Source organism: Xenopus laevis, chromosome 1S (genome assembly GCF_017654675.1).
Source record: "Xenopus laevis strain J_2021 chromosome 1S, Xenopus_laevis_v10.1, whole genome shotgun sequence".
Classification (NCBI taxonomy): Eukaryota; Metazoa; Chordata; class Amphibia; order Anura; family Pipidae; genus Xenopus; species Xenopus laevis.
The window spans coordinates 164,701,532-164,845,710 of NC_054372.1; the positions used below are offsets into that span (position 1 = coordinate 164,701,532).

Consider the following 144,179-nt stretch of genomic DNA (forward strand, 5'->3'; position numbering starts at 1 on the left):
GCATAAAACAGCTCATGTGTAAAACCCTGCTTCATGTAAATAAATCATTTTCATAATAATATACTTTTCTAGTAGTATGTGCCATTGGGTAATCATAAATAGAAAATTGCCATATTAAAAAATAAGGTTTATAAGATGCACGGTGCACACAAACAGACCAAACAAACCATATGTTAGGTCACATGAGCCAATGAAAAGACAGAGTTCTGTCTTTTGCTTCCACACTTCATCCTGTTACAGTTAGGGGCAGATTTATCAAGGGTCGAATTTCAAAATACTTCAAAATTCGACCATCGAATTAAAATACTTCGAATGATTTCAGCGATCGATCGAATGATTTTACTTCGACTTCCAAAAACTTAGAAAAATGCTCTAGAAGGTCCCCATAGGCGAACATAGCACTTCGGCAGGTTTAATTTGGCAAAGTATTGAAATCGAAGTTTTTTTAAAGAGACATTACTTCGATTATCGAAAGGTCGAATATTTGAACTATTTTATTTCTAATCAAATTCGAAGTGATAGTATCCTATTCGATGGTCGAAGTATCCAAAAAATTACTTCGAATTTCGAATTTTTTTACTTCGAAAATTCCCTCTAATTCACTTCGACCCTTGATAAATCTGCATTTTAGAGTTGTAATATTTCTGGTCAGGGGACATCTGAGGCAGCACACAGACCATCAAGAAATAGTGGTTCAAGGCAAGAGATGTAAAAGGGCAATATATATATATTTATTTATATATATATATATAATACACAAAAGCCATGAATATCTTGTAAATTATATCCTTATAAACGGTGAGTTCTGATGTCATCAGTTATAAACGGTGAGTTCTGATGTCATTTCTGTCACATGACTCACTGAAATTTGTGTATTATAATAAATAAAGTACCCCCAGTTGCAAAATATGAGGATATAAGAAGTTACCTCGGAGCTTCATGACCTGTATAAAAACACTCGGCCTTCGGCCTCGTGTTTTTATATGGTCATGAAACTCCTCAGTAACTTATAATATCCTTATATTTTACAAGAGGGGGTACTTTATTCACTATATATATATATATATATATATATATATATATATATATATATATATATATATATATATATATATATATATATATATATATAAACTGATATAAATCTGTTGCTTAAATATTCATTTTGGGGGTAAAGTTTTCCTTTAAAGAAGTTGTTCACCTTCAAACACTTTTTCAATTTAGTTGGTTTCAGATAGTTCACCAGAAATAAAGACTTTTTCCAAATACTTTTTATTTTCTATGTGTGACCGTTTTTCTAATACTGTAAGTGTAAATTGTGATTTTTCACCTTCTAAAGCAGCTTTGGGAGGGGGGTCGCCAACCCTGTAAACTGTTCTAAAATGATACATTTAGTTGATACATTTCTTATTTGTCCCTACTGAGCAGAATCCCTGAGTTTCATTAAAGGCAGCTGTAAGAATTTATATAATAGGTACTAATACTCCAGAGATGCTTCTAAAGAATTGTATCATCTAAATATTGCAAAAATTGTAACAGTTTAGAGTCTGCACCTGAATTGCTGAGCTGCCAGACTTAAAGGAAAAGGAAAGCTACCGAAGCAGTTTATTGCCAATAGATTAGCCACAATAGTGCAAGCTATAAGACTATACTTATTCTGCAGAATGTTTTACCATACCTGAGTAAACAGCTCTAGAATCTCTATCTGCTTGCTTAGGATAGCAGCTGCCATATCAGCTTGATGTGAAATCACTTCGTGCCTGAATCTCTCCCTACTCACTCATAGCTCTCAGCTCAGATTACAGCAGGGAGGGGAGGGGGAGAGAGGAGCAAACTGAGCATGCTCAAGGCCATGCCCTGGAGGTTTATGCTGAAAACACACAGAAGCCCATGTGTACACAATAGAAGGAAAGAAATGCTGTGTTTCTTTTGACAGAGGACTCAGAGCAGCATTACTTTGAGGGTTTACTGGTGTATTTATATAGACCTTTCTGATAAAGCTTACTTAATGTAAGCCTTTCCTTCTCCTTTAAAGGGGTTGTTCTCATTTGAGTTAACTTTTAGAATGATGTAGAGAGTAGTCATGTGCGGGTCAGGGTTTTCCTGACCCGCACTCGACCCTAACCCGGGTCCCACGGTTATCGGGTCGGCCCGCACATCACTAGTACAGAGTGGTATTCTGAGACAATTTGCAATTAGTTTTCATTTTTTATTAATTGCGTTTTTGACTAATGTTCAGCTTTTTATTCAGAAGCTGTCCAGTTTGCAGTAAGCTATTTAGTTGCTCGGGTACAGATTACCCTAGCAACCATGCATTTATTTAAATAAAAGACTGGAAAATGAATAGGAGAGGGTGTGAACAGAAACATGAGTAATAAAAAGTAGCAATAAATGTGTATCATTACACAGAACTTGTTATTAGATGGGGGTCAGTGAAAACTGGAAAGAGTCAGGAGAAAATGGAAAATAATTAAACTATAAAACATAAACAATGAAACCCTATTTAAAAGTTGCTTAGAAGTAGCCATTGTATAACATATTAAAGTTAATTTAAAGGTGAACCACCCCTTTAAATATATGACGGGCAGTTTCTTATTCTATTTCCCACTGTTATAAACCATAAACGTATTTAGGGAGATATTGCCGTTTTATGGGGCAGATTAATCAAGGGTCGAATTTTGAAGTTAAAAAACTTCGAAATTCGGCCATCGAATTGGGCAAATTTGATAGTCGAACTTTTTTTTTTTGAAATTTTTGGATGTTTTCGGTCGAAGTAAAAACATTTGTTCGTTCATTCGATTAGAACGATTTAATCGATCGAACCATTTTCAAAAAAAAAAAATGTAAACTTTATAAAACTTAGCCAAATTTTGGCTCTAGGTCCTAGGAGACCCCCATAGGCTAACATAGCAATTCGGCAGGTTTAAAGTGGCGAAGTGTTGAAGTTTTTTAAAGAGACAGTACTTCAAAAAAATTCGACCTTCGAATTTCGAAGTTTTTTCAAATTCAAATCGAAGTATGACTATTCCCTAGTCGAAGTACACAAAAAATAGCTCGAAATTCGAAGTTTTTCACTTTCGTAACTTCACCTCGACCATTGATAAATCTGCCCATTTAAAAAAACTTCGACCTTCGAATTCAAAAATACCAATCGAATGGTGGTCGACGTTTTTTGGGGTCGAAGTAGCGCTACTTCGATCTACTCCTATTCAAAGTTTTTTAACTTCTACCATCGATCTCCCAAATTCCCCCAATTGCCTCCATGTAGGTTCTAGGAGGTCCCACATAGGCTAAAACAGCACTTTGGCAGCTTTTAGGTGGCGAATGGTCGAAGTTGAAGTTTTAAAGAGACAGTACTTCTATATAATTCGACCTTCGAATTTCAAAGTTTTTTTAAAATTCGAATGGAAGTATGACTATCCCCTAGTCGAAGTACCCAAAAATTACTTCGAAATTCGACCATTGATAAATCTGCGTGTTTTATAAAGTATTGGCATGTTCCTGACGCTCACCTCTCTCCTCTTCATTACTCCTTCCCGCCCCCTTCAAACTTTCCTTCGCTCACCTAGGCAGCAAGGACCCGAATGGGAGATAAAACAAACAATTCAAACTCGGCTCCTTAAAATCCTATCCTCACGCTACTACAGTTTTAAAAGGAACATTTATACCTTATATTTGTGTATTCAAACCCTATTTGAATGTCAAAGCCTCCTGTAAAATAATGTAAACTGCACTTTACTGCAAACTAATGTAAACTACGCACTGTCAGGACCTGACGGAATCAGAACGATGACGTCTGTACGTCTCGGTGAGCCGCACGCACGTGGATAGTATGCGTTCCACAGCCTGGGTCTCAGCATGGGGAAGCTCAATGTACTTTTGTTGCGCTATTTGTCGAGAGAAGATTTCCGTGTTTTAACCGCGGTAAGTATGGAACGTGTAGGAAGATACAGTTACTGTCCGACTGATAAATGGTGTTTTTTTAATCATGATAACAGTCTGAGGTGCGCACGTGAGCTACATTATTCATATGGCCGCTAGCTCACAGGATCTACTTGACTCGTGTTTTTGGGACAGGGCTCATTGTCCTATTTCTGATAGTGTATAAGGCTCGGGTTTCAGTTGGATAGTGAGCGGTGTAGTTCAGCCCCCCGCAGGGTTCTCAGGTCCTGTTTTCAAAACCAGCCCAAGTCTGCTATAATACCAGCCCAAAACTAGCCACGAGGCACGTCAAAAGTAGCCCAAAAACAGCACAATATGTGCATTGAAAATAAAGTCTAAAAAAGAAATCAATATATATGAAAATATGCCTTTTTTTAAATTTTTCCATGGAGCAAAATGGGAAAGATTTGCCCGTCACCAGAGGAGTAACCACAGAGGGGGGCCCAGGACTTATAGGGGTCACATGAGGCCCTAATACATATACAATTTCAATAAATATTGGGAAAGCAGGTCAACCTCTAGACATTTTGGTGGCAGGCAGATTTTTTTTGCTCTGAAATTGAGGAAAGTCACCAGAAATCAGAAAATGTGAGAATGCTTAAAGGGATACTGTCATGGGGAAAAAAAAAAAAAAGAATTCAAAATGAATCAGTTAATAGTGCTGCTCCAGCAGAGTTATGCACTGAAATCCATTTCTCAAAAGAGCAAACAGATTTTTTTTATATTCAATTTTGAAATCTGACATGGGGCTAGACATATTGTCAATTTCCCAGCTGCCCAAGTCATGTGACTTGTGCTCTGATAAACTTCAATCACTCTTTACTGCTCTACTGCAAGTCGGAGTGATATCACCCCCCTCCCTTTTCCCCCCCAGCAGCCAAACAAAAGAACAATGGAAAGGTAACCAGATAACAGCTCCCTAACACAAGATAACAGCTGCCTGGTAGATCTAAGAACAGCACCCAATAGTAAAAACCCATGTCCCACTGAGACACATTCAGTAACATTGAAAAGGAAAAACAGCAGCCTGCCAGAAAGCATTTCTCTCCTAAAGTGCAGGCACAAGTCACATGACCAGGTGCAGCTGGGAAATTGACAAAATGTCTAGCCACATGTCAGATTTCAAAATTGAATATAATTTTTGCAGAATTCTGCTGGAGCAGCACTATTAACTGATTCATTTTGAAAAAAAAAAAAAATTTCCCATGACAGTATCCCTTTAAGAGTGAAGGGAAACTCAGGTACAGAGCCCAATATCTGGTAACTCCAGACTTGTACACAAGTCAGTCCCATTGCATACTGGGTATTGCATTCTTACTTTAAACATGACAGTTGGCAAAATGTTAAACAAAAACTACATTACCCAACATGGATTGGGAGACGGAGGCTTGGCCACATTAGGGTAGTAAAAAACTAAGGCTGGTTTTCAAATTACAAACCAGCCGAAGGTCTGAAAAGTAACCCAAATCCGTACCTTGGCTAGTTTGTACTTTCAGAACCCGCCTGGGATTTAAATTAGTAGCCCAATTTGGCTGAAAAAACGCCACCCTGGCCACCTACGCTTTGGGTTTAGGAGGAGGATTTGGGCTGATCAGAAAGGTCAGTAGCCTAGTCTTTTTTTGTGGTGGTGGGGTTGATAATATTATAAAGAACATATTACACTATTAGGTGATGCTTTCACTGTATACGTTTACATAAGGCATATCTTAACGTCAGACCTCCAGTTATTGTTTGACTGCAACTCCCCAGCATCCCACTGACAGTCAAAGGCTAAAAGTTATCAGCAACAGCTGTCAGTGCTGCAAGTTGGACATCCCTGAAATTTGTGACACCTCCATCCAAATGGAGGTCGCTTCTCCTCTAATACTTGACTGACAACCTTTACCAATACTTGAAGGCTTCACTTAAAGGAGAAATATTGTGTAAAACAACAATCTGCCAGTGCATTACACTCCTCCTAACTAGAAAGAATAATCTTAGAAATGATGTGTTTGGGGCTGATTTATTGGAAGACTCACTGTAAACCCAACTAGCCCTGCCCATCTGTTCCACTTCCTGCCTGCTGAGTTCTCTATGCAGGGGAGCCAGTGGCACTGCACTGTAGGATAGCAACCAATCAGCAACTGAAGGCTGTCTTTGCTTGTGTGACTGCAGGGCTGTGATTGGCTGTCCCCCTCCTACTGTGCTTCTGGCAGTGACCACCCCTCATTTGAAAAACAGACAGGGACTGTTACAGTTCTATGGGGGCCTCCAATAAAATAGCCATTTGAAGATAAAATACATTTTTATCCCTGAGTAAAACCAGCACTATATATTATTCGTTATTGCCTACAAAATTAGTCTTGTTTTATATATCCTATATATCTCCTTTATGTACAGTATTTGTAATAGAAGAGTTACAGCAAGAAGGAGGATGAGGGACCATTTAGTCATATTCTCTCCCAGTTTTACGCTATTCATCGTAAATTAAAACATTGTTTACTATGCCAAAGACAAGGAAGCCCTAAAAGAAGTACTAAGTTTCTCTCATTAAGACTTTGCACAAATTGACAGATCATGCAATTTAGTTCGGGCAACTTTGACCAAACAGACTTACCTTGTTTGTGTCAGGCGTGACCCAATTGTTCAGAATCCAGAAAATATGAGTAATAAAACAATATCCATTTTCTATGTTTAATGAAATACTATTATTTTTTCTTCTTCTAATGAATATAATAAGCTGAGCCCATTTTAATTGAAATTCTTTTAAATTGTCTTATGTTGAATGTGTAGTTATTATTAAAGGGGTTGTTCACCTTCCAAAAACTTTTTTTCAATTCAGTTGTTTTCAGATTGTTCCCTAGAAATAACTACTTTTTTCAATTACTTTTCATCATTTATTTTTTACTGTTTTTCCGAAATGTAAGTTTAAAGTTGAATGTTCCTGTCTCTGGTGTTTGAGTCTGGCAGCTCAGTAATTCAGGCGCAGACTCTAAACTGTTACAATTTTGCTACATTTATTTGATCCATTTCTCAGCAGCATCTCTGGAGTATTAGCAACTATTGTATCAATTCTAACAGCTGCCTGTAATGAAACCCAGAGATTCTGCTCAGCTGCGACAAAGAAATGTATCAACTAAATGTATCCATTTAGAACATTTTACAGGGTCAGCGACCCCCCTTCCCAGAGCTTCTTCAGAGGATGAAAAATAATACTTTACACTTCAATATCAGAAAAACGCTAACACATAGAAAGTCATTGGAAAAAGTCTTTATTTCTGGTGATCTATCTGAAAAGAACTAGTTGTTTGAAGGTGAACAACCCCTTTAACACGTATTTATATAAAGCCAACATATTTCCCTGTTAAATCTTTTAAATTACATGTCATCCGTACTAAATTTGGTGTTCGTTTTTTTTTTGTCCTAAATGTTTTCTACACCTTTAGGTTGAAATGGGTATGAAGAACCATGAGATAGTTCCAGCAAGTTTAATAGCCTCCATAGCAAGCTTGAAACATGGAGGATGCAATAAAATTTTACGTGAGCTGGTGAAGCACAAGCTCATTGCATATGAGCGGACAAAAAGTGAGTTATCAAAATTATGTTACAGTTTTTTATCTCTCTTTCCTTTAACGCATGCAAATATCAGTTTTACTGTTTTTATTTTTTAATTTATACCCTTCCACTCACAAACTCTGGTCCTGCTGCTTGTTTTGCTGCTAGTGTTTGTGTCTGTGAGTGAAGGCATGACCAGATAGACTGGTACTTACATCTACACTCTTGCCTAAACACTGATAATATTTCCCAGCAATCTTTAAACACACAGCTTGCTTATATTTCACTGTTACTGCAGATCATTTTAATGATCACCCAGCATGCCAGACTGTTTAGAAATACAAAATTTGCAGTTATGCTGGAGGTGCATGACCTCTCTCCTGACTGTATAATGTGGTGAGGATGTTGGGGGGGGGGGGATAAAATGTATAACACTGTTATCAACATATGATGTCAAGTGTAATGTTCTGCCTGTATAATACACTTGGGACCAACACAACTGAATTGTGGCTGTGTTGGGCAATTATAGCCTTTTTCTGATTGTATAATTATGTTTTGACATTTTTTTTTATTTTTTTTTTAAAGCTGTACAGGGTTATCGATTAATTTACGGTGGCTACGATTATTTAGCATTAAAGACTTTGTCTTCTCGTGAAGTTGTGACTTCAGTTGGAAACCAGATGGGTGTTGGCAAAGAGTCAGGTAAAATGTTCACTATACCCAGCAATTCTACCTCTTGCAGAACATGTTTGATTTATTTATTTATTTTTTGTAACACATTCATTCTATTTTTAACGTTCCATTATATTTCCTAAATAAAAAATAGAATAGAATGAACAGAAATTAATACATATGGCAATTTTCCTAAGTTAGGTATGATTTATATTTTCATTGGTGGGAAATGTGGAACTCTTGAAATCATATTTAGTTTTACATTTTTGTATATGTGTCAAAGATGTGCTTTATTCTGCCCCAACTACACTCTACGCCGTTTCACTTTTCCGACTGTAGATATTTATATTGTGGCAAACGAAGATGAGAACCAACTGGCACTAAAACTGCATAGACTGGGAAGAACATCTTTTCGGAACCTTAAAAACAAGCGTGATTATCACAAACACAGACACAAGATGTCTTGGCTTTATTTGTCCCGCTTGGCTGCAATGAAAGAATTTGCATATATGAAGGTAACCGCATATATTCAGTGTATAAAATGCTATAATTTGCTCTTTACTGCATTGAGTCTTGCAACTAACTACCTGCTTCCTGTGTGCTAGCCTATACCTTAGTACAACACTATTTCTTGATACTATCTACTGTATTTGCATGTTTATGACTATGGAGCACTAGACTCTTTGATTGTTTCATAGTCTGGGGTCTCGAGCTAGGAAGTTCTCTGCAGCAGTCAAAACATTTATTAACATTCGACTTTCTGTTTTTCTCAAAAATCTCTAAAAATGTGTTTGTTTTTTAATTTTGTCTAAAAATTTGGTGTTTATCAAGTGTAAAAACCACGAAAAACAGTAAAAGCAGTCACAGTCCTATAGAAGTCAGGAGACTAAAGGAGAACTAAAATGCAACTATAGAAGTAGGGCAGAAATGTTATACATTATGTTTTGGGCTTCTGTACCAACCTAAGGCAACCACAGCCCTTTAACAGTAAAGATCTGTGTCTCCAAATATGACCTTGCATCTCCCCATATTCTTTTCTGCTTATTCACTGCACATGCTCAGTGCCGATGTCACTTACTGAGCTTAGAGACCAACACACAATATGCTGAATATATATATATACACACACACACACACACACACACACACACACACACACACACACACACACACACACACACACACACACACACACACACGAGTCCTCTGCACTCAATCCAATATCAATATATTTAAGACAGAGACATTTTGTGCATACTGCTACTGAAAAATGCCTTACCCTTTAAACAAAACAGCGATTGTTTGTCCATATATTGCAATATATTTAAGCTGGCCAACTACGTCAAAGTCATCCCATATGTGGCCAGTTTAGGAGTTTTACTTTGAAAGCAGCTAGTAAGTTGCAGGTAAAACTTAGTCCCTTTGTAAAATGTATAATGAAGCAATAGAATTCTTAATGAATCAGATGAAAATTGAGCATAGGACTGGCCAGATATGGGATGACTTTGACGTAGTTGGCCAGCTTAAATATATTGCAATATATGGACAAACAATCCCTGTTTTGTTTAAAGGGTAAGGCATTTTCCAGTAGCAGTATGCACAAAATATCTCTGTCTTAAATATATCGATAATGGGTTAAGTGCAGAGGACTCTTGTATTTGTCTATATATATTGTGGTCACAGCCTCATTGCACCCCTGCCTAATGTTTTTAAAAATTAGTGGTGAGCACAACTTTCCCTTGTTTGTTTTATATATATAAATAAAACAAAATATTAGAAAGCAGATGCATTCTGAAAATACTTTGGGGCTAAATACTTTTGAATTCTAACTGTACTGGTTTCTGGGTGGCAATTGACCTCGATTTTAATCAAATAATTCACATTTACTCCAATTTACCTTTAGGCTTCAAACTGCTGGGTTTCTACAAGGGCTAATAAATATGATTCTGCTCTCTAATTTGTTAAAATGCTTTATAAAATATATTGATTTTCTCAAAAATATCTGAACTTACCGTATGTTTTTTCAACACTTTTTTCCTTTACCTCAGGCACTGTATGATAGAGGATTCCCAGTTCCCAAGCCGTATGACTACAACAGGCATGCAGTGGTTATGGAGCTAATTAATGGCTATCCATTGTAAGTATATTATACAGTGTAAGCATCTAGATTTGACAAAATATTTGTGTTGGTAAAAAGCAATATATTAACCTGCAAAAAATCCTAAGAGGCTGTTATCATGAGTAATAGACTTATTGTTTTTCCATTTATTGTTAATACACCTCTTTCTTTAGGTCATTCATTTTTTTCCTTCTTTCAGGTGCCAAGTGCGTCACATTGAAGACCCAGCTTCCTTATACAGTGAATTAATGGATCTCATTGTCAAACTTGCCAATCATGGTTTGATCCATGGGGACTTTAATGAGTTTAATTTGATGCTGGATGAAGAGGATCGTATAACAATGATAGATTTCCCACAAATGGTGTCCACTTCACACGCAAATGCTGAGTGGTCAGTTTTCTATTATTTGGGATGTCCTTAAAATATTGTATAAAAAAACAAGAATGTGCCAGTGCATTATACTCCTCTTATGATGGAAGGAATGTTCTGGACTGATTTATTGAATTTTAACCTACTAGTCCTACCCATCCGTTACACTTCCTGCAGCCTCCTTACCCAGGCTGTGCAGGGGAGCCGGATGCACTCAGCACACTGCACTGTAGGATACAAAGCAAATAGCAGCCAGGTGGACCTGATAGAGAACTGATTTCTATCTATCATTCTGTGAGTGTCGGGCCATGCTTGGGTGTCTGTCTCCTACAGTGCTTCTGGCAGCGACCTTTAGGACATGCCCACCACTCACTAAAACGGACAGAAGCAGATCTATGAGGATTCCCAATAATGAGACATTTTTTTAAAAAATAAAAATGACCTTTCACTTATGCTATATGTTTCTGTTTAAAGCCTAAAATGGGTTTTGGACATTCCTACAATATCATCCATCTATTAATTTGCATATACAACAACTGTACTCATTGAGTGTAACCTCATGCTGTCATTCCCTCACTTTTCAATTAAAATTTCTAAATATGTACCGGTAATTAAATATTACAAAATAATTTGATATTGGAGCAGCCTGACTTTGTGATGATATTATACTGACCAATATATTTCTCGTGTAAAGGGGATCTATCGCAAAATTAAAATTTAATATAAGCTTCAGCATACTGAAAAAAGAAACTTTGAAAATACAATCAATTAAATATTCTGCATAATTTCTGAAATAATCAAGTTTATCTTCACTATCCCTCTCTCAGCATCTTTTTCTCTTCATTCTCTCTTTATGCAGGTGTTGGGTGTCAGATATTCATTGACAGTTAGATCCAATATTTCTTATAGGGGGCTTCCTTCAGTAGCAGAAGAAATAGAGCTCACTCAAATAACTGATTCCAGCACAAACAAAATCTAACGAAATAACTGCCTTTTGCACAAATCCTGCATGTAGAGACACATGATGTCTGGTGATTTTAATAGAGTGAGCTCTAATACATCTTCTAGGCAAACGGAGTTCCCCTATAAGATATATTTTGATCTGTCAATGAAAATTTGAACCCAACTCCTGCATGAAGACAGAATGAAGAGAAACAGATGTTAAAAAAGGGATAGTAAAGACAAACTGCAATATTTCAGGAACAGTACAGAATTTTTAATTGATTGTATTCAGAAAGTTTCTTATATCAGTATGCTGAAGCTTATATTACATTTTCATTTTTGCGATAGTTCCCCTTTAATAAAACATGGGCACTTTTCTGAGAGATTCCCTATTTCAGAGGTATTCTTTTCCAAATCCAAGCAATTAACGAACCATTTTTCATTCATTGGTCAGTAGAGGTCACCATTTAATTTTGAAATGATCACAGATAGCATCACATCTAGACTGATGTAAACCATATAAATGTGCAGTTAACTAAGGGTCCCATGCAAAATAACCAATGTCATTACATTTAATGAATCTTTTATTTAAAAAAAAATTACCTTTAAATAAACTAACTACTAATGTATTTGATTTAATAATCAATAAAATGTAAATTTCATGAATTACATAAATGACCCCTGTGAGGGTTCTCTGTGTTTTTTTTTTTTTTTTAGGTATTTCGACAGGGACGTAAAATGCATCAGAGATTTCTTTCTGAAGCGGTTTAACTATGAGAGTGAACTATATCCCACTTTTAAGGATATCCAGTGAGTATATATTGGCTTATGTCGCTGTATCTGTGTATGGAATAAAACATGGCTTCCATGTTGAAGGATAGGAGTGAAGCGATTTTGACTTATTGCTGTGAATGCTACTCAATTGCACTTTATAAGAATCATTTTTAACACATTAATTGATAGGTGGTAACAATGATTACTACTCAGTAAAAAAAATACCAGTCATTTCATCGCAGTTTCTATACCACACTAGATTGATTTCTTCTAGCAATGAGAAGAGAATTGCTAAACCCTACTTCAGGTTGCAACAGGGGCTGAAGGGGTGTTAGAGCGCAGCGCTGGTACTGAGTGCTAACATGCCATAAATAAGAATAATGTTCGAATTCTTTTCTGTCTTTTTAGGCAAATGTGTCAGTTTGTTAAACACTTTGCAGCCGAAGGGACAGATAAACACATGTATGAACACTCTCCTATGTCTGCTTGAATTCAGCAGATGTCACCCTGCCATTGGCAGTTAGGTTCAGTGCAAGACCCATCAGTTTACTGTAAAATAAAACTCTCCATTTGCAATGTTGATTGCACACAGAGAGTACATTATTATGTCTTGGGTTTTATTCTTTTCCTAAATGGTGATTTATCTAGTTCTGTCACAGAAGGGTGAGCTTTTAAAAACTAAGAAAGGGGTATGTTCCAGAAACATACTGTGCTGATTGCTAAGTCACAATTAAACACAGGGGTTATCCCCAGCTTTTTAAACTAATTTGTGTGCTATTTCTATTTTTTTATTGTAATTGTCCAGCACAGTAGGAGTTTTTTTAGATAGTAGCTTGTAGAAGCAGCAAAACAGGCTAATTCAGTTACATTTTTGTAACTGATTTAAACAGTATTATTGTGAAACAAGTTTCAATTGATGTTCATTTTTCTTTTTAATGTTCTACATAGTTTGGAATTTCATTGGCTATCTGGTTGCTAGAGTCCTGCTTTCCTTAGCAACCTGCCAGTGGTTTGGAAATCAGAATGGAAGGTGAATAATAGAGGGCTACTATAGAAACCAAAAACCAAACAGCAATTAAAAATATATATACTTGACAGACTCTGTGATTCCAGCAACAACATATAATTGTTTTATTGCAAAATGATATAGAATAGAAAGTTACATAACTTAAAAATAATAAAAAGCAGAAACCGTAAAACTGTGCCAATTGAAAAATTGCTAACACTTCCTGAAAGTTAATTTAAAAGTCAACAGAAAGAGTTGTATAAATACAGTATATATGGAAAGAGTGAGTAGATAAGTAACTCTCCAGGTTAGTATTCAATGTGAAGTGGTTTGGCTTTTGGTGTTAGTCTGGGGATTTTTCTGAAATATTCTCATTTTATTTATAAGCGTTCCGATGTCCCAGACAAAATCCTACTGGAATTCTCCATTCTGTAAGCACTGACTAGAAAAATGTTCTATTAGGGTTATTTTTTTTATTTTTTATTGTGATATACAGTTGTTGGGTTTAGAGTAGAAACAAAGTATTTGTGTGGCTATTTTTCATATAACCATCTTAACTTTATGACATGCATATGTTCTAAACTATTCCACCACTCATAAACTCTATTCATTGGCCTGCACACCTGCCTGTCTCATTTACATTTAGAATTAGGGCTGCCTATCTTTAATGTCTATTTAGTATTATGGCTTTTGTTTAGCTTCATGGGAGCGTTCTCATACACTTATAGTAAGAATCACCCGTTTCACTGAATAGGGGATATGCTATTTGTATCAAGGTAAAGTAATTTTTGCCTATGAAAAAAAATAGTTATCAGGGGGGGTCTAGAAGTTCACAGGCCCTGGTCAGGCCCTAATTAATTAGCCATTTAAATATATTGTAGTAGAAAAATTCAACTTAATGTTTGGGGCCATAAACAATAAGTATTAAAGGAGATGTAAAAGCAAAAAAATGAAATCCAATTTTTACTTTCTTTTATGAAAAATAAATCTCCAATACACTGCAATTAAAAAATATGTACCATTTTTATAAGAAACCTGATTGTATGCAGTGAAATTCCCGCTACGTTTTACTTGCTCTGACTGCTGCAGATAAGAAACTTCAGATGGTTCATAACTGCTCTGCAGGTAAACAATCATACTTTCAAACTGCAGGGGAGAGCCCCCACCTTACTTCCCAGAACTCGAGCAGCTTTGTTTGTTTCACTGTAGAGCAGCCAGTGACTGTGTAGAGGTTTGTATCCGCAGAAACAGTGCTTGCTGTATAGGCTTCTATGGTAGATATTGTTTTGATAATTCATGACGATCCCTAAGCTTAACCTCACAACTGAAGCCCAGACCAAACTGAGCATGTGCGTAGTCTTGGTCTTGCATAGATGTTTAACAAAGTTAATCAAAGTTTGTTTAATCAAAGATGATGACCCCTTGCAGCCAACTTTGAAAGCATAAATTATTTGTTTTACTAGGCTTTCAGTAAGTTCATGTTTATGATTAGTAGACAAAATACAGCATTTCTAGCGTTATTCTATTTGACTTTTTTAGTTCCCCTTTAAGGCACAAAAAAGTATTTTATTTAGATGCTAGGGTAACTTTATCAGCCTTTTCTCAGACTCATTTCAGTGGAAATGTTATAGCATTTTGTTCTTATACTTACTACTGGTCTGTTTTTTCTTATAAAGGAGAGAATGTTCTCTTGATGTGGAAATTGCAGCTAGTGGTTTCACTAAAGAAATGCAAGAAGATGATGAGCTTCTACAGCCATCAGGGCCCAGTGATGATGAAGTTGAAGATGATGATGACAACGATGATGATGACAATGATGATGGTAAAACATCCTGCAAGGATCCAACTGACGGGGATGGAGAGAAAGCAAATATTGGCAATAGTGCAACAGGCACTTCAGAGACTCCAACCAACCTGTCTTGGAAAAACTGTGTGCAAGAAATAGCTGATGAGAATGAGAGGCTTCAGAGTTTAGACTTGGCAGAATTTAATAAAGCATTGGCAGAGCTGGAAGGTCATCCTGGTGAAAATCAAACTACCTGTATCCCATGCAGCTCTTCACTTGAGGATGAAAGACTGATAGAAGACAATTGTCAGAGAGATGGGGATGATCAAGTTGGAGACCAAGATTCAGATGAATGCCACGATGGGTGCCCTGAGCTTGTTAATCTGTCTGAATTTAATAAAGAATATAAACCATTCAGGTAGGAAAAGGCAACAGATTTTTACTTTACATTTGTTAGTATGGGAAATGTTTATTTAAAGTAATTTGTGCCCATTTACATTGTTGGTCCCTGGCAGTAGCTACTTTAATGGTGACCAACTGGCACAGCTTCTTCAGGCTATTCATGGCACGAAAATGCATTTCTAAGATAATAGCTGCCTCAGCCTGCAGTATCACATGATTTCCATTAAAATCTATAGGAAGCAATACCCACTGTTTTGTGTGCCATCCTAATGTCCTACTGATCTAGTACAGTTAAAATAATCAAATGTCTGGTTGCATTAGTGCACAAGTGGACAAATTGGAGTTTTATTGACTACACTTAAATATTGAAACTTTTTGTTGTTAGAGATGAAGAAAGCCTGGCTCATGTTAATGAACACAGAACAAGAACTACAAGTGTGACTTCTGTAGGCACTGTTGGTAGCTGTTCTACAATTCCACCGGTAAGTGCTCTGCTCTCCTTCAGACTGCTAAATGGTATGATCTAGACTGCTAAATTAAAGAGCTACTATGTTTCCAGTTTTATTTTCCCCTTGCATCTGGCTTATGGTAATATTAAGTAGGGATGCACCGAATCCAGGATTCGGCCTTTTTCAGCAGGATTCGGCCAAATCCTTCTGCCTGGCCGAACCGAATCCTAATTTCCGAATCCGAATCGCATAACTTTTTGTCACAAAACAAGGAAGTAAAAAATGTTTTCCCCTTCCCACCCCTAATTTGCATATTCAAGTTAGGATTTGTTTCGTCATTCGGCCAAATCTTTCAAGAAAGATTCGGGGGTTCGGCCGAATCCAAAATGGTGGATTCGGTGCATCCCTAATATTAAGAGCATATTATGTTACTCCTCATTTTTTTTTTACCTACATTATCTCTGAGTCCCTCACTCTCAAGGTTAATTCACTTACAAGAAGCCAGCAAGGGAGCATGATCTGATGCTCCTGAATGGTGATAGTGCTCAGAGCTGCTGCAGAGCACCAATAAACACTACCACTCCATTGATCCGAATGGGATCGGACTGCTAAGGCAGCTGATCCCATTTTAGCTAGTTGACATATTTCTTTGTCATTTGTGGTTCCTCATTCAGATTTTACGTTCATTTTTTGGGGTTCCACTATATGCTTTTTCTTGTACCTTAAAGCCTATAGCATACTTGGCAGTTTAGCCATAGCAGAATTCAGGGAGCACGCTCTCCAGTTTACCAGGCTTTGCTAACATTATCATTTTCTATCTTTCTGAGTATTTGGAGTATAAAAACCTCTCTATAACAACACAAAGATGGAGTGCTCTACCTCATTCGATATATCCTTTCAGATCAGGTGCTTCTAGCAGTATTAGATCCAACCTGTCATTGGTCAGAAAATCAATTGCAGAAATCCAATATACTGCAGCACACTGCAATTTGTATAATAATCAAAAGTGTACTTTATGCTCTGCTCAAATGTGAGCAGACATGTGGCAACGTTTCCGGCCTCGCAGGACCCTTTCTCAAGCCTGTATAATCACATACTGTTCTGTGTTAAATAGAGTAAATTGTGGGTGAGGAAACAGTGAGGGTATTGGGCGGGAACAACAGTATTTATTAGTGATCCTTAATTGCATTACAAATGTCCCAATGTGTTTCAATCCATTTAATTTGGAATAGCTGAGCCAAAGTGTCAAAATCCCATCTTGATTCCTGATAATGTCCATATTTATAATTGTGTCCAAAAAGGTATAAAGTTACTTTTCAATAAGTGTTCTTGTGAATCTGTAACAAACCTCAAGTGATCAAAAAGCAAAACTAAGTACATCATTAAAATCAGAGGATCTGAGGCGCTTCAACATTACCTTATATGCACATTGTGTTCTGTGTTTCACTCTGTGACCGCTTAATCTGTGCAGAAGGTAATTTCAGCACTTGCTTTTTGATCACTTGAGGTTTGTTACAGATTCACAAGGACACTTATTGAAAAGAAACGTTATACCTTTTTGGACCTGGGTTCTGCAGCTCGTCGCCATCTTGTTCGTCAAGCGGCTCTCTGGCATATCTCTCAAGGAGCGCCGCAGCCTCGGAGGCTCTCGTTTGCGCTATGTTTTGGCCCATCAGTGTTCTTGGGGGAAGCGGTTACCACTATATGTTATTCTTCTCCATTTTTAGGTCAATTATTCAGGATAATGCAGGATAATTTTAGACCAGGACCCGGAGCTCCCCTCACGTGCGACCTCTTACATTCAGCTCCAGGCCACGCCCCCCATATTTATTTTTTAACGAGAACCCTTTTGCATTCTGAAATCTAAGTTTAGCTGAGTGAATCCAGGGATTGTCCAGGAGCCATAATTCATGTTAATCGCAAAAGCTAGATAAAATCGACTTCTTTTGCTGCTGGAAAACTGGATCGGATATTCATAGAGTTCAGTCTTGCATATAGCTATAGCATCCAGGCCCGGATTTGCGGCAAGGTCGCATAGGCCCTAGCCTAGGGTGGCATAAAATAGGGGCAGCATGCCGCCCAGCTGCATTATGGGGACGTGTGCGTCCCCATTCAAATACACCAGCTGCGCCGGCGTTTTTTTGCCGGCGCGCTGGGAAGGAGAAGTGTAGGCGCGTGCTAGGACCGCACGGCCGCCTGGTCAGACCGCGCAGCCTAGGGGCGGTCGGCAAAGAAATCCGGCGCTGATAGCATCTGTATAAATAATATAATAACATGTAATTACAAGAGATTAGGTTACCAAAATAGAATGAATGTATAGTGTGGATTTATTTGTCCTTAACATGACAGAATTATGGCTTGCACATTCCTACACATGCTGTTCTTTCCTTTAAAATTATTTTTTTATGATTATAATGAACTTGGGCAGGTTGCTGCTTATTATGAGCACCAACCTCTAGTTAAGGTGATTCTGTGCCTGCATTATATTTGCTTCATGTTGCTTGATCAGAATGCAAAACTGATTTGATCTAATCTCACCAAGACCAGATCATTTTTCCAGTACATTATCCATTACCAAGAGCAATATTCTAGTGATTACTTCTGACCTCCACAGCAAATCCTTTTCTAGAGTGGAATTAAAACTTGATGAATCCCAGGCTTAGTATGTATAAGCCTTCAATTCTCTACTTCATGTGAGAGGCAATTACTTTTTTTTTAACCTATTCTATAGAAGGGCCTGAGAGATTCAGTTTTGTACATGTTTCTCCTGTTTTTATTTCCTCTTTTTTATTTTTTATTGTTGTTGCAACTGAAAACTTTTATACAAAGCCACCAGATGGAGCTGTGAAACCTTATTAATCAGCTAGTCCAGTTGTGATCATTTCATGCAGACCTAAAGGTGGCTATACAAAGGCCGATAAAAGCTGCCGACAGACAGAATCAGCAGCTTATTTGCCCATGGATGGGGCCCTTCGACAGGCTTCTCCGATCTATATCTAGCCTAAAGTCGGGCAGATGTCAATTGGGCAGGGCTAAAAATCCAGTAGGGCGCACGATCGGATCAGCCCAAAATCGCCCAGGATCACTGTGTATGGCCACCTTTTGTCTTCTTTCTTTTTTAGTTCATAAGTTAAAACTACAGTAGTACGGTAGGTGGGCAAAATCGATTTTGGAACCCAAGTCAGTTGTAATGATATCTGCCTACTATATAAAATCAAAGCATTTTTTTTTGTTGGAGTATTTGTGTCTGACTTTCTCTTTTTCCTTTTTGGAAACGTTGCAGTTTTACCCACTGAGGTTTGACACCCATTGGATTCTACCTTTCCATTCCTTTCCATAAAAAGAGCTAAGAAACAGAATTCTGAGATTGTTAGTCCATTGATTACTTCTGACATTGCGCAGATATTCATAATCATTGTCTATAACTGATGTGTTACCTTGGGACACTTGGTTCTTCACGTTTTGGTTTAGATATAAAAACATTTTGTAGAGCTTTGGGCCAGCACTCACCATTGTATTATATCATGCTCTTTTACTTAAGCATTTATCCTGTGCTTTACTGGAACTGTTACGTATGCTAGGGCAGATAATGGAACTTACACCAGTAAGAAGCAGGCTTCAAAGGCAGAGTAAGCACATTATTTAATGTTTATTTTCTGTAGATACTTCTAGACCCCAGGTCATTTGATGCAGAACCATGTTGCCAAGCGCTGTTGTTTGAAAACCATAAACCCTCATCTCATTTGGCTTCAAGTTGTAGATGTAAACCCTTATATGTGTTATACTGACAATTTCAAAGCAGTGTAATTGAATTGTTTTCTTTTTTTTAAAGGAAATGGTAAAACAGAAGGTGAAGCGGCAGTTGACAAAGCAGCAAAAGGCCTCTGTCCGAAGACGGCTTCAAAAGGGAGAAGCAAATGTGAACACCAAACAGCGCAGGGACAATATGTTCAACATTAAATGTAGTGTAGATGCAGCAAGCTTTTGGGGTTAACTGCAAGAAATGTCAGCACTTTGTGTGTATGCAGTGATGCTGTGCAATTAAATATTTTGCTATATGATCTTTTCAAGTTTTACAACAATATTTAAATATGCAGATATAGCCACATTCCCTTAGTAACAGTTTAGTACACTAATGGGGGAATGTAATATTGGTCGCTAATGAAAAAATAGTTCCCAATGAGAAGAAATGTTCGCAAAGTGAAATTTTTTTTTTACTAACACTTTGCCCATCACTCAACATTTGGATAATGTGCAGTGTATGTAGTAAAACTTCTTAATGAAAAAGTTGTTACGTTTGCTCCAAAAGTTTACGCCACCTTCAAGCTAGTCTTAGTCAGGGCACACAGGCAGATTCGGGGAGGTTAGTTGCCCGGCGACAAATCTCCCCTTCTTCGGGGGCAACTAATCTTCCTGAACTGCCTTCCTGCCGGCTAAAATGTAAATCGCCAGCGGGATGGCACTCGAGGAAACTTTGGGCGACTTTGAAAAACGAATCGCTCTGAGTGCCATCCCGTCAGCAATTTACATTTTAGCTGGCGGGAAGGTAGGGAGGCAGTTCGAGGAGATTAGTCGCCCCGAAGAAGAGATTTGTTGCCAGGGCGATGAATCTGCCTGTGTGCCCTGACCCTTAAAGGTTCACAATGCACAATTAAGATTTGCAATGCAAAAAAATACTCTAATGAAGAATATGACATTGTGATATGCAAATTATTATTCGCAAATTTGTTTACATTTCTCCCTAAATGCACAAATGGGCTTTTTTCATTTTGTTCATTAAAGGTTTAAGGAAAGGTTTAAAGGAAATACGAGAGTAGAGGTTACCTGACACAATGAGCCCCTGTTTCTCTGTTTGTTGCATCAGTGAGAGGTCACGGTGACTGTAAAGTGCCCTTTACACAAAGCTGAATGGACTGAATGATTTTTTTGTCTTTTTAATATCAAGCATTTGGCGTTTCAAACAAAACAAAATTCCCATGGATTTTTCACCAAGCAGGGACATATTTTGGCTCAGAAAAATGTGCATTTTCTATGAAATGATTTCACTTTTCATATAAACTTGTATAATTTAGTTGGCTTCGCTCAAGTTTAAACTGACATTGTGGGGTCTTTTTTTTTTTTTTTTTTTTGAGAACAAAAGTTTTCTTTCTCGGGAGCCAAATGCAACGAAGGTCTATTAAATTTCATAATAATCTGGTTTCGATTGTTGTCATTGACACCAGGGAATAAACTTTGCATTTCATCTAGACTTGATCGCAAGTATTTATCCGTTTAATGACTCTGAGGTACAGAGTAATAATGCTGAAGATTATTTTCAAAGGATATACATTCTTCTTTACTAAAAAACACAAACCAGCATGAACTGAAGACAACATCATCTTTGTGTCATTTCTCTCTGCTGGTGGGAAAGGATAGAATTACACTCAAATATTTTGTTAATTAAATAGAATTCATAATAACTTCTATAGCTTACTACATTAAATGAAATGGAGAGAACAGCCCATATAGTCTGCATAGAATCCGCGAGACCGAGACACTTCATGGAAATGATTTCTCTGATTTCTCTAGATGTTTTGGCTTTCCCATAAAGTTACTTATTGTAACTCAGCTATTCCCAATAATAATTCTACTGAGATAAGGCTGGTAGGCATTTACTGGTACCATCGCTAAGCGGCACATTTAACAAAGGCCGAGGTATTCGTGTTTATTAAGGCTAATTATGTTTCCACTTGATTTATGAATGATTTGCTGATCAAAGTCATACGATTTGAGTTTTTACAATCCCAACTTCTGATGTCGAATTTGTCAAAAAAAAATTTTTGGTCAAAACTCAGCAATTCGAATTTAAAAGCACCAACTCGAATGTAAATTTGAATGTGAGATTTATCACACCTCGATCATGGAAACCATTCGGATTCGAATATTCACCACCTAAAACCTGCCGAGTTCATTTACAAGTCAATGGCCGAGGTCTGTTGAACCATTGGCATATGTTAATTGCCTTCCTAACAGTCAATTAAATTTATTCTAATTGAATGCAAATCGAATTTTCGGGTCGTTCCCATTTGAACGAATTTTAGACAATCACATTTTTTCATAAATAACCTCCCAGTCGAATTGAGTACATTCGAATTTCGAGTAAAAAACAAATTCACATACATTCGAAATTCGAGCTTTGATAAATCTGCCCATAAATATTTAACAAACTCAAATCAATTGGAACTTTTATCTCTCTTCAGCTCAGATTTACAGAGATCCCACTGAAATCAATTGAAAATTGATATTCTGATTTTGGAAAACTGATAATTGTTTTTTGGGGGGTTTACTTTTGGATTCTCAAAAGCTGAAAAGTTTTTTCAAGATAACATCGGAATTCTAATATGGCTGGAAACTGCATGTAATGCTAGGATTCTGAAAACATTATCTTGAACGTTTGATTATAATTTATTCGATCTAACTCTGTTGAGATGATCCCATTCAAAATATTTGTTGAATACAATCAAGTTCAGGGGAATTGAAATAAAGTATTTGATTGACTCAAAGGAGCCAATATATAATAACACTTTTTTTTATTTTTTATATATCCCTATGTGTTAAAGCTGAACATATATGCAGGTTTGTCTTACGTTAAGGAACAACACTATAAGCTGTACTGGTGTAAAAACATTGAGTAAAACATATGACAGTTGCACCTTGCCTTTGGCATTGGCAGCTACCAAGGACTATGTCGCACATGATGTCTTTAAGTGCATGTTATTACAAAATTGGAATGCTTTATGAAAAAAGTACATGTAAAAAAAAGTACAATGTATTTCAGCCATTATTATTAAATTACCTATAATTTAGTCCGCTTTCCCACAAACTTTAGCAATAATTCACATTTCCCACAAACCACCACAACGTTACCTCAATCTGAGTTTTGTCATGCATATTTCCACATGTAATAACAGAATACACAATAATGATAAACTGTAGCAATGATTACTGTATGTTTCTGCACAAAGCACGTTAAATTAATTTGCGGGATTTCCGTAAAACTGGTATGGGACCTGTTATACAGTATTCTCGGGACCTGGGGTTTTTGGGATAAAGGATATTTTCATACTTTGTATCTCCATACTTTAAGGGGCAGATTTATCAAGGGTCGAAGTGAATTCGAGGGAATTTTCAAAGTAAAAAAATTCAAAATTCAAAGTAATTTTTTGGATACTTCGACCATCGAATAGGATACTACGAGTTAGATTCGATTCGAAGTAAAATCGTTCAAATATTCGACCATTCGATAATCGAAGTGCTGTCTCTTTAAAAAAACTTAGACTTCAATACTTCGCCAAATTAAACCTTCCTATGGGGACCTTCTAGAGCATTTTTCTAAGTTTTTGGAAGTCAAAGTAAAATCGTTCGATGAAATTCTTTGAATCGTTGGATTCGAAGGATTTACTCGTTCGATAAAACTATTTTACTTCGACCGCTGGATACCCAAATTCAATGAAGTATTTCAATTCAATGGTTGAATTTCAAAGTATTTTTAACTTAAAAATTCGACCCTTGATAAATCTGCCCCCAAGTGTACAAAAAGTAATTTAAACATTAAATAAACCCAATAGTCTGGCTTTGCTTCCAGTAAGGATTAATTAAATATTAGTTAGGATCAAACACAAGGTACTGTTTTTATTATTACAGAGAAAGAGGAAATCATTTAAAAGAATTTAATTATTGAAAATGGAGTCTATGGGAGATGGCCATTCCATTATGCGGAGCTTTCCAGATAAAGGCTTTCCATGTAACAGGTCCCATATTTTAAGATTGTTGCTGAACGTACTCAAGATTTTCAATATTCCGCAGCATTAATGTATGCATATAGATTCCATGTGCCCACAATCCAGAAGTAATCATTTGCTTACATAGATTTGTTCTGGCATATAAACTCCTACACGTTTTTTTGGCGGATGTGAGCCATATTACAGTGTTTTCCACAGTAATGCTTAGTTTGTGTTTTTATGCCAGATATATTATGTAATATAAAATCATATGACATAGACCTTATTATACATTTCCTCAAGTACAGAAAGTGATTTGCTCAAGGGGTCCACCACATGTTTTAAGTCTATAGAAAGAAAGTGTTCATTCTAAGCAACTTTCCAATATCCCAATATAACTGAGGTTGAAAGCAGTATCGGACTGTTTCTGTTCTTTGCACTTACTGCTGGTTCTGACTCTTGAAACTGCACCCCATAAAAGAATTCTGCTCCCTCACACCTGCTTGCCAGAACCTTCACGCCATATTCAGAAGAATGACTCAGAAAGAATACAAAATTGGGCCAGTTGAAATCACATTTTTTAAAGTTTAAATGAACTACTGGAAATGATCATGGATTACTTAAAGGAAAAATATACCCCCAAAATGAATATTTAAGCAACAGATAGTTTATATCAAATTAAGTGACCGATTAAAGAATCTTACCAAACTAGACTATATATTTAAGTAAATATTGCCCTTTTACATCTCTTGCCTTGAACCACCATTTTGTGATGGTCTGTGTGCTGCCTCAGAGATCACCTGACTAGAAATTCTACAACTTTACTTACTTTGTTTATTTTTTATTATGATTTTTATTAACACATATTTTTGTAATGCACCAACAAATGTTGCATCACTGTACAATAAAAGAATGTATATATTGAACACACAGATTCTATACAATCTATAATCTGTATAACATTGAAAGAGGGCCCTTCCTTGCCATTTGAAATGAGAAGGGTTATAAGAAAGGGTGGAGGGTCAGCAAGGTGAGCATTGTGTTTAGCAGCATGTAGTGTATACTGAAGCTATTTTACTTTAATTATAACCAATTATATTTATTAGCATTTGAAAAAGCACAGTGACAATAAAAACGCATAATAATTGCACAACAAAAGTAAGTTAACGTACTTAAGATGGATAAAAAGAAATAGATTGCAATGCAAAGTAAAATAGAATATACCTACAACTCTTAAGATGGCCACAGACGCAAAGATCCGATCATACGAATCAACGTACGATCGGACTTCCCCATCTCCCGACCTGCCACTAACCATTCCGATCAAATAAAGTAGAAAAGAACAGATCAGCGATGTTCTGCCCCTGACAGTAATCGTATGAAAGTTATGTCCGACCAAAGCTATTGGCAGTCTCCCTCTGAAAATCATACGATCGGCAATACATGCAGAGATATTACCCGCAGCCGACAGAAATCTTTTAACCTGTCCGATCGACCAAACGACCGATCTCCGCCGGACAAAAAGTGTCGAGACTCGAAGAATCGAGGACGATCAGATCTTTGCGTCTATGGCCAGCTTAACTTGTAACAGGAAGAAGTGTTGAAGCAAAAGACACAACTCTGTCTGTTGATTGGCTCATGTGACCTAACAAGTATGGTTTGTCTGCACAGTGAATCGTACGATCCCAGGGGGCGGCCTTTGTTTTTTAAAATGTCAATAATCTATTTCGGATTACCCAATGGCACATACTACTAGAAAAGTATATTATTATGTAAATGGTTTGTTTACATGAAGCAGGATTTTACATATGAGCTGTTTTATGCAATATCTTTTTATAGAGACCTACATTGTTTGGGGGGTATAGTTTTCCTTTAATATCACAATGTTGTTAAATCCTGTATCACTTTCTGTTTGTTTTCTCAGGACAACAGCGTCTGTTAAGCACACACGTGTGTTTTAGGGCTTGTTCCCATAAGCATTTGCTTTTTCTGTTACCACAAGGTGCATTCCACCGCACGGCATTGTGTCTATTCATCAGTTCCATTCATTCCTGTGGGTTTTCTCTTGTGCAAATAGAGAAAAATCTAAATGTAGAAACAACTGATCTTAACAGAACGGGCCATCAGAGATATATGTTATCAGCTAAAACAATTAATCAAACGCTCATGGGTACCATCATTTTTTATGACAAAGGATTCGGAAATCCGTCTCAAACCATAAAATATATTTGGTGCATTCATCCCTATTATAATTGCTACTATGCCAGCAGCCACATCAACAACCTCCTCATCAAGCAGATTCAGACCTTAAAATAAATAAAATCAACTTGTGACCAACTTTCGGCAAGATATCAGTTGGGTGGACCTGTCTGAGGGCCCTTACTTAGGCAGTTTGAAGGGCCTGAATCATCATCTTAAATCTGCCCATGTATGACTGTCTTAAAGGATCTTTCTTAAACACAACAAATCTCTACCTGCTGTTTAGTGTTTCCTATAGAAGTCAATTACACATACCCCCCCAGTTATCTCACCTTAGACATTAATAAGGGGCCCCCTACATTAACTCTTGGGATACAGTTATAGTAACTGAAAAATACACAGCAACTGATATTTATAATCTTAGTTATTTCAATTGATCCAGTGACTTTTCTAATGTTTCGAAAAAATAATTTTATTCCCTGTCTGAGACTCTGGACAGATTCTGATTGAGTTTATTGCCTTCCTCTGGATCAACTAAGTCAAGTTGAGTGGCAGTACTGCTCCTGCCATAAAGTTAGATGAGAATCTTGGTTTAGGCGGCAGAGTAGCCACTGTACCAGAGGTCAAATCTTAGAAATAAATAGGGCAATGACACAAATGAAGATTTGTCGACCGCACTAAAGCTTTCACTACTGCAGACGACAAGTCTCCCTGAATATGCCTTACCCTTTGCTAACATTGGGGCTAAATTGTGGGAAATGGCAAAAGCAGGCATTTTCCTGTTATTAACCTGAATCACTGCAAATAATGTATGTTGTTCAAAGCATGAACAAATAAGCATGGAGGCAGCAAGGGCCTTAGAAATTACTCATGTAGAACTTAAACAAAAAGTTTAACTTGTTTGAGATGTCACATTACTTATTATACAAGTATGTAACAGTGACACTTTGTTTCCTTAAGGGCAGGACCACACGGCCGATTCCGACGCGCTGCGCAAAATCACAGGCGTCACGTCGGATGCGACGGAAACAAGGTAAGTAATGGCAGTGTCGGATCGAGTAAGATATGATGTTGCTTTTACATGGTGCTAAAAATTTATATTAAAAATATCCCCTTAATTGGAGCTCCCTATAGATGTTCTCTGGTCCCTGTCTGTGTTTCAAATGAGGGGTGGGCGTGTTCTAATGGTCCATGCCAGAAGTACATTAGGAGGGGGACAGCCAATCACAGCCCTGCAGTCACACAAGCGAAGACAGGCTTCAGTTCCCTATCAGGTCCTGCTAGCTGCCGATTGGTTCCTGCCCTACAGTGTAGTGAGCTGAGAGCCGCTGGCTTTCCTGCACAGCCTGGGAATTCAGGGAGCAGGAAGTGGAAGGTAAGGGACAGATTATAAGTGTTTTTGAAGAAATTCTCAATAAATCAGCCTGAAACACTACTTTTTAAAGCACAATTCTTCTATATCTAAATGAGTATAATGCACTGGTACGTTCTTATTTTTTACACAAAATCCCTCCTTTCAGCAGCTTTCATTCTGCACCAAACTGCACTTGTGAATTGAACAGCTTCACTGCAACATTTTCAGTGTTTCCTCTCTAAAGAAAACATCTCCATGATCCCTTTTACTTATTGAAAAAGCAAAGTGAAAGGCTTGTGGAGAGTGCACATGAATAGAGGAATGCTTTTCACATGACAAGCTACTCTAACTGGCCTGTAGGTGGGTGTGTTGAACAGAAGGAAGGGCTGGGAATGAATCCGTCAGCCAGTCTTACAGCTAATTAGCTCAGCCTACAACAAAGATAAGCAAGCCAGGGAGGAGGACCCCCTAAGGGTCTTTACATTCTGTCCTATGTCTGATTGGCAGATTTTAAAAGAGATTGCTTAGCAATCCACTGCATCAATGAGCTGTACCAATTCGGGAGAGAAGTGGAGTAAGTCAGGCATGAGGACAGTGTGTGCAGCAGGCAGCTTGAAGGACTCACAACAAAAATGGACAGGACATTGGACTCTTTGCAGCTTCTAGTGACTCAGGTGCTGCCCCAGAGTGACCCAAACATAATATTCAAGGATTGTAAGTATTACAGAACTGACTTGTTAGAATGCATGAGGAATCTGGTACAGCAGCTGTGTGCAGTGCTTTTAGGCTTTTCTCATATTCATTTCGGCATGTTATGAGTAATCAGGCTGGAGGGATGAGTTTGCTCAGGAGTTACTTTTGGAAGCAGCTGTAAATGGGAACGGTGCTGAAAGTCACAGAAATGAGATGTCGTTTTCTCTGAGGCGTGTTTGTGTTTCTGCAGAAAAATCAGTATGTGTCAGAAGGAGAACAGAGGGCACATTGACATAAGAACATTCCTAAAGTTGATAGTACAGCGTGTCTCACCCCTATCGAGCACCACCTCACTGCTGGAAGATGTGTTCAGTTGTGGCACATTAATATTACAGGACTAAATGATATGATGTGATCTATAAAGAATGGTGACTATTTGCACTAAATGCCCTGCCGCCACTTTGCTCGCTGCTGCTGCTTTATTTTTATTGCCATCCTACAAGCTGTAGGTTAAGTTTCTGGCTTTGTTTATAGATTTGCAGGGTGGCTTGTTAAACAACACAATTATTAGTCATATATAATAAAAATTTGCTTTCATACAATACTTGTGTTGTGTCCTGAATATCACTTTCCTTTGAATGGCTATAAAGAATGTGTTTAAATGTGTTTCTGTTTCATCCTTTATTACTTTGCAGTATGTAAACTAGCAGATGTGCTCTCTATATACTATATTGATCATGTTGCACTGGCAATAGCTGGACGTACCTCTAAATTGCAAGCGTCCCATTTGCCCACTGATGCTGTTGGGTTACAGGGATGAATGATACGCTCACTGAGTTACAGTATTTATAGTGTTAATGGAATTTTCTTCTTATAGTTTTTCCTGTTACATAATTCTGTCTAATTTAATTCTGTCTAGCAGCCAGAGACCATTCTAAGTAGGGATGCACCGAATCCACTATTTTGGATTCTGCCGAACCCCCGAATCCTTCATGAAGGATTCGGCCGAATACCGAACCGAATCCGAATCCTAATTTGCATATGCAAATTAGGGGTTCGAAGTGGAAAACATTTTTTATTTCCTTGTTTTGTGACAAAAAGTCATTCAATTTCCATCTCCGTCCCTAATTTGCATATGAAAATTAGTATTCGGATTTGGTTTGGCCGGACAGAAGGATTCGGCCCGAATCCGAATCCTGTTGAAATAGGCCGAATCCTGGCCGAATCCCGAACCGAATCCTGGATTCGGTGCATCCCTAATTCTAAGTACTCAGACTGACAGTTGTTATGCAAATACAATCAAGCCTGAACTTTATGAACATCTCAACTACAGGCATAGGATCCATTATCTGGAAACCCATATAGACTCCATTGTAATCAAATAATTATAATTGCTTTTCCTTGAACAGGTATGGGATCTGTTATCCGGAAACCCCTTATCCAGAAAGCTCTGAATTATGGAATGGCCATCTCCCATAGATTCCATTTTATCCACATAATCCAATTCCCTTTTTCTCTGTAATAATAAAACAATAGCTTGTACTTGATCCCAACTAAGATATAATGAATCCTTATTGGAGGAAAAATCAGCCTATTTGGTTTATTTAATGTTTACCTGATTTTCTAATAGACTTAAGGTATAAGGATCCAAATTACGAAATTACGTTATCCGAAAACCCCAGATCCCGAGCATTCTGGATAACAGGTCCCATACCTGTAGTAATAAAACAGTACCTTGTACTTGATCCCAGCTACGATATAATAAATTCTTATTAAATGCAAAACAATCCTATTGTGTTTAATTCATGTTTTAATTGTTTTTTTAGTAGACTTAAGATATGGAGAGCCAAATTATAGATAGATCCCTTTTCCGGAAAACCCCAGGTCCCGAGCAGTCTGGATAACAGGTCCCATACCTGGATTAAGTAACTGTGTAATCAGTTTCCTTTTTCACCAAACATTGTCACCTGTATCCACTTCCTTTGACATTATCTGCACAAGACGTAGAAGGCAGGCATGCAGATTTTATTTTTGTTTTAAGCATCATTTAGGAAAGAGAGGCCACTGTGGAATGTCAATAATGATTAGGGATGCACTGAATCCACTATTATAGATTCGGCTGAACCCCAGAATCCTTCGCAAAAGATTCGGGCCGAATACCGAATCTGAATCCTAATTTGCATTCATTTTTCCTAATTTTTCCCAGGGATGGGAAGGGGAAAACATTTTTTACTTCCTTGTTTTGTGACAAAAAGTAACGTGATTTCCCTCCCTCCCCTAATTTGCATATGCAAATTCAGATTCAGGTCAGCCAGGCAGAAGGATTCGGCCGAATCCGGCTGAATCCGGCTGAAAAAGGCAGAATCCTGGATTTGGTGCATCCCTTATAATGATACTTTAATGTCAACACATTTTCAAACCTTTTAGCCTCATACATACCAAGTGTGCCTGATATATGGGAATGCATAAGCTATAGTTTTATTCTTTCTCTGTAATTTGGGCTGTATATTTTGTCTTTCCTATTCCATCTATCTGCCACTATGAGCCTCTTTGTCACATGGCCCAAAGTCATTCTGTTGTTCATGGAAGTTTACACAAGGCAAAGGGACAATGCCCCACAGAAACTAGTCAGGTGTATACTTCATAATTATAAATACTCTAGATCTGTAAAAGTTAACGTCTGTTCTGTCACCTGATCTGTCTGACATCAATAGAATAATACCACCAGTGCTGATTTCTACAGCTAATAAAATACTAGTGTTTGCATTTTAAATGGAATATCCTTTAAATGAAACAACTCACAGAAATGTCTCCAGTTTACTTGGTTATAATGGCATCCACCCACCATGCCTGATACTGTTGATTACAAGTGTACTGTGTAGAATTTTAGGAATTCTGATTAAGCAACATCAGGACAGCCACAGGATATTGAACGCACAGAAGTGATGTTTACAGATAGGGATATGGTCATGATTTTTTTGTTTTTAATATGATATACCATGTGCCTTGCAAACAAATCCCATTCTACCTTTTAAATTGTTACTATCAAAGTAATTGAGGTTAATAACTGTATTTTACAGCCAACTCAGATCATTGGGTGCAATCGAGTGTTTGCAGTAACAGTCAGCAGAGTATCATGCAAGTCCTTTCAGACAGCTGTTGTCTCAGCTGTTCAGGTCATATGTGGCACAGCTCAGCTCTCCAGGTTCTCCTAGTGAGTGCTATTCCTATACCTATCACTAGGTGGTGCAAAGGAGCATTTTCAGTAATGCAGATGATTTCTATGTTAATTGTAACCTGCTGACAACTTTTTTACGTGTGAGCCACATTCAAATGTAAAAAGAGTTGGGGAGCAACAGAAGCATGAAAAAAAATCCTGGGGTGACAAATAAGGGTTGTAATTGGCTATATGGTAGCTCCTACTGTATATGGACTGGCCGACTACAGGTTGATCTGTATGGCAATACACCTGGGGGCACATATACTAAAGGGCGAAGTGACAAACGATGGCGATGATTTGCCAGCGTTATGTAATTTCGTTACTTCATTTACTAACGGGCGCAGACGTCACTTCGCTAGCGAAAGAGATAGACGCTAGCGTTGCTTCGCACTCTAACGCCAGGCGAATTTTCGCTCTGGCGAATGGACGTAACTCCGCAAATTCACTAAGATGCGGATTTTACTGAACGTTACCTGTTTCGCCAGACTTGCCTTCTCCAGTATCAGACCAGGCGACGTACATTGGAGTGCATAGGACTTCCTCAATTTTTAGTGGAAAATTTTTCAAAGTCCCAGAAATCGCTGGCGTCTTTTCCTTTTTACAGTGTGTTAGCCTGCAAAAGTCCTTAAAAATGTTTTTTGGGTAACTGGGTTCCCCTTAACATATGGACTTCCTAACAGTGGGCTCATGTGTAGGGCACTCTACTCTATTTTCTTTATTAGGGTTCCCTGAACTTGTATAATGTAATGTATTTGCTGCAACATATACGTCCATTCAACTTTATAATTAGGGATGTCGCGGACTGTTCGCCGGCGAACTTGTTCGCGCGAACATCGACCGTTCGCGTACGCCGAATGTTCGCGAACGTAACGCAACGTTCACCAATTTGGGTTCGCCTTAGCTGGCGCTTTTTTTTGTCATTTCTCCCCCAGACCAGCAGATACATGGCAGCCAATCAGGAAGCTCTCCCTCCTGGACCACCCCCACACCCCCTGGACCACTCCCCTTCCATATATAAACTGAAGCCCTGCAGCGTTTTTTCATTCTGCCTGTGTGTGCTTGGAAGAGCTAGTGTAGGGAGAGAGCTGTTAGTGATTTGAGGGACAGTTGATAGTAACTTTGCTGGCTAGTAATCTACTTGATACTGCTCTGTATTGTAGGGACAGAACTCTGCAGGGATTTGAGGGACATTTTAGGTTAGGTAGCTTTGCTGGCTAGTAATCTACCTTCTACTGCAGTGCTCTGTATGTAGCTGCTGTGGGCAGCTGTCTGTCCTGCTGCTGATCTCTCATCTGCATCTGTTCTTCAAACCACTGCCACCTAGCTGTGTGAGCTTTTTCACATTCTGTCTAAATATCAATAATAATACCGTCTCCAGAAACACCACCTGAGTGACGTTTTCCAAGCAGCAATAATATATTCCGTATCCACTGCTGTAGTGTATACGTTGACCTTGCAGGCATTATTTGCCCAGTGTGTTCTTCAAACCACTGCCACCTAGCTGTGTGAGCTTTTTCACATTCTGTCTAAATATCAATAATAATACCGTCTCCAGAAACACCACCTGAGTGACGTAGTGTGATTTCTGCCCTTTACAGCACAAAACGCAGCGCTGTGTCAACAATGGATTTTTTAGAAACATATTTGCCCTTGATCCCCCTCTGGCATGCCACTGTCCAGGTCGTTGCACCCTTTAAACAACTTTAAAATCATTTTTCTGGCCAGAAATGTCTTTTCTAGCTTTTAAAATTCGCCTTCCCATTGAAGTCTATGGGGTTCGCAACGTTCGCGAACCGTTCGCATTTTTGTCCGGACGTTCGCGAACATGTTTGCGAACATTTTTTCCGACGTTCGCTACATCCCTATTTATAATATCCTGCCATATGTGAATTAGCCTGATCGAAGACCTCTAATGAAGTTGCGCTAGACATAATTGAACGGCGCCCTGGACGCAAATTCGCATTTTAGTAAATTATCGTTGTCTGAGCGAATATGCGCCTGGTGAAGTGTAGTGATGTTTGCAAAGACGTCGCTGGCAAATTTTCGCAGGTTAGGGAAATTGCCCCCTGGTGTTTAACCAACACTTGCCTCAAAGCCAGGAATTAAAATAAGGACCTGCTTTGAGGCCACAGGGAGCAACATCCAAGGGATTAGTGAGCAACATGTTACTCGTGAGCCACTGGTTGAGGATCACTTCTATACAGTCTGCCAGTAGATTGGTTGTCTTTGTAAGTATTTTACGCACAGTATAATAAAAGCTCTCTTTCACCCAAAAATGGGACTTCAATTGTTAACCAGATCCCTTGAAGGAACATACAAAGTTATAACTATAGTATGTGATGAGTCTACTCACAAGTCTGTGCAGAGATTGCTGTTTGAAAAGACATACAAATAATACAGACGCAGAAAGATTGCCCTATTAAATCTAAGGGCAAGAGTTTAGAGGCCAAAATAACATCATTAAAAACATTCACCTCGCTAAATAAATTCAAAGGCTGGACAACAAGGGAAACTTGAGCAATAAACTAAATTGAAAGCATCTTATACATATGCTGAATAGACTCTTCAAAGGCTTGTTCTCTATTTTGTTGTTCTAAACTAAAAGGTGATGTCCATCTGCGTTTGATTTTCAGTGGAAAGTAGTATAAATGTGGAACAGGCTTTGCAGTGCTGCGTGAATGTATTCTACTATGCCTTGTCTGGATTAATTTACCTGTTGAGCAACAGGTTTGATGCTTGTGTTTCTCTCATTTTTAACTCTTTGTGACAGTAGGCCCAGCTATGGGATTGGGAGTCAAATTGTTCCTGGGTTCCATTTGTAAACAATGGGAGGCGTTCATGAGTTATTTATATATAGTGAATAGTGAATGTACCCCTATTGTAAAAAATTGGGATAACTCTGGGGTAACTTCTAATATCCTTAATTTTTGCAACATTCTTTATTATAATACACAAGTTTCATTGAGTCATTTGACATCACTCAGCAAACTGATGACATCACTAAATACCATTTATAAAGGTTTTAAAGCTATTTGTAAATGTAACTGCAATTGAAAACAGTATCTGTCTATCCCTCACTCTGCCCTGTGAGATAGCCAGCTAAATCTGAAAGGGAAAAGAGTAGGACATTGAGCCTATTATTTATTAACATGTATTTTTAGACATTTGACCACTGCGCATTATTTTATTTAAATATGTTAAAAAAAGTTGCTTTGGATTAAATTCAAAATTGTATTTTGGGGTTTCCCTTGAAATTTAAGTTATTTTGTGGCCACATTTCTGGAAGCTGTGAAAGTTGTGTTCCAAATAACGTGCAATCTCTTCGCTAATGTATGAAGCCATTTAAGTTGTGTAGGAAAGAAGCAGGTGGCGATTTATAGATAATATGCCTTTGCCACTTGGGTTTCTTTCATGCTGTCTCAAAGGGATGCCAATGAGAGACTGATCCTGAGTGTGTCCGTTAAATGCTTAAACTTTAGCTTTCTGCAAATCTGCTAGTTCTGAAATAACTGTAGTTTGGGTAACTATTTAATCTTAAATGGAACTAACCCCCACTGATATGTACTGTTACTGTTATCATCCATGCACAGACTCGTCTGCACTGTCCCCAACTCAATACATTTGCACATACTCTGCCAGGCAGAGTCAGTATTTGGTACCTTAATTTTCTTGAAACTGGCTTTGCCCCAAATGCAGTTGAATACCAAGATATTAAACCTTAGTTGATGAGCATAGATAAAAACCAAAGTAAATTGTTATTTTGCAATACAACCTAAAAGGATTATTTTTATAGGCTACAAATACATTTTATGCATGTCTGAACTTGAATGCAGGGTCCTATTTTTTAGGAAAACATTGCTCTACCCCTTCATTTACATTGGCAGCATTGTTCATTTGGAAGGGTTGAACATGATGGACTTCTGGCTTTTCTAATCTTTTATCATGTGGAAAAGCCACATATTGGTCAATATGGACATTTGCTTTCATAGACATATCAGTAAATAGATAGAGAGTGGAAAAGGAGTGGGTAAAATGTGGAGGAAACAGTAAAGATAGAGAAGAGTAAAAAAGAAACTTAACTAGAACTAAACTGCCTATAACGACTTGACAACCATGCCTTTTTAACATTTTTGTTGACAATTTCAGAAATACTAAATTGGATATGAAGTACGAAATGTAAACTATTATTCCCAATGATCCATTTTAAAAGGAAGGAAAAAAGAAATGTAGACGATAGTGAAGTGAAGTAAGTGAAAACGTGAAAGGAGAGATAATTCAAACAAAAATCGATGTACGCAACCAACAATTGTTAAACCGAAAGTTTGATCAATGCACAATAAAAGAACATTATAAACTCAAGTGAGTGCATTTGGTACATATAAATAGTAAAGGATTACATCCAGACCGTCCTATTGTTATCAGTCACTGCAAAAATGAATAACTAGCCTGCAGTCCCATGAAATGTTGACTATAGCAGTAAAGTAAAATCTCATAGAGTAGTAAAGAACAAGCAAATCAAACAGAAGTACAGTGACAGAGAAGATGAATCTCTAGTTTTTAGAAAGTAGATCCTGGGTCTTTAGGAAATTATAACTTTTATCCAAGAGTACACTGAATCATTTTTTATTGACCATTATGGAATTTATTTTATGTTAAATGTGAGAAATAGGAATCATTGCAATTTCACAAAATATCACAATTTGTTATTTTTGCTGCAAAAAAATTCATGATAACATTTTGTATGAACATTAATATTTGGCATATTTTTATTTAGTAAAGCAGTCTGAGGTTTGTCTCTTAGATTTATCTGGGTAACTAAGTGGACAGTAGTATAGATTATTGACCATCCCATGTTAAATTAGAAAAGTGGAAAAACATTTCAAAAAGTACAAAAATGTAGGTTTCTCTGCCATGGTTCTAGGCCTTGCGTTACATGTAGCTGTAAAAGATTAGAAAGAACCTTTCAAAATGTACACAGGTTAAGTCACTATCCTCCTGTCCAAATCCTGATATGATAGAGAACAATGAGAAACAAAGAGAGTCAATTGGTGGACTTCGAAAAATCAATGTTTTTTTGGGGGAAAAACTGACCTATTCGATCGAAAATGGACCTATTCGACCAAAAAAAACTTCAACTTAATTTTGGTTGGTCTTTTTGAATTCGACCCTTGATAAATATGCCCCTTAGTGTGTGATTTCTGGGTTAATCAGGGTGGTTCTGGTCTGGAGAAGATATGATGGCCAAGACATTTTGCAAAATCTTCTGCATCATCTGGATCTTGAATGGAAAGCCACATTTGTATTTAATTTTTTTAAGTGTGTGCATGGGTTTAATAGTGCATACATAATTTATTTTTTTTGCATATGGCCCCAAAAAAATTAGAGGGAGCGTTAATCTATTGTTCTCAAGTTCTCGAAAAATACTCTGCCTGTAGAAATTGTCTTCTTCAATGCAAAATTGTAATGTTTGACTACATTGTAAATTTGACTACAAAGATTTTCTATGAATACATCTGGAATCACTGACAATGTGTGAAAGTATAGCTGAAATGTCCTAGGGGCAAATTCACTAGGGTAATTTTTTGCCTGTTAAAGCTTCAGGTGCTAATTCGCTACCACTATGCTAGTTCACTAACTTGGTCTTGGCAGCCGAACACTGGCGAAGTTTCACTAGCATTTATTTTTTCAGCCCGACCATTTCAAAGCGAACGCTCGCTACCGCTTATTTCTGCCGAAAATTCATTAGTACACTGACGCTTAGGTCAATTTGAATAGGGCGGGTACATATAGCTTGTATACATATAAACATGTCTTTATTAGAGATGTTGGGGAAATTGCTTGAAGTGACCACTTTTTATTTAAAATGTTCAAGGAAGCAAAATAAAGACAAAAGAAATCCTTGTCCTAGATATGAGCTCACACTAAAACAAATGTAGCATGCCCCTCAAATGATTACAAAAAAATATTATAACAACATTTTTTAACAATTACAACTTTTAAATAAAATCCCACTTTAAAATATGAGAAAATGCCAGTGTTTTTTTTTTTAATTTTTTCAACTTTTCGGCATTAAGGATATGATGTCACTGACATAAGATTGAGGAGGATGTAGCTTCATATTATCAGTTTGACTGGTCTAAGCTGGTGAAGGAAACTCTGGCAAGAAGGGGCAACATTATGGAAAATTCACACTTTAGTGAATTTGTAAAGTAACTCTTATGCTGTAATGAAAATTCGCCTGGCGATAGGGCGCAATTTTTTTTTTTTAGTGTACTCTAACGCTAGCGAATTGTCCTCTATACCTCTTAGTAAATTGCCAATCTCCCTCTCTCAAATCTCAAATTTTCATATTGACGGCCACTTCGCCCTTTAGTAAATCTACAATTAGCTTTAGAGAACTTACATGCGGTTTTGTAGCTTTGCCCGTGCGGTGGCCTCCCGCCGACTGGACTCCGATCCAGCCCTAGTCAGTCAGGTTCAATAAAGTAGGAGATGAATGGGAGCCTTAGAAAACCACTGGAGAAAATCAAAAAAAACTTTATTGCCAAGTTTGCATTAAAAACATGAACAGGTATCCACCATGAGACCTTTAGCTAAACTATCACGTGTTAAGTCACCTGCGACGTTTCATGCTTCATTCTGGCAATTCAGATGAAGTGCCAGAATGAGGCATGCAACACGTCAGGTGACTAAACACGTGATAGTTTAGCTAAAGGTCTCATGATGGATACCTGGAGATGAAGTGACAGAATGAGGCATGAAACGCGTCAGGTGACTAAACACGTGATAGTTTAGATAAAGGTCTCATGAGGGATACCTGTTCATGTTTTTTATGCAAATTTGGCAATAAAGTTTTTTTTTGATGATTTTCACCCGTGGCTTTGTAAGGCTCCCATTCATCTCCTACTCTTTAGTCTTCATCCACATGGCCACTATGAATGCAAGAGGTTCTTATGGTTATCTAGAGACTGCATAATGAAACTGCTTCCATATTACTAGAATAAAGAGGATCTGCATAAAAGGAATAAGGCCCAACAAACAGTGGTGGGTAAAATTAAACCTGACAATCCGCAGCACAGGTTGCCTAACTGGATGCCTGGTTCAGCATTGTACATTTGCTCACATATGGCCTAGACCTTGTGACACTGCCATAGTTCTATATGATTGGGATTTATTTCTGTGGTTTCTTTGTGCTCCATCAGATTTAACAAAAGTATTGGGACATCATTTTTCTTTTTTTTTTTACTTTTTCTGTTAAGTCTTTGTTCGTGCAGACTCATGAAACATTAGACGCGTATATGACATGTTTATTGCATCTGGCTCACATTTATCTTGAAATTTAGGTGCCATGTGTCTAATTACATTTTACCATTATCAGAGTACATATTTGCCAGGTCATAAAGAGTTTTCTGTAGTCTGGGTATTATGTTTATTAACACCAAACCTGCAGGTCAGCATTCCTTTCAGGGGATTATTTGGTAATGCTATGCCCAAGTGAGAACTGGTACATTTCAGCCGTGTTGTGATATTATAGCATATTATAATAATAATATATATATTATTTTAATTATTGCTACCTGTTATCCAAAATGCTCGGCACCTAGGGTATTCCAGATAAGGGATCTTTCCGTAATTTGGATCTCCATACCTTAAGTCTACTTAAAAATAATCTAAACATTATATAAACCTAATAGATAAAAACCTTTTGCTTCTAAATGGATGAATTGGATCTTAGGATAAAACCTTTTGCCTCTAATATGGATGAATGGTATCTTAGTTGGGATCAAGTACATGATACTGTTTTATTATAAAAATTTAAGACATTTGATTATAATGAAATCTATGGGTGATGGCCTTTCCGTAATCCAGAGCTTTTAATGAGTTCCGAATAATGGATCCCATACATGTACTGACTAGGAGAATGCCTTGAGAGGCAACTTGGGCCAACTATGCAATGAATATTTAATTCATATATTATTTACTTTAATCCCACTAGGAACTAAACTTCAACTGTTTTGTTGCCCCCGCACTGGAGGAGATTAATGTACCGCTTGCCATTACCCTGAACCTCATAGGTACAAAATATTATTTTTAGACTTTAGAGTTCAGCCCCTCCATTTGAATTCTAACAATGTCAGAGACAAAATATTTGTCTGTACTGCAGAAAAAGGAAATAGTATTAGCAAGTAACCACCCCAAAATGATGCTTAATGCCATGCCATGATTACTGATAAATGAAAACATGCTTTTAGCATTCACCCCTTTATAATACCAGGGATATCCAAAATGAAATAAGCATTTATTCTCATATTTTACCCAATAGGCTTTTTGACTGGCTCTAACCCAACCACTGGTTTGAGTCCCGGGGGAGGCCATCCCCACAGTTTAGGAACTCATTTACACCCAGAGGATGCAGTATTTATCAGTCAACAAATCTGTTTTTTTTTTCTCATTCCCTTAAATTCTATGATGTGATCATTTCGAGGTGACATAATATTATGGCTACCAGTCACATTGTTATATCACTTTTATCAACAAAACGTCTACAATACATTTTCTAGTCTGAGGCAATTTAACAGCTTCACGGGGCCTTGCTTTAAGTTACAGCTCATAATGGGACCCAGCTGTAGCAGGGTGCACTTATGATTTTTATGTTTAAATGATATGGTTTTACTGATTATGTGCCATAGATTGATTTAAGAAATGTAATCTGGCCTTAGAAGCCCTTTCACAAAAGAATTTCTTTATGTAATAGATTTCATATTGGATTTTCAACTCCAAAAGCTTCTCTTGTGGTCTCCATTGTCTCTGGTTTAATTTTTTTGGTTGTGGCTCTTTATGAAGCACTGCTGTTTCATATAAAGGACAGGAGAGGCTAGGTGGTATAATCCTAGCACTTGCATGCATCAATCACATGTGTCTCTGTTACGAATCTATGAGACATCTCAGGCTCTAGAGAATAATTAATGGCAGGGGCCCATTCAGCAAGTACTAGAGCAAATGTAGATGTTTTAGCCACAATAGAGAATTTTATTGCAACATGTCAGCAAGCAATGCCTTTGTCTTTTCTCTGGATCATCGCTTCATTTTTCATGCTGATCCACTTACAGCACTTTCTCCAACAGTGACAAACGCTCATAATTTTTTCAAGATTATGCAATTTATTTTTAAAAACCTTCTCTTCGTTACCTTCCCATTGTTCTGTTGTTAGGCTGCTGGGGGGGGGGAGGGGGGGGTGATGTTATCACTCCAAGTTGCAGTACAGCAGTAAAGAGTGATTGAAGTTTATTAGAGCACAAGTCACATGACTGAGGGCACCTGGGAAACTGACAATATGTCTAGCCCCATGTCAGATTTCAAAATTAAATATAAAAAAATCTATTTGCTCTTTTGAGAAAAGGATTTCAGTGCAGAATTTTGCTGGAGCAGCACTATTAACTGAAACATTATGAAAAATGACAGTATCCCTTTAAAAAAGCAGTTGCCCTGTATATATTATGCATAACCATATGTTACAAATTATGTAGTTCCAAGAGATGTCTCTTTCTCCAGCTTCCACTACGCTGGGGCTCTGGAAAACCAAATGACCCATCTAAGGGCACGGGATTTGATATATGATGCTCACAGCAAGCTCTAGTATCAATTTGTTTCACAGTGAGAGCTCCTGTGTTTGAGCATGGTGTTCTTCATGCCGTCATTAGGGCATGTCTCTGTGGTCCTTTAAATGTCGAAACATTAAGTGGTTTTAAATAAACTGCGCTTGGAGTGAGCAGGAGATAGGAAAATAACAAAGCATCTATTTATACAGCGCCCACCGATTTATGCAGTACTTTACTTTCTTCATTTAGTCACTGCCGCTTTGTAGCTTACAACCTCAGGTACCTGTGACACACAAATAAGGATCAATTGTATCAGGAGCCAATCAACCAGCCTGTATATTTTTGTTTTTAAAAAAAATTATATTTCAAATTATAACTGGGCACATACAACAGAAGCACCCCTTCTACAATACAAGCAAGCGGTTAGGTAATTTGGCTGTACAAAATTGTTATTTGATTTAAATATATGTGTGTGTCAATGCAATCATCAGCCAAATGTATTTACCAGTGCACACTATTCCAGATTCCCATGGGAATAGATTGTAAGCTCTTTGGGACAGGGATCTCATTTCACCTGTGTTTTGAAACTCAAAGTACATACTTTTATCTTCACTCATACATATTAACTGTACCCCTGTTTGTGTTTACACCTTTAAAAGCATTGTAAAAATATGTGATGCTATGTCATTAAAGGGGTTAGTCACCTTTAAATGAACTTTTAGTATGATGTAGAGAATGGTATTTTAAGATAATTCTCAGTTTTTCATTTTTTATTATTTGTGGTTTCTGAGTTATTTAGCTTTTTCTTCAGCAGCTCTCCAGTTTGCAATTTCAGCAAATCAGATGCTAGGTTCCAAAACCCTAGCAATCATGCAATGATTTGCATAAGAGGCTGAAATATGAATAGGAGAGGCCTGAATAGAAAGATAAGTAATATAATGTAGCATTAACTATAAATGTATAGTTTTAAAGAGCATTTGATTTTAGATGGGATCAGTGACCCCCATTTGAAACCTGGAAAGAATCAAAATGAGAAAGTGAATAATTCAAAAAATAAATAACAAAGACCAATTCAAAAGTTGCTTAGAATTTGCCATTCTATAACATACTTAAAATTAACTTAAAGGTGAACTACTCCTTTAAGGCTTATTTTGCCCATTATAGACAGATGTTGTACAGATTGGTTGGGAAACGGCCAAACTGGTGATATTATCTTCCTGTTTGTAAGTATCCCAAACACACAGATAGATAAAGGAATCAAAACAATAAGGCTCACAAGACAAACAATGATGCAGTTGTTGTACCGTGTCCAAAGTCAACAGATTACTATTAGTGATGGCCGAATCTGTGCAGTTTCGCTTGGCCAAATAATTTGTGAATTTACCAGAAAAGTTTGCGAAACGGCGAAAAATTTGCAAAACGCATTGAAGTCAATGGGTGTCAAAATAATTTTGACGCAAGTGTCGATTTTTAAATGTGTGACTATTTGGTCCAACTGCATTAAAGTCAATGGGCGTCCAAATAATTTTTATGCGTGACAAATTTGAGGTGCGTCATATTTTTTTGACTCAGCGGATTTTTCACCGCCGAATTGACACCGCAGTTTTGAGAATTAATTTGCTTGCGGCGAAACGCTGAAATTCATGTCTATCGAATTTATTCGCCCATCACATTGCTATGTCATCAGTCAACATCTGATCTATAGAATTCTCTCTGAATTCCTTGGCTCAACGGAAATTCACAGTCATAGGTTCCACTTGCCGTCATAATGGTGATGTTTGGAAACCTACTTCTATAGTCATATGTTACCATCAAGGGCATCAAAGGGAGCTGGCAGAGATACACGCATGATTAGGGGGTTGGAGAAGATGGGAACAATGCTGATTCTTATATATGGTTTTAACAAGATTTCTTTAAATTATATGGTGCTACTTATAGGTAGAACCATCTGTTCTATTTAGAAATATAAGGATCCTAGCTGGCACCATGGTCACACTAAATCTTAGGATATTGCTAAATTTGGCTGCAGGACAAGTACAATTAGGAAATTTATATTGTTTTACCTCGTTTAAGAGATACAGGGTAAACAGAAAAGATAGAGGATTGTGTCCTGGTTTGAACAGAGTATTAAGGTTTTCAAAAGAAAACAGGCAAGTTCATTTTATGGATGTAGTATATACTATTAATCGACAGGAGGAGGTTTAACTTTAGGCGTGGATACCAAAAGTTCATATTTGTGCCAAGTTAAATCACTGGGGATTTTTTTCTACTGACAATATGACTGGTGTAACTTAAGCACTAGTACGTCAGAGGGAATTGTCTTTAATTAGCAGGATAAGAATTTCACGTCCCTGTTAAATTCCAAGCATTAAATGGGTTCCTTAGGAATTTGTTAATAAAATTTGGTTCTTGGATGGGATATGGGTTCATACAAGTGATCTTCATGTTACATAGTGCCAGCACTTGCCTTACAATAATATTATAACAAACAGAGATCTTACAGTATATTAATGAACATGGGCTTGAATGAAACAGTAGAAATAAAGTGACTTTATTCATAATAAATGGAACTGAAATGTTACATGCCTCAAAAGAGCTTTCTGTGAAAATTCTCCAGCAATAGCAATGGTTATTGTTTATGAGTAGATGATAGCGAGCTGCTCTTTAAAAGGTGAAATGCACAACACAACTCCTACAACTCTTGCATCAACAAAAATATGAGTGTTTGGCATTTAATGTACAAGAGTAGATGCAAATATAGAAGAGCCTTTACTTTGACTCAAATAGTCAGAATAGGTTCTGCTTTATTTATTCCCACATAAGACAGATTTACCGTAAGCTGCAATACCTAGAGCTATAGTTGTCTTTCAGACTTTTTCTACTTAAATGCCCCTTAGAAGTTAATCCTTTGGTCAGGGCCCCTTGTTGCTCATAACAAGATTACAGATGTAGGTAAATAGCCATTTAGCCAAAGCTGGAAGGAAAGTAGAACAGGAAATACCTTTTTACACCAAATAACCGAACAAACTGACCAACAAACTGGACTTTCAGGTCTATGTAGGAGAATAAATGGGCATCCACCTAAAATCTTCCCCTAACTGCCATTCTGGCTGAGCTTTACTGTCACTTGTCCATGCTCCACAGGGAGCAACTGCTATTTGGAACTACTGACCTAAAATATAGAGCTGCCAATGTGCTTTTAAAGCTGGCCATACATGAAGAGATCCGCTCATCTGGCGACATTGCCAAATGAGCAGATCTTTCACCGATATGCCCACCAATGGCAGGGCTATTTTGGGGTAATCCAAACATTCGGCCCTAGGGATTACATCGGATTACAACGAGGAGCAATGGGCTCCGACAGGTCGGTCAGCGGAAAAATGAAACCTTCCTGATCGATATCGTGGCCAGATATCGATCGAGAAGACCAGTCGGAAGCTCCCACACACGGGCAGATAAATTGCCGAATTGGTCTAAAGGACCGTTATCAGCAGCTTTATCTGTCCATGTAGGGCCACCTTAAGTATTTCAAAGTAAGTACCAATTCCCACAGTGTTTTGTTACTTTGAAACAAGGTCCGTAGATTTCAGCTTGGCAGTCTGATTAATCAAGAAACCAGAATTCTTAAAATGGCCATGGAAGTGCAGATTTTACCATTGTACCCAACGAACAATCGGATGTCCCAATCTTCCAATCTGCCACTAACCATTCAGATTAAGTGGTAAAAGAATAAATCAGACAATGTTCTGGCCATGACAGCAATCGTACAAAAGTTATGTCCGACAGATGCTAGTGACAGTCACCCATTGATATTGTCAGATAGGCAATAAATGCAAAGAAATTATCATTAGCTGACAGAAAACTTTTAACTTGTCTCATCGACTAAAGGACCAATCACCATGGTACCAAAAACGCTAGTACGATCCATGCACAGGTTGAAAATCATACAAGACTTTGATTCATACAACTATATCTTAGTGTCAATGTCTACTTTTAGACTCAAACCATGACTGAGTATAGTAAAACACTTAAAAGACACTATCTGGAGGTTGTTGGGTCTGTTGATAATCTGTATGCCAAATATATGCAATCTATATTTTTCAAGATGTTGCTGATCTATAACTCCTAGGGGGTTATTTATCAAGGTCCGAATAAACGAACCTCGAATAATGTGTGGTTTTCGGAAGAAAAAAAATATGAATTTTTCCTGATTTATTAAAGTCTAATGTCTAAAAACTCAGAATCTGAAACCCGGCATCTAAAAGCTCTCGAGGTCCTGTATGAGTCAATGGGGAAGGTCCCAGTGTCTGCGCTGATGTCCGTACTGATATCTGATGAGTTTGTGGTTTCTGCCCAAAAAACTACGATTTTTTCGTAGATTTCGGAGAAACATGTTTTCGTGGGAAAGCTTCTAAGTTTGCTCGACCCTATTTTTTCGGGCTTCTTTCTTCATAAATAAGGTCCATTCAGGCAATTGGAGTTGCTAAAATTCACAAATTAGTCTCCTGAATAAGGGTCTAAACTTTTCACCAGATTATAATTTTTCACTTTTTGACACTATATTAGATTTGAACAGATTCACACGAAAACTCACTTTAAAACGTTTTTTTCACAAACAAACACATAATGTAGATCAAACTTTATTTATTATTATTATTAACATGTATTTATATAGCGCCAACATATTGCGTAGCACTGTAAAGTAAATGTGATTATACAACTACATCACATGAATTACATACATAGAATATATGGAGTAACAAACATCACAATCAATACAGGTACAAAAAGGTGAGGAAGGCCCTATGCATAGGCATACAGTCTAGAGGGAAGGGAGTAATACACAAGGTGTGGGAGTGGGCAAGATCGAATTAAGTGGGTGAGAAATGTGGTATTGCGTTTGGTAGTTAAGCAGAGTGAGGGTAGGCTTCTCGAAAGAAGTGCGTTTTCAGAGATTTCTTGAAAGTAGAAAGGTTGGGAGAAAGTCGGACAGACCGTGGGAGAGCGTTCCAGAGGAGGGGTGCAGCCCTTGCAAAGTCTTGAATGCGAGCATGTGAGGAGGTAATGAGAGAAGAGTTGAGTAGCAGGTCAGTAGAGGAGCGTAGTAAGCGAGTGGGTGAGTATATAGAGATGAGTTTAGAGATGTAGGGTGGGGCAGAGTTATGAAGTGCTTTGAAAGTCAGTGTCATTAATTTGAATTTGATTCTGAAAGGTAACGGAAGCCAGTGCAGGGATTGACAGAATGGCGAGGCAGAGGAGGAGCGGTTGCTGAGGTGTATGAGCCTCGCAGCAGTGTTCATTATGGACTGGAGAGGTGACAGTCTCTGGAGGGGGAGGCCAATTAAAAGAGAGTTACAGTAGTCTAGACGCGATATGATGAGAGAGTGAATAAGAATTTTGGCAGCGTCTTGGGTGATAAATGATCGTATTTTGGATATGTTCCTTAGGTGGAAGTGACAAGATTTAATAAGTGACTGGATATGAGGAGTGAATGACAGGGCAGAATCTAGGATAACCCCAAGGCACCGGGCCTGGGGAGAGGGGGTGATAGTGGAATTGTTAACTATGATGGATACTTCGGGGATGCTACTGGTGTTAGTTGGAGGAAAGAGAACCATTTCAGTTTTAGAGAGGTTTAATTTAAGGTAGCGTTGTGACATCCAGGTAGAGATAGCGGACAGGCAGGAGGAGACGCGAGTTAGGAGTTCTGGGTTGAGATCAGGAGATGAGAGATAGATCTGAGTATCATCAGCATAGAGGTGGTAGTGGAAACCATAAGAATTTATTAATTTGCCAAGGGAGGAAGTATAGAGGGAGAATAGTAATGGTCCCAGGACAGAGCCTTGGGGAACTCCAACAGAAAGAGGTAGGGGAGAAGATGCTACTCCATTGTAGGAGACACTGAAGGAACGATTGGTGATGTAAGAAGAGAACCAAGACAGGGCTGTGTCACGAAGGCCAAGTGACTGGAGGGACTGGAGGAGGAGAGGGTGATCTACAGTGTCAAATGCGGCTGAGAGATCAAGCAGTATTAGTAGTGAGAAGTGATTGTTGGCTTTAGCCGTTAAAAGGTCATTAGTCAGTCGAGTCAGGGCAGTTTCCGTGGAGTGTTGTGGCTTAAAACCAGATTGTAGGGGGTCCAGCAGGTTATTGTCAGAGAGGAATGAGGTAAGTCGGTTGTAGACTAGGCGCTCAAGTAGTTTAGAGATGAAAGGTAGCAGAGAGATAGGTCGGAGGTTGTCAAGATTGGAGGGATCAAGAGAGGGTTTTTTCAGGATGGGGGTGACAAGAGCATGTTTTAGTTGAGAAGGAAACAGTCCAGTTGAGAGGGAAAGATTAAATAGGTGAGTTAAGGCTTTGATTAGACACGGATTGGTATTGCGGAGAAGTTTTGAGGGAATTGGATCAAGCGGGCAGGTGGTAAGGTGAGAAGAGGCCAGAAGCTTTGAGACTTCCTCATCAGTGACAGGGGTGAAGGAGCACAGGAGGGACTGGGGAGTGTGGAGGGAGGGTGGTGGAAGTCTAGGGGGGTTGAGTAGTGTAATGTCCCTTCTGATAGTGTCAATTTTGTTTTTGAAGTGCTCAGCAATATCTTGAGCAGAGACAGATGTGCATGGAGGGGGTGGAGAAGGGGAAAGGAGAGTGTTAAAGGTGGAGAAAAGTTGTGCTGGTTTTTTAGAAAGGGAGTTAATGAGTGAAGTAAAGTATGTTTGTTTGGCTTGGAAGAGGCTGGTGTTAAAGGAGCGCAGGGCAGATTTGTAGCTCCAAAAGTCTGATTCTGAACGGGATTTGCGCCAGCGACGCTCAAGTGCACGTGAGTGTCTTTGGAGCGCTTTTGTATGAGCAGTATGCCAAGGTTGAAGTGGTTTGGGTCTAGAACGTTTAGTTTTTATAGGAGCAAGCTCATTTAGGGCAGTGGTGAGAGTACTATAGTAGACAGAGGTAGCCACATTAGGACATGAGATGGCTGAGATATTAGAGTGAAGAGAGTCAAAGGAAGAAGAGAGATGTGACACGTCTATAGCTTGCAAGTCACGGTAAGTACGTGTTTGGGGAATAGCAGGGGGTGAGGAGGGAGTTAGTGAGAGTTGAAATGTGAGCATATTGTGATCAGAGAGGGGAAATGGTGAGTTAGTAAAATTGGTGGTTGAACAGAGTCTGGTAAATATGAGATCCAGAGCATTACCATTGGAGTGAGAGGGGGAGTCTGAGCACAAAGATAAGCCTAGGGAGGAGGTTAGTGAAAGAAGTTTAGAGACAGAAGAGTTGTTAATGTTGTTAACGGGTATATTAAAATCACCTAATATGATGGATGGTATGTTAGATGAAAGAAAGTAAGGAAGCCAGGCAGCAAAGTTGTCCAGAAATTGTGCAGTTGGTCCTGGTGGTCGATATATAACAGCAATGCAGAGTTAATGACACTTTACAATCTACTTCAGATGGAAATCCTAATTCACATGATAAAAGTGACAATATGACATTTGATGGCTTGAACTTTACTGATATATGCAACATTGTGGATGTGAACTTAGACAGAAATGTATTTACAGAAGTCACTCCAACTAAAATTGATAAAAGTCGGTCCTCATCCTTCTACCCAATCCAACATAGGGGGCAGTATATTGAACTGTTCCAAAAATTAGTCGAACAGGATTTGGAAAAATTATCATATAAAACCAATTTTGTAAAGAACAAATACAAAAATAATTTCAATATTAGTTGGGGAGAAAAGAAAGCATTAAAAGAGCTGTCCCAAAATAATGAAATTATAATAAAAAATTCGGATAAAGGCGGATCAGTGGTGGTGCTGGATAGACTACAATATTTTACCGAATGCTCCAGGCAACTAGATGACTGTGAGACATATGAACCGCTACCCAGTGATCCAACTAATGATTACAGAGCTATTCTGGAAATGATATTTGATTTTGGAGTGGTATAAAGGTGTTTAAAAAAGATCAACATGATGAAATAATACCCAATAATTCTAAAATACCCATTTTCCATGCATTACCAAAAGTTCATAAGGGGGTTGAACAGGTTAGAGGGAGACCTATAATCTCTGGAATTGATGGTTTGAATGAGAATCTCTCTCGTATTGTTGACAACATGTTACAACCCATAGTTAAATTGTTGCCATCCTATGTGAGAGATACTGGCCATTATTTAAAAATAGTGGAAAAGATTGAGTGGTCAAATGAGTACAGTTGGTTGACATTAGATGTCACTTCCTTATATACCAGTATACAGCATGAAACAGGGATGAAGGCAATAGAATTTTGGTTACTTTATTCGAATATCTATGATACAGACACACAACAGTTTATCCTGCTCAGTATTGAATATCTCCTAACACATAACTACTTTATGTTTGACGGGGTTTTTTACCTCCAGAGACGGGGCACCGCAATGGGGGCTAAGTTTGCCCCCACATATGCCAACCTAGTAATGGGTTGGTGGGAACGGTGCAGCGTCTATGGACGAGTTAACCCCTTCAGACACTGTATAAAAAGTTACCAACGTTATATAGACGATTTGATCATAATATGGGTGGGTACTGAGCAGGATGCCACTAATTTTGTGGAGTACTGTAATGCCAATAACCACAATTTACAATTTACACATAATTGGCAAAAAGACAAAATTGAGTTTCTGGATATCTCCTTGAAGGGTGTTACTAAGGACAAGATTCAATGCGATGTATACATGAAACCTATCATGAGGAATACAATCTTAAGAGCCGACAGTTGTCATCCCAAATCGGTCCTGAAGGGCATCCCCGTGGGGCAATTTTGCGTCTTCGACGCATTTGTACCACTTGGGATGCCTTTCAGGACCAGGCCATGGCACTTTGGGATAGACTACTGGAGAGGAAATATGATACGAGAGACATTAAAGAGGCTTATGAGAGAGCGGTGGCTACTTCCAGACAGGACCTCTTAAGTGGGCCCCAAAAAAACTAATTGGGCAATAGACAGACAAATAAAAGAAAGAAAAGGACACTTTAATGAAAAGTCAACTTTGTTTATTACTCCCTATAGCTGCCAGGCTAATCAGATTAAAAAAATAATCAAAAGAAGATTAGATGTCCTTAAGATGGATCCATTGTTGGACAAATCGATCCTAAATAATATCAGATATGTATTTAAACGTAATAGAACTATTGCAAGTGATGTTTCCCCCAGTCTATATTTACATAAAAAAACTAGAAAAGATAGTGATATATGGCTAAATAAAAATGGGTGTTATAGATGTGGAAAAAAGAAATGCAAAGTTTGCAAACATATAATGATTAAGGAAAATTTTAAGAGCAGTATAACTGGAAAAAATTAACCTATACGTAGTTACATTAATTGTGACTCCAAATGTGTCATTTATCTGGCCACATGTGAGTGCGGCGTACAATATGTGGGTCGCACCTGTCGGCCTTTAAAAGAACGGGTACGAGAACATCTTACACCGGTCAATTTGAACAACTTGGACCACACCAGTTATAGTCATAGAAGAATATCAGCTATAAGCAAACATATTATGCTAAATCACGGTGGTAATTACAATTTAATAAAATTTCAAGGCATAGAACTAGTTAAATTAGGAGTGAGAGGAGGAAATCTGCAGAAAAAGATAGATCAAAGGGAGGTATATTGGATTTTTACATTAAAAACACGCCTTCCACAAGGGTTAAACAGTGATTGGGAGGTTTCATGCTTCCTCTAAATCAAATGAAGTGATTTAAAAATATCAGGACAATATCTGTTTATTTGGATTCTGAATTTTGTACTAATTTTGACCAAACTTTCCCATAAATACATAGTGGAAATATATGTAGCCTGAAAACAAACCATAAGTGTTATATGCTAATTTTAATGGGTGTATTGTTTTAATTGAACCTACTATATAAGGCAGAGAGCCAGGGATAGACTCCACCTCTGATGAAGTGCCAATGAGAGGCACGAAAAGCGTCAGGTGACTAGACACGCTATGGTTTAGTTGAACAGTCTCAGGAGAATGCCTGTATGTGTTTTTAAAGATGCTTGGAAATAAAGACATTTTTTTATTCTAATATCCCGTGGTCATGGCTCCAGTCTATCCAGTGCTGTCTTGAAGTTTCTAATTTGCCAGGAGCGGAGTCCGGCTGACTGAGGGCCACCACGTGGGTGGATGCGGACCGGTCGCATGTGAGTAATGTATATATGCATAGTTGCTAAAATTCTGACCTTGATAAATAACCCCCCTACAGGCCTGGACTGGGAGTCAAAATAGGCCCTGCCATTCCAAGTACACAGAGGCCCAAAGAGCCCCCTACCAGCTGAAACAGCCCCCTACCGGCCCACTATATGGTAACTTTCTATGGAACCATACAGCAGCCCCTCTGGCATTTGCCAGAACCCACAGATTGCCAGTCTGGGCCTGCCCCCCTAGTATCTTGAGACTTTGTAGCCATCATTCGGCTTAAGATGCTGGAGGATTTGTTCAGTAACACCTGTAAAACTATAGGATGAAGGTGCCTTCTGAATTTGGCAAAAGTTAATTACATTTGTCTTAAGGCTTATGGCACATCTGGGGGTTTGACCACAACAAGGCTGTCATGTAGACTCCTAATGTGTCATCACTTCTCATTCAAAGGAATGGAAAATAATTTAAATAAAAAAATATTGATGATTTAAGGGGGCACAGATGCTGAGACTATGTTAGGGCACAGTAAAGACAGGCAGGTGTGTGCTGGTCTACCATGATTATGCAGTCATTGCGTTTCAGGGGACTTTTAAAAAGTTTTAAACATGGAGGGGGCAATGTTACACCCCTGGGTCACTGTACAGAAAACAAAAGTTAATTGTTTTGTTCGTATTGATTTTTATTCCTGTATATCCATTCTCAAAGCTACTTTGCATATTCAGAGCTTCTCTGGTAGACTTGTGTCCCCATCTATAAACCCACCAATAGATTGTCTGAAAGCCAGAACTGCTGGGGTGGTGGGGTGCTAAGGCACGTTTTTCTTTAATATCATATAAGAGGGAATACTGCAATATTCACATTTGATCTAGTAGCAGATACCCTTTGTTCGATGTATAAAGCTTCTCAAAATCCTGAGGCTACAGTTGACATTACCATCAAAGCAGCACATTTTTAACATATGTATTCACCCTGGTGTTTTGAGAGTGTGGATGCCATGCATTGCATATATTAATTACAAAACGGTTTTGGTGCCAAGATCTTCCTAAGAGGATTTCTTATGAATCCCTTTGATATCAAAAACTTGTCTAGTGCTCTTTCAAAGAGGAAACGCACAGCATGATATCTTGGATCAAAACAGTGGTTTAACTAATTGGCAGTTGGTATGGGTTTCACACTGCCAAATTCCAAAGGATGCTGCCACACTGTGAATCAGTTAAACAGCTGCCTTTTAACTATGCTTAAAAATACACTATTCAATATAAGGTTTCATTACAAAATAAGATAAATATAAATTAATATATGGGCATGGTAAAGGGGCTGTCATGTATTTAAATTATTATTTTATCTTACAATGACCTTTTACTATTAGTATTAGTGATAATCTCAGTTATGCTCAATATCTTTTTTCCACTCTCCAATGTGGAGTTTAAAATGCTATCTGGTAAGCAGAGGAAGAAGATGAAGGCAAGATTAACCTTATTTTTGTTACTTATCCTTCTGTTCAGACAATTTTTTTTGACAACATTCTAACCATTTTCTTGTTTCTAGGACACATGGTAACAATTCAAATTCCAAACTGGAGAGCAGAAGTGCAAAACATTTTAAAATGTTCAAAAACCACAAAGAAAACAAAATAAAGACATAACACTATCAAGCTGTATAAAAGCTGGATAAAAATCAAATACCAAATTTCCCAAGTCTAGGATCCTTTAATAACTAATCGGCATGTTTATTTATTGGTTCCCATTTTGAAAGCATATCATTGGCTGCATTGTGTTACAGGTATGACACCTAATTGGGCAGCTATGTACAACGGGTCTCAATTTATGTAAGGGTACACTCATCAGGTTGATATCCGTTATTGCGCAGATGATATGCAAAAATAAAGGGACCATACGAATAACTAATACAGTAGATGTATACTATAAATAGACTGGCCCCGCTTGGACTGTGGGAGGAACCAGATGATGTGTAATCTTCTATGTAGTTAGGCTACAGGTATTTAGGAGGAACATAGTGGTCCTATGAACGCTCCGACGGGACTCCGGCTAAGCGCATCCCGTTACAGCCGCCATTTCGCCTTGAGAAAGCTAATAAGCGAAACGCGCATTGACAAATCCTTTGCTTTAACTGATTTTATACTATACTCAATAATTTTTTGGTCATAACCCTACCCGATTGACATCTGGATAACTTTTGGGCAGATATAGTTTGGGAAAGCCCGCCGGAGGGCCCACACATGGGGCAATAAGCTGCCGATTCGGTCTGTCGGCAGCTTTAATCGGCCCGGGTATGACCACCTTAAGTCTACTAAAAAATTATTTCAACATTAATTAAACCCAACAATATTGTTTTGTCTCCAATAAGGATTAAATATATCTTAGTTGGGATCAAGTACAAAGTACTCTTTTATTATTAAAGATAAAAGTAGGGTCTCCAGATATAAAGTGATTACTCACCACAAAAGGGAAGAGGCCCAGGTGCACCGCCCTGAGCCCTCAGCACGGGGAGCAGACAAACCGTAAACCTTTTGGAGCAGGCACTCAATGGAAGCAAACGTCCACCAGGCAAATATTGTGAAGAGAGTTTTATTGTGTCCACAGCCTTACGCGTTTCGTGTCACAAACACTTAATCATAGGCTATCATAGCCTATGATTAAGTTTGCCTTCATTGAGTGCCTGCTCCAAAATGTTTTCGGTTACTCTTTTATTATTATAGAGAAAAAAAAATAAATCAAAAATTATTTGATTAAAATCGATTGTGGACAATGTAGATGGCCTTCCCATTATTTGAAGCTTTCTGGATAAAATATTAGGGATGCACCGAATCCAGGATTCGGTTCGGGATTCGGCCTTTTTCATCAGGATTCGGATTTGGCCGAATCCTTCTTCCAGGCCGAACCAAATCTGAATCCTAATTTGCATATGCAAATTAGGGGTGGGGAGGGAAATCGCGTGACTTTTTAACACAAAACCAGGAAGTAAAAAATGTTTTCCCCTTCCCAGACCTAATTTGCATATGCAAGTTAGGATTCGGTTCGGTATTTGGCCGAATCTTTCGTGAAGGATTCGGGGGTTCGGCCGAATCCAAAATAGTGGATTCGGTGCATCCCTATAAAAGATTTCTAGATAATAAATAATAATGAATCCGATGCCTGTACAAAACCTAGTGCAAACTTTCTAACTTGTGATACATTAGCCATTATATTCTCTTAACAGAGGGATTTACTAATCTCTAGCTATCAAGCAGAAGAACCTGTTTTCAGATGTCTAGGAAATTCCCCATGAATTCAGGAGATAAAAGCAGTGGTAACTTTGTAGTACAGGTCTTCACACAAAATCTTTGTTGCCTTTCCCCCTGTACAACATAGCAGGTGACCCACAACCCTCTACTGGCGCAGCCCACACACAACCCCAAGGTTATTCCACTGGACAGAAGTAATGTAAGATAATAATATGATTATTTTATTTAAATTTTGAGTTGACTTTTCCTTTAAATACACCCTCTCTTTTTAGGAAAACGATTGAGGTAATGTAATAAAATTCGGTAACAGAAAAAATATTCTATCTGCCTTTGCGCAAACAATTTTTCCTTTGCGCGAATTTAATATTGCTTTTGCGAATCCGAAAACTGTTTAGCGACCTCTTCCGACAGTGGAATAAGGTTTGAAAATTTTATAGTTTGCGCCAGTGCGCAGTGAATGTAATAAAACTTCTTACTGAAAAAGTTGTTATGTTTGCTCCAAAAGATTATGACAGCATCAAGCACTTCTTAAAAGTGGGCAATGCACAATTAGAATTTGCAATGCAATAACAGTTTAAGGAAAAATACTACATTGCGAAATACAAATTTTTATTCTTATTTGTGCAAATAGTTTTTTCTTTGCAACTTTTATTACACTTCTTCATGTCTGGTTTCTAGCGTTAGTTTATAGGCTTTGGATTAGTGAAAGATAGAATCTGTCCTGTTTCGTTTTGCTGAAAAATTTGCAAAGCAACAAAAAGTCATGAAACGTATTTAAGGCAATTTTTTTTACCACAGGAGAGATTAAGTCACATATGGGGGAATGTAATAAAAATCGCTAACGGAAAAACTATTCGCAATGCGAAAAGTTATGCCTTTGCGCGAACAAATTTTGCTTTGTGCGAATTTAATATAACTTTTGCGAGCCCGGAAACTGTTTAGCGACCACTTCCGACAGTGAAAGACCGTTTGCGAATTTTTATAGTTTGCGCCAATGCGCAGTCAATGTAATAAAACTTCTTACTGAAAAAGTTGTTATGTTTGCTCCAAAAGATTACGACACCTTCAAGCACTTCTTATGAGTGCGCAATTAAAATTCGCAATGCGCAATTAAAATTCGCAATGCAATAACAGTTTAAGGAACAATATTACATTGCGAGATGTTGATTTTTAGTCTTATTGGTGCGAATTGTTTTGCTCTTTGCGACTTTTATTACATTCCCCTGTCCAAGGGGTGCTGTTTGCAAACCATGCATCAGAGATACCAAACTATTAGCGATGTTGCATTTTGGACATCAGTAACACAACCAGTAACCCCTCTCTCTGGTTGGATTCCATTATTCATTCTAGTCTGTGGCTTTATAAACTCCACATTAAAGTACTTTGGTGGCTTCTTATGAATGTTTAAATATAAATTCAAATTTTAACCAACAGGAATAAAATAAAGTTTAGGTTAATTTCAGTGTAATAAATCATGGCAGAGTGTTAGTGAATGGGAAGACCAATAAAGTTGAAAAGGTAAAATAATTTAGACGACCACCCAATGTGAATTCCGAAAGCTCTCAAGCTTAGGTGCTTTGGTGATTAAAACAAGTAATATGAGACTTGCCTGACATTAAAAACGCTTGATTATTCCGCTGCACCATAAAAGCATTGCAGTAAAATTGTTAAGGATATGACTCAAGATATTTGGTATAAATTTGAATGGGATAGTTAATACTGACGACCAATGTGTAGACATGTGTCTTTGGTTTCTGGTATCGCTGTTCAGTGAGTGACTCATTGTAAATTCCACCATGTATCCCTTAACTGTTAGTGTGTGGGATATTGGATGTGTGTCAGCCTAGTTAATCGGGATTTGGCAGAATCAGATACAATCAGTCAATGTACTGGCAGGTTTGCCTTAATAGGATTGTGTAGGCAGGGGTTTCCATTAAAGCATATTGTTAGTTAAATCTCTTTATTCTCAACACCTTACTATTTTCAATACAGGTCAGCCTGAGGTGTGAATTGCCTTTATTGGCTGCTCAGCACAAGTCATAAGAATTAAGAAAGTGAAAGATTAGAGAGCCCAAAGGAAAGCTAGAGTCTAGGCACGTGATCTTTTAGATTAAATCAGGTAAATTCCACTCACCTCCTTCCATTCCTATCCAGTGTATGTACAGGGGGATTCTGTAAAGTTTTTTCCTTTGGACCCCATTTTGCTGTATGAATTAGAGCTGAATCTGATATGTTTAAAGGCGAAGGAAAGTTTAAAAGTAAGCTTTAGCAGAAAGGAAGAAACACTGCATTTCTTTTCTTCTATTGTGTACACATGGGCTTCTGTATCAGACTTCCTGTTTTCTGCATAAACCTCCAGGGCTTGGGCTTGAGCATGCTCAGTTTGCTCCTCTCTCCCTCTCCCCCTCACTTCTCCTTCCTCTCCTCCCTGCTGTAATCTGAGCCTAGAGCTATGGGAGAGTCAGGCAGGAAGTGATGTCACACCAAGCTAATATGGCAGCTTCTATCCTAAACTAACAGCGATAGCTTCTAGAGCTGTTTTCTCAGGTATGGTAAAGCACTCTACAGAATAAATATAGCATTCTAGCTTACACTATTGTGGTTAATTTATTGGCCATAAACTGCCTCAGTAGCTTTACTTCTCCTTTAATGGGCCTTTTCTCTAGAAGGTTTTAAATGGCAAAATGACAATGCAACATAAAGTGCCATGTCAAAGTACTGAGAGAAATGACAAACTGTAGTATGCTGTTTGTATAACTATTCTACTCCCACATGAAAAAATATTTTGCATCGTGGGCAGCTTTTTGGGGGGATTATGTACAAACCTCTGCTTTTAACTCATTATTCCAAGAGGATTTGCTCCAGGGTGTTCATATTAGTCTGTGCATCTTAATTTTCAGTTAGTGCTATAGATAGAGCATTGGGATTGTTAATTGGAATGAAATCAGGACTTTGACTATGAGTTGTCTCATTGTTAATTTGTCCTTGTGTTCAGGCTCATTATCAATTATCATCAATCAACCATCACCCAAGATTCACTGTTTAGAAGAAGATTCTTTTGCAGTATTCTCCTGTATTTTTGCACCATCCATTCTTCCTTCTATTTCAACAAAATGTCCAGTCCCCAATGACGATGCTTCTGAGACCATACATTAATGTTTTACTTTTCTGTTCATAGTCCTGGCCTCATTTTGCAGTCCTGTTTGTAGGAATCAGTGTCCATTGATCTATGCTAATCCTAGCAGGGAAAATGCTGTCTCTCTTGGATTCCTTATGTGTTATCATTGATGCCTTTATGAAAGCAGAAAAGGGTTTTCACAAGGAACTACAGGGATGAGTAAAATTTGATGAATAGAATATTATATATTAATCAGACGTCCGTAAACCAATAACTAACTGGTTTCAAAAAAAGCAAAAATCCCAAGACCTAATATACAAGCTGGTTATGTTATTATACTGTGTGAATGTGCAGACTTGTTTTCCCAGTGCTGCTAGGAAAGATAACAACTCCTACAACAAACACCTGTGGGATTGCTGAGTATCAAGATTTCTTTGCACAGTGTGGGCAGAAAATGTTTCAGTCTCACAGACGTTCATGCTGAGCAGGCAATTTACAGCAGCCGAGACTAATTTACATGTATTAAGGAGTGTTTGCTGTGCTATATCTGAGGCTAACTGACCTTTGTTGGGTTTCAGTTTTGATGCTTCCATTGAGTAAGGATAAGGTGAAGTTTGGCATTTTCTCTGCCAGCACAAAAACACCAGCAGAGAAATCATCAATACTAATAGTGCCAGTATGAAATAGTGTCGCAAGAGTGTTAAGCGTGTGCAAAATGTTTTCTATTATATAAGGCTCTGATTCATTTGGTCCAGATTCCTGGATTTGGATGAATCCAAATCCTGTTAAAAATGGTTTGGATTCAGCTGAATCCCAAACCAAATCCAGGGTTAGTTCATCTCTAGTATCAAATCTGTCACAGTGCACACGGGTGGTGGATATTGGCCAAAAAAGAGTCTTTAGATTTAGAAAGGCTATTGTGATGATACTGTTTAGCCTTGCCAGAGTTTATTTTCTTTAATGTACAGTTTCAGTTAAATTCTTTTGGTTCTGGTGCGGCCACCTATACATTCTCATAAGCCCTTTCTAATGCTTTTAACTTTAAATTCTGTTCCAACCATTCATTCTTGAATGTTCTGATTTATGTTTGATATCATCAGAATGTGCTCTTAAATGCATATTATACTGTTTTTCTGACAACCACTTCCACCCTAACAACATAAACATCTGACTGCATCTGAGTTAATAAGAGCAGACAAGAAGAATTTGCGCATTTAGCAGCATGTCTGTAATAGGAACTTACATCAAAGCAAAGCAATGCATTGTTAAAAATGAATGTTGCTTTTTCGTGACTTTGATTTGTATTTGAGGAAAATACAAATATCCCTTAAAGGAGAAGGAAAGGTTAAAACTAAGTAAGCCTTATCAAAAAGGTCCCCCTTAATATACCAGTAAACCCTCAAAGTAGTGCTGCTCTGAGTCCTCTGTCAAAAGAAACACTGCATTTCTTTCCTTCTATTGTGTACACATGGGCTTCTGTATCAGACTTCCTGTTTTCAGCTTAAACCTCCAGGGCTAGGGTGTGAGCATGCTCAGTTTGCTCCTTCCCCCCCCCTTCTCTGCTGTAATCTGAGCCCAGAGCTATGAGTGAGCAGGGAGAGACTCAGACAGGAAGTGATGTCACACCAAGGAGTATGTACCGATGCCTTGAGAGGAAAACTGAAAAAAGGGCTGCCTCCTTACTTATTCAGCAAGGCTGAACTTTACTATTGTACAATCTAATCTTTTCAAGTAGTGGCTGATTATTTGACATACTTCAGGGGTTATTTATTAAATCAGAATGCAAAAAAACTCAAAGGTTTTGAGGGTTTTTTCCTGTAAAATCCAAATTTTTAGTGGGAAAAAACCCTAAAATTTTTGGAGATTTATTATATCCTGAGGATGGAAAATGTCAGAATCTCTGGTCCCTATCCTTTTTGGAATTTTCTGTGGTCTGCGCTGGATTTAACCTGAAAATCTGACTATTTTGGCCTTTTTGGGCAAAAATCTGAAAAATTCTTTTTTTTGAAAAAAGCCCCAAAAAAATTTAACCCCCCCCCCCCCCAAAAAATTAAAAATAAAGGCATTTTTACCTTGAATTTTTTTCTGAATTGAGTGCAAAAACAACTGTGTATAGGACTTTTACACATTTCTTCTTTTTCTTATATAACATTCTTGTTATTGTTTGTCTGTTTCTGTACAGTAAATGTGGTGGCATTGCTTCAAGAATTCTGGGAAAACAAAGAAAAAAGAAGAGCGTTTTTTCCCAGTGAAAGTCTGGTGGCTTATGAATCTGTTCCCTCCCCAGACCCTCCATTTGTGTGCTATGTGACTCTGCCTGGTGGCAGCTGTTTTGGTAACTTCCAGGTAAGGCCACATGTTATATTGTTATTCATTATGAAGCATCTCAAACTGAGTGCATGATGCATGAGCGATGCACCAAATCCACAATTTTAGGATTCGGCAGAACCCTTAATACTACATGAACGATTCAGCTGAATACCGAACTGAATCCAAATCCTAATTTGAATATTCAAATCAGGGGTAGAAGGCAGGAAGAGAACCATGTGTAGTTACAAGTTTCTTTGTTCCTTGTTTGTGTGAAGAAACGTCACATGATTTGAACGCACAAGGATTTAGCCAAATCCTGCTGAAAAAAAGCCAAATCCTGTCCGAATACCGAACCAAATCCTGGATTTGGTGCATCCCTAAAATTAATTGAACAGACTTAAAGGAGAATTCAACCTCCCATATAAGAAAACTCACTACCCCCTACCCTACATAGTCCCCCTCCCTGCTCCTGCCCGCACAGGTGATAACTCCAGTAATTACCCCTCATTGCAGAGTAAGCCAGCAGAGCTCATGGGCGCCATCTTCTTCTCTTGGGTAATCTTTGGGTCTTCTACCTTCCCTTCTGCTATTTCCATCACTTTCGCCGCTTGCGCAGTTTTCCAGAACCGGAAGATTGCTTCAGCTGTGCGTGCGACGATGGTGATTACTTTGCGAAGATTACTGAAGAGAAGACAATGAGCTACGCTGCACTTACTCTGCAACAAGGGGTAATTACAGGATATGGGGCAATTACTGGCGTTATCACCTGTGCGGGCGGGAGCAGGGAAGCAGGACTATGTAGGGTAGGGGGTAGTGGGTTTTATTATATGGGGGTTGAATTCTCCTTTAAGAGGACACATCCAAAGAGTCAATTCTATGGGAAAGCCAACATGAACTGGTAGAGATCTAATTTTTGGGAGAGAAGAATCTGAACAAATAGAAACAGAAAAGACAGTGACCGGGTGAAAAAGAAGGTGTTGGAATTTTATGATAGAAGGGCTTGAAAACAGAACCATCAGGATGTATTTATTTATATAGCTTTGCACAGGTTACGGAATTCTTTGAGGAGTCAAGAGACAGAAATAATAAAGAAATACTATAGGGAAGAATAATGAAGAAAAACGATGCATTGCAATGTACTACAATAAGAAGGGCTATTTATGTATAGTAACATTCATTGATACCCTGGGAGTGCTGAAGTCATAACCGTGAACCAGGAGCCAGAATTTTAGGCATAAAAATCAGCTTTTTATCATTTGTGATCCTGTATTTATTCCTGTTTTAGGGATGTCATACTATAATAACAAATCCCATCCAGATTTATTGGGCCATAATTGTTCTTATCCTCCTGCAATATTTGTTATCCTAATTTCTTGTCATTTCCCTGCACTGTAATTGTTTTACTTCACTGCTGTCATGGTCCGTAGACTTGGACAGCTGCCGTTTGTGTGGTCCTGTTGATGGAAAAGCTGCGTTCCTTTCAGATCTCCCAGGTGGTAGATCTCTTTCTCCTCTTAGGGGAGCTGAAGCGATCAAATTACATGTGTCTGGGTGCAGTTAAACAACTCTATAGTGTCTGTAGGACTTTTGTAGCAGGCTATAACTCTGACTTACCCCCTACCATAAAAAGGAAAGATAACGAATGTGAGAAAGGATGGAAATGTGTGTTGAATGAGTGCAAAGGGAAAACAGAATGACTAATAATGACTCCTAAAATAGGGCACTGTAGTCTCAGCTATTTGTATTATTCTGTGCATTCTACGCAGAGGCAATGGCATAAAAGTAATTATCACTGTTACTTAATGTATATACATAAATCTGTACAAACAGAAATAAAATAAAAATTGCTGAGAAAGAAAAATAAATATACAGTATATATTATGTATGATTTGCCAAATACTATACAGGTATGGGACCTGTTATCCAGAATGCTCGAGACTGGGGGTTTTCCGGATAGCAGATCTTTCCGTAATTTGGGTCTTTGTGTCTTAATATTACTAGAAATTCATTTAATCATTAAATAAACCCAATAGGCCGGTTTTTCTTCCAATAAGGATTAATTATATCTTAGTTGGGATCAAGTACAAGCTTCTGTTTTATTATTACAGAGAAAAAGGAAATACTTTTTAAAAATTTGGATAAAATGGAGTCTATGGGAGGCAGCCATTCCGTAATTCGGAGCTTTCTGGATATCGGGTTTCCAGATAAGGGATCCTATACCTGTACTCACATGTCTGATGCTTTTTATTGCTTGGGCAAGAAGAATGCCTTGGGCACACACTAGCCCCCCCCCCACCCCTATCATTTATCATCTTGATAATGAAATTAAATAAAATCTTTATATATTTACAGAATATCAAGGGTATAATTAGTTTAAACAGGCATCTCAAGGCATAAGTGTTCTTGTTTTTAGTTAAAGACTGAAGGTATCAGAGTACAGGCATAGGATCAGAGTATAGGCATAGGAGAGCTGCTGAATAAAAAACAAAATAACTCAAAAACTACAAATAAAAAAAAAATTAAAACCAGTTGCAAATTATCTCAGAAAATTCATTTTCAAGTTCATTTAAAGGTGAACAACCCCTTTAATATGATATGTTATATTCATTTTGGGGTATAGTTTTCCTTTTTAAACCAAAAGACTTCTGATGGCAGCAGTAGGGATCTAGACATGCTAAAGTGTATTCTAAAACTATGAAAGGAATTAAAGACCATGCGAATGGGAGTTCTGAGAATCTATATTGATGTAGCCCTGTCTGATACATTTTTCTTGTATTGCAGCTGCTCATTACTGTAAATCCCAATAAAAATATTGCTCACAAGGCAATTTTATGTGAAACTCATTTGCAGCAGATTATGTATTTCAGAACAACATTTTTGTCATTTGTGTCATAAGCATGAATCAACTCAATATTCCCGGAAAATAGGGAAATCATAAAAATTCACTCTCTTGCACTTCCAGATAAACACGTTAAGCCTGAAATAAATTATATTTAAGGAATTCCCACGTGACTCTTTCCTTTAACATAGATTTGGTTTTCCTGATAACGGTTTTAAAGTGAATGGTTCTCTGGAGGATTATTAACATCATTAAGCTGTGTTTAGAAAGTTTGCCTGAATCAGACATTGGGAAAGAAGGAACAGTTCTGTGCTTGGACTGTCCATTAGAGAATGTGGGAGCAATAAAACAGATTTAATACTATGTAATGCTGTAATGGAGTCTTAGAAGAGAAATACCATTATCACAAGATACAGTTTCATAGCACACAACTGTATTAGTTAGAACAGTGTATGGACACAGCACAGTATTACTAAATGCAACCTGTTTTTCTATTAAAAAAGGGTATTTTGTAGTGCTATATCCATATAAATAATGGTGTTCATTAATAGAAAGTGACATATATGAGAGAACTCACAGTGTTACAGACTTATGTGATAAGAAACTAGTTCTGTCTCTTCCTAGTCTCTATAAGGAAAAAGCACTGGGTTAAGGTATATGCCAGTTTCAATACTCTGGCTGTTCTACTGTAAAGTGTTGATGTAGTATATTGTATTTACAGTATATGAGGACACAGTAAACTGATAGCTCCTTTGCAGGAATATAAGGGCCCCACCCAGAGAGTGTTACTTGTCTACTAATACTGATAATGATTGTCTATTATTAAAAGAGGTGTTCCCAAAATGCATTAGGCATCCATTACACAGCAGCCACTTGTTTTTAATGGTTTGATAAACAGTGTTTTTTTTACTTGAGACAGTGGCACTAAGTTTAGCCAGTAGCAGTATCCCTAGTAACCAATAAGATGTTTGCTTTTAAACAGGTGACCAATAAATTCTACCTGCTGATTGGTTGCTATAGGTTTATGCACCTGAGCAAAGTTAGTGGGGGTCATTTATCAACACTGGCCACATTTGCCCATGGGCAGTAACCCATGGCAACCAATTGGATTGCTGCATTCATATAATACATGTCCTTTTTAAATTAAACATGGAACCCAAATTTTTTTTTTTACTTAAGCATTCATGGCTGTTGTAAGCTGTCAGCTGTCAATCAAATATTGTCTCCCCCTCCTCTATGCTTTAGGTATAGAGTCAGGGCAGACAATTACTTTCACTTTCCATTCAACACTTCCTAGATGTCACTGCTCTCCCCACATTCCCCCGTTCTCTTTACCATTTAATTGTGTAGCCAGTGTATGGGGATGGACATTGGGTCCCCCATTCTGGTGCACAAACAAGATTCTGAGATGATGCAAGGCTTGTCTTAATAACAGTGCCCACAAAATGGCTCCTGCCTGCTTGCTATAATTATGAATTCCCAGACAGAAGGAAACAAGATTCAAATAATTTATACAGTGTAATTAAAGTTAACTTTTGCTTGATTAACATGGTAAAATAGGATTTGGGATTATTTTTTAGGTCCCCTTTAAAATGCAGAAAACATGAAAATAACCTTTCCAATATTGGAAATGTAACAGCTGCATTATCATGAATTGAATCCCGTAAAGAAATCTAATAAGCATTGACGGAAAGGTTGTGCACTTGCACCTCTTGATAAATGTTACTTGCTTTGAGGGTAGAGGAAGACCAAGGCTTTTGATCTCTTTAATTGGAATTACCTCTTCTAAGAATGGCAGCTTGTGCCTTCTAATGTGCAAGGTTGTATTTAAATGGGCTGGGACTAGGAGAGAAAATTAAATGGAGAGAAAATGTGTGACTTATATAATAAAATAAAGCAAGGTAGAGTATCAAAGCCTTCAAGCCACAAGAGAAGCAACATCATTCTCTCTCTTTTTCTCTCTCTCTCTCTCCCTCTCACACACCTATACCTAAGTGTTACCAAAGATATTTCATCTCAAAATCCTGCAAAACAGAATATTGAAGAGCAGAAGATGAGATTGCTGCTTGTCTTGCAGCCTGTATGAGCTGATTGCATGTTCAATAAAGTTCTGACTGCAAGCAAAAAAAAAAGTCCTTGGTGCTTCCTTAGATGAAATACATGAGAACATGGTGCTCTTTCAGTCTGGCTTCTACCGTGACAAGTTTCAAAAAGTTTGTTGCTGAAAAAAGTTGCTCCAAAAGTAGAGAATGGGGAAAAAAACAAGAAAAATATACAGAGTAGCATTCTCATAAATATATGCACCCTTACGTCGCTCAGTGTGAAAAGGATCCAAGTGATATTGGGCCAGGAACCCGAGCCATGTGAGTAACCTGTGAAAATTACTTAATTGTGCCACTCATTCATCAACCACAACGTGAATTAGTGGTCAATCATATAAAAAGGTAAAGATATGGTAGACACCCACTTTATGCTCCGTGTAACTTTGGTAGTAGATTATACTCACAGACATGCAAATTAGAACGCGCTTATGAAATCCCTTCATATGGACTGGAATACCAGTCCCTTTCTCTTTAATGGGTAATAAAAAGTGGTATGTGCAGAAACATTTAAAACTTTATAATAAATAACCAAAATAACACCAACAAACAATCCATTAAAATCTGCAGTCAGAACCAGAATTCTTTTGGCATTTCTTAGTGATCACAGCACAAATGCCTCCAGGTCTTTGCATCCTAACTAGTGATGGGCAAATAAATTCGCCAGGCGTGAATTTGCGGCAAAGTTCCACATTTCGCCACCAGCAAATAAATTAGTGAAACTGCTGTGAATATTCACAGGGAAAAAATCAGCCATGTTGAAAAAAATTGGACATGCGTCAGAACAGTCTCGCGCATAAACATTGTCTCACGTCAAAATTATATGGACACCCATTGACTTTAATGCATTTGGCCAAAATAGCCGTGCATATAAAAATTGTCACGGGCTTCGAAATTGATGCACGTCAAAATAATTTTGATGCCCAGTGACTTCAATGCGTTTTCGCGAAAGGGGAGAAATTTGCCCATCACTAATCCTAATGCCATAGTTTTGCCCATGGGGCTTCCTCATAGAGCAATGACGCTACTTCAAAATGACTGTTTTACAATAACATCATTCTCTTAAATATAAAATGTGGAAACGCCATGGTGCTATGGTGCTATACCCATTTATTGGAAGCCACTGAGTCTGACCATAGAGACAATGTTTCTGATAAGTTTTACGTTATTTTTTATATGTTTTACTCAAAATATTACATGCATTAAAACAACTTGACAAATGAAATACACATGACTCTACCAACCTTCCACAGTAACCCTGTATACAGTTCTTCTCTTTTATTTTTTTACTAAGGTCTGCTTTGAAACAAAAAGCTTTTAGGACTGTGTGCTCGACTTTATATTTTTCTTAAAAGAAAAGCTTAATGTTTTGAGAATATAGAATACTATATTTGTGGTAAGGTTGTTTTGGGTGGGTGACTGATTTAGTAATCCTTCCATCTTCTACTGACAACATTTATTACATGTCTATGCTTTTAAAAATATTTCTATGCCATTTTTTGGCTGTCTGTGAAATCCTCAAAACCACATGGTATGGTCATGAAACTGTACAGTAATTTCTATTTCCCACAGTAAGACCTACACTAGTCCCAACTGATCTGACTTTTGGCTCCCCTCTTCCTGAACTCAGCCATTCAGCCCTTATAGTTTCAGCAGATGTTTTTGCTTTTAATAACATAAAGCATTCTTTTTTATTTCTATTTCATTGAAGATTGTTTATCATTTCAGATAATTACCTTGCCCTACATGTTATCAAGTGCAATGCGGCTATCATTTATATCATTTATGTTGCCCAATACACTTGACTTGTTTATGTTTATTTTTCTTGTATAGAAGTGGCCATTTATATTCAGGTAAGTAACAGGTATTACACATTTTTGGAGCTGTGTATGATAAGCGTATGTTTTCTAATATTTCTATTTCACATAGTTCAAGTATCAACATTGCTGTCTGCAAATATATTTATGTTCTTATCAAGGTGAAATACAGACACCAAGCTTATTCTCTCAATCATGTATCTAAGAGAAACTGAATGCCCAGTATCATAGATTTACCTGCTAAATTGATAATGGACTTGTGATTATCAGGTGAATAATATACATTTTAAACAAATATTGGCCTTAAACTGTGTTAAAAATGTGATTAATGGGGCTGATGGATTGAAGGCCTGGATCTTGAAATGGCAGAGTGCTATTGTCTTTATGGAGATTGGCTTTTTAGGCAGTATAGTAGAAAAACAGGTAGAAGGTAAAGAGTTTTAAATAAGAAAACCTTTTTTTGTTATCTGACTTTAACAAATTGACTTCAGTAGGGAAAGTTCCTTGGAGCATATTGCATAGGATAATATAATCTTTCTTGACTCCAAAATGGACCACTATTTTGATCAATTTTGCATTATAAAACTCATTTATAAATGCAATTGCAGTGCTTAAACACTATTCAGAAACACATTTGCACCTATTCCACTGGCTTTGATGAGGTGCAAAGTTCAGGGCGCACAGACACAAGTGAGTTCTGCAATTAACACCTTCCTTGAGGAGGTGTTACTTCTAGGTAAAAGAACTGATCGGGCAGGCTCAGTCTGAAGGCCAGTTAGAGTGAGAATTGGGTAGAATGCCTGTTTGCTTTCCTAAATATAATCAAAAGAGTAGCGTGTAAATTTGGGAAGAATATGTATTTTTTATACCACTATGGATGAATGTCTGATAAACCAACATCCCATTTTATTAACTTAGGGCACCCTCACCAAAAGTTGGGCCTTCAGATGGGAATCAAATTTGAGAAACGCTGCCAAGAAGGCTTATTTGTTAAAAGGTTGGCTTTAGTGGTTTTAGAGGTCTTTGAAACCACAACTAAATTCACAAACTCTAAAACCACAGTTGTCATTGACATTATTAAAAGATCTGATGAAAGTGCGAATGAAAAAAAGCGCTGAAATATGCAGTAAAAAATCCGAAAACCTTGAAAACCATTAAAGTTTTTCAGGGAATTTCTAGGGAAGAAAAAATCCGAAAAACTCTATAAGTCTGAATTGATTTAAAGCAGTCCAATAGGATCAGCGCAGCTCCCACTGACTATAGCAACCTCGGCAACTGTTACTTGGCAACGTTTTGCCTTAGAGGTTTTCATGGTTTTTACACTTAATAAACCTCAACTTGACTTCAGTAGGGAAAGTTCCTTGGAGCATATTGCATAGGATAATATAATCTTTCTTGACTCCAAAATGGACCACTATTTTGATCAATTTTGCATTATAAAACTCATTTATAAATGCAATTGCAGTGCTTAAACACTATTCAGAAACACATTTGCACCTATTCCACTGGCTTTGATGAGGTGCAAAGTTCAGGGCGCACAGACACAAGTGAGTTCTGCAATTAACACCTTCCTTGAGGAGGTGTTACTTCTAGGTAAAAGAACTGATCGGGCAGGCTCAGTCTGAAGGCCAGTTAGAGTGAGAATTGGGTAGAATGCCTGTTTGCTCTCCTAAATATAATCAAAAGAGTAGCGTGTAAATTTGGGAAGAATATGTATTTTTTATACCACTATGGATGAATGTCTGATAAACCAACATCCCATTTTATTAACTTAGGGCACCCTCACCAAAAGTTGGGCCTTCAGATGGGAATCAAATTTGAGAAACGCTGCCAAGAAGGCTTATTTGTTAAAAGGTTGGCTTTAGTGGTTTTAGAGGTCTTTGAAACCACAACTAAATTCACAAACTCTAAAACCACAGTTGTCATTGACATTATTAAAAGATCTGATGAAAGTGCGAATGAAAAAAAGCGCTGAAATATGCAGTAAAAAATCCGAAAACCTTGAAAACCATTAAAGTTTTTCAGGGAATTTCTAGGGAAGAAAAAATCCGAAAAACTCTATAAGTCTGAATTGATTTAAAGCAACCTCGGCAACTGTTACTTGGCAACGTTTTGCCTTAGAGGTTTTCATGGTTTTTACACTTAATAAACCTCAACTTTTTACAACTTTTTAGTAAAATATATAATTTTTCAGGTTTTGTGGAAAAACCCCAAAATTTGTTTGTTGGTAAATGGGCACCTTAGCGTCTTACGCCTACACTTTCAACTGATTTCCACACAGCATTCTGCATTCTATTTACTTGCTGATGCACGGATCATCTTGTTCTTAAATTTTAAATAATGTACCCCTCTGTAAATAAAAGAGGCTTCATGAAATAAACCTTTAAGGAAAAAGAGCAGCAGTCCACAATTTTTAGAAGGATAGAAGGCTGTCCTTATTTTAAATTTTTTTTTTAATTTTAGTAAATTGTTCACCTTTTCACCCTTGCACAGGTTTGGTTTCATGTAAATTGTAAAGTTTATTGTTGCCAGAGGTCAGATTAACACAAAGGAAATACTGTATATTACAGAAAGGATCTCATTACATTATGACCTCCAAGGACGGCTAGCCTTCGATAAAACTCAGGGGATCATTTTTATTAATACAACCTGTGTTATCTCATAAGAAAAATCAATGTGTATAAAATAAATCCATCAGAAGCATATTTACTACCGAACAAAAGTTGGAACAGGAATGTTACCATTGGATGTAAAGAAAACATGACACAGTCAGAAAAATCTCGTTGGCTAGAGGTTGTAGGTCAAGTTAATATACATGGTGATTAATACTAATATTGAAGGAATATTCTGTAAGAATAATTGGAATGGTATGCTCAGATGAAAGGATAATGAGAAACTTCAGTAGAAAACTATTCCCCAGTTCAAAATATACAAAAGGAAAACAAAATATTTTAACATTAAGGACTCAGCAGTGTATGATGATTCCCATTATATGTCTTGCAATTCCTAAAGATAAATTCATTAATTATAAAACTAGGGATGCACTGAATCCAGGATTCGGTTTTGGATTCAGCCAGGATTCAGCCTTTTTCAGCAGGATACGGATTCGCCAGAATCCTAATTTGCAAATGCAAATTAGGAGCAAGAGGGAAATTATGTGACTTTTTGTCACAAAACAAGGAAGTAAGAAATGTTTCATCCAGGTCATGATATACAATACTGTATATAGTAGATTTAAGTCTAAAGCAATTTAGACTTGAAAAGTTTCACCACTTATACTGTGACTTCTTTAATTCCCCAGCATTTATGCCCATAAGAGTAGTAAGGCCGCAGACATCCAATCACATTCAATTCAATGAGGTTCATGGTACCATTGGGACAGGATCACACTTTCAGACCTCTGTGATTTTCAGCTAACACCTACCTGAACATGTTCAATGGAACCATTGTGATTTGTTTGTGATTTAAGGGTTTAAATGCTGGGAAATGCTTGGATAAACAGTGAAGTCTATTTGCTTTAGGGCTATAATACACAGTGCTACTTGCAACCAACTGCTTGTCGTGGCTACAAAAAGCCAGAAAATGCCCTGCCATAGACAATACTGAGATTTGCCTCTACTAAAACACACGTAATGATTTAGGAGAGACAAAATCAGTATTGTCTATTGTCTACTGTAGCCTTTACAAGTAGCTCCATGTTTCATTGCCCTGAGAATTCTAGTACAGGTATAGGATCCGCTATCCAGAAACCCGTTATCCAGAAAGCTCCAAATTATGGAATGTCCATCTCCCATAGACTCCATGTTACCCAAATAATCCAAATATCTAAAAATAATTTTCTTTTTCTCTGTAATCATTGAACAGTAGCTTGTACTTGATCCAAACTAAGATATAATTAATCCTCATTGGAAGAAAAAACAGTCTATTCGGTTTATTAAATATTTAAATTATTTTCTAGGTATGAAGATCTGTTATCAGGAAAACCGTATGAACTTGTATAACAGAGTAGGATTTAGATCTCATTCAGTAATTTTAATTACATGAATTAATGTAATTGTTTTCATTGGTATCACAACAGTTATCTTGATGACATTCTATAGAACCACAGTCATTTGCAATTACAGTCATAAGTTTAAACAGTTCACTGGAAATAGGATTTATCACATTCAAAGCAGTTGCTGTTATGGAAAAAAAACATTATTATTGGATAGAGGCTAAGTTTTTTACATTTTGTTTTTCACCATTACCTAGCATGATATTGTTTATGGAGGCATGCCATAATTTGCTCTGAATACAGTTTTTTTTTTGGTTTTGCAGTGTTGTTTAAGCAGAGCAGAAGCCAGAAGAGATGCAGCTAAGGTGGCTCTTCTCAATTCTCTCTTCAATGAGTTGCCCTCTCGAAGGATTACAAAAGATTTCATTTTGAAAAGCGTACAAGAGGCTGTCTCCTCCACTAGTGTAAGTTTGATGTCTACTGTATATAAAGTTGCTGTATATATCATTTATTTTGGATGGAATAAAGTGAATCTGCGTGAATCTCCAGCCCCATTACCTCCCTATAGCATGACTTCAGCTGCAAGGACATGTCTGATGTCTATAACAGGGTGAGCCATGCCCAACATAGGCAGTAGCTACAGTTCAGTGTTCACTAAAACTCTTAACTCTTCAGTAGAGATGTCGCGAACTGTTCGCCGGCGAACTTGTTCGCGCGAACATCGGGTGTTCGCGCTCGCCGGAAGTTCGCGAACGTCGCGCGACGTTCGCCATTTTGGGTTCGCCATTGTTGGCGCTTTTTTTTGCCCTCTCACCCCAGACCAGCAGGTACATGGCAGCCAATCAGGAAGCTCTCCCCTGGACCACTCCCCTTCCCTATAAAAACCGAAGCCCTGCAGCGTTTTTTCACTCTGCCTGTGTGTGCTGAAGAGATAGTGTAGGGAGAGAGCTGCTGCCTGTTAGTGATTTCAGGGACAGTTGAAAGTTTGCTGGCTAGTAATCGTTTTGATACTGCTCTGTTATTGGAGGGACAGAAGTCTGCAGGGGTTTGAGGGACATTTAAGCTTAGGTAGCTTTGCTGGCTAGTAATCTACCTTCTACTGCAGTGCTCTGTATGTAGCTGCAGTGGGCAGCTGTCCTGCTTCTGATCTCATCTGCTGACTGCTGCAATAACAGTAGTTCTTGTAAGGACTGCTTTTATTTATTTTTTTGTTGTTTTACTACTACTACTACTACTACTATAAGAGCCCAGTGCTATTAGTCTAGCAGTGTTGGGGAGTGGGACTGGTGTGCTAATCTGCTGCTCCTAGTAGTTCAGCAGCACCAACTTTAATTTTTTTTTTTTAATATTCATTTTTTTTTTATTTTACTTTTTTTTATTTTACTACCGCTGTAGTAGTGTATAAGTTGACCTTTTAGGCATTATTTGCCCTGTAGGCATTATTTGCACACTGTTTTCTTCAACCCGCCATCTAGCTGTGTGACCTTGTTCACATTCTGTCTAAATATCCATAATATTACCGTCTCCAGAAAAAACACCGGAGTGACTTTTTTCAAGCAGCCATAATATATTTTACGTAATCCGTATCCACCGCTGTAGTAGTGTATACGTTGACCTTGTAGGCATTATTTGCACAGTGTTTTCTTCAACCCGCCATCTAGCTGTGTGAGCTTGTTCACATTTTGTCTAAATATTGATAATATTATCGTCTCTAGAAAAACCACTTGAGTTACTTTTTTTCAAGCAGCATTCATATATTTTACGTAATCCGTATCCACCGCTGTAGTAGTGTATACGTTGACCTTGTAGGCATTGTTTGCCCAGTTTTTTTGGCCGCAGCCACTGAAGCACAGAGGCCAGAAAAAATATGCCATATAAATGCTGAAAATAGTAATTTTTTGCCATACGTTGACTCAACGTATATGGCAAAAAATGACTATTTTCAGCATTTATATGGCATATTTTTTCTGGCAACTGTGCTTCAGTGGCTGCGACCAAAAAAACTGGGCAAACAATGCCTACAAGGTCAACGTATGGCAAAAAATGACTATTTTCAGCATTTATATGGCATATTTTTTCTGGCAACTGTGCTTCAGTGGCTGCAACCAAAAAAACTGGGCAAACAATGTCTACAAGGTCAACGTATGGCGAAAAATGACTATTTTCAGCATTTATATGGCATATTTTTTATGGCAACTGTACTTCAGTGGCTGCGTCCAAAAAAACTGGGCAAACAATGCCTACAAGGTCAACGTATGGCAGTTGTTTAAAGAGAACAGTAGATTACTAGCCAGCAAAGCTACCTAAGCTAAAATGTCCCTCAAATCCCTGCAGACTTCTGTCCCTCCAATACAGAGCAGTATCAAGCAGATTACTAGCCAGCAAACTTACTATCATCTGTCCCTGAAATCACTAACAGCTCTCCCCCTACACTATCTCTTCCAAGCACACACAGGCAGATTTTTCAGATACATTTTTGCCCTTGATCCCCCTCTGGCATGCCACTGTCCAGGTCGTTGCACCCTTTAAACAACTTTAAAATCATTTTTCTGGCCAGAAATGTCTTTTCTAGATGTTAAAGTTCGCCTTCCCATTGAAGTCTATGGGGTTCGCGAACCGTTCGCGAACCGCTCGCGAACCGCTCGCGTTTTTGCGCAAGTTCGCGAATATGTTCGCGAACTTTTTTTCCGACGTTCGCTACATCCCTACTCTTCAGCTCTCTCTTCATTAGTTTTATTTTAATAATGTTGTCCTTACTGGTGTCCAACATACACAGCAAATTAAAACTGCAAACTTAATAAAGCTGAATTAAAAGCCATATTTGAGATTCACTTTCATTATTCTAAGTGGACTATTCCATATAACTGATTTCTCTAGGTTACTCTGGGTTGCTGAACTTCTTCAGCCATGAACCCATGTTTGTTAAGGCCGCCTCGTGTGATAGTAAAGAATGTTGGAAATCATAATTCATTTTGGAATCATCTTAGTACAAATATTATATAACCGTTTATACTCAAGTATAAGCAGAGTTTTTCAGCACCCAAAATGTGCTGAAGTACTCTACCTCGGCTTATACTCGAGTCACACAACACAAACAGGCCAAAAGTGTTGTCCTTGGGCCTATTGCGGCCCGCAGTATCTCTAAGAAAATTACTGTAACAATAATAGTAGGGTACAGGCCTTGTATTCCCCCCCCCCCAGTGCTGAATATGCAGTATGGTAGATAGACTGTGCTACTGGCTGACAGTGATGCGCCACTCTCGCGTCTGAAGCTGAATAGACTAACTTACGTGCCAGTAGTACGTACATTAAGAAAGTACGGTATGCGAGAGAGTGGCGCTTCACGTGCCATTTGTACAGTCTTGGCTTGACAAAGCTCTATATTGGGAAGCACATTGGTAATTACCATCCTTTTAATGGTAATTTATTACATAACTTTATCAAGATCCGATACTTTGAAAACTAGTGGGGTGGTGAAATACTTTAGCCTGCTGCTCGATTTACCTTCCTTTTGTACTTCTTCCCTTACTACTTTCCAAGAGGCCATGGTTTTGTAGACTCCACCATCTACAATGCTAAATGCAAGCAATCCATGTGATCGACCTTCTATTCTTCTTGGAAGATGCTCCCACTATTCCCATTTGGTGTGCAATCCTTTGCACATTTATTCAATTTTCTTTAAAATCCATAAACTAACTTGAAAAATGTAACAAAAATAAAGTCTTCACATTTCAGACTAATATCCTAATCAATACATTCCAGCTCCAGGGCTGACAACAGATTCAATTCACATTGTTGGCTAATGAACCAGAATTAATTTCTCTGTTGGATTCTGGAAGCTAATGTGCTTTAAAAGGTACAGGTGGGCGATCCACTACATTCCACTGATCAAACTTTATATACTGTAGGTAGGTTTTCCCATAGAAAGGTAATATAAAGAATAGGATGATCCCTTTGTGCATCAAGGCTACATAACTGTAGAAGGAACTCAGAGGTGTAAGAGCAGCGAAGCCAGGAGAATTAGCAGTCCGTCAAAAAATGTAGTGAGTACAGGCAGCAAGGAAGGCCATAAAGGTATGGGCCTAGGGTGACACAAATTAAGGGGCGTCATGCCACCCATCTGCTTCTAAATTGATTTAAACAGCGCAGGAATCCCACAGAATATAATGAGTGCATGGCAAGGGAGCAGAAGTTTGATTAGCTCTCCGCTAGAAAATCTGGGCCTAAGTACAGAGTTTACTTTGCTGGTGGTCCACAAGTGGTCCTAGTGTGATGAGGGAATTCATAAAGCATGGAGGTATTACCCAGAGGGCAGATGTTATAAGTGTCTGTTTTCAATCCTGCAATAAATACAATATCTGTTCAAAAGAATTTCTTAAATGCATAAAGTACCACAGCCAGCTAAATCAGCATGCAGTTACCTCTAGCAGCTTTTGTGCTACCAGTATGCATTCTGTGTTACGTCCTGTGATGTAAAATATACAAAATGTCTGAACAAGGGTGGAGTACCTTCGCATTAACATTCCGCAAGACTGCCTTTGGTCTGCCTTATATAGTTCTAAAGCATCATATATATCACGTATATTTGTAGTAATTTAGCCATCAGAGAGCAGTGAAAATGCTGTATGTTCCCAGCAGCACAGCAATGCCAGAAATAACAGCCCCAAGAAGCAATGTTTGATGTGCTCAATCATGGAACATTTTCAGCGGTGTAGGACATTTTGTGGTTTAATCCTTCATGCAGGTCTCCCAGTTCAGTTGTGTATCAGATGTTAATCATTAGAAGGCACTATTACTCAATGTCTTATAAACACTGATGAAGTTATACAAACTGAAGACAGAATAATTCCATTAAAGTGTCCATATTCTGCTCCCAAATCTCTAAATCTAACTTATTTCTGCTTTTCTGGAAAGCTCTTGTTTTGGTACTCAGGCTTTTGTGACCTCAGAAGTCTTTGTCTCTTTCCCTGTACATCTGGAAAGATATATCTATAGTAAAAATAGTAAAAACATTCCATGCAGGTGCAGCGTTTCTGCTCTCAGCGTACAGATGTGGGAAAAGTTATGGTGCCTGCTGGTGAGTGCCAGTGAGAAAAACAACATGTGCTAGGTTCTGGCATGGATCATGTGCTAGGTTCTGGCATGGATCATGTGCTAGGTTCTGACATGAGATCCATGCAGATGTCTAGTTGCTGTCACATGGCACCCCCACATACAACCCCAGGTGCAGCGTTACATCTGTACTTTGTCATCAACCCCAGCCAGGGCTGCCATCAGGGGGGCACAGGGGGTACAAGTGTCCCGGGCCTGAAGGGGGGCTCAGCAGTGCTGAACTTTTCGAAAGAGCCGGGCCCACCTTGACAGCGCCAAATTCCTTCCGATTCCCGAACAGCCGAAATGCGGAAGTGCCAAAAAGTCAAACAGACAAAGTCCCGAAGCAGCAAAAAGACCCGAAGCCCTGAAAATAGCTGAAGTCCTGAACCGGCGAAAAGACCCAAAGTCACAATAGGTGGTGAAGTTGAAGTCTTGAAGCCACGAGTTCAATTCAACTGAACACCAATGTGAGTTTTTTTATTTTTTTATTCCTCTGGCCACCAATATATTATTTTAATACTCTATAGGCCCCTGCCACAAATGTTTTTTTAAAAAATATTTTCTGAGGTCCCAATTTTTTTTAACTTGTAAGGGGGGCCCTGGCACCAATGTTTTTTTAAAAAAATATTCTTCGGGGGCCCAATTTTTTTTGTAAGGGGGGCCCTAGCACTATTTTTTTAAAGAAAAAAGAAATTTATGGGTGGTCCTGGTGCAAACGTTTTTTTTTTTTAACTTATAGGGAGGCCCTGGTCACCAATTGTTTTTTTTAAATTGTAGGGGGGCCCTGACCACCAATTTTTTAAAAAAACTTTTATTGGGGGCCCTGGCACCACAGTATTTTTTTTAACTTATAAGGGGGGCCCTGACCATCAATAGCTTTTTATAACTTTTGTGTGTGGGAGAGTAACCCTTTTTAGCTCTGATGTCTGTGTGGTCTTTTAACTATGGTGTGGGCAGGATCTGGGGTGGGGCTTGGGGGCCATTGTCGGCGGGGCCCAGGGGGCCCCAAAAATTGTTGTACGGGGCCCCATGATTTCTAATGGAGGCCCTGACCCCAGCCAATCTATCAGTGTATTTCATTATGATAAGAAACATGGATCTGGGGAAATATAACATGCCATTTCCTAATACAAAGATATAAAATAGTATTATAGGTTTCAGATTTTACAGTTTGCCCAGTCTTTCTCTCTCTCACAGATACTCAGATTTAAACTTGAAACATACTTCAGACTTTTGGAGGGCCCAGGGGAACAGGGGGGGGCTGGCAGGGGTTTGCTTCCTTGAAAGTTTGTGCGTTTGGCATTCTGGTAGAGGAGCGCAGGTGAACCACGAGTATCTGCTGCGGGGGATCAGCATGGTATCAATCAGCACGTACCAGTTACTGTCACCTGTTTAAAAGCAAACATTGTATTAGTTGCTGTGGGTTACTGCACAGTGGAGAATTATGGGGCAGATTCAATTCAGTGACAAAAAGGTTTATCACGTGATAAGTCATAGACGAGATTCATTTTGGGATGCAAATCAATTCAGAAAAACTTATCTCTTGGTTTATCACATGAAAACTCTATTAAGGTCTATGGGAGACTTGAATCTCATCCATGAGTTTTCATGTGATATATGATAACTTTTTTTTTAACCTGTGCTTTTTTGAAGACCCAATTAAAACAGCAGGAAAATGTCAAATGGATGAAACGATCACTGTTTAAATGCACCGTACTGCAAAGAAATTCCAAGGAAAAAGTAATTTCCATGGGTGTGAAAGCAGGGTTCCACTGTATTTATTTCTTCTGCACTTCTGGAAAATCAGAGCAAAAAAAAAATTCTTCTGAAAAGTCCCAGCAGAGAAAAAAAACAATCAAGTTAGCAGTGATTGTTTCCATATTTGTCAAATTGCCATCGTGAAAAATGTCAAGTAAAAATATCACCACCTAAATCCTGGTGACTTGCAATAGAAGTCAATGGGAAGTTTACTTTTCAGCATTCCAAAAATGTTTGAACCAAGTTTTCTGTTAATAGCAATCATTCAACATGAATCCATTTGAGAATTTTAACAAATATGAAAAAACGAGAGTGCAGGAAAAAAGTTGTGATTGCATTTGGACCCATTGGGGTATATTTATCAAAGTTCACAATAAAGCAGCACGCACTCCTGCGACCATAGCCATGAGGATAAAATTGTAACTTTATTCCATGTAGTTAACTACATGGAATAAAGTTACAATTTTATCCTCATGGCTATGGTCGCAGGAGTGCGTGCTGCTTTATTGTGAAGATAGAATTTGCCTAAGCTACGGGTTCGGGGCACGGCACCCGGACCATTCGGCTAATTCGGTGAGTCAAAGCCCTTCGGCTGTTTTCCGTTCATTGACTAATTTAAGTGAAGGGCCTGGGGTCTGGACACCCAGGTCAAACCTTTCTGCTTGGTAAGAATTGCCAAGCGATTCATTTAATAATATACTATTTTCACCTACAAGGGACCTAACCCGTGAAATTTAAAAGTAATCTAAAATTAATATAGCTTTAATGTATGTGTCTATAATTGTCCTGAGAAGATTAGAGCCGGTTTTTCTCCTTTTTCATATATTTATCAAAGAGTGAAGTTGATAGTGAAGTTCCGCCACTAGAGTGAAATTCCGCCACTCTCCATTCATTTCTATGGGATTTTTAAAGGTGTATTTATCAATGGGTGAAAGTGAACGCTCACCCTTTGATAAATACGCCTATAAAAATCCCATAGAAATGAATGGAGAGTGGCGGAATTTCACTCTAGTGGCGGAACTTCACTATTAACTTCACTCTTTGATAAATATACCCCTTTGTGTTTAAAACCTTTAGCGACATTAGACGACATATATTTATGTATTTACTGAATCCTGCGTTTTTAGAACTGGAGTCACTATTCACTGCTTCTAAACAAGCAGCTTTATACTATTACTGTGAGTATTTTTTCATGAGGCTATAACCTGTTGGTTGGCTTTACTTGTTACATCTCAGTCTGTCAACTACGTGTTCTGTTCTTTGGTCAATTCCCAAGTCATAAATAAACAGATGAAAGTGGCCACAATACAGAGTTCTACGTCTCACAGCGTGTGCTCTGTCCCAAACTGTTTATACAGAAGTTGTTTATGCGGCAATGCATCAGAAACCTTTGCAAGATTAAAGTAGGCTGCATTTATTTGTAACACCACTCCCCGCCTCTGATATTTACTTTGTACTCTTTGTAGTCTTCTTTTGGTACTATAAATATCCATATAACTTTTACTATCCAACTTGCCCTTATATAACATCAGCTTCCCTCTCAGTCCCCTGTAGCCCTTTTAATGCTCCAGGCAAGTTGTGTATATTATAACATTGGGATGTTGTGGCAACGTTTGTAGTTTATTAAAGCAGCTTTCCGAAAAATGCAGTGTCATGATTTGGATTAAAGGGGGCATTTACTTTTGTTTCCATTGTCCTTGTGTGGCCTCAAGGGGACAATGCGTCTGGTGCTGTTGTGGGCAATGCATTAAAACTAGTCCAGTTACACTTGGGATTTGATGTGAATTGGCTGCAATTTCACTGAAAATGTTTTAAGTTAGATAGGTGTAAGTTCTGGCATTCAGGATGCCTTTTTAAATGGCAAGGTTCACCATGTGAATGATTTTGGAAACAAATGGTGTCAGGCAAGGCTACTGAGGGAGATTAGTCACCCCCTCGGATTGCTTCAGGCTTTCCCAAGTTGCTCGAAGTTTCCTCATTAGGCAACTTTGGGGTGACTTTGGAAAATCAAATGTTCTGAGTGCTATCCCACTGGCAATTTTCATTCTAGACGGCGGGAAGACATTTAAAGGAGATTAGTCGCCCGAAGAAAAGGCGATTTGTCACTGGCAACTAATTTCCCTCAGTAGCTTCATCTGCCACCACCCTAAAGCTTTACAGAGTTACATAGTTGGATCGGGTTGAAAAAAAGACCAAAGTCCAGCAAGTTCCACCCCTCCGAATGAAACCCAGCATCCATACACACACTCACACTGACCCCTCCATACACTCTACTATATAAACTATCTATACTCATACACTAACTATGGAGTTTACTATCACAATAGCCTTGGATATTATGCTGCCTGTATATGATGATATAGATGGACCTTTTGTAATCATGATTTCCATTGGTCCTCAATTTTGATTCGTTATGGCTTTTAAATGAATTATTAACCTTACTATTCACCACAAACACAAAGAACAAAAAATGAAGACCAACTATAATTTGTCTTAATACAGTGAGGGTGAGGAATTGCACCTAAACCTATTGTATAAGGTGGAGCTAGCTTTAGACTCAAACCCGGCTACTGAATGTGACTCAAATACTACACCTTCAACTAAATCTGTAGTAATATGTTTTTGGTTTAAGGGGTTGACATAAACGTGCCAGAATTTACTAATCTCCATGCCCCCTTTTTTTATTATACATCATATTATGTCTATGGGAAGTATTTCCTAGTGTGTATATCTTCCACTAGTTTTCTCCAGTGCAGCACAGATCCATTTCATCCCACCTTATGGTTTAATAAGGAATATGACAGTTTCTCCGAAGCACCCACAGAAATAGAACTAGAGCCACTCATTGTTGGATATATGTTTTTGATATGGTTAATGTAGGGTAATGGATTGAAGCCATGCCGCTGTCCCTGATAGGAAACTCTAGGAGAGGTCAAACATCTCAAACAAAATATACATTATAAATTAGAAAAACATGCTCATAATTAAAGTTTTGCTTGCTGATGGACAGGACAATGATTCTTTGGAGCTTGGGTAAAAATAACATGCCTTTATGACCACAAAAAAAAATCTGTTTAGCTTCCTCTGTGCATTGTATAGGACTGGGCTAATTCAGTTAAACGCATGAAATTTGACTTGTGTTCTGAAATTATGTACCGTTATCCCAAATGGACCAATCAACATAATTATAGCAAACTGTTGCTGCTGGCAAGGAAATCCATGAATTTTACAGTGCACTGTCTCTCCTCCTAGCAGTGGTTTTCAAATACAATTTCTTGCCATTTTCAGCCAAAAAAGCAAATAATCATGACTTATTTCACATGGACACGACCTTTCTGTATATTACAAAAAAAAAAACCCAGCAATACCAACATTCAAAGCTCTGCATTACATTGAACAGATGCTAGCGGCCAACAGGGTCACTTTAAATAGACTGTCTGATGATTGGTAATTTTAAAGGAACGTGCTGCCGTAGGTAAGACTCTTGATGTATTGCAAAGAAAACAGTGTGACTGTACATGTAAAATGATGAGAAATTCACTTGCGTGTTACAACCAATGAAGGGTTCACATACAGAACTACGCAGCATTCAACGCCCCAGTGTTCTCTGAGCTTCATTGCTTGAAACCTTGACTACATATTTATTTCACTTTCACTGGCATTGCCTAGATCATCACATATCTCACAGGATTTCCAAAGTTGCCCTTAGCCTTTTCCCACTGTTCTATCCTTGATTCAATTAAGTTGGGAAATAGTCGGGAACTTTTCTAACTTCTGCCAAACCTTTCTACCCTCAAAGGAACTAATGAAATTTTTATTGCTAAAGCTTTTCAACTGTAAACTGCCCTTAAAGCTTTGGCTGATGTTGCAGCCTCTCAAATTCTCCAAATACGTTGTAGGGACACCATAAACGGATGTTCTTAAGTGTAATGATCACTTTTTGTGCTTGAATGGCAGTTGGGTGTTAAGTTGTTCCACTTTTCTTGTCTCCTCCAAAATAAATAAACAGAGCTGGAGAGAGTGCAGAGATGTGCAAGTAAACTGGTTAGAGGGATGGAAGATTTATGGGTAGACGTCATGGTTGGGGTTGTTTTTCTGAAAAAAAAAAAAACGCTTGAGAGGGGACATTGTTACACTTTTTTACAGGACAATGTAGACAGATAGCGGGCAATCTTTTTACGCATAAAAAGAATCACCTTACCAGAGGCCACTGAATCAGACTTGAGGAAAAGAACTTTTATTTGAAGTAACGTAGATGCTTCTTCACAGTGAGGACAGTAATGTTGTGGAATGCACTGCTGGGTGATGTTGTGATGGCTGATTCTGTTATTGCTTTTAAAGGAACAGTTTAGTGTATAAATAAAAACTGGCTAAATAGACAGGCTGTGCAAAATAAAACAAATGTTTCTAATATAGTTAGTTAGCCAAAAATGTAATGTACAAAGGCAGGAGTGAGCGAATGTCTAACATAACAGAACAGAACACAACTTAGTTAGAACAAGATAGTCAGCGACTTTAATGGGGGGCCACATGGGACATAACTGTTCAGTGAGTTTGCAATTGATCCTCAGCATTCAGCTCAGATTCAAAAGCAACAGTTATGATCCATGGGGCCCTCCCCCAAGTCATTGATTGGTTACTGCATGGTAACCAATCAGTGGAAACCAAGAGAGCTGCAAAGCAGGAAGTAGTGTAATGTTTACACTTTCTACACTGAGAATTCCTTTAAAGGGGAAGGAAACCTAGTCGGTGCAAACCCCCCACCCCCCCTCCCGTTTGTTGCCCTCCTCCCCCCTGGCCTAAAGTCACGCGCATGCGCAGTAGATCGTACCGGCAACATGATCCTACTGCGCATGCGCCGGTCAAAGCAGGAAGAAGATCGCGTGGAAGAAGATGTCGTCGGTGAACTCCCTGGACTGGACCTGCGCAGAAGGGTAAGTAACAAGTTAGGGGCATTTGCCCAGCGGGACGGGTAGGCCAGGGGGGAGGAGGGTGGGTGGGCAACAAACGGGAGGGGGGGTGGGGGGTTTGTGCCGACTAGGTTTCCTTCCCCTTTAAGAGTGACTTTGATGGACTTTTGGACAAGCATAAAATCCAAGGCTATTGTGATACTAAACTCTACATTTAGTGTAGATATTGGTATAAATAGAGTTTATGTGAGTCTATGGAAGGGTCAGTATGAGTGTGTGTATGTTTGTGTGCTGAGTTTCATTGGAGGGGTTGAACTTGATGGACTTTGGTCTTTTTTCAACCCAACTTAACTATTTAACTCTCAAATGGTACCAACCTGCTCAAGCCACAAAGAGAAATCCTATCGATGTAATTATAAATAATATTTATTACTTAAGAGTTCCAGAGGCTGGTGAGCCTAAATCCCCTGCATGTTTTCCATTGAAGTTGCTGAACTGTACCCTGAATGTACCTGAATGTTTGGCATTAAAGTTGCTGAACTGTTTTCTGTTGTCTTTTGTTGGGAATACCCTGTGCTTAATAAACCTGTGTTTTGTCCAAAGCCTTGGTGTCTCTGTCTCTAAGCTCAAAATCCTACGCTTACCTGCCTACCAAACGCTAATTCCCCCATAAAGTGCATGTGCAGGCGAGTGGCATGTCACAATGTGTATATATATATATAAATACATTTTGCAATAATCAGCATGTGCACTGGAGTGGAACAATTAGAGATATTTAAATGGGTCCTCCACCCAAACACAGTTTTTTTGGCATTATGAAAGAAAATGTTATTCTACATAACTTTCTAATATACATGATTTAAAATGTTCCAATGGTTTTAAAGTTAGTTGGAGATGCTTCATTCCAGATGGCTGCATTTCCGTCAATAAAAGAAGGATGCTTTTAAAGTGCTTCTGGTACCAGTGTCTTGAATATAAACACAATATATGTGGGTCCGTATGCTGTATCTTTTATGCTTTGTACCTAGAAATATTACTCTTTGTTCAGATTAACAGACCACAATAATGAGTTCTTGAATATTAAGTATCATTTGATCAGCACATTATGATTAAAGATACATGAAAGATCCGAGCCAATCAGATTTTTTTTGTTGCAATACAAACCACAAAATCTGAAGCTATTTATATATTCAATGTCAACATACTTAGCAAAATATTTGGGTAAAAGTTACATTTAAAACCAACAAAGTCATATTTTACTAATATACTTCAAATGGGTAAGTTGAACTGGAATATCACAAACCATAATCAGCAAGGAAACTTATTAGAAATGCAACTGGTGTTCGCATTTGGCAAATGTTCTGTTTCTTTCACGGCACGTCTAAGCGGTACCATCTTTGCTCTCAAGAGCTTTTGATAAATAGCCTCCCTCACTATTTTAGTTGGCTCAGAATTACATAACAGTTTGTGAATGTTGAACCTATTCCATTGGAGTATTCTCCAAAATAAATACACCAATATGTTTTAAGTGGTTTTCAGAATCTGGCATCAGTTCAGCATCTTCAACCGTACGTGCCAAGAGGCTGAAAGTTTTAGTGTGAGAACTTAGTTATATTAATTGTAAAGATATAACATAAGCGTTTACTGAACCATAAGGAATGATTTGTGTGTTGGCAGCAAAATGTGGTCACGAATGTACTCACCACTATCACATAGGCTCCAATCTTGGACAATGTCCATGGGTGGTAGAAATAAATTATAGCTGAGAACATAATCAAGCTGTACCGTTTAATTGCTGTTATGCGTGAAATGTAACTATGTCTCCTTATTAAGAGTGCAGATTTTTGAAACACAGGTGTTCAGCTCACATGCCTTCTCAAGAACTGAGAATTTTAAATCACTGTTTTACAAGGAAATCAATCCTAGGAGATTAAGCGTAAAGGGTCATGACTTTGGCTTTGGGCTAGTATTACCTCATGCTATTTATTTTTACTATACAGTATTAATATGTATAGATGTAGTGAGGAGGCTGAAAGGAAGTTTGTTAGGTATATCTATAGTTGCTCTACTGAAGTAGGTCTCTCCATCCAAATGGTCCAAAGGCCAAATAGAGAGAGATTGTGCCAGGGTCCTTACATGGCATTGCCATCATCACAATGTACAAAGAGTTTTCACTTCTTCATCTTTTGATGTACTGGCTGACATGTAGTACATGGATACTGGTTAGAAGTAGGGATGTAGCGAACCGCCGTTTTGGTGTTCGCGAACGCCGTTCGCGAACACCGGCAAAAAATGCGAACGGTTCGCGAACCGTTCGCGAGCTTCGAACACCCGCAAAATCGTTCGATTCGAACGTTCGAAGGATTTTTCGTTCGATTCGAACGTTTGAAGGATTTTCATCGTTCGATCGAAGGATTTTCATTCGAATCGAACGGTCGAGGGATTTTAATCGTTCGAACGAATGGAAATCGTTCGAACGAATGGAAATCGTTCGATTTTAGCGGTCGAATGGTCGCGAACTCAAATTGCGAACGTTCGCGAACATTAGGCGGACGCGGACGGTCGAAGTTCGCGCGAACAAGTTCGCAGGCGAACTGTTCGCTACATCCCTAGTTAGAAGCAGTGGGCCACCAGGCTTTAGGAATGGCTTTTAAAGTCAACTTTTAAAAACTGGGGGGGAAATTTAATAAAATTTGCAAAGAGAACAAAATTTGCTCTCAAATAAGGCTAAAAATGTGCATGTCGCAATGTAATAATCTTCATAAGGCTTTTATTGCGTGGCGAATCTTAATTGCGCAATGAGAACTTTTAAGAAGAGCTTGAAGGGGCATAAACTTTTGGAGCAAATGAAACAGTGTCATGAAGTTTTATTATATGCACTGCTCACTATTGAAAACTATAAAATTCGTAATCGCTATCCTAGGGGCCCATTTACTAAGTGAATTTTCAAATTCAAAAACTTCGAATTTCAAAGTAATTTGTGGGTACTTCAACCATCGAATATTCTAAAATTCAAATCGAATTGAAAAAACTTCACAATTTTGACCATTCGAAAATCGAAGTACTATCTCTTTAAAAAACTTCGACTTCGACACTTCGCCGCCTTAAACCTGCTGAATTGCTGTTTAGCCTATGTGGGAACCTCCTATAACCAATATGAGCCGTTGGCTACGTTTTGAGAAGTTGAAGGGTTTTTTTTGTAAAATTGTACGATCGTACGATTAAATCGTATAAATCGAACGATTCCAAGGATTTCATCGTGAGATCGAAATTCAACCCTTGATAAATCTGCCCCATAATGTTGCGAGGATTCCAAAGGCAAAATTGTTTGCATTGATAACATTTATTCGCATTGCAAATGAATTGTAAATGCTTTTTCCATGAGTGACCTATATTATAAGAATTTGAGCACTGGGATACCCCAGCCAGGACCACCTCATTTTTAATGTTTTACTCCCCAATTGGATCAAGCTTGGCTTGGTTCTCCTTAACCAAAACTGTCTACCACCTGAACTTCCTTAGTATTCCTTATAAAAAAGAATCTATGAAGATGACATACTAAATTTTCATTTATAACCACAACATCTCTGTTAAAGTACCTCTACCCCTTGTGTCCATGTACTGGTACCGTGTACAGGTGTTCTGTCCTTGTATGTGTAACAGGTTAATATTTTGGAGTGAACTCCTACCAAAGTCAAGACCATTTCACGGGGCTAAAGCTAGTTTTCTGATTTGTTGTACAATGAACATTGAACATACGGTGCAATAGCACTTATATTTTTGTTATAATAATCAATACATTGAGAGGCAGTGCAATAATCCCTATGCTACTTAAACTGGTCCCTGTGAGGTTTGCAGCTGAGAGAAGAAATTGGCAGTGTGTTGTGTTCCTAGTACATGTACGTAATCTGACCTTGCAGTAATGGCTGTTGGATGCTGAGTTGCTTGAAAGATTTTATTTAACTTCTGGGTGGCAAATAAACAAGTTGTAACCACAAAAATATCTTGCCATGCAAATGCTTTAAGGATGTTGCACTGAATCAAATTAAAAAACATAAAGTGTGCTTAATATGCATAACTGGTATACAACTTTTCAATTTCATACTCTAGGGTTGGCTTGCAGTTCATTGCAATGCAGTTTATTTTCATAGTTCCTGCTTAGATTTGGAGATTTGTGAAGTGAAAGGATGACATTTTAGTAGAAAACAAAATTGTGAAAATAGAGAATGTGAGAAGCACTTAACTTTTATTTCCAAAAGGTTTCTTCAACATGGGGCCCAAAATCAGTGGTCCATAGATAAATCACAGGAATTAGGTTTAGAATATCTGGTAAATATGGAGAAAGAAAGATAAATGAATACAGAATGTATGTCAACATATAAGAAGAGAGGGCAGGAGAAATCCAAACAATAACAATTAAATATAAAGATGTACTTAAAAAGGAGATGCTGTAACATATTACTTCAGAGTAAACTGACTATGATGGTTCTTTTAGTGTAGAACAGAGACATTGCATTCTCCATTACTCCACCTATACTGCCTCCTTACAAGTGCAAGATGGGTAAGGGGTTTGGGGACAGAAATGGTGCACAAATGATAAACAGCCAAATAGGGGAAAAAAAGGATATAAAATATAACGATGCATTAAGTGCAGCACCAGATACATGGAGTACTATAAATAATGCCCCATGTGCTCTTCAGTATAAAGGTAAAACTAACAGAATGTTGTGGTGCTGATACCGGTATCATTACATACCTTACTGTACATTTCTAAATAACTTTAAAACCATTGGGAATCTTTCACAAAGCTATACTGGAATCCATTTCTCAAAAGAGCAACATTTTTTTATATTTGATTTTGAAATCTGACATGGGGCTAGACATATTGTCAGTTTCCAAGCTGCCCTCAGTCATGTGACTTGTGCTCTGATAAACTTTAGTCACTCTTTACTGCTGTACTGCAAGTTGGAGTGATGTCACCCCCCTCCCTTCCCCACCCAAGAGCCTAACAATAGAACAATGGGAAGTTAACCAGATACCAGCTCCTTAACACAAGATAACAGTTGCCTGGTAGATCATAGAACAACACTCAACAGAAAAATCCAAGTCCCACTGCGACACATTCAGTTACATTGAGAAGGAGAAACAATAGCCTGTCAGAAAGCAGTTCCATCCTAAAGTGCTGGCTCTTTCTGAAAGCACATGACCAGGCAAAATGACCTGAGATGGCGCCTACACACCAATATTACAACTAAAAAAAAACACTTGGCAGTTCAGGAATTAATTGTATATTGTAGAGTGAATTATTAGCAGTGTAAACTGTGTAATTTAGAAATAAAAACTACATCATAAAAATCATGACAAAATTCCTTTAAGTTTACTCTTCTGTATTCAACTATTTTGACCCCCCCCAAGCAGCGTGGGTCACATTTCCCCCCTTAGCTTTTCATTGTTCATATGATGTAGTCCATTAAAAGCTTTAGAAGCAGAGTTTCAGCTTCATTTTATAAGGTCTGAGGATGTGTTTTATGAGCAGAGTAATGAAGTCGGGGAATATAGTGAGCAGTGACACTGTGGTTTCTCAGGTGTAAGCTATGCTGAAAAGATTTCTTATAAAGTTTCCTGTTTAATGGAATATAGACTGAACTGTTGCAAGATTCTTAGGGCCAAAATGCCCTGACCTTTATTTTCTTAAGTGTAGCTGTATCAGAAAATTTATAGCATCTCAATTCAACAACATGAACACAGCGCCGCTGAAATATTTATGCTGGCTTTTAGATATCCCAGAGGAAACTCGCGCCCAGAAGTCTATTCTTTTAAACCATAGACATGTCCATAAAAATGATATATTACCTTAAATTAACATCCAATATTTAGCCAGAATAAATCATTTTGAAAAAAGTGCGGTTTTGATATATGATTTCATTAATTCATAGGTTTTTCAAAACCTCTGTCTGTGTAGTCTTCCTCTGGTTTACATGTCTTATCACGGCATGTCATTGGACGGGGGAATGTAATAAAAGTCGGTAACGGAAAAACTATTCACAATGCGAAAAGTTATGCCTCTGTGCGAATAAATTTTGCTTTTCATGAATTTAATATAGCTTTTGCGAACCCGGAAACTGTTTAGCGACCACTTCCGACAGTGGAAGACCATTTGCGAATTTTGTAGTTTGCGCCAATGCGCAGTCAATGAAATAAAACTTCTTACTGAAAAAGTCGTTATGTTTGCTCCAAAAGATGAAGATGCGCAATTAACATTAACAATGCGGAAAAATTCGCAATGCAATAACAGTTTAAGGAACAATATTACCTTGCGAAATGTGGATTTTTATTCTTATTGGTGCAAATTGTTTTTCTCTTTGTGACTTTAATTACATTCCCCCATAGAGTTGTGTATTAATTATATGATTTCTAGCAAGGGCCACTTTGCAATGCCGTGCTTCTGCCTCCTATCGGCGATATTTATAGAGTCACATGTGTGTGTCCCACCCATTCCATGACATCAGAGAGGGGCGGGTTAGACATGGGTCTAGAAATACCCAGGCTGGGTTAGGGTTGGGTGTGGCTTGTGAACAGGTGTGTCAGTTCAGGGATGATTCAAGAGCCACAAATGACTGCAACAAAGGAAAGGTAGTCATGTTATGTTTGGCTCTGTGTATGCTTTCTGCCTATTGCATCGGTGTGCTGATTGGTAAAAGAGTTGAGATTGGCCCATGTAAGGCTGCCTTACCCATCACCCAAAAATATAATTCCAAATCCTATTTTATCACATTAGTCAAGGAAACGTAACTTTAATTACACTATATAAATTATTTGAATCTTGTTTCCTTCAGTCTGGGAATTCATAATCATAGTAAGCAGGCAGGAGCCATTTTATTAAGGCAAGCCTTGCATCATCTCAGAATCTTGTTTGTGCACCAGAATGGGGGACCTGATGTCCATCCCCATGTACTGGGAATGTGGGGAGAGCAGTGACATCTAGTAATTGCTGAATGGTAAGGGAAAGTAACTGTAAGTAACTGCCTGCCCCGCCTCAATGCCTAAGGCATAGAGGAGGGCCAGGTGATATTTGACTTTTATTATGTAGCTTTTTATGTCTGAGTGACAGGTCCCCTTTAACAGTTATTTTGTAGCTTCTCACATTTTCACTAAAGTACCTGAATTCAAATCTATGCAAATACAAAATATATACAAATAGCCTCCGTCTTATTCAAGTAACCCTCCTGTATTTGTCTGCAATTAATACTTCCCACTACAATTTTGAGCAGGACAGGCTAGTGTGCCATGTGCATGCTAAACTAACAATAAAAGGATAGAGAACAAGAACAAGAGAAGACAGTGGTGCAAACAGAGTTGGAGCAAACACATAGGTCAGGTTGAAACCGACAAGAACCTGGCAAAGTTTGACTGAACCAGCCTCATTAGGTAGTGTAAGCATGTAACAAGCCAGGATCGAAACAAAAAACAAGATGCAAAATCAGACACCCAACAGGTAGAAAGAGGACATGGATGTGAATGATGAGAAGCTCTGCTAAGAGAACAGACTGGAATAGGACAGATACAAACTGGTAAACATGAATAAGGGACTAGAAAGAATATAAAGGTGGGATGCAGCAATGTATTTTCCTTTGTCTCAAGATAGTAGGTGCCGCTTCATGAAAAATTATCTTTAGATGAGATTTCATAAATATATTTTGATCTAGTTTCTATTGTAAGCATACAGGTGTGGGAAATATAATGTGGTTTATAAGAAAAAAGCAAGAGGCTAAAATAGGAATCTGACAATTAACATCACTGTATTTTGTAACATTCACCAAATACACACTGTACTGAATATATAACTATACTTTGTATCATTTCAGGGAAACATGCACGATGCAGAAGATCCAAGCACAAGTGTTGGAGCATACCACTATATGCTGGAGACAAACATTGGCAAAACCATGATGGAATTTCAGGTACTGTGGGAAAACTGTTTTGTAAAGAAGTAGTTGACTCATATGCCGCAAGTAGGTATTGTTGTTCAACTACAACTGCCAGAACTCAAGCAGTCTTCAGCTGATGGTAGATGATGAGAATTAACAATAGAATTAGTCAGTAGAAAATGAATGTTAACAGGATGGACAACACCAATGTGATGTTACAGTGTTATGTGTTCTCTTGCTGTCTGTGTATTCTTGCTGTCCTACAGCTAAACTCCTTTCATATTTGTTATTATACTCACTGCTACTACAGGCACCATTCCATGCTACTGGCCCACAGCCACAATGCATTCCCAGAGACTATTATCCCCACTGCTTCTATAGGCACCATTTCTCCCTACTATACCTGCTATCCCACAGCCACAGTCCCTTCCCAGAAACTATTATCCCACTGTTACTATAGGCACCATCTCTCTCTATTATACCTGCTATCCCACAGCCACAGTCCCTTCCAGGAGACTATTATCACCACTGTTACTATAGGCACCATCTCTCCCTACTATACCTGCTATCCCACAGTCACACTCCCTTCCCAGAGACTATTATCCTCACTGCTTCTTTAGGAATCCTCTCTCCCTACTATACCTGCTATCCCACAGCCACAGTCACTTCCCAGAAGCTCTATACCTACTATAACACAGCTGCTGTCTTGTCCCAAAGGCTACCGACAGGTGTAGTATTATTGGTTTCTTCACATTCTTTCAAACTGCTCTTCTGCTTGGCCTCACTAGGGATTAGGCCAAGGGAAATTCAGTCTGCTTGCATTTAACTTAAACATCTCTGGTTTATAGTCAGCGAGATCTCTCTACTCATCACTGGCTAGCAGACTAATGAAAACTTCCAGTGCTCCCCATGAAACAAAAAATCAAGGTCAGCTCACTCACCTCTAACTGCTATTTTTTGCACCAACATATTACAGGTGTGAAAATATTGTTTTGCTGTAAATCCCCTAAACAAGTATCACATTTCATTCTCAAATGCTCCCTGAATTAGTTTCTAGGCTGTGACAATACATGTGGATACCTGGGCACCTGCTGTGTTTTAAGAAACTCTTTCCCCAGTGATATTTCCTATTCAGTTGGGAAATATAAGAAGCAAAATAATTGTTACTGTTGTTAGTTTAACAAATGTAATTTATTGCCAGCATTTTATGTTCTTTATCCTATTTCTAAACATTGCTTTGAGCACCACATAAAAGAAACATAAATGGTGCCAGCAAATAGCACAGGCACCAGATGACTGTAAAAGGAAACAAAGTAAAATCCAAACTGCCCTGGCCCATTATCAGATCAGAATAAGTAAACATTTCCAAATCTCAGAGTCTGTTTATATAGTAGGTGAGGAGAGTACCCAGCAGAACTTGATGATACACAGAAGATGCCCATGAGTAAAACACTCTGAGAATAAAGTATAGGGTCCCATATGTGAAATTGCTCTGAGTGTAATTCTGAGCAGGAAATGAGTTCTTTCCGGCCCTCAACACTTAACATAGGTGAGAAAAGTTATGACAGCGAGGAAAAAACTGCCTTGGAAATTGTTCATTTGGGATTGGTAAACTGTAAAACTGGAAGGAATATAGAAACCCTCCTACTCGCATTTTCAGGTCTGTAGTTAGAGGAAATTATGGACATGGACTATTAGAATATGAATCCCCCTTACTCTCCCAGAAATACTGTATAACCCTGTTCAGCTGTTTTTTAGATACAATTCTGAAGGAGCAAGAGGGAAGATAATGGGATAAGTACAATAGTTTTCACAGATACAAAGGGTTGAAGTGTTCTTCCCTTCTCTTAGGAAATAGGATAAAGAGTGTACTATGGAGCTATGTTACAGAGAAAAGACGTGGCAGGCTCCCTACAGGCTCATGCAGATGCAGCCAGTGCAATTGGTTGTCAGCACTTTTCATGTTATACATATGTCACATCATACACTTTTATTTCACTTTTTCACCTTATTGTTCAATCCTAGGGTTGCTATGTGTGCAGTGAGTTAGAGCAGTCCTATGACTGTAAAAATATCATCCTCGGAGCTTGCCTGTGTTAGCTCCATGCACTCCAAGTCTCTGTAGTGCTCATTTATGTACACAATTGCAAGTGTGACATACTAAACTGGCCACAAAATTTTGCACACATTAACAACATATATGAAAGGTTCTTGTTACAATACCTGCTCTTTATGAGTACTTGCCATCAGCGGTGTACCTGTACCGTGCCAGCCCCCTTGCAAAAAAATCTTCAGAGTGGCCCAGCATGCATTTCAACCATTACTGCCTGCCCTGTCTTGCCGCCTGCTCACTCTCTCGCTCGTCTCTAGCTGCATGATGTTAGTGGTGCAGCCAGGGAGGGGGGATTTCAGCTGGGTAGGGGGCAGTGGTATAACTAGATATTACTGGGCCGCACAGCAAATTATTTTTCAGGCCCCCAAAATGTTTAGAGGTTGACTTGTTTTACCAATATTTATTGAAACTGTATATGAATTAGGGCCTCATGGGGCCCCTATACCTTCTGGGCTCCCCCGCAGCCACAGGGTCTGCTTCCTCTATAGTTACACCCCTGGTAGAGGGATTTATTTAAAGTTATAGAGGAAGCAGATCCCACAGTTTGGGCAACCCCTGTTCATTGGACCCCACTGTGACCTTGGGGTCTGCTTCCTCTATAGTTGTGCCCCTGTTTGCCATGAGTTCCATTGAATCTGTCCTCTGCTGATGAATAGTGTTCAAGTGCACTCACTAGAAAATTTGGGACTTAGCAGCAGCCTGGATGTGGCAGTAATTCTGGATTCCAGCAGATGGTTGCATTATGACTTTTACCAAGCAAACTGTGTGTTAATGACAGTATTAACATTGCATGATTACAGCTACACTGTGCAAATGCTGGCTGCAACTTTCTACCAATTTCCAGAAATGTGCATGGTAATTGACTCACTTTTTGTGCTTCATGCACTATTGCAAGGGACACAACCCAGTGCATTGACACAATGACACTAGAATTCTGGGGGGAACCGTGTATTGTAGGGGGAAATACTATAAGACAATTTGCAGCATGCACTGCATTTGTACATTTTAATTACTCTTCTGTTAGCTACCTGACAAAGCATGCACACAGTATCCCAACTGACTCCTGAGCAGGTCTTCTAAGAAATGTTGTGACTTCACACCCAAACTAGCAGCCAACACCAGGGAATATTATTATTAGGTCACATATAAAAACTGTCGGTTTATAAGGATACTTCTACTCCATGACCTACCATCAAGGTCTATGACAACCCAATAACTAAGGGGGATTTGGAGACAATAATGGGATTGATCTCCTAACATAGGCACTAAATTGCACAACTGCAGTTACTCATAGCAAACAATCAGATGTTTGCTTTCATTTAACTTGAAGTAGACTGATCTTGCAAACAATATTCAGTTGGGTGGGTGCCAGAGCAGAAACAGACATATTTTGCATAGAATTCAACACTCGTAGGACTTGTATAGACTGAAATGATGTAATGTTGAGGCAAAGCACAGCTATTTAGGATTTATTATATCTATAATATTTGTTATATCCCTTTAAAAGAAAACCAAACATTCCCATAAACATTAAATACTCCCCAGGAGGATTTTTTCACAACGCTAGATTCTTTCCCATAAAACTATATATGGATCACATGAGTCAATTAATTGGCTCTTGTTTCCATCCGAAACAAATTGATCATCAAGAGAAAAATTAAAGAGAAGTAATAATTATTGACAAATCTGAGAAATTGTAACGATATTTAAATTAAATATTTAAACCCTTTTTTATCAGTGGTTGGAAACATAAAAAAAATAGAGCATAGGCAGATTGAATTTGAGATATGTTATATTTACGCCATTCATTAAAGTTTTTATGACTCTCAGGAAATGTAATTTGCCTATTCCTTTAATAAAATCCATATTTTACCAAAGTTTTTTCGCTTAAATGACACCCCTTGTCTTTGAAATTTGTTCAAAAGGGGAAAATGAGCTCTGAATAAACAAACCCCTCTTATCCCTAAGCTGCAGTTTTTGAGATAAGGAGCAGCTCTTGATACAGAGCACTTATTTTTGGGCTAGCAATTATTTTCATAAACTTCATCTTAGTTCAGTAGAACCAAGAATTGGTAAAAGGAGAGCACTTTCACTTTTTTGTTTGATGCAATAAATAATAAAACTGTATATATAAATCCTATATCCATGAGCTCATGTCATAAAATGTGTGTACTGCTCCTTGGCATTATAGACCAGAAGAATTATTTCAGCCAACACCCAGAGCAACGTCTCTTGGAACGAGACTTTTAAAAAGTTAAAAGATCAGACTAATAATAATTGGATTGGTATTTTTCTCCAATTGTAAGTAATATTTTTCTGCATTTGGAAAGGGGGGCCAACTGCCAACTGCCAAGTTCGAGTCATGCCTTTGAAGACTCTAAGCTAAGAAAAATACAGTTAATTTAGATATAGAGCTTGACAAATACCACTGAGTGTCTCTTTTATATAATTCCATATGTAAAGCTGCTCGTAAAAGTGTGATGCAAAATAACAGAATAACAGTAATATTTTACAATGCTATGGGTCTGGCATAGTCCCTTGAAATCAAAGGGACCCAAAAAAAAAAAAAAAAAGATAGTGTAAAATGTGGGAAAATAACACAGGATTTTTAATGTGAGTTTTTACAACAATGCAGAGATTTTACATAAGTTTTACAAACATACAGATTTTTATGCAAGTTAATACACTTGGCTGCCCACTGCCTGAATAATATTTATGTAGCTTTATAAATACACATTCTTTTACAGGGTACAAGGCTCTACAAATGCACCAAATACAGTTGTATTTATTTGCCATTTTTATCCTTCTTTTATGAATAGCTCCTAGACATGGCAAACATCTTTCCCTGGTGTTTATCCAGTGCAATAATGAAGCCGATATTTGGATTAATTACTGAAAATCATTTTGAATAAAATGTGCAGCCTGATGTACAAAGGGAGGAATAGTCTGGCTAAACAAGTGGCTCACCAGAGGGTTAAGGTCAATAATAATATTTAAATAACATTCCTATTAAGAGCTCTAGTAAAGGAGCATTAGTGGTACTTGTGACAGCTACTTTAGAGAGTGTATTTACCAGTTAAGTGACTTGGAAAGTTTTGATCCACCACCTAGTGATCCTGTCACAAATGTCCTTGTCATTTATATGTATGTATGTATATTTTGATTTCTATAGCATTACATATATAGTTATCTCTATGCACTCAGTGCTGTACAGCAGAACAGTACTTTAATAAAACAGGGGTGATTACAATAATTAATACAAATAAAAATACAATGTACAGTTGCATTAAAAATTAGGATTAAGTAAAGTGTAAAAGAAACTAGAAGATGAAGTTCCCATAAAGCTTACAATCTACTTGTATCAACCCCAATAATTCACTCTACAATATAAAATTGACTTCCTGAACCAGCAGGTGTATTTTTTAGTTGTAATATTGGTGTGTAGGCAGCCATCTCAGGTCATTTTGCCTGGTCATGTGCTTTCAGAAAGAGCCAGCACTTTAGGATGGAACTGCTTTCTGGCAGGCTGTTGTTTCTCCTACTCAATGTAACTGAATGTTACCACCAGGGCTGCACAACGAAGGGCCCACCTGTCAGTCCCCAGGGGCCCCCTCTGACCGTTAAATTCCTGGCATGCGCAAAAAAACGCACCAAAAAGCTACAGTGACGGAAGTGCAGTGACGCGCATGCACACAAAAAGCCCAAAAGCGCAAAAGATGGCCAGCAATGGGGGGCCAGGTCTGGGCCGGCTGGGGCCCACCGGGTTTTTTCCCAGTGGCCCAGTCCGACGCTGAATGTAATGCAGTGGGACCTGGATTTTGCTATTGAGTGCTGTTCTTAGATCTAGCAGGCAGCTGGTATCTTGTGTTAGGGAGCTGTTATCTGGTTACCTTCCCATTGTTCTGTTGTTAGTCTGTTGGGGGGGGGATGATACCACTCCAACTTACAGTACAGCAGTAAAGAGTGACTGAAGTTTATAAGAGCACATGTCTCATGACTTGGGGCAGCTGGGAAACTGACAATATGTGACAATATGTCTAACCCAGGTAACCCCATGTCAGCTTTCTTTTGAGAAATGGATTTCAGTGCACAAGTCTGCTGGAGCAGCACTATTAACTGATGTGTTTTTTAAAAAAAAACATTTTTTCTCATGACAGTATCCCTTAAAATAATGCAAAGAGGAGAACAGGAAGATTTCTCAGATAATCTAGAGACTTTTTGCAAAAGGGAGACAGGGATATCTTTAATACACTCTTTATTTTTTATTTAATTACCATCATTTTGCAGGGCTTTACATCCCCTTATAACAAACAAGGGCTACAGAGAGGGAGGAAAAAGTGCAGTTGTTTTACAGATGACATGCTGTTTTTATATGCCTGGATGTGACACTAGAGTTTGTATGCCCTTTCATCCTGGGATTTCATAAATTATGCATTTCTTTTCTTCCCAGTGGATGTTTTCCCAAAATGTGGGATAACTTTGGGGACTAAATTTGCTCCTATATTCACCAATATTGATGAAAATGAAGAGTGAAAACAATTTGATTATTTCTGCACATGACAGCAAAAGTAATTCTAAGCCACTTTTTGATATACATTCATCAAAACTATTCAATGAGTTTTTTAAAAAAAAAAAAATTCCCCATGCTTCATGCCCACAATTTACCAAGGCCCACGAGGTGCAAAGTGCAGCAGAACCCCTGACAGAAATGAGCACTAAGGAGTTTGCTTTCACATTCTAACACATTACTAACATTCAAATTTCTATTTTTATAACAAATATCTAAAAATTTGTGGTTTTTCTATATTTCTTACAACTCTAAATTTGATGTTTATCGTGTATAAAAACCACAAAAAACTCTTGTACAAATATTCACCATGTTTTGGATTGTTTAGCATGTCAATTTTAAATTCAATTATTTCACATTTTTTTACATTTAAATTCAGATATATAAATTTCGTGGCATTTGTGGTTTTATTTGTAGGTTCAAAATTCTCTAAAACTACAAAAATGAGATTTTTGAATATTTGAATATTTGAATTCCATTTATATTTCACTGCTGAGTGTGAAACATTTTCATTTATAAAAGTCCAGCCCAGAACCCTGATTCCTTTGCATGACATTTTTATTTTTAAAATGTCCTTTGTGAAGTAATGGTACCATGTTCTTTTGAAGAGAAGACGATAATACATGCAGGGAGTATTACATGATTGCATATGATATAGGATTCATAGGAGAAGTGGAATGGAAAGCAATACATAATTTGTTTAGATGATCTTCACATACAGATTCTGAAATAAACTTCCACATTTCATCAAACACAGTATTTCAGGCCAGAACATTATAAATGCACATTCTACACTTGAGTCCAAGCCTTTAAAAAGGAATCTGCAGGCAACAGGTGACAATCAAATATCTGCTCTCTGATCGTTTAATATCACCAAACTTATGGCCAATATATGATTTAATATATTTGTATATCTGTAACAGGTCATTCTGTAAATTGCAATAATAACCTTTGCTTCACCCAGCTTCTTTCCATTAGGAGAGATGATTATTATTATTCTGCTTTTAAGGTATTTAGCACAATTAAAGTAGTTCTTGCTGTGGTTCCAAAAAAATCTATAAAAGACATGGGCTTCATTTACAGAGACTGGAGGCAAGTTTGAAAGCACTAAGGAATGCAAAAGAATGCCACTTGTTCACGCTAAAACACTTGCATATGGGATCTGTCTGCACTCTGTACCTAGCGCCAAAGCGGCAATCTGGCAATCTGAATGATGTGCAAATTAAAGAAGAACTATCACAAAATAAACAATTAATATAAGCTTCATTTCATGGAAAAAAATATTTCAATATGCTGCCCCATTTATAAAATAATCATATCACTTCGTATTATCTCCCTCTCAGCATCTGTCGCTCCTAATTCTCCCTTCATGTAGAAATCTGAGTGAGATTTTCATTGACAGTTAGGTCTAATACATCTGCTAGGAAAGGAAGCCCACCTTATAATATATATTATATATTAGAGCTCACTCAAATAACCGACTGCAGCAGAATTAAAATCAAACAAAATAATTGACTCTTGTACAAATTCTACATGTAGAGAGACAATGTCTCTGGTAATTTGAAAAAGTGAGCTCTTATATCTTCTAAGCAACAGGAACCCCACAAAGGATGTATAAGCCCTAAGTGGAGTGGTAAAACTATAAAGAAAATGTGTGTGGGGGGGGGAACAGGGGGCCCGGGCCAGGGGATCTGCTTCCTCTATGGATTTAAAGAAATTCCCACTTGCAAGAGAGAAGCAAAATGGGTAGGTTAGAGGGAGGGAGGGAGGGAGGACAGGCGGAAAAAAAGAGAGCATGGGAAGGTGATCAAGAGGGAAGGAGGATGGATGGGCATCTTAAAATGAGAGAGGGGAGGATTAGCGGGTGAGCATCCAAGAGGGAAGATGGGTGGGACAAAGCACAACCCTGAGGGAGAGAGAGTGAGAGAGGGAGTGAGGGCGCATGGGCGGATGGCCAAGAGGGAGGATGGGTGGGTGGGCACTGGGCAGGTGGCCAAGAGGGAGGTGGCTGGGTTGTGGCAATAAGGTTAAAGTGCGCTCTGGACCCCTCTGAAGTTCTTTTGCAGGGGGCCCCCGTGCTGTCTAGGTGCCTTTTTTTATTATATGTGCCCCTGAGGAAGACCCTTAAAGTCGAAACGCGTTGGACTCACCAAATATAATTTTTTGTATTGTTTGTTATTTTTTCCTTTTTGTAATAAATTAATTTTTTTCAACTGGGTGTGCTATCCGTTACTGTCAACATTTAGCCTTCTAGGTACGCCACTGACTAACTGTCAATCAAAATCTGACTCCAACTCCTGCATAATAGAAATTAAAGAGATATATGTTGATAGGGCACTGTTCAAAAACAGTACTTTTTTTATTTGATTATACAGTACTTAGTTCGAGATTATTCTAATACTAGTTTATTATCATCTTGGCGTTAGCTATCTTTGAACGAAGTGCATCTTTGTGCCACACCCCACTCTCCCCTCATGAATACAGCTCAGAGGCCAATTTTTCAAGTGCAAAAAACATGGTAGTTAAAGGTGCTGAAAGATTATCCTTTCTGGGCCCTGCTAGACAGTATATATATATATATATATATATATATATATATATATATATATATATACACTAGATCAGCACTCTGTATCCTGGAAGTGATGCCTTTGTGGTGTTGCCAATAGAGGGTATACAAGTTTGTTTATAGCTAATGATATAAATACAGTCTGGTAGTTATATTTGCTCAGTTTCTTAAGAGAGCATTAAATATCTCTCTTTTCAGCCGTATATGTATACTGACTACTGTACAGAGGACCCATCACACTTTGCACTGTGTAGTGCATAGTGAAATAATGGCATTAACAGTACTGCAAACAAGGCACAAGGACTAAAGGTATTGGGAAAGGGTCCCAGTCAAAGGGTCAGAGAGTACTAATAGCTCATATGCTTTGCCTCTAGAGATGAGCAAAATATTTTGCTTTGTTTTGCTGAATAAACACCCATAGACTCTAAAAGATAATTAAAAAAATGTTGAGTGGTTTGAAAAATGTCACGTGTCAATGTTGCGCGAAAAATGCCCATTGACTTCAATGCATTTGGTGAATTTCTTTCCAATTCGCAAATTTTTGCCGAGGCAAAACTGGTCAGATTCGCCCATCACTATGTTGTCTCCTGATCTGAGTATGCAGTTGTTACCTTGAGTACCATCTTCTATCTTCATTAAATTGCCAGTACCATATACTTGGTGAGACCATTTATGTTTACTTTCCTGTTACAGGAACTTATGATAGTCTTTCAGCTTCTGCACTGGAATGGAAGCCTTAAAGCCCTCAGAGAAACAAAGTGCTCCCGCCAGGTAAGACATTGCAAACATATTATTCACCACTTACTCCTAACCTACTGTATAAACATTGTCAACATACATTCGTGTTCAAAATCATGTTGCCTTAAAAAATTAAATTAAAAGTTATTAGTTCTGTTGGGAGCATTTTACTGATATACAGCACCCAGCAATGTTCCAATGACTATACAAAATCCACCTGGAACTGTGGTTTTATGTGCCAAAAAAACTGGGCTGTTCTTAAAACTCAAATTCACACAAACACTGGTGGGTATTGATTGACAGATTGATGGCAGAGGGCATTTTAACACAAGAACACTCTGTTCAATATCCCTATATTTATTTTATATTATACTTGTTTCCTTCGGTTTAGTACACTAGTTATTTTCCAACAAAAGAGGAAAACTATAATTGAGGTTTATGCAAAGGGAATAATACATGGAATAGGTTCTCAAAGCAGATGCTAACTTAAAGTACACAAGTCATCATAAACCATTGGTGCCTGGCCCAAACAAAACAAACTCCACAATTTGGCCCAGCCTATACCAAAGTGAAGAATGGAAACAAATCCTCACCTAACATTATTGTAAAGCACACTGAAACATCACAATGGAATGAACACTATAACAGCGGGATATTTTATCCTATTATATTGTTTGGATTCCGGGTAATTAGGGATGTAGCGAACTGCCGAAATCATTCGATTCGAACGATCGAAGGATTTTAATCGTTCGATCGAAGGATTTTCATTCGAATCGAACGATCGAAGCCATTCGATCGAATGCTTTTCATTCGATCGAATGCTTACAATCGTTCGAACGAATGGAAATCGTTCGATTTTTAGCGGTCGAAGGAATTCGAATGGTCGAATGGTCGAACGATCGAACGCGAACTCAAAATGCGAATGTTCCCAAACGTTCGCGAACATTCGGCGGACGCGAACGGTCGAAGTTCGCGCGAACTAGTTCGCGGGCGAACAGTTCGCTACATCCCTACGGGTAATGAAACATATACAAAAAAGTGCCATTTGTGGCTTTTAAGCTGTTACAAGATTCACGTTCATAACTCAACTTTTATCTTTTGTTTTTAAAAAAATGTGTATGCTAGAGCTACAAAGTTTGTGCTCTGAACTTTTCTGTTTACTCAGGTACTAAGGTAAAAAAAGAATTGGTAAATGCGCAATGTAGTTTATAGCCATACTGCCATAAGTCATGTAAATTGGAAAGTTATATAGGAGTATGGGGAAATTCACCACCATGTCTTTAAAGTTTACTTGGCATCGCCCAAAAACAGTTCCTGGCCACAGCCTTTATATAATGTCATTTTGCCCAACTATTAGCCAAGATGCCTTTGTGTAGGCCTGAGGAAGAACAGATGAAACACCAGAGTAACTTTTGGAATTTAGGAACAAATGCAAGAGCTTTCCAACAACTACATAAATCCCTTGGAGTTTAAAGAGGGCATTTTGTTAACTTGACACAGAAGGGAATATTGTGCCTTTTCTGGCACATGTAGTAACTGACACCACAAGTCAGAAGAAAGATTCACCAAGCTGCATCTTGCTTTCAGTCATCATGAAGGCATCAGTTTATCTGAGAACTAGAAGGCAAGCGAGTTTAATCATCATAGTATTATAGAAAATATTGTGGTTTAATCCTTAAAGCTAAGGATGCTGGAAGTTTTATGTGCAGCCAGGGGATGGGGGATAAACACATTTTGCAGAGTTCTTATGCTTTTTAGCTTTCAATATCTTTAAATATCTTGAATTGTCATAAGGGGCTGGGATTTACACTTCATCTGCTGAAGGACGGGAGGTTGTGTAACATTGTCTTAAAGGGGACCTGTCAACTTAAGAAATAATTACAAATCCTATTTTATGAAGTTAGTCTAGCAAAATAAACATCACTTCAACTATAAAAAATATTTAAATCTTATTTTTTTTAGCCTTAGAATTCACAACCAGAGTAAGCAGGCAGGCACCATTTTGTAGACACTGTTTTTAAGTCAAGCTTTGGAATGGAAAGTGAAAGTAACTGCTTGCCCCACCTCTATGCCTAAGGCATAGAGGAGGGGCAGGCAACATAAGATTGACAGCTAAGACTTTTAAACAAGTTTATAAAAGGTATGGATGTTTTAATTTAAAAAAATATTTGGGCTTCATGTTCAGCTTGAAAAGGACTTTTATTATGCAGCTTTTTATGTCTGGGTGACAGGTCCGCTTTAAAGGATTACTGTCTTCATCTTGCCCTACTTTCAACATTTTGCTATACCTTCAGTGGCCACACTTGTGAAGAGCTTGGGAATGCTTGTGGCACATACCTATAGAGCCTCTGGTATTTTGTCAGAAATTTGATTAAACCACATCTTCATTTCATGTGTTTTTCCGTCTTCAGTTCCCTCTAAACTCTTTCAGCCAAACTCCTATATTGTTTTTTGTTTTTTTTTGACAAATTAATTTATATAGGCATTCCCGCATTCATTGCCTTAGGGCCTGTAGTGCATTGGCAGTATTCTATGAAGAAATGTAATTATATTTAAACCATAACGATCAGAAAAGACTGTTAAGGCAGCATGTGTTTAATATTCAATTTATAAATATCACAAGGCTAAACTATTCAAATAGCTTTTGTACATCTTTGATATTTATATATGCAGTGATTAGGTCAAGTGTGTTGCTATGACAAATTTATAAAAAAGAACTTAATCTATGTTATGCATTCTCCACCTCTTTCCAAGAAAAACATGACATTTAATCCTAAAGCGAAAGGTGCACAAACAACATTATGCCACAAATTCACCATTCACCAATGGTGAACCAAAGATAGATAAATAGGTCAAAATCCATTTTCTAGGCTTGAAGATAAGCTGAAGTTTTTTTCTATTGGCACGATTGCTGTCCATCAGTCAGAGAGCAGGCAGAAACAGGGATGAATTATATACAAGTGCCAAAAAAGTGTGACATTTGAATGATCACTCATTATGGACTAGTTCATGAAGTTCTGGGTAGCTGAAAATCAAAAACGTGTAAGATAGTGATGAGCAAATCCTACCCATTTTGCCTTGGGATTTGGGAAACGACAGAAATATTAGCGAAATAGCAAATTTTAATCAACTGCATTGGAATCAGTGGGCCTTTTTTTGACAGGTTTCTTCTTGCCCCAAATGCTTTGGAGTCAATGGACATGTTTTCCCCAGTCAAAGCCTGTTTTTTTTTCCCCAAGTGAAAAATTCTAATTTTTTCCCCCCACCAAAACAAAAACTCACATTGACTATTTTCTCCACCCACAAATATAAGAATCTGTAACAGGCAAAATAATTGCCTAGTGGACTCATCAGCTGGCTGATGTTCTCTTTTGGGCAATCATACTCTAGGGAATCACCCAAAACAATCAGGGGCCTATTTATTAAGCCTCAATTTTTTCTGACCGAGTTTTTAAGGGTAAAAATTTAAATTTTTAGAGGAGTAAAAGAAACTTGATTTTATTGAGATTTATTATGCTCCAAAAATCTGAAAATACTCCTAAAACCTGAAAAAGTCAATGTCCGTTTTACAAGTGGAAGAATTTTTGCCGTGTAAGCCTTTTACAAATCACTTTTTGTTGGTGTTGTTGTTTTTAACTCTATGGTTTGTTTTAACGTTTTCTTCTTATTTGTCATCATTTCATTAGTCAAGTCATGTATTCAGTGGGTGTCAAGGAAAAACACAGAGTGTACTCTATCATTTCCAGCATCTGCTGCTCGACAGATATTGTTAGCATATGTAGCCTTTGTTCCACTTTTGAGAATTATCATGATGAAAGCTCAGTGAAATATATGGTCCAAAACTTAAGAATCAAGAATCGAATTTTCTCTTTTTTTTTCTGTTTATCTACTGTTTTCCAGACATTAACTTCTGATTGTATTTCATTGTAAAACAGCAGAGCCACTTAGAAAGGACCAGAGGCTGACACAGCAGTATTGTCATTCTTTCTTCTCCGAGAGCCAGTCTCTGTGTAATTATCTTGTGTTGCTGGGTTATTAAGCACTGGGCCTTTCAAACTCCTTCATGTGGCATCCTATATGGAGACTGCACTCAAGTGAAATCTGAATGTTGGAATAATATATAGAGCAGCAACACAAATACCTAATTTCCCCTGAGTCTCTCCTGAAGATAATTGCCCGGTGCTGGCTGGAGGGGTCGGCGCCTCTCCGAACAAATTCAGTAAAGAAGGTTTAGCCAAACAACACAGGTCAGTGTAGCGGGGATCTCCCCTGCACGTTTATTTCATCAAGTGATGAAATAAACGTGCAGGGGAGATCCCCGCTACACTGACCTGTGTTGTTTGGCTAAACCTTCTTTACGGAATAATATATAGAGACAGACCTGGGAAGCAAAACGTGCACAGATTGAAAAGGGATTAGCTCTTGGTTGGATGCTGAATTTAGCAAAAATAGGGACATAATTTAACTTGTTTCTGACTTCATATAGCTATAGTTATCACTTTCTAGATCAGATAGGTTCTAATTATTAGTAGAGCTATGTACTAATGAGGCAGACACTGTGGTGTAACTAGATGTTACTGGGCCCCACAGCAAATTCATTTTAGGGCCCTGAATGTATCCAGAGGTTGTCCTGTTCTACCAATATAGAAATTGCTCATTATTTGGACCTCATGGGGCTCTCTATACCTCCTGGACTCCCCTGCAGCCACAGGGTCTGCTTCCTCTGTAGTTAAGCCCCTGGGCAGACAGCTGCATACAAACTAAAGTTTTTTCAAACCATTAAGACTGTTACTTCTTCTATATTTATACCTATAAATGGGCCCACAAGCACTGCACATGGTGAATGAGCCTTACCTGTCCTTTAAGGAATCCATTTGATATTTACATACCTTCGAAGACTAATCATTGTTAGAAGCATAGCTTGTATTTGTTGCACAAATAAAAATGGAGACATTCAACAGTGTACCTTTGAGATCCAGAGTCAGGGTGCTGAGGCTGATGACTAGGTTGCCCATTACAGCCCTGATTGATAGATTCCTTTAGTTCAGAGCAAGCGACTTTGGCACCAGATTTGGAAATTGAAGTAAGGCTGGGAACGAAACCCTTGTGATGCTATTGGTCATAATGGGGGAAGGTGTGCAGTGATTGGATGCCTCCCCCATTTTTACATGATCTGATTCAGTTGGGCTGTAGAAAAGGTACGTAAACACTATCTCAACCTTTAGATATAAATGTATTTTTTACACGGATATATCAGATTCCACAGGTTGAAAAGAAACTAAGAAAGTCTATCTGAGCCCCCACAGAGTGATCCAACCTCTACCTCACCTTGTTCTGTTGTGAAGTAATGGATTCTGGGAATTGAAGTTCCTCTGCTTTTCAAGGTATCTGTGGATCACCCACTATGGAAAGCAGAGGGACTTCAAGTCCCAGAATCCATTACTTCACAATGTAACAATATGTGGGTTGGGTTGCATTATACTGTCAGCATAATAGATGGTTGGGAAATGTTTTTTTATCATTGTATCCTTTCTATCTGTGATATCAGGTATCAGGCAAAATTCGTGTGAAAACTTCTTCTGAAACAATCGTGAGAATCTGATTTTTCCCCACAAACAACATTTTCGGGAAAGTGTATTAATAAAGAAGCCCAAAAGAACCCATGCGGATTTGGTCTGAGTTTTTTTCAGAGAATATTGAGATAAATTCGGACTTTGATAAATAACCCCCTTATACTTGTTTCTGAAAGTTCAGAAAGTGTTTCTTTACCTTTTCTACATAAACCCAACTGAATGAGCTCATGTCAAGAAGTGGCTTAAATCTCCTCTCAAACAATGATTTGAGTGCATTCAACACTGATCTATTTGATGCTAAGTCCTACCAAATTAGAGATCAGTCCCCCCCCAAGGGGAAAAGTACAGGAAATACCCATAAATGAAGCCCTCCAATACTGGGGCACCAATAGAACAACTTTAGTTTCATATAATGTAACACAATGAAAAAGAGGAGATAAAAATAGAATACAGATCAGATACATTTATTATAGATAATACATGATAATACAATAAATCATTTATAATATAAATAAGCAACAATAGTAGAGCTTAAAGCTGGACTTTTGGTAAGTTATCTTTATTACACCAAGCTTCACATCACATTAGAGTTAGTTTAATCAGGAGCCAATTAACCTGTCTGGATGTATTTAGAGTGTGGTTGGAAACCAGAATTCCCAGCGGAAACCCAACAGACATAGAGAGAACTTACAAACTCCTTGCAGATGGAATCAGACTCAGAATCACTAACCACAGAGCCACTGTACTGCCTAAATATCCCATTTACTCTCATTCTTCTAGTAATACATCTTCCTAAAGGTATTTTAGATTTCCAGTGCACTGGGAGCTTTATATTAAATCATTATCATTATGTCCCTTTACTCTATTATCTTAGATAGTAAATACATAGATGTAACATAACAGATCAAACATTTCTTTAAGCTGGGGAGTCATATTTTTGGATGTATTGTCTGCCCTTTGCAAACCACTTAAAATTCCAGTTCATATTCATATTTCCCAATCTGTCATTGAAAATCTGATTCCATTGTCTTGTTCAAATTCACTTTCAACATCTTCTTGCTTTAATGAGAAGTGCGTTTGCAGACATATGCTGGGGTTCATGGCTTAGTCAGTGTGTGTATGTGGCCTGCACAGATATAAGTGGGTGAAGCTGGATTGGAATCATATAGAGATTGATGAAATTATCATCAGAGGATTATGTTCATTTTAATTGGTTTTATTTGGAACTAAGAAGAAAGGCTAAGGAGAATTGGAGAGTGATTAAACACCATATGGTAGGAATTATATTTCCTAGTGATCTGCTTTGTTGTTTTAATATAATAAATTTAATTTGTTTGTATGAAGAAGTTGTTTTGAAGGCATGAAGCAATGTACAAAGTTGCATTATAAACAACCCTCGTTTGTGCACTGGCTTCTGAGCTGTTGTTTCATTTTTATGCTTTTTGTTTTATTCCAACCAATAATGTACACATAAAATATAAATCACTGACGTATCCCTGTATGGTAGAACCTCCCAGCTACTGGGAGAGAAAAAGTCTTATGAGGGTTAAATGAATATAACTGTAATTCTAACGGCTGGAGGCTTATTTAAAGATACCGTAACACCAAAAAATAAAACTGTTTTAAAGGAATGCACTGGTAAATCTGATGTGTTTGCTTCAGAAACGCTACTATAGTTTATATAAACAAGCTGCTGTGTAGCCATGGGGGCAGCCATTCAAGCACAGGATACACAGTAGATAACAGATAAGTTCTGAAGAATCCCATTGTATACTACAGAGCTTATCTGTTATCTGCTGTGTATCCTGTGCCTTTTCTCCTTTTTCAGTTTTGAATGGCTGCCCCCATGGAAGAAGCTTGTTTATATAAACTAAAGTACAGTTTCTGAAGCAAACACACCAGTTGTACCAGTGCAACACAACAAGATGTTATATTTTCTGACTTATAAAGGGGAAAATAAAACATTTTCGGAGCAAAAAAACAATTTTTTTTCGGGATTTAATAAAGTCCGATGGTGTTAAAAGTCAGATGAAAAAAGTACTGCACTCAGACCTGCTGAGAACATGTAAAAGTTATGACAGATGTTCGATTAACAATTGGAACATTTTCTGAGTTGTGCAAATATTTTATATTTCGAGAGATTTTTCAAAAAAAAATCAAGCACTAAATCCGAAAACAACGCACAATTCAGATGTTTTTATGATTTTAGTGTGACTTTTTCCGCACAAAAAAAAAATTGTGAAAATGGAAGAAGGAGCAGCGTTTTGGTAAAGTTTTGTGGTGAAATCTGCATTTTTTGACATCAGTGAACATGTTTGCAAATCTGCAATAGAATTTTGCCATATGTTTAGTTTTGCTGTAAAAAAACAAACGCTTTTTTTTGCTGTAAAAACAGCAGTGTCATTATTAGAATTCCACCATGCCTTTATTTCAACAGAAGAAAATGTGTTTTAGTTTCAGAAAAATGCAGAGAAAGCAAAGATACCTTCCTATTGACTCCAATGTATTTGCTAAAATTTTAAAGAAAACTAGTTATTTTATAATTTTTGTAAAATTTTCTACAAAGCTAATTCATAAGAGCTAATTCACTATCCATGAACTGTATAAAAGGCTGTCTATGAGACCCCCTAGATCTAGGAAATTTTAAATGGGATCTAACCCCCCCCCAAAAAAAATGCTGGCTTTTGCAATTTACATTCATTCTTTGTTTTTAGTGATTTCTAAGGAATAAACAGTTTTGCACTGTTTTACACCTTTGGCTAAGCAGCTCTCTTTGAAAGTCAAGTCAATAGTCAAGAGTGAGTTTATGGTCATTTCATCCATATACATTTGTACAGTACACAGTGAAACTAAACAACGTTCCTCTAGGACCATGGTGCTACACACAACATAGATGTACCGGACAACAGACAAAAAGTGCAAGTGCATAAATATGCAACTCCTGCAAAACAGGACAGCATAGTGCAGGGACAGGACAAGACAGTGCACACTCAGCAGATGTAATATGTTAAGCAGATAATGCTAAACGTCAGACATGATGGGTGTATCATTGTGATATAATAGTAGTAAGAATATGATAAAGAACATGATAAAGTGCAGATGTGCTCATAGAGGACAATTGTATCCAATGGCTATTTATTTATACAATAAGGTCAGATGGAGTGTGAGTCTGAGAGAGATCTGTCCGGTCCCTGAGTATTCAGGAGCCTTATGGCTTGGGGAAGAAACTGTTACACAGTCTGGTAGTGACGGGCCTAATGCTTCGGTACCTTTTTCCAGTTGGCAGGAGTGTGAACAGTGAGTGTGAGGGGTGTGTTGGATCAGCCACAATGCTGGTGGCTTTACGGATGCAGCGAGTGGTGTAAATGTCCCTGATGGAAGGAAGAGAGACATCTATGATCTTCTCTGCTATCTTCACTATCCTCTGTAGAGTCCATGACAGTGCAGTTCCCAGCCCAGACAGTGATACAGCTGCTCAGGATGCTCTCGATAGTCCCTCTGTAGAAGGTTTTGCGTATGGATGGTGGGAGATGGGATTTCCTCAGCTTGCGCATGAAGTAGAGGCGCTGTTGGGCTTTCTTGGCTAAGTAGCTGGTGTTGTGGGACCAGGTGAGGATCTCCACCAGGTGGACACCAAGGAATTTGATGCTTTTGATGATCTCCACATTAGAGCCTTCAATGTACAGTGGCAGGTGGTCACTCCTAGTCTTCCTAAAGTCAACAACAATCTCCTTTGTTTTGTCTACATTGAGAGACAGATTGTTGGCTCTGCACCAGTCTGTTAACCGCTGTACCTCCTCTCTGTATGGTGACTTGTCATTATTGCTGTCATCAGCAAACTTTATGATGTGATTTGTGCGGTGCGTGGCTGCACAGTCATGCTTCAGCAGAGTGAACAGTAGAGGACTAAGCACACAGCCTTGAGGGGCTCCGGTGCTCAGTGTGGTGGTTCTGGAGATGATGTTTCCAATCCTGACTGACTGAGGTCTGTCCGTCAGGAAGTCCAGTACCCAACTGCAGAGGGAGGTGTTCAGTCCAAGCAGACTCAGCTTTTCTATCAGATGCTGAGGAATGATAGCGTTGAATGCTGAACTGAAGTCTATGAACAGCATTCGAACGTAGGCGTCTTTTTTGTCCAGATGAGAGAGGGCCAAATGGAGGGTGGTGGCTATTGCATTGTCTGTTGAGCAATTTTTTGACAGTATGCAAACTGTAGGGGGGTCCAGTCCTGGTGGCAGCAGAGTTTTGATGTGTTTCTTGACAAGCTTCTCAAAACACTTTATGATGATAAGGGTGAGTGCCACAGGACGGTAGTCGTTGAGGCAGGACACTGATGATTTCTTCGGCATGGGGACAATGGTGGTGGATTTGAAGCACTTCAGGACAGTGGAGGTGTTCAGGGAGATGTTAAAGATGTGAAAAAATCTGCCAGCTGATCTGCACATTCTCTTAGCACTCTGCCAGGAATATTGTCTGGTCCTGCAGCCTTCCGTGGGTTTACTCTTTCCAGAGTCATCCTCACGTCAGCCACCGTCAGACGTAGTGCCTGGTCACTAGGCAGAGTGATGGTCTTCCTCATTCCTGTGTTGTTCTGTGCTTCAAACCGTGCATAGAAGTCGTTCAGTGCATCTGCAATGGAGGCATCACTGGCAGATGGTGTTGACCTGTAGTTTGTGATAGCCTGGATGCCCTGCCACATGCGCCGTGTGTCGCCATTCTCCTGAAAGAAGCTGTGTATTCTCTGAGTCTATGCGTGCTTAGCTTCTCTGATGGCAACGGGAAAGTTTGGCTCTCGCTGTTCTCAGGGCGACTTTGTCACCTTCCCTGAAAGCAGAGTCTCGGGCCCTCAGTAACACACGTACCTCTCCAGTGAACCACAGAGTTAGAGAGCCAGTAACCCTAGGGTTAAAGTTATGCTCACTTAAGCTGGGCTACACAGGCTGATATTGGACTGTATATGGGACCCTACGAAGGGCATCCCTCATGATAGGGCAAGGAGCGCTTGTCTTGTATTATAATCTGATGGTTTGACCCTTGGATCAGCCTGATATTGTCTACCTCCAAAGGTAGGTCATCCTGACCTGATTTCTAAAATCTAATATTGCCTTATCTCAGGTTTTATCTCAGCAATTGCTAAAATAAAAAATTCATGTATTATTTGTAAAGTGCTCAGGGGACCACTCTCAGTAAGTTTGCATAAATAAATTTTTTGGGTTTAGATCCCCTTTAAGTTTCCAGCAGAGAATTCTTGTTTAAGATGGGAAGGTTTGTTTTGCATATTGGGAGCCTAAAAAGGAAAAGGAAATAGAGAGAACTCTTTTAGGGTATGGTTTCTTGGACAGGCAAGATCTATGGAACATCTTTGAAGATGAGTGCTGTTGGAAGACCTCACCCATAAAACTCAATTAGTGGTTAGGGACAAAAAATCAAAAAGGTCAAGTTTGATGGGTTCATCAATATGTCACCTGAAATCATCCAGACAAGGGGGTAAATTTATCAAAGAGTGAAGTTCCGCCACTAGAGTGAAATTCCGCAGCTCTCAATTCATTTCTATGGGATTTTGAAAGGTGTATATATCAATGGGTAAAGTGGAAGTTCACCCTTTGATAAATACGCCTATAAAAATCCCATAGAAATGAATGGAGAGTGGCGGAATTTCACTCTAGTGGCGGAACTTCACTATTAACTTCACTCTTTGATAAATATACCCCAAGGACATCAGAAAGAAATGAAACAGAGTAAATGGATGATAAATGATAACTGCTATAATTAGGGTGGCAGAAGATGGCCCGTGGTTCGATCAAGGCTTCTATGGTCCTTAGAGCCTAAAACAGTATTGTTTGCATGTGATTTTTGATCTGGGTGATAATGAAATGCACAGTGCACAGGTGTGGAAAAGTAATTGTCCCTTAAGGAGGTAATTAGAATCCGGCTAGGTGCCAAATATTGGCTTTGTTTTTAACTGGAAATTACAATACAGATTAGAAAAGACCCAATAGTAGTAATGCAGTAGCCATAAGTAATTATAAAAATTAAAATATCTTTATTAGGACATGTAGCCTAATGTGTTTCGTGCCAAATGGGCACTTACTCATAGGCTGATAGTCACACCCTGTACATCCTTTTTAAAGTGACAAGTTGATCCAGGTACTGGTCCATTTTGGAGTCAGGAAGGATTTTTTTCCCCCTCTGAGGCAAATTGGAGAGGCTTCAAATGGGGTTTTTGCCTTCCTCTGGATCAACTGGCAGTTAGGCAGGTTAAAATAGATTTTAAAGGTTGAACTTGACGGACATGTGTCTTTTTTCAACCTAACTTACTAATCACTTACTATGTACTAAATAATATAGAATGAGTCTATGAGTAAGGGTCGATTTGGCATGAAAAATATTAGGCTACATATGTCCTAATTTTTTTTAATTTTGATTACTTTAGCTACTGAATTACTACTATTGGGTCTCTTAGATCTATATTGTAATTTCCAAAATTGGTAACCCTAGGACTGGGAGTCTTTTTTGATGAGAGAATTATTATTATTATTTGCTTTGGACCATGTTTTGCTTGACTCCAGGAGCAGGGCCGCACATCACCGTCTTTTCCATTTGTTTTTAACTGAGCAGTCTAGCTGTACACAAATAAAATGGTTTGGACCTTTACAAAAGGCTTATCTGGATTTTTACTGTTACTTATTACATTTTCTCCTGAATATTTTGCCAGTTTCTATATTTAGTGCAACTTAAATTATATTTTCACTATAACTTTTAATATAAAACACAAGATATTTAATATAAAACACAAATATCAAGATACTTTGACATATTTTGGCCTATAAGGAAAAGTATTATCTGTTTATATAGCTCGCTCTACTATTTTCCTATCAGACCAGCTTTCTATCCTTGTATTCAACACTAAGCCAAACATAAGTAATTGCTAGAAGCTGAACATGTCACTTTATTCTCATCTTGGATTTATAAAATTGCCTCTTTGCAACATACCCTGTGTTTCAGTTACTGAATAACTATTTTTAATCTACTTGAAAATCTCAAACAAATACCATGTGTTATGGGGGGGAAGCGGCCTATACAAACCATGTGTTGAGGAAGGTCCGGACTGAGTTTTCTGCTGCTAAAAATATGTTTGCAGTTCATTCTGTGCTGCTTCAAACATAAAAGCGAAGTATTCCAATGTTTAAAGAGGGTTTTTTGGTTGGTTTTTTTATTCTTACATGCTGGTTTTATTAACAATTGGCCTTTTTTTTATTTAAAGGCCTTATTTATTAAAATCCAAATTTTTCTGACTATTTTAATTAAAATGTCCAACCAAACTAGAATCCATGATTGGAGCTTATTTATTATTAAAAAAGCACGATTTAATCGGATCGGGGACAAACCCAAAATAATCAAGCTAAATTCCAAAATCAGATTTTTGCCTAAAAAGCCCAAAATAGTCAGGCTAATTCCAGCTCAGACAACAGAAACTTCCAAATAGGATAGGAACATCTCCCATTGACATATACAGTATACAACCTTGGTAGGTCTAAGATGCTGGACTTTCTGTATTCTACCTTTTCCATCCTCGGGGTATAATAAATCTCGAACAATGAGAAGTTTTTTTGCAGCATTTTAAGATAAAGTACAATATACTGGTTGCATGTGTGTATTACTCTGAATGAATATTGCTGAGAAATAGTTAATGGAGATAGTTCATTAGCTATTTTGCCAGCCAGGACTCTGACCATTGCAGTATAGCTATGTATGCATTAAATATATCATTCCATTTCTTGTTTTTTGTTTTTTGAAACAGGAAGTCATTGCCTACTACTCCCAATATTCCCTCGATGAGCGAATGCGAAGTCACATGGCACTTGACTGGATAATAAAGGAAGAGGAGACGCCAGGAATCATATCTCAAGAGCTTCAGTTGGCTTTGCGGGAACTCGAGGAATCCAGAAAAGCAGGACGAGAGCTGCGCTTCTACAAAGAAAAGAAGGAAATATTGAGCTTAGCCCTTAGCCATATCTATGGTGACTGCATTACATCATCCAGAATTCCTGATCAAATGGGCCTTACGTTAAATGGTTATCACTAGACAATTTGTTCCTTTCATGTAAGGTTGGCTGAACAGAGACTAGAAACATGTTCTGCAAACGCTTATCCATAAGGCCACCCAGCTTAAACAATAAGGGATCACTTTTAGAAGTTTCTCTTTGAACTATACATTTCAAAGCATGTTCTGTTTAGCTAACAAATGCTTTATAGCTCCACAGCGTAAACTTGGATACAAAAAAAAATGCAAAGTTTGGCATTTAGAGCCTATTTTTCTGCTAGGATAAGGCAGATAAGTGTCTCAGCTTGTCTTTTTATTTATTTATATGTAGCGTACCTTCTGATTAAACAATGAATAATACAGATGTGGCCCGTTTATTTACATGACAATCATGGGAGGCTTCTGCCAATGAAGCCCATTAATTTGATGGAACAGGGCTTAATTATGTTGCCTTGATCTTGGATAGTGTAATTAAAGAAGGGTTCTATATCTGTCCTATATATTTCCACCATAAAATATAACAGATGTATTTAATACCACTGTTGACTGGTGTCAGACACAATATCTCATATACTGTATTAGCAGCTGAAAACATCATCACCATTAATCCAATGAGTGTATTAACATGGTTTTTAAAACATTTTTTTTAGTTATGACACGCAGGCGCAACAGCTGATGACTGATTATGGTGCTCTTATGGCTTTTTGTTTTTGTTTTCCAGAACTTGTCCTGCAAGTAAAAGTCATTATGTAGGTTTTAACGTTTCTTGTCCAAAATGTAACATTTTGCCTCCACATTTATCCTATATTAGCCTATATTACATTTGCAATTCATTGAGAGATAAAAAAAAATATGTTTAACAACCTCCCCAAACTAGCGGATCTTTCAGTGTATGGACAGCTTCCCCGATATTCCCATCTTAGTGGCCAACAATTTAACCAAGGACGGCAAATCTCCCTGTTTGCCGTCAACAGGATGCATATCAGGGAATAGCTGTCCATATGTTGGAAGATCTTCGCTACCACAGGCAACAAAGCTGCAGAAAAAACCTTGCAATTGAATAACATTACAATTGCCGCAAGTAAAACCTAGAACTTGTAGCAATCTGTCTTAACTGCGGGAAATGACCTCCCCATGCATTTTCCCACAATAAATCTGGATCGCCACAAGTACATTTTACTTGTGCCAATTGAGATCTTATTCATTGGAAAGTCTTATTTGGGAAACTTGTAGTCGGCAGTAGTGAAATATTTAACCACAGGTGACAAATCTCCCCGTGTGCTATGGCCCTTAGGGTTCTTACTCACAGGTGTTTTTTCCTGCGCTCCCCTGCATTCGGTCTTAATGTATTCAAAGCGCAGGAAAATACGCCTGTGAGTAGGAGCCATTAAAGTGGATGATACTGGGCTGAACCAAAAAATCGGATTGCAAAGACAGGAATGATAGGGGCTTAATCATCAACTTAAATCTGCCCTTGTATGGTGACTTTAAAATTGGGGACTTAAGCTGGCCATAGACGCAAAGAACTGATCGCGGATTCGTACTTTTTTCGGGCCGTGTGTGGAGAGTCCCGACATTTTTCATCCGGCGGAGATCAGTCGTTTGGTCAATCGGACAGGTTAAAAGATTTCTGTCGGCTGCCGATAATATCTCTGCATGTATTGCCGATCATACGATTTTCAGAGGGAGACTGTCACTAGCTTTGGTCGGACATAACTTTCATACGATTACTGTCAGGGGCAGAACATCGACTGATCTGTTCTTTTCTACTTTATTTGATCGGAATGGTTAGTGGCAGGTCGGGAGATGATTCGTATGATCGGATCTTTGCGTCTATGGCCAGCTTTAGGGTAGAACTCCATGAGCGTTTTTCGTCGGATCGACGTCCACCAACAAAACGCACTCGAAAAGTCTGGTGGAGTCTCACGTGTCAAGATATAAGTGAATGAAATATATGACTGAATGAAAAGTCGGAGGTAACAACTACACAGTCCGACTATCGGATGAAGACGCTGCTTTCTGCGTATACATCTGACAGTCATGTCGCGTCGGATGTAATGTAGTTTTTACCTGCGACTTTCCATTCAGTCCAATTAGAATCTTGACGCCTGCTTCTCCATCCAACTTGTCGCGTGCGTTTTGTCTCCAGGCAGTGATTCAACAAAAACGGTTTGTGGAGTTCTACCCTTAGAGGACAATTTATCAATTTTCTAATTGAAGCTTTTTCAAAATTCTGATAGCAAATAAAAAATTGTGATCAAACTTGACTGAGCAGTTTTGCCAATCTCAATTGTTTTCCTTGATCGTTAGCATATTTCCGTACAAACTTGAATCGGAAAATCTTCATTGGATTAATTTGTGGGGGAAAGAAATATATTGGTATTGTTCCATTTATTTTTACAGATCTTATTGTTTAAAAAATTTCAAAAAGATAAAAGAGCTTGGATATTGTATATAAACCTTTGATGCACTAGACAGAAGTTCGCATGGTTTTAGCGGTTTTCATTCCAATTAAAAAAAAATTGATATGTCAAGTCCAACGTTCTGAGCCTAAACTTGAGACAAAAAACTTTTGTAATTTTTATGAGCAGAGAGTGTTGTAAATCCACAATCCACATGTATCTTTCCAGAATGGGTAAATTCATATGACAGATTAAAGGGTAAATGATTAGGGAAGGTTTTGTTAAGCATCCTAAAACATTTTACCCCTGCATTACAATATACCCCAGAATAACTAATCTACAATTGGCTCCAGATTCTTCTTCATTCCTTAGTAAATGCATTTACAGTTTTCCTTAGCACTGGTTACATAAAGTGTAACATGTACTCATATTTTGTAAAAACAAAACTAGTTTGCAGATTCCTTGTTTAGATTGTCAGCTCTCAGGGGCAGGGACCTCTTAGTTTGGTCTAGATAAGCTTGCTGCACTTACTGTATTTTTTGCACTTACTGTTCAGCCCCCGATTCTGTCAGTTCATTTGTCAGACCTTGTACATATAGTTGGAATTACAAGAACAGCAGTTTCCATTTGCCTACGTATTCATGCATACTGTATGTTCACTCTCTCTTTATTTCTAATTTACCCTTTTTTCACTTTTCATAAAAATAAAAAGACTACATGTGATTATTAAAAACTAAAACATTATACTAATAAAATATTTTTTTAGAAACAATGTTTGCCTTTCTTCAATTCTCCTTGGGTGTAACCAGTCCATTGGCAGCCATGCCCACCGCAGCAAGAACTAGAAGGGTTAAAACTAGTCTAGTTGTTTCTTTTGCCTTTAAAATCTTTTTTTAATCTGAATAAACCTGTTTTTTAATCCAAGAGCTCAAATTCCTGCAGTGATGTAGATAGCTGGTTTAAAGGAACAGTTCAGTGATAAAAAACTGGGTAAATAAATAGGCTGTGCAAAATACTGTATATATTTTTTTAATATAGTTAGACAAAAATGTAATGTATAAAGGCTGGAGTGACTGGATGTGTAATAGCTAGAACACTACTTCCTGCTTTTCAGCTCTCTAAGGGGCAGATTCACTAAAGGGAAAATTGTCACCAGTGAGCATATGGAGTTAGACGTCTTTATGTTGGTGCAAATGCTTGAAGTGGCCACTTTTATTACAAATGTACAAGGAACTTGAATAAAGACAAAAGAGATCCTCTAATGCCCTACACATGAACTCACCCTAAAATGAATATTCTATGGTCCTCAAATGTCTGGGGAAAAATGTTAATTCAAAATACTTCATTAGACTTTTGAAGACAATCCCACTTAAAAGTCGCCAGCATTTTTACAACTTTAATGCATTTCCTGCAGACAGGATATGATGTAACTGACATAAGATTGAGGAAGATCTACCTTCATTTTGCTGTTGAATTTGCAGAATAACGACCGTTTGCCGACACAAAGTCGCCTGGTGATGAGTGTGAATGAACGCTAGCGCATTGTCACCTACACCTGTTAATAAATTGCCAATGTCCCTGCGGATGGGATTTCTGGCAAAATGTCACTAGCGTTAGCCACTTCACCCTTTAGTAGATCTGCCTTGAACTCTGAGTTAGTCAGTGACTTGAAGGGGGGCCACATGGGACATACCTGTTCAGTGAGTTTGCAATTGATCCTCAGCATTCAGCTCAGATTCAAAAGCAACAGATATGACCCATGTGCCCCCCTCTCAAGTCTCTGATTGGTTACTGTCTGGTAACCAATCAGTGGAAACCAAGAGAGCTGAAAAGCAGGAAGTAATGTTCTGGCTATTATGTTGGACATCCAGTCACTCCAGCCTTTATACATTACATTTTGGCTAACTAACTATAATTAATTTTTTTTTTATTTTGCACAGCCTGTCTATTTACCCAGTTTTTATTTTAACACTGAGTGATTCCTTCAAGAGCAGATCCTTTATGGCCCAAATTCTTTATTATAAATCCTGACTCAACTGCTGTTGTAACCATTTCGTTACACTTCCCTATGCACATAGAAATGTAACATTTTCAAAACTTCAGTATATAGTTTTTTACAAAGCTTCAATGTTTTATTGAATGTTACAAATACAGATGTAATTGTTTTCTATAATAGCTTTGAAGAGTCCCTGTCCCTTCAGATTTTGTAGAAATTACAATATAAGCTAAACTCTACTTTTGATATTCATAGTTAAAGTTTTAGTGGTCCTTTGTGAACAGAGTTGCCAACCAGGATCTAAAGTGATCTGGTGGCATCTTGGACGTACCATGCCCCACCCCTGCTCCACCTCATCCTGCCCAGGGGTGGAACTAGGGTTAGGCAAAAGCAGCAGAAAATGCACAAGCCAAGGGTGCAACAGTGGTGGGGGGTGGAGCTAGGCACATACCTCTTTTTTTTGCAAACCCCTAATCCATGTCCTCATCCCTTGGCTGCTATCTGATTTCCCTTCCGCCTGCTCCTCTCCTGATCCTTCAAGCTGGTGTCAGCACATCAGCACATTTGCACATATGCTCGGTCACATAAATGCCATATTGGGGGCGAGCTGGATAGCCTAGGGTGCCCTGCCAGTTAATCCTGGCTCTGGTCTTGCCTCCCACTGTGGTGCTAAGGATGATATTGAATAACAATTCTATGCATTTCGATGGAGCAGGACCTATATGGGCCTATAGCCCACCTTGCATTGTGACCACCAGAGTGGAGAAATTATGCAGCGTGCCATAGCTTTCAATGCACTGATAAATTCTACTCTACCCATATTTATTTTTTCTCTACATGTGTGATTTTTAACACATTTTTCTTGTTAATATTTATATAACATTAATCACTGGAAATGTCCATTATTGGCATCAGCATTGCCATAGCTTATTTTAAACTGTTTCTCATAAATGTTAGTTTTCCATTTTCCTGGGTTTTCTTTCTTTTTTTTAAATTTGAAGGATCTGTAAGTCTTACTAATACTTGAATTTGTTAGATTTCTGAGCATTTCTTTACATGATAGGAAAAATAATCTAACTTGGAGCAGGAATATTTTGATGTCGGCTTACAAGAGAAAACTGGTGGGTTTCTAGCTTCTCTCACTCACAGAAATGTGTTATTTATTTGAAGAATGTACTGGAGAGAGCTTCAACAAATACACTGCTCTTTATACTTAAATATGTATTACATTGAATCTGGAAATCATTTTCTGTTATTTATGCATGAAAAATATTAGTCATACTAAAAAGTGAGAAGCTTCCAGTAAGTGCAGTTGCTTAATGGCAGCCTTCCATAGAATTTTCTAATGTAGCTAATAAGATTGTCATTGGCTTGGACAATTAATTTGTTTTCAAGTTGACTTAATGTATTGCTGCCAGTTTCAATGCGCTCAGCTGAGCAAGGATTAAAAAATCCAAAAAAAATCTTCAGGAAAGAAGAAGTTTTATTAGTAACAGAAGCTGATAGAATGACATTGTGCACCTGATACGTTAAACAAAATGGAGCACAGATATATTTTGACATGGAAAAGACAGTTTAAAGGGATCCTGTCATCGGAAAACATGTTTTTTTCAAAACGCATCAGTTAATAGTGCTACTCCAGCAGAATTCTGCACTGAAATCCATTTCTCAAAAGAGCAAACAGATTTTTTTTATATTCAATTTTAAAATCTGGCATGGGGCTAGACATTTTGTCAGTTTCCCAGCTGCCCCAGGTCATGTGACTTGTGCCTGCACTTTCTGGCAGGCTGCTGTTTTTCCTTCTCAATGTAACTGAATGTGTCTCAGTGGGACATGGGTTTTTACTATTGAGTGTTGCTCTTAGATCTTCCAGGCAGCCGTTATCTTGTGTTAGGGAGCTGCTATCTGGTTACTTTCCCATTGTTCTGTTGTTTGGCTGCTGGGGGGAGGGGTGATATCACTCCAACTTGCAGTACAGCATTAAAGAGTGATTGAAGTTTATCAGAGCACAAGTCACATGACTTGGGGCAGCTGGGAAATTGACAATATGTCTAGCCCCATGTCAGATTTCAAAATTGAATATAAAAAAAATCTGCTCTTTTGAGAAATGGATCTCAGTGCAGAATTCTGCTGGAGCAGCACTATTAACTGATTCATTTTGAATTTTTTTTTTCCCATGACAGTATCCCTTTAAGTATTGGAGCAAAATGTCTGCCTTATATTATGTGAACTGATTTAAAGGGCAGACACTGGGAGATAGTTGAGATACAGTATCTATGTATATCTGTGTGCCATACAGTTACAGAATACAGACTAATTATATGAAGCACTTGTAACTGATACAGTATCTTACAGTACAGTAACTGTGCATTGTAGGGGTGAAATGGCAATGTTACTTTATTTATTCACAGGCTGGTCACATTCTTCCTTATCCCCCATAGACCACCCTGACTGATGCAGTGTGGATTTGGCAGTGGAGGACACACGGGATACATAACCTCCCCTAGTGCACAAAGACAAATGGCAAGTCCAGTACAGAATTGAAATACCACAGTATCAAACTATAATTTGTACAAACATGTTAATTAAATTAAAACAGCTGACAGTGACCCCTCACCTTTGGGAATGGTTGCAATAACCTGAAGCCACGTCCCATTATAGGCTACCTGCCATGTTGGCTGCTCAACCAAGCCAGTGAAGACAAGCAAACAAACTGGTCATCTCCCAAGTGCTACACTCATAGAGTGCCTTAACTATCTAACTGTTGGCTACTAGCCATATTAAGACCTCTGCACAAGCAAGTATTCCCCCACAATCTGTGAAGAACAAGGCAGATTATAAAAAAATGAAGCAACTCCCTGCTGCCATATACCATCCTTACTTCTACTTTCTGATTATGTTAAGCCAACCCATAAGACTGCTGTACAAGATTGCAACTCCTTGCCCTCCTAGCACCATCATGGCTTCCTCCACTACTCCCCATGCTACCAATCCAGGAGTCCTTGTAATGGCATAATCTCTTTATATTCAGCTACCTCTGTTATATTCAGCTACCTTTATTTTATTCAGCTATCACTATCAAGTTGCTGTGCCACAATAATGACAGATCAGAGAAAAGTCCCAGGAATAAGGTAACATTCATGGTAAATAGGGCTTTTTGGTTTTCAATTACAATGAGCAAACGAAGCCAAATGGCACACAGGACGTGTTGTCGCCCATAATAAATCTGTGCAAACGCAGACAACAAAGTTGTGGCAGTAATGTAAATGATTACATCTTGTCATCGGCAGTGGTGCAGGTTTTGTGGATGACAAAATGTCACATGTACCATCATCACCCTACGGTGCAGCTCCTTTTGTTGCTGTTTTTCATGTTCTTCTTTCATCTGACCCTACTTTCCCTGGTGCAGTCAAATCATATCAAATGTTTACTAGACCAGCTCTCTTACTTAATCACATTACAGTTGGGCTTGTGGAGGAGATAAGGAAGGCACTGAATGTGAAAAAGAAAGTGAGGTGTGTTACCCAAAGCATCAACAATACATTTTTATTAATACTAAACTGAAATAATTCCAGAGATTGAAGCAGAAGACTCCAGGGGCAAGTAATAGATCTATTCAGTTTATATTACTGTAATAATTAGGAACAGTTTTGTCAGCAGGTTATTTTCATCTCCAAGATTTGGAAAGCCAAATGTATAAACCCAAGGGGTTTATGATTTAAGAGAAATACATGTGGAAAACACGTTTCAAGCTAGGGGTGTTGTAGCTCACACCATGTGGTGTTATTTATAGTGTTTGCAGCATAGTATCAGTGTGATGGACACTCTCTTCTGCATTTATTTATGCTGCTATGGACAGGAGAAATGGATAAGGGACCATTGAAGTGTTAGAGAAGTTTGAGAGCACTGCTTCCTATTTCACATACATTTGATTTAGGGACAAGCTGGAGCTTAGGAAATGTTATCCATATGTATATTTCTAATCTAAAGTCTCCTAGCAAGGAAAGCAGAGGGGAAGATTGGGAGATCAATACAAATGGTAATCTTTAATTAGTGCAGTAAACTTGCCTGATTAGTAAGTGCCACAGGTAGTGAAACGTTGCCGTCTTCTCGTTTTGACATTCGCCGGCAAAAACGCTCCAGCTTCCAAAAAAAAGGACGCCAGCGTCCATTTTTTTGGACGCTGGAGTCCATATTTTTTTGGATGCCGGCGTCCATTTTTTTTGGACGCCTCAAATTTTCGCCGGCAAATTTTCACCTCAGTTTTGCAAATGTATTCACCGGTGGCGAATCGCTGGAATTCACCGCAATTCGCGCCTGCCAAATAAATTCGCCCATCACTAGCTACAGGTGAATTAATGAGAATAGAAACACATGATTAGGTAATCACATATAAGTGCCATTTACAACCTCAAGTGCAGTGTGCAATGCAATTTCAAGTACAATTTGCTATATATCAACAATGCTGCATTTTTTGCCGTAATTTCAGTGTCATTAAAATCACAAGATAGAGATATGTCTGAGATAATTGTGGCCTATACTTTAAAAGAAACGCAACTGCACTTGTTCTTCATTGTGGATTTATTGAAGTAGCACTGAAAAGCTCTGTTGTCAGGCTTTTGTCCATTTTGGCCCTCACTGTCAAAACTACATGTATATGCCATTTTTTAGGCGCAAGTGTGCTGCATATAGTGACACAGGCCACTCTGGGAACCCTTCCAGGTGGCAATAGCAAAAAATCCCAGAATCAATAGCTGCAATTGCAAAAAATTCAGAACAGACAAAGGCAGGGGTGCTGAGTGCAACTATTCAGTGCATGGAATAGATTTTGACACCAGTCCACTAAATGAATGGAAACATTTTGCAACAACTGCAGTTTTCCTCATTAATGATCCCTACTGTGCTTCTCCTGCAGCACCTTCTATTCAAAAATAATACACTTAATCAATGATCCCATGGACTTGGACCAGATATCAACTTTGTTTCTTCACTTTCTGCCTGCAGCCTCCTGGCACTGAGCACTCCTTTCTAGTGTCAGAGAGGACTCACTGTAACAAGCTGATATCACTTATCATCATCCTCCTCATCCAGTGGATCTGAGTCCTACATCTACATGCTGAGCACGACAACAAGCATACTAGAGGAATAAGATATCATGATGGATTTTAAAGATGGATGTGTGCTCATGGGCCATTAGACCCAACAATGTTTTATTGAGTGGAAGAAGGGGAGGTTAATCATGGAGATAAACTACTGAAAGTCTGCCCTGGTCAGTGCTCCTTGTAGCAGAGAGTTCAAGCTGCAGCTATCGAAAAAAACCTTTTTAATTCTTTATATTCCTTCTTAATGCTTAAGGACATATCTATCTACACTGATGCTACAAATACTGTACATTTCACTTCTCCCAAACACACAGTGCTATTATATTTGTATAGTAAAACAGTTATACTTTGTTATTCCTTTTATGTTATTAGCATGTTATGCTGTCAACTCGCAACTGGCATTTATCTTTGCTACTGATGTTCTCGTCACTGTCAGTGCCATTGTTTATTATCATTCCCTTCCCCCTGTATTCTACTAACAAATCTAATCCAGATGTCAAATTATTGTCTAACACAGCAGACCCACTTATTCTAGCCTTTCCAGTGCCCCATGCCCTTCTGCCTACAAACCATTTTTTGCGCATGTACTAAAAATATTAAAATGCAATAAAAAAAATGTTTTCTGTGCTGTTTTGGATTGTGAGTAAATCGTTAAAGTAAGTAAATGTATTTTTCTCTGCAGATATAATTATCTTTAGATTTGTTGCATTGAGCTTGTATCAGGTTCCAAATGAATTAAGCTATGGCTAGAGTCAAAGGGTTGTTCACCTTCCAAACACTTTTTTTCATTTTAGTTGTTTTCAGATTGTTTACCAGAAATAAATGATTCCAATTATTTTCAGTTTTTTATTTTATACAGTTCATCCAAAATTGAAGTTTAATTTGTAATGTTCCTGTCTCTGGTTTTTTCAGTCTGGCAGCTCAGTGATCCAGGTGCAGAATCTGACCTGTTACAATTTGATCCATTAGTCGATACATTTCTCAGCAGCACCTGTGGAATATTAGCAACTATTGTTCTACCAGCTGCCATTAATACAACTCAGGGATTCGGCTCAGCAGGGACAAAGATAACAAATATATCAACTAAAGGATCAATTTAGAACAGTTACAGTGTGTATGACCCGCCCACACCCACCCACCGAAGCTTCTTCAGAAAGGTGAAACATTAAACTTTAAACTTCAATATCAGAAAAAAGGTCACAAATAGATAATAGGAAGTAATTGAAAAAGTCGTTATTTCTTGTAAACAAAAATTACACGCATTGTTATAACAGCAGTGGCTACTGGTATGAGAACATTTGCATTATAAATAATATTATTTATTCTGAATCTGAAAGGTATGTTGGACCTGGATCTCCATTATTGTACAGGATCTCTGTGCAGTTCATCCTTGAAAATATTTTGGGTGTTTGTGTATATGGAAGAATACACATGCCTCTTGAAAAATGACATGTATTGCTACATTTTGCAACACAAATAGAAGCTCCATTCAGAAGGAATGTGTGGTGGGCAGCCCCTTGTACATGCAAGCTAGGTAAAGATGGGGGCTGCAAGGGACTGCAGTCTTACCACCTGCCTATGGCTGGTATTAAAGGACACATAAAGCCTACATGTTACTACCATGTATATAAGTTGGGCATAGCTTTCCCACCCAAGCCACATCATTTGTACTGCATATACCCCCTTCATTTGCCAGCGCCATCACATTTTCCTAAAACAAATAGCATCTTTCAACCAGCGCCCATTTTCCCTCTGAAACATGATCAGTAACACTGACATGTGCAAATAGGACATGTATGCTGTAATGTTCATGCAATGAGTGCAGGTTTACACAGACACAACATAATTTGATAAAAATTTCTGCTGGGGTTGAGCACTGGAATGGTTACTATGAGCTTAGGGGAGGTGGTTAGGAGAAAAAAATAGGATCAGACAGCTAGAGTTTCTATGGGAACCAGCAATGCTATCTCTTCATAGGTTGTTCAACTGGAGGGTGTGTTTAGTAATATGAGCTGAGAAGAACTGAGCATGCTCATGAGCCAACAGCTAAAGCAGAGGGGGCAGAGTCGGTTAGAGGAGGAGAAGGATTTCTAAGTGAAGATGCAGCCTTACTGTTAGCCTTTTAACAGTGACAGTTCTTTAAAGATTTCAAACATTGATTACACTGATTCCTTACTGTTCGCTGATTACATTTTTGTGGAGGGGGTTTACATGTCCTTTAAGTATAGAGCTGTCTTCCACCCAGCAACTCTATATTAATCCTGTGCAAGGAGCAGAGCACAATAAATCTCATGGACTCAGTTGCTCCTTGGTTTGACCCTAGGGGGCATATTTTGTACCACTTGGGGTTGGTTAGTGATTAGGTGATGTATCCAATTTCCAGAACCCACCAAGGGGGGCCCGCCCCCGAAACGTTACATTGTAATAAACACGCAGGGCTTTGCCCGCATGCATCGAGCTCTGAGTGCCAGTTTTTCTTTTATTAGGTGATGTATCCACCCACATTTTTAATGGCCAGGAGACATTTACAGAATATCTGGAGGTGTTTTTGATGATGACACTTTTGAGTTTGGTTAATATTGAATTTGACTTAATAAAGTCATGCATTATCTAGTCACAGTCAGATTTTGGGATATTTTATGGAGAAAACCAAGAAGGCAAATTCAGCATTGAGACAGACATGTGGCAGCATGGGACAGGGTGCTGGAAAAAATAACTGGCTCTGTACAACATAAGCTGATGGCAGAGGTGATCCAAAAGTCTACCCTGGTGGTACTACCTGACGTAGTAGCACTGCATATAGTCTGAATCCCACATCTCTGAGGACATGTGGTATATACTGTAGATATATGTGCAGATAGAGACCTCCTTTGGAAAAGATCCTTTAGATGACTCCCCTGAGCCAAGGTCATCCCAGTTTTGGCTGGTTCAAGTCTTACGCTGACTTTAACTTGATTCATGAACAACTGCTAAACTTCGCAATGCATTTCTGTAAGGAATACGTCATGCTAAGGTTATAAGTCTCACATGGTTTTCCTTATCAATGCACAATAATACAGGGATCACCTGACTGAATTTGGGAATAAAGGGAGCTACAGCAAAGAGTTGGCCACTGCTCCTGTATAAACAAAAACAATGTTTTCTGCACACACCCAGATGAGAATATTGATAAAATAAATGCAGCCCATATGTTTAGCAGTGAGCACTACTTTCATTTTACTGTGTCAAGAAAAGCAATAAATGTCACATGTATGGGAATAAATACAGCTAAATGTGCCCATTATACAGTTTCTTATCAGCACTGACACACATTCTGTATGGCGCAAGGTAAGGAGAGGTCACATGTATTTTTCCTTTTTATTCCCACCTAAATTTCGGAATGTTTGCAATATGATTCTCTGCTGAACTTGATCACATAAAAGAGCTTTGTTTTATACAGACCAAAAAATCTAAATAACATGACAGCTGACGTTTTGTTTTCTAAATGTTTTCTAAAACCTGGACGGCTGCCTAAAAAAACACAGCGGTGGAAAATATAATCCCTAGGAAATAAAATACTGATTCTAGCAATCTGGGTCCAAATTAAAATCAAAAAATGGGTTTTATACATTTCACGCAATTTATCTTGGAAGATGGAGTGAGATGGGGGCAATAATAATATGTTCAAGTCAAAGTCACATTAATCTTTCTAGTTTTGCTATTTCTTGTGTGTTTTTTTAAGTCTTATGTTTTTTTTTTTAACCTAAACAACCAAATCCCAGAACTAGTGAAAAAATGGAACAAGCTATTGTGTGTAATGGACAGGCGGAGTGTAGTATACCCCAAAAACATGCCTGCTGCTAGGGATGCTTTATATGCACTAAATTGTCTCCTATGGTTCCTTGAGTTTTAGCAGAAGGGTCTTCTTAGAATGTAAACTTAGAGAAAATGTTATAATGAAAATTGCATAATCAATCAAAACATGAAATGTTTCCTGAGCGTATAGTCAATGTTCATTTCTACTGATAACATTTAATTAGGTTTTGACTTGAGACCCTTAAAAAACCCATTGTGGAAGAGGGGTGTTAATGCCCTAGAACTTCCAGTGTCACCGTTTGAGTTCCTAATTACAAAAGCTATAGAATTACACCTTTTTATTGTTGAGGCAGTTTATTGATTGAGTGATTGAAAGCTAAGCAACAAGCTTATTCAGTATCTCAGTAGGTTGAGCAGTAAAGCTGTAGACACATTATTTTTTATCAAGATAAGCTGGGTACACATCTGGCATAGATCTTTAACATGAACATGCAGAGATTATCCAAACATTTATGATCCACCTATAGGCTGAGCTTCTGTAATGAACTGGCTGTAGTTCTTGTAGCTGCAAATGTTCCCAAACCTTGACAAGGGAAGTGTGCCCCTACCTTAAATAAGCATTAATAATGCAGCTGCATTTGTGTTTTGCACATACCGCATACAAGTTGCACCAGATGAAATGTGTATGACTTTACTCAATCCAGAAGCTCCCACTAATACAACCTGCACCTCTTTTTTGAATGTAACAGCCCGATGTTTTGTGCCAGATTTGATACATCTTTTGCAAGTAGTCACACTGAATCATGGATAAAAAAAATGGTGATTTTTTGCACAGGGCTAGTAAATGAGCCCTACAAATGATTTTTAATCCTGTACATTTATGGTTTACTTTTGATCATGTATCTAACTGATTGAAATAGGGAACAACTTTATATAATGTTATGAATGATCCTAGAAGGTTTTTGCGGTATAGTCAGTGCTATATTGGTGAGGGACAGGAGGTGGGAAGCACCTAAGAACAACCCCACCCACCCCCATCAACCCCATACAGTGTGTGTTTTTTAGATGCACACGATAAGGAGCCCGGGTTTTTATTCTCGTGCTCGGTGCCAGCATTCCCCTCCCTGGGGATCAGTAAATTACCTCCTAATATAAGAAGGAGCAACAATATTGTCTGAATTTGTGAGTTCTCATAGTCATTGTAGCCCTAGCATCTGCCTTTTATATTGCAAACACCAAGGGTCGAATTGAAAAATCCAGTTTCTAGGTAATTTTAGTGTACTTCAACTAGGGAATAGTCCAAATTCGATGCGAATTTGAAAAAAATTTGAAAATTCGAATATCGAAATTTATCATGTACGCCTCTTTAAAAATTTGACTTTTACTATTCACCATCTAAAACCTGCCAAATTGCTTTTTTTCGCCTTTTGGGGATCTCCTAGAACCCATTTGGAGTCATTTAATTGAATACAATCTGAATTCAATCCGAACGATCAAATACAGCCTATTCACTCGAAGTTAAAAAAATGTAAATGTAAATTTTAAATAGAATTTCGAGTTGATGGGAATTTATAAAAACTCCCATCACCTCGAATAGGTAATAGACACTTGTAAAAAGTTTTTCAAAACAGTTGGGATGCATAGAGGACTGGGAATGACTGCCAGGTCTCAGCACCCAGAGTCTCTATATTGCCCCATAGAAATATTAGATATGCACAGATACTGGTCAAATCCCAAATCTTAAAACCATGGGATGTTTCATCACACGAATGAAGAAATTGTTGTTTGCGCGACATTTGTGTTGGGCATGAGCTTCTTTTCATTCCTTCCTTGTCATACTTTGCATAGGTTTTTCGTTTAGATTTGGCAAAATCCTTCATGAAAGGTTTGGGATTTATACATAGGGGGCCTTTAATGCAGGCCTAGGTGCAAGTGCAAGTGAATTTTTTGTACTTTTCCCATTTTTTGTTAATGAGCAATAATACTCCCATAGAGGAAGCTTTTTTAAAGGTTATGTTTTCTTATCTTAAATTTATATAGAGCTGGTATTTTTTTTTTCCAGATGCTTTTAATCTATCATTTTTCCCTACTAAAGCATTTTTAAAATAAGGTATTTTTGCCAAACACTGTCTGCCAGTTCTTAGGTGAAGAAAACTATTGCAAATGATTGCAAAACAGTCTGCTATTTTGCATAAAAAATGTTATGTGACTGGTGAAAATTTCTTCCATAATGGACTCCCAGGGAAAAATATTTTTTACATTTTTAGCAAATGAGAAAATGTATAGCATTACTAGCAAATAGCAGGATAAATCCAGGCTGTATTTATATATATAGGCCCCTGAGGGCCTGTGCCTAGGGTGGCACAGTTTTGGGGGTGGCCTATTTTTTTGTTTTTTTAAAAACCCACCCCACCCTCCACCATGGATTTCCATAGGACTGGGGAAGTGATGTCATCACACACGACGTAGGGGCGTGTTTAGGTCTGATGCCTAGTGCGGCATCGAATCTAAATACAGCCCTGGGATAAATATTTTCCCTTGGCAAGAAAATAATGAAAGGGGAAAAAAGTATTTTTCCCAGTGTTCAGAAATGTACTCCATACTTGGTTTATTTGGATAGAGGTATAGGATCCGTTATCCAGAAAGCTCTGAATTACGGGAAGGCCATCTTCCATAGACTACATCATAATCAAATAATTCAAGTTTCTTTTTAAAATGATTTCCCTTATATCTGTAATAATAAAACAGTACCTTGTATTTGATCCAAACTAAGTTATAATTAATTCTTATTGGAGCAAAACAATCCTATTGGATTTAATAAATATTTAAATAATTTTTTTGTAGACTTGAGGTATGGTGATCCAAATTACGGTTAGATCCCTCATCTGGAAAACCCCAGGTCCTCAGCATTCTGCATAACAGGTCCCATAGCCGTGTATATGTACAATATATATATATGGGTTACAGTAGCAATTTAAATTTTTTGGTAACTTTCACTGAAATATTTTTACTCAAATTGGAATGTAATTTTTCAGAGACACTCTAGAATGTTGTATATTGCTAATTTGCATTCGACTCTCTGCTTTAATCAGGCTTTAAAAACAAAAATGCTGCCAAGAGCCCAAAGATGAATATTGAGGCCACTGTCTTTTGCATTAATTCAGCTCTGGCTTTTATATGGGATGACAAATTAGTCTTCGAACAACAAAGCCCTATCCCACAGCCACAGAGAAGCTGACACATATATAGTTTCCCTGGGCTACTGCCAGACAGAAGTGGAATGGAACTTCAGTGTATAGAATGACGGTAGCCTGCAGAGATCTCCAGATTAGCACACGTGTATTTACACAGGCTTATTTGAGGTGATGAATATAATAACATACCTGTCCATTCAGTAATAGGAGAAACATGCAACATTCATCTAAGCAGCACTCATTCAATGCAGATCTTGTCAACTGCTGCAGAGGAATGTGGGACTGGCCAGCATTCAAGAACCACACTCGTTCCATTCTAATTCCTTCATTCCCACATCGCTCCCGGATGTCATTCTTTGCTTAATGATTTCTACCCAACTTAAAACTGATTTCCTTTTGATCTCAAATTCCCAGAGTTTTGATTTCAGCCTCCATTCATTTTGCTTAGAGCAGGAGTCTTCCACAGAAGTATATTAGTGGCATGTTGAGTGTGGTCCAATTGCTTCCGAAAGTGCCCAGTTTGCTTTGCTTCCTCAACGTCAAGAACATTTTTAATTAATTCATACATTTATCAAAGCAGATAAATGTGCTTCGCATGGTCAAACTTCATTCTGCTTTATGGTGTGTTAGAGCTCAGTGGCAGTACTCTAACATCTCTTCTGTATCATTAATCCCTGATGCAAATTGGGATTGAGAATTTGAACAAATTGTTAAATTGGTTTCCATTGGTTCATTACAGTCAATACTGTATTGTAAAAATTTGTAAATCACGTCTTTTGTATTTTTTTAAAATAAAATGCATTAATATTGCACATTGCCAACCCTTTAAAAATATAGTTAAGTACAGTTATGGGATCAGTTATGCAGAAACTCGTTATCCAGAAAGCTCTGAAAGCTGTCTCCCATTGATTCCATTTTATCCAAATAATCAGCATTTTAAAAATGATTCCCTTTTGTCTCTGTAATAATACAACGGTAACTTGTAGTTGATCCAAACTTAGATATAATTAATCCTTATTCGAAGCAAAACCAGCCTAATGGGTTTATTTAATGTTAACATGATTTTCTAGTAGACTTAGGGGGTTATTTACTAAAATCTGAAAATTTCTCACTATTTTTTTAAAACCACTTTGACCAAACTCCAGTGCACATTTTTACCGTATTTATCGATACATTTTCTCAGAAAAAGCTGGTGTGGGAAAAAACTCGATAAAATCCAAAAAAACGAATAGTGCGATTCTTTTATATTTGACTCCAAAATACAATTTTTTTTCTGATAATCATCCGAAATCTGCAAATTATTCGGATTATTGAATGAAACCCAGCGCACATTATGATTTCTTCCAATTGTAAACAAGACATCTGCCATTGACTTCGACATGACCTTGGCAGGTCTGAATTGTACGTTTTTATTAGGACTTTTAGCAGCCTCAGAGTTTTTTTTTCCTCTGGAAAAATAGTTTTTTCTCCTTTAAAAATCTGACCAGAAAAAAATCAGACTTTAATAAATAACCCCCTTAATGTATAAAGATCCAAATCCGGAAAACCCCAGGTCACTAGCATTCTGGATAACAGATCCCATACCTCTATCTACTGCAGGTATAGAGATTAAAGCAGATCTTATACTGATAACTATGGGATTCTGTTTGGGGCAATTTTGTGCAGAGTTAATAAATGTGCCCCACTTCGGTGGAATAAGACATAGCTATTTTCCCACAGATCCACTGTGCTAATACAGGTATGGGATCCGTTATCCAGAGACCTGTTATCCAGAACGCTACGAATTATGGAAAGGCCGTTTCCCATAGACTACATTTTATCCGAATAATCCAAATTTTTAAATATGATTTTCTTTTTCTCTTTAATAATAAAACAGTGCTTTGTACTTGATCCAAACTGATATATAATTAATTATATGATAACATGGTGTGTGTTACTATAACACAAAATGTGACATGTTTTCATGTTAGTTTGATGAGGGGCAGCGGGATCTTTTATGGGCTATAGAATGATATAACTATATTGCTTGTAAACTGCCTGTGTGTTTACAAGGCCTTTGGGACCTTATTTCCCCACTGTTATTTATGTTTTATATTGGATTTTTGCTTTCTTTGAATACTTATACAATTTGGATTAAAACTTTTTGCATTGGGACTTTTTTTTTTATATACTTGCCTTATGATTTATCGGGAGCAGAAAAGCCATAACAGCCTGACATGAAACACAAGTGTTTTCTCTGCAGTAAATCCCAGTAATGGTTAATGCATATGCACCACTGTCAAAAGGAAAGTATGCCTAATGCATTTTGCACCGTGTAGTAGTTTATCAGATGGAGGGTGCCATAATAGTTATTTTTTTACAAGAACAAAGTACGCTAACTTCATGCATCTGAAAGACCTCCAAACAGTTTCTCTCCAGCTGGAATTTTCCTTTATGAGTCTGTTTCCTATTTCCTGTAAGAATGTTGGCAAAGCAGCGACTAACTCAACTTGCTCATATAAACCTGAACATCCAGGGCAACAAAGTACGCAACGCAAAGATGTTATTGTGCAGCAATAGTAAGAGTGAACTGTTTAGTGTGCTGTTTAAGAATTAAAGGGGCAGCAAGAATTCAATTACTTAACTGGGTTCATCTTACATTTATTTTGCTATTAATTTGGAAGCATTAACCAGTGCTGTCTAAATAACCTTGATATGGCCCTCCTGTGGATTTTTATTGGGATATGTTGCACAAGGTTTCCAATAAGATTCCTCATCTTTAAAATAATCTGGTCCATAAACATTTGATATATCGTGCACTCAGCCTAAAAAGTTGGGCAATGGCACCTGGCTAGTGTTTCTGGGGCTAGAGTAGTGGGAGTACTAGCATGATCCCTGTAGTGTGTAAGGAATTAACTGTCCCCTTAAACCCCTCAGTTAAGAAGTACAAATGTATTACAAATCAAGGCAAAACCCATTGATCACTGATTCATGAATTCCAGGGTCTCAGTAGTGTGTTGTGTCACTAGGCATGGAAGACTTGTGCAGATAGAATTATTAGCAGGCATCATTTTCACGCAGAGTGCTGGAAATTACAACGATTTGTGTCCAATGTGCCAATGTGTACATTTGGACACATTTGGCTCAATTGCACTGCAAATTATGCTGGTAAACACTGCCTTGTGGGTATGAAACATGTTGAATTGTGCTTGCAGCTATAAATGAACCCTAATTTTTGTGCAGAAAGCTTTACTTTCATATTCTAACTCCTCCAGGCCAATAATAGCAAAGTGTCAATTGGTCGGTCTGAGTTACTCCAAAGTTACATTGAGTTTAATAAACGAGTTTTTTTGGAAAGTTGGCTGATTGCAGTAACCCATTGCAACCAATCAGCAGTAACATAGTAAATCAGGTTGAAAAAAGACACACGTCCATCAAGTTCGACCGTTTAACTTTATTTTAACCTGCCTAACTGCCAGTTGATCCAGAGGAAGGCAAAAAACCCCTTCTGAAGCCTCTCCAATTTGCCTCAGAGGGGGAAAAAAATCCTTCCTGACTCCAAGATGGCAATCAGACTAGTCCCTGGATCAACTTGTACTATGAGCTATCTCCCATAAACCTGTATTCCTTCACTTGCTAAAAAGCCATCCAACCCCTTCTTAAATCTATCTAATGTATCAGCCTGTACAACTGATTCAGGGAGAAAATTCCACATCTTCACAGCTCTCACTGTAAAAAAAACCCTTCCGAATATTTAGGCGGAACCTCTTTTCTTCTAATCGGAATGGGTGACCTTGTGTCAGCTGGAAAGACCTACTGGTAAATAAAGCATTAGAGAGATTATTATACGATCCCCTTATATATTTATACATAGTTATCATATCACCCCTTAAGCGCCTCTTCTCCAGCATGAACATCCCCAATTTGGCCAGTCTTTCCTCATAGCTAAGATTTTCCATACCTTTTACCAGCTTAGTTGCCCTTCTCTGTACCCTCTCTAATACAATAATGTCCTGTTTGAGTGATGGAGACCAAAACTGTACGGCATATTCTAGATGGGGCCTTACAAGTGCTCTATACAGTGGAAGAATGACCCCCTCCTCCCTTGACTCTATGCCCCTTTTAATACAACTCAAGACCTTATTTGCCCTTGATGCTGCTGACTGGCATTGCTTGCTACAGCCAAGTTTACCATCTACAAGGACTCCAAGGTCCTTTTCCATTAAGGATTTGCCTAGTGCAGTCCCTTTTAAGCTTTGATAAGTCTGTTACAGGTACAATAGTGCAATCAATTAGCCTATTGGTTGCTATGGGTTACTGCACTGAGATATTTAGTAAATGATCCCCACTAGTCTTCAGTTCTCCCCACAGTATGACCTGTTTGTTACCACAAAATGAATTTGGTTTACTTAAAGGCTTACATGATTATGAACCCTATATTTGAATTCAATAGACAGAGTTTCAAAGAAAATTTGTAATCTAAAGTTTCCGCATGGCCTGCTGTTGAATAGTTTATTGCATCATTTGTGATTTAGCAATCTCCTCTCCTAATCTCATTTTCTCTATTTTTTGCTTCTTACCTGGTTTCAATTTGCACAATATCTGTTTGGAACATATTGGAGGCTGCTAAGTCTAAACAAGAAAGCTATTCTTCCCATTCCTTTGCATTAGGCATCTGGAGTCAGGCTCAGAGAAGTTCATATCCATTTTATCATAATAGAAAGCATACATTCATATGTAAGTTTACCTGTAAGCCGCATTTTAACTCTTTAAATCTAGCATTCTGATTAGCTTTTCCGTAGCACTTGATGTCTCAGATCCTATCCGTAATTTAAAAAAATGTAATTCAGAACTTTCTTGCCCTTAAAATGAGATTATAATGAATTAAATGAAATAACTTATGACCAGGTTCAAATTTACAGCAAATTGTGTTGCTATTCCCTCTGCACAGATACTTGCATGTAATGTATAAAGAATGAATGCTCCCTGCATGATCGATTGGAAAGACCCATAAGAGACACATCATTGTGGAATGAAGGCTGTTGTGAAATGGACGGTGTATGTATATAGAAGGATTTGTTCATTTGTTCACAAATATCTAAATAATAACTGAAACCCAGCTGAAGAAGGGTGTATACATCTGTGCACATTTTTATCCAGTTTGGATTTGATAAAAAAAGTATTATAGAATGGATATTGGACCTATGTTAGGTTAAAGATACAACACTCACAGCCTAAGCCATGGCTAACTAGTTTTTAAAAACAATGTTTTTTTACAAATGTATATTCATAGAATTGCAAAGCTGCCATACCCCGTCAAGGTAAACCCTATATGGTGGGTGTAGGTTTCTATTGTTATATTTTTCATAGTCTGGCACCTCCCTGCTTGGTTGCATTTCTCCACAAAACCTTTGGCCTCACAGTTTGATTCTTCTGACAGCCAATAAACAAGATCACCATAGACTGTACTGGGGTTTGATGCTTTCCATATGTAGTGTAGACCCCTGTAACCCCCTTACATTGATTCTCATGTGAGAGGATCAGTACTGGCCAGCTTCTCATCTCCATCCTGAGTAGAGCAATAGCAGAACATTTCTCTGTTTTCCTACTGAAGGTATGTGTAATTAAAAGCCCCACCTACAGGTCCGCCCTCCCCACCACACAGTAAAAAAACAAAAATATTGGTGGCTAGGGTTCCCATGTTAATAAAAAATAAAAAGATATTGGTGGTCAGGGCCCCCCATAAAAAAACATTTGTGGCCAGCCCCCCCCCATTAAAAAATATTGGTGGCTAGGACCCCACATGAGAAAAAAAAAATTGGTGGCCAAAATTGGTGGCCAGGGCCCCTTAAACATCCATGCCTTCCAGAGGTCAGCAGCTCTCAGAAAGATGGGGGGCCTGGCTAATCAAGTAAGTGTGGCGTGGGCAGGCCCCCCTTACCCTCGGGCCCCCTACAACTCTCCCCCCTGTCCTCCCCAGCAGGGCTTTATTTATATATAGGCACCCGAGAGCCTGTGCCTAGGGTGGCAGTTTTTAGGGGTGGTTATTTTTCAAAATAAAATTTAAGGAGTACAGGGCCCAGTGTTGGGGGGCTGGAAGTGACCTCATGTGCAACTAGGGTGGCACTGGACCTAAATACTTCATTGGCCCTGAGTTCAGCCCTTATGGCAGTACTGTTCCTGATTTTATTGGAGTCCTTGCTATAAAACAAAGAGTACTTGAAGCACATTTAAAGCAAAGAAGACTATTTGGAGCAACAGACTTTAGTACTTGGATTCAGCCAAACCATGTTTACATGGAAACAAAGATGAACACAGATTATGTTGGAATAAATTCATAGTTTTTCACAATTATTGTATGATATATAGAGCCAGCGGGTTCAACCAAATTATTTTTAAACGTGTATATTGTTAAGACATATTATTTCGTGAATCTTCTGCCTCTGAAAGGGTTGATGCCAAATCCTTTGGATGACATATATACTGTATAAATTCCAATGGAACAGTTTATTTCCCTGCACAATTCCAGATATCTACGTGGTGGATGAATCATATGGAATGGCTCTCAAACCATTTACTTTTGAGCATAGGCCATAGACTTAAGAGGCAAGGAAAGGAAAATGTGTGTAGAAGTCATCTTTTATTACTGCTACGAAGAGGAAATATGAATGAAATGAGAATATGTTTCTGTCTAGTGTAAGGGTTGTGATATGAACAATCAAGCTGTCATACACATAAATAATTCTGGAGATCATACACTAGGCCGATTCACTGTACCATCAAGAAACCCTTGAAAAAAGGGATGTTGCTTCCCTATCATTTGCTAATAACTTTGGGAGGAAATAACCAGACAAAATGATCCATCATTTAAATGGCCTGCTGCCAAAAACCAAGTGCAACATGGCGAGCGCTGTGAGACGTGCACCTCATCTATTAGATGTGTAGGGCCGGCTCTCCCTGAACACTTTCATCTGCTGCCAAAAACCACCCTGTACAGTGAATAGCCTATTATTTCTACTACATTTCTTCCACTCACTGTGGCGACATTGAGAAGTTTCTTATTGCCTGCTAAGTTTGAATCTAATGTATTCAAGAAAATTCAATTAAAAATTCCCTCTAGAAAAAACACCACAGGTCATTTCTCCTGAGCCAACTCTTTCATTTATGTGATCCAGATAAGCTCAGAAGAAAAGATGAGTTATATGAAAAGGCAATCAGATGTGTGCTTGGACGAATGTACATAAATCTTATGTGTCCCTGAATCCCTTCCTTCATTTCAGATTCTGATGTTACCCTCCTCGTGTGTTATTCAACAGCTTCTCTCTGCCCTGGAGAGTCATTTGCAACAGTAACTGCTCCAGTGGGTGGAAAAAGGAAATATGGGGTTATATACAGCAATAAAGTTAGGTACAGATTTCCATTGAGGAAGACAAGTTCAAAGAAATAACTTCCTATTCAAGCAGAACTCTTTAGAGAGGAAGTTAAACAGATCCTATGAAGGGTCAGCGTTACAGAAACAACAAGGTGAAAATGGGATGCAAAATAGCACTAAGGGGCATGAGGCACCAAAGACCCCAAGTGTGAATAATATCAGTGATAGTGATACAGTCTTCTTAAACAGAATACAATACATTTGCAGGATTATCATTTAGTTATTATTTTTAATTGTTCAAGTGACTGTGCAAACCAGTTGTGGATCTGTAATGCTTCTAAAACTACTTGTAAGAAGGTGGACTGAATTATTGTCTAACTCTGCCTCCTGGTACTGAGTTTAATGTGTTTGTGATATGGGATTATATCTATTATTATTATTTCTTTAGAAAAAATTTGCAGTATTATATTATGTGACTATAGAGGCCACAAATAACCAATGTAGATAACTAAACAAGTAGAATCAGTGGTCCAGGTGCAGCAGCCCCAGACCCGCTCAGGTTATGCAAACAGACAGATGTGGTCTCCCGGGGCCACAAATATGAAAAAAAGAAATAAATAAAAATTTATTTTAATCTCCAAAGGTCCATTGTTTTGACTTCCATATTTTATTCTATCTATCTCATGTATCTGTTTGCATAAGCGGCAGGTTATGACAAAAATCCTAGCTTGACCGGTTCTCACAACAATACAACACACACACATATAGGTGTTATAAGACACTTGTATTTCTGTGCTTCTGTCCTATAAGGTAATAATGTGATACCCCCCTGAAGTTGCTGCATTCTGATTTATCCTTTGCTGCTCTGCCAGTTGCCATTAAACTCTTGTGTTCATATGAAAGTGCTATGGTGTGATAAATAAATGTTACCAGTAGAAATACTTCACTATAGATTTGCAGAACGTTTCTTTCATGGGAGCAATGGCTGATCACTCGACAGGTCCATTAAGAGAAGTTTAGTACACAACTGCAAGAGAGATATGCATGACATATGGCAAAGCCGTTAGTGTGAGCAAAAGCTGGAACACATTACCCAGGGAATCTGTGTGGAATCTCCATCATTTTGTTATTTGCCTAAAACACTTCTCTGAATGATGACTTAGCGATAGGTAAGACTGCGTGGAGCTGAGAAGAGCTAACAATAGCTGCCCCTGGGTATTGAGTTAGGACAGATGATTGATGTCTTCTCTAGTCACCCCATCTATAACCTTCATAGAATGTGCACATGAAAGGTACTTATTCTTCTCGCCGTGCACAACAACGCTGGCAACCATTATCCATATATTATTGTTAAAATGGAGAGATCTTATTTCGCCAAACACACTGTTATGATTTCATTGTCATTAATTTTCCTTTGCTGCTCTTGTGAAATAGAATTAATGTGAAGCTCTTTGCCTTAAAGGTGGGTCCTGCCTCAGAGGATTTCCCATCTTAATTCATCTTAACTCTGCAGAGCAAAGGGACGGAGAATTAACTCCTCAATCTCTGCCTTATTCAGAAACTGATGCTATGTAAATTGATGTATTTTTATGCAATATGTGTGATACCTTGATATCTTTGCCAAATGAATCCTTGCTAATGGCTTATTAGCAGCGTCCAAGGTACATGGACAACCCTTCTAATTAATAGCTTTGACTATTTCAGCATACAACCATACAGTTTCTTGGACAAATATTTATTGTAGAATGGGTGGCACCGCAGAGCTTGGTAATTTAGAACATGGAACTATCATAGAATGTCTCCTTGCCAGCAACTTATCTAATTTCTGCCATGTCTGACTTGTCTCAGTCAACAGTTCTGTTATATGAAACTGAAACATCTAGCAGCCACACATACTCACAAAATGGGCCTGCGACACTCAACTCAACACAACTGAGTTCTAAACGGATTTTATAAGCAGCATAAGCACAAAAACTGCTAGTTGTGAGCTTTATGGACTAGGCTTGCACTAGCCTGCCAGCACACAAGCCTTGTGTCAACACACTAGAAGTTTTTAGAGCAGGCACTCAAAAGGTCATCTTCCACCAGGCAATAGAATTAAGTAAAAATATTTATTATGTCAGATCATTATAGCCTTACATGTTTCGTATTACACACACTTGATAGGCTATAACATGTGTGTAACACAAAACGCGTAAGGCTATAATGATTGGACAAATATTTTTACTTAATTCTATTGCCTGGTGGCAGATTGCCTTTTGAGTGCCTTCCCTATAAATTTTTGGTTTGGACTCTCCCCTTGCTGTAGGCTAAGGGTGATGCACCTCGGCCTCTTCCTTTACTTGGTGAGTTACTATTTGATGTTGGACTACCATTCTCTGTCTACCTGTGTCAACACACTGCCAGTGGTCTCTGGAGTAATGGAAACACATTATATGGCATGAAACAGGCTTCACTGTCTGAAAAACAATTCTGGGATTTGGTAAATGGCAGCAGAACACTTCCTGCTTGAATGCATAGTACCAGCTGTAAAGTTTGATGGTGGTTTAGTTCTGGTCTGGGACTGTTTTGGCCAAGGCCCCTTAATCCCAATGAAAGGAGATGCTTCATACAGTGATGAGAACTGTGTGCTTCCACCTTTTGGGCAACAATTTGGAGCCTTTTGCTTCTACATAACAATGCAATGACAAGTACACAACACAAATAAAGAAATATTTAACTGACACTGGTGTGGAAGGACTTGACTGTCTTGTGTAGAGCCCAGACCTGAATCCTACTGAACACCTCTGGGATGAATTCCAAGGTTGACTGTGAGCCAGGCCAAAGTGCCAAGTAACGGTGTCTCCATGTTGGAGTTGACAGTCAAAGCAGACATGGCTGAAAATGGATCCTATGCTTAGCCTCCTGTGCTCCTGCCCACCGCACCGAGAAATAGTCCAAAAATGTAGCAGTGTCTGACCCCACTGATGCTCTTGTCTGAATGTGAACCCCTGCAGCTCCTTTCCAAAATATTGTGGAAAGCCTTTCCATAAAAGTGGAGACTGATATAGTAGCAAAGTGGAAGCAACTTTGTATTAGTGCCTATGGTTTTGAGATATTCAGCAAGAACATAGGGGTGTGATGTCCATGTGTCCACATCCTTTTGGCCATGTAGTGTAGCATGTGATCTACCTTTTATGTACTTATTTCCCGCCTAGTGCAACATGCGTGGGAACACAATCCCTGTCAAAAGGCGACTGGACAAACAGCTATATATGATTAAATGTTTTTTGTCATAGACTATATAGCATTACTTTTAGATCTGCAACATCTATTCCGCTTGTGTAAGAGGAAGGGTCAATATCCATAGTTATAGTGAAATAGGTACATGTTTCATGTGGTTTTGCTGTAACAGATAGTTTGTATGTTTAGTTTGTTTAATGTCAGCAGTAAGTGAATGTGAATGGAATTGTGGTGCAGATATTCTATATTCATTCCACTTGAATCATAGATATTACTTTAGCTTTGTGCCATTTAAATGATTTACAAAAGACTCCATGGATTTAGATTAACTTCCCTTGGCTCGAGCCATAAAAACCTGGTCTGTGAGAGGCCCTTTGTGAATTGCAATTCTTCTCTGGCCCTGGAACAAATTAAACGTGCTTATCTTACTTACAGTATGTAAATTAGATAGACCACCAGCGGAATGCTGGAAAAATCCGTCCAGCTACTTGAGCACAAAGATATTGCTTCCCCTCTCTGACAAATTGACATTGTTCATGTAATTACATTTCTGAGACTAAAATAGCTATGAGAAAACCCTCAGTCACGTAGTGGAGCTGAGCCAGGAATGCACCGTAAGTGCCGTGGCATCTTTTTAGGACTTTATAATTCCCTCATGGGGTGCGCACAGAACATATGTATAAAACTTTCTTCCATCCCCTAAATTATGTATTTTCCTCAATGCATATATATGGGATTGAGGGATATTGATGGATAAAGAAGTGGGGAATTAACGCCATTATTATTATTATTATCATCAGTTAGTTAAATAGCAACAACACATTTTATAATTGATTTTACATCAGTCCCTGTCCTAGTAGAGCTGACAATCTAAGTCCCTATCACAATCGCACACAGTAGGGCCAATAACATCAGGACCTAATTAACCTGCCTGTATGTTGGCAGGAATTCAGAACACCCAGAGTGATACCACCACTGTGCTGCCACAGGGGCTTAAAATAAAGCATGTGCTAATATTTGGTATTACATAAGTGTTCAACTGTTTTGCCCACCCAACCAGAATGAACAGTATAGATCCACTGTATAGTGAATTGTGGGGAGACTGCAGGGGCATATTTAGGTATATGAAAAAGGAGTGTGCCAGGGCTGGAACAAGGGTAGGCAGAAGAGAAACATGCAGGGGTGGGTGCACATACCTCTTCTGCCTACACCATTATTTTTGTGCATGAAGGGGAGGGGTTGCGGTGTCAGGGGTATTCAGTGATCCAGTGATCGAGGGCAGCTTTTCTTTGGCACTCTCACAGCTTGGTCCGGCACTCGTATGTCTCATAGTTTACCAGAATGAAATGTCATCACTCTCTGTGCATGCAAAGAATTTTGATAAATATGCCCTAAAATTCTATTGAATAGAGAGCTGGGAACCTTCCCACTCTTGAACTGTAGCAAACACTATGATCACCCCTTTTGTATTTCAGGAACAGGCAGTGGGCATTAGCAAGAAATTAATCTCCCTCTACGAGATGATGGGGCCCGACCTTCAGGTGGAAATGGATAATATCTCTATAACAAAAAGATGATGTTTCAAAAATCGATATTTACTCTAACTATATTTACTTGATTTTTCCTCAGCCTGATATATTTTTTTTCCTTCCCGCAACCAAACACACGTTGTCAGTCCCAGAGTAATAAGTCACATTTATACCCATTTATATCGCTAGACCTATAAGCAAAAAAAAAATTATGTTGGGAAAAGTGTCATCAAGCACCCACTGGAGTCTGAGTTCATGTTTATAACAATAAATATAATTTGCTGAGGGCACTGTGCTACATCCATTTTTTTCTATAGAAAAAGAGATTTAGGCCACTCCAAACTTTCCCCCTGCGTGTTCTTCTTATTGTAGCTCCACTTTTGTATTCCGGGTGCTCTGCCATCAGCGTTCCCACTGAAATAATATTTGCTCGAAGGATAGAAAGGCGGCACTCCGGTTAAATAAGAAAGGTGTTTATTCAAACAGGTCACTGACCAACATCACCTGGCGCGTTCCGGGAGTAACTCCTATGATTAAGGGAGTTAAGGTGGCCATACACGGCCCGATAAAAGCTGCCGACAGACCGAGTTGGCAGTTTATTGGCCCGTGTATAGCCCTCGTATGGGCCATGTATGGGCTTCCCCGATCGATATCTGGCCAAAAATCCCGTCGGATCGCAGCTGCATCTGTTCGTTGATGCGGTCCTGCGATCCGACCGCCCGTTAGCCATCGCTACGATCCTATCGTTGGGCCCTAGGGCCCACAATCGGATCAGCCCAATATTGCCCACCTCAAGGTGGGCATATCGGGGAGAGATCCGCTCGGTTGGCGACATTGTCAAACGAGCGGATCTCTCCGTATATGGCCACCTTTACGATCGGATCCTAACGATGGCTAACGGGCGGTTGGATCGCGGGGCCGCATCAACCAATGGGATTTTTAGTCTCATCCGATCGACATCTGACCGACTTTCAGCCAGATATCGATCGGGCAAGCACGTTGGAGGGCCCCATACACGGGCCAATAAGCTGACGACTCAGTCTGTCGGCAGCTTTTAACGGCCCGTGTATGGCCACCTTTACTCCCAAAATGCGTCAGGTGATGTGGAATAAACCACCTTTCTTATTTAACCAGAGTGCCGCCTTTCTATCCTTGCAACCCTTGTGGACACAGCATTTGCCCTGGACCCTAATATCAGGCAATGGAAACAAAGAAATATATAATGTGTAACAATTATCAGTATAGACATCAGGGGTTAAATAACTGGGATATCTGTCTGTTGTTTAAGTTGCAGCTCTCAGTATGCTTTCAAAAGGTGAAGGGAAGCTGGGATTTCAAGAACAGTTGAAGAGCCATAGGTTGTACTGACTCCCCATGCCAGACGGAAAACTCCTTGAATTGTCAGGGCCCTCTCTAGCCCCTATATACATAATATTATAGGTAATCCCTTAATATAAGATGCTGATTTAAGGCAGGACAGAAATGCTTGGTTTACTGAGCCATTCAGTGCTCACAGAAACACCTTTAATGTTTAAATTCGCTCAAGATGTTTCCTTTTAAAAGCTCTAGTTCAAAGTAGCCATGGCTGGCAATTTTCTCCCTCTGTGTTTGCAGCTACTTCTTTTATTGCCAAAGGGACCTGTGCAATCTCTTAGCTGATATCATGAGTATTTGTGCGCTGAAGAGCAGCCTCCTATTTTATGTCAGCTGAAAACAGGAGCAAGAAGTCTAGACAGAGGTAATTTTAATCAAAATGCTGCAAAAACCATTGTAATGGCATTAGCAACCACAACATTACGGATAGCTAAAGGTGGTCTAATAGGACCACATCCTTTTTAATCATCTGTTGTCTTAGCAACTCCTAAATGTACATTTA

At 38.3% G+C, this 144,179-nt stretch overlaps 2 protein-coding genes across 2 annotated transcripts; both read left to right on the plus strand.

Moving 5' to 3' along the window:
- Positions 1-3,767: 3,767 nt before the first annotated feature.
- On the plus strand, positions 3,768-20,283 carry riok2.S (RIO kinase 2 S homeolog; the record flags this gene model as incomplete). Its single annotated transcript, NM_001094751.1, is given in 10 exon segments — positions 3,768-3,924; positions 7,368-7,506; positions 8,062-8,178; positions 8,488-8,663; positions 10,197-10,285; positions 10,467-10,658; positions 12,297-12,389; positions 15,036-15,563; positions 15,933-16,029; positions 19,829-20,283. Coding segments are annotated over 10 exon segments (1,659 nt in total). The 3' UTR covers positions 19,991-20,283.
- A 7,323-nt stretch (positions 20,284-27,606) lies between these two features.
- lix1.S (limb and CNS expressed 1 S homeolog) lies at positions 27,607-113,945 on the plus strand. Its single transcript, XM_018244345.2, has 6 exons — positions 27,607-28,023; positions 59,542-59,705; positions 70,742-70,882; positions 90,046-90,141; positions 100,051-100,128; positions 113,470-113,945. Exons 1-6 carry the CDS (start codon positions 27,942-27,944, stop codon positions 113,752-113,754), a joined length of 846 nt encoding a protein of 281 aa, XP_018099834.1. The 5' UTR covers positions 27,607-27,941; the 3' UTR covers positions 113,755-113,945.
- Positions 113,946-144,179: the final 30,234 nt, after the last annotated feature.

Coding starts and splice junctions, on each gene's coding strand:
- lix1.S (XM_018244345.2), top strand. CDS start 27,942: ATGGACAGGACATTGGACTCTTTGCAGCTTCTAGTGACTCAGGTGCTG. Junction 28,024..59,541: donor AAACATAATATTCAAGGATT/GTAAGTATTACA, acceptor GTTTCTGTACAG/TAAATGTGGTGGCATTGCTT. Junction 100,129..113,469: donor AAACAAAGTGCTCCCGCCAG/GTAAGACATTGC, acceptor TTTTTGAAACAG/GAAGTCATTGCCTACTACTC.